Raw genomic sequence first — 144,179 nt, 5'->3', positions numbered from 1 at the left:
CTTTTTTGAGGTCACAAATATATTCTAAAATTGTATTTTTGTGGTTTGCACAAAACTATACATTTATTAAAATATTTTGAGTTGCACACCTGAAAAAAAAAAATAAAACTCGACATTCAAAAACCAAAGATCATGGCATCAGGTCCCATAACTTCATGGCAAATAGATGGGGGGAAAGTGGAAACTGACAGATTTCATTTTCTTAGGCTCCAAAATCACTGTGGATGGTGACTCAAGCCATTTAAAGGACACTTGCTTCAAGGAAATCCATGACAAACCTAAATAATGTATTGAAAAGCGGAGACATCACCTGGCTGACAAAGGTCTGTACAGTCAAAGCTATGGTTTTTCCAGTAGTCATGTATGGATGTAAGAGTCAGACCATAAGGAAGGCTGAGTGCTGAAGCCTTGATGCTTTCAAATTGTGGTGCTGGAGAACTCTCAAGAGTCTGTTGGACAGCAAGGAGATCAAACCAGTCAATCCTAAAGTACGTCAACCTTGAATATTCATTGGAAGGACTGATGCTGAAGCTGAAGCTTCAATCCTTTGGCCACCTGATACAAAGAGCTGACACATTTGAAAGACCCTGATACTGGGAACGATTGAAGGCAGCAGGAGAAGGGGATAACAGAGGATGTGATGGTTAGATAGCATCACCAATTCAGTGGACATGAGTTTGAGCAAACTCCGGGAGATAGTGAAGAACAGGAAGCCTGACGAGCTGCAATCCATGGGATTACAAAGAATCAGACACAGTTTAGTGACTAAACAAAAACAAAAGAAATTCCTAACTAAAGATGGATATAATTTATCAGTGAAGATGCTTATAAAGGTAATTTTCATTTGTTGGGCCTTTCTCTGGGCCAAGTAACTTGTTAATGCATTTTATATTTGTTATCTGTAATTTAACAATAGACCTGTAAAGTGAGGGTAGACCTTTCATTTTATAGTTGGGGAAACAGACTCAAAAGGATAAATAAATAAGACATGGTAAGGGAAAGAAAGATGGCACTCTTATGTACTTTTAAAAACATTTTTATTTTTATCTTTGTTATACATATACATAATATAAAATATTAAAGTAGTGCTACAGATTTTCTCACCAAAAAATAAGTTTCCTACCCTTCTCCTCTCATGCATTTGCTGCTGCTAAGTCGCTTCAGTCGTGTCTGACTCTTCGCGACCCCATGGACTGCAGCCCACCAGGCTCCTCCGTCCATGGGACTTTCCAGGCAAGAGTACTGGAGTGGGGTGCCATTGCCTTCTCCGTCTCATGCATTTACCCCTCTCCAAAGACAACCATTTACAATTCTCTATATTGTAACTCATGTATTTTATAAATGTATCTCATGTCTCTAAATGTCATGCTTATACTGCTGCTTCATGCTTTTTCAGTTTTACAGACATCTATTAATTTTCTAAAAAGGAAAATAGGGTTTATGTCTCTTCTTTTTCTTGCATTTGTCTCCCAAATACTTTAAATGGTTCACGTGCATTTATATACTCTTCTATGAATAACATATTTAACAAAAAATGTTAGGTGAAAATAGAAATATCTTTAGTTTGAGATATCTTTTAGTTTGAAATATCTTTAGTTAGAAATATCTTTTGTGTTTAGCCAGATATTTTAAACATTATTACAAAACAATAATTACTAAGTTTTGAATTTTAAAAAAGGAAATTTTTTTGGCTGTACTGTGTATCTTGTGGGATCTTAGTTCCCCTACCAGGGATTGAAGCTGGGTCATGGCTTACCTGGTGACTCAGCTGATAAAGAATCCACCTGCAGTGCAGGAGACCTGGGTTCGATCCCTGAGTTGGGAAGATTCCCTGGAGAAGAGAATGTCTACCTACTCCAGTATTTTGGCCTGGAGAATTCCATGGACTATCCATGCAAAAAGTCGGACGCAACTGAGCGACTTTCACTTTCATGGCAGTAAAAGTTCTGAGTTCTGACCACTGAACTGCCAGGAAATCCCCTAAAAAAGGAGACTTTATGTTAAAACAAAAATCAGCCAAGTCTGGGAACATCTACTTTACTTTAGTTTAGACTATTTACTTTATAGACAAGGAAACTGAGACTCAGAAAAGTTAGATAACTTGCAAAGTTTCCACAGTTAACTAATGGCTTCAAGACTCAGACCTGGGAACTTCCCTGGTGGGTCAGTGGTTGAGAATCCACCTTGCAATTTAGGGGATGGGGGTTCAATCCCTTGTCGGGGAACTAGGATCCCACATGCCTTGGAGGAACTAAGCCTATGGGCTGCATGGTGTGCCAGAAGATCTGATGTGCTGCAACTAAGACTCGACACAGTACAATAAATTTTTAAAAAGGACTCACACCTAGATTTCCATACTTTTACCCAGTATCTTATCATTATTGTTGCAACAAAGTATTGTAAACTATTAAATGGGTACAGTTGAAATATATGTAGTTGATATGTTTGCTCTTTGTCCCAACTGAACGTGTCAGCCTTCAGAATACCTATTTTAGTTGTTCTTTCTAATAAAACATGGTTTTGAGAGAGGTAGTCTTTCATAAGTTACTAATAACAAGTCTCTTTATTTTGAAAGTCTTAAATCCACTAAAGTAAGTTTTTTATTGTTGTTTTTTGTTTTGTAAAAGGGCTTGCAAAAGAGAACTAACTTTCAAATTGATTGTTCTTATATCTAATGAGTAAAAATATTCACTCTAAAAAAATTTTTTATACCAAAATTTTTGGAAAAATGCATTTGGAAGTTTCTCTAAATTCTAACAAATCAGGCATGGTTGGAGGTTTTGTTGTTATTATTATCCACTGAAATCTGACTATTCTGTGATCCTTAAGCACAAAAACACCCCCTCAGATGTATTAACACATATAAAACTGTCTGGTTTTATAAAATTAAATAATTAGCTGGCCCACAAGAAAATCTAGGCTACTTTCTATTTGGAAAAATATGGCTGGCTAAAGGTATGCCGTTGGCAATACACCTGTATAAATGTCAGCCAAGAAATAAAAGTATTGAGTCCTTCTTTTCTTTGTTTTTAAAAAAGGTCATTCCTTAATTCCCCCAAAACTAAGAAACCTACTTCACTTGAATTGAGTCGAAAATTCTGCCAGCAGTGATAAAGCCAGGACTGCAGGCTTCTTCCAAATTTGCATTTGTGTGACTAGGAGAGTCAAGGTGAACCTTTGCTGAGATTTGTTTATTTTTTACAAGTGAGATGTGTTCTTTACTGAGATTTGTTTATTTTTTACAGGTGTTTCTTTCTGATAACACCTATAAAATGTATTAGAAATATAAAAAAATATAATGACTAATATTTTGAAGCTAATATACTAATATTTTTGAAATATATTTTAGAAATGTTAGGGATTCTAAAGATGCAGGTACTCTCCCTCTCTCCTGAGGGGAATGTCCAGATCGGCTAGAGCAATTCCATACTATTCATTAGTTTTACTTGACTTCCAGAAGAATACATTTTACAAAGGTTTCCTCAGCCAAAGCGAAGTGTGATTCCTACTGAACACACTGTACTTCTCCCACCAAAACATTTACACACTGAGTGAAATTGCCTGTTGACTTGTCTTTATTTCCTACTGGGGTGTCAGGTACTTAGGGACAGTCCTCATCTTTGTTCACCATTGTATTTCCCATTGAATGACCCAGTGCTTAGCTGTTGGTATGTAACATTTAGTGAATGAATGGCTCATATACTGCCTCCTCATTTTATAAAAATTTTCTTTTTATGGACAGAGAAGCCTGGTAGGCTGCAGTCCATGGGGTCACTAAGAGTTGGACACGACTGAGCGACTTCATTTTTACTTTTCACTTTCATATATTGGAGAAGGAAATGGCAACCCACTTCAGTGTTCTTGCCTGGAGAATCCCAGGGACAGGGGAGCCTGGTGGGCTGCCGTCTATGGGGTTGCGCAGAGTTGGACACGATTGATGTGACTTAGCAGCAGCAGCAGCATATACACATAAATACTCATCTGTACATATATTTGTGTTTAGGCTATCCTAAACGCTGGATGGATTGTATGCTCTTCAAATGCAAAGTGTATCCCCTTCACCCAGCACAGAGATGATTGGAGAAGAAATGCTCCATTAAGAATACGGTGGTGACTGTATGTGTTGTCACAACACCCTTCTTGAGTCTTAATTTCCTCACAAGGAGCTAGCTATTCTGTTTATCAGCTCTGCACTTGGCTAGTATGTCTAGACATGCACGTTTCTCTGCTCCCTCTCCTTCAGGTCTTCGCTCAAATATCATCTTCCTGATGATAATTCCCACACATCTTATTTAAAATCACAACACTAATCCCATAGTGTAGTCTGATCTCCTTTTTTTCCCTTCATTTCTATCCAGAGAACTTAATACAAACTGACACAGACATATTTCACTTTTTGTTATTTATTGTCTGCCTCCCTCTTCTCTGTAGACTATAAGCTCCATTAAGGCAAGAATTTTGCCTGTTTTGGTTACCACTATGCCCCTGGAACCTAGAACATTGTCTAATACAAAATAGGTCTCAAAATGTTTGTTGAGTAAATGAATATTCTGTCTTGATGCTATTGCTGAATAGTCTTTTTTCTACTTTTGGATTTATTCGTAAGAATCTATTCATGCTTCTTGGTGACTTGATAAAATTTGCCTTCATCCATTTCATGTGTGGCTATCCTTTCCTCCTCACCTATGGATGGCTGCTGAAGGGTCATTATTGTTATATATATCTTTTTCTAGCACTTGATTCAGTGCTATGCCCAAAGGTTGGTATTAACAAATATGGACTGATTGATTAGAGGCTATTTTTCTCCTGAGAAACCTGTATGCAGGAGAAGCAGCAGCAGTTAGAACTAGATATGGAACAACAGACTGGTTCAAAATTGGGAAAGGAGTACATCAAGGCTGTATATTGTCACCCTGCTTACTTAATTTATATACAGAGTACATCATGCGAAATGCTGGGCTGAATGAATCATAAGCTGGACTCAAGATTGCCAGGAGAAATATCAACAAGATATTTGAGATCTGCAGAGATCATCTGAGATATGCAGATGATACCACTTTAATGGCAGAAAGTGAAGAGGAAGAAAGAGCCTCATGAAGAAAGTGAAAGAGGAGAGTGAGAAAGCTGGCTTGAAACTCAGCATTCAAAAAACTAAGATCTGGCATCTGGTCCTATCACTCCATGGCAAGTAGATGGGGAAATTGTGGAAAAAGTGTCAGTTTTCATTCTCTTGGGCTCCAAAATCAATGCAGACAGTGACTATAGCCATGAAATTTAAAAAAATGCTTGCTCCTTGGAAGAATAGCTATGACAAACCTAGACAGTGTATTAAAAAGCAGAGACATCATTTTGCTGACAAAGGTCTGTCTAGTCAAAACTATGGATTTTCCAGTAGTCATGTATGGATGTGAGAGTTGTACCATAAAAAAGGCTGACCACTGACAAATTGATACTTTCCAACTGTGGTGCTGGAGAAGACTCTTGAGAGTCCTTTGGACAGCAAGGAGATCAAACCAGTCCATTCTAAAAGAAATAAAACCTTGAATATTCATTGGAAGGACAGTTGCTGAAGTTGAAGTGCCAATACTTTGGCCACCTGATGCAAAAAGCTGACTCACTGGAAAAGACCTTGATGCTGGGAAAGATTGAGGGCAAGAGGAGAAGGTGGCAACAGAAGATGAGATGGTTGGATGGCATCACTGATTCAGTGGACATGAGTTTGAGCAAACTCTGGGAGAATAGTGAAGGACAGGGAAGCCTGGAGTGCTGCAGTTCATGGGGTCGCAAAGAATCAGACACGACTTACAGACTGAACAATAACAAATGATCTCAGGTCTTTACTAAAAGATTGTTGATTTATTTTTTGTCAGTAACTCAGCAGTAGCAAACTCAGATGCCTTTAGGAGCCAGGCAGATCAGACAGTGTGTGAGGATTTCATTTTCAAACATGTAGGAAAAATATATGCTGTTGTTTTGCTTGAAATGCATGACCCTTGTTGTTTAGTCTCTAAGTTGTGTCTGACTCTTTTGTGACCCCACCAGGCTCCTCTGTCCATGGGATTTGCCAAGCAATGGCCCCATTGGTTGTTTTTCCTTTTCCTGCTTAAGACAGAGATATAACTCTAGGGAAATTAATTTCTACTGTAGCAAAACCAATAGCATGATACCATGAAAATGGTAGCTGACAGTCAACTTCACTGTTTGGGAAACAGTAGGAAGTGGTGGGGTTTGTGGTGAGCTGGAAATGACATGTCAGTGCAAATAGGGTAGCCACTAACTTATATCAGCTAATTTTGGTCAGACATGAATTCAAGCCCAGTGTTGTGAGATCTTCAGTTTAGTTCAGTTCAGTCGCTCAGTCGTGTCCGACTCTTTGCAACCCCATGAATTGCAGCACGCCAGGCCTCCCTGTCCATCACCAACTCCCACAGTTCACTCAAACTCCAGCCATCTCATCCTCTGTCGTCCCCTTCTCCTCCTGCCTCCAATCCCTCCCAGCATCAGAGTCTTTTCCAATGAGTCAACTCTTTGCATCAGGTGGCCAAAGTACTGGAGTTTCAGCTTTAGCATCATTCCTTCCAAAGAAATCCCAGGACTGATCTCCTTTAGAACGGACTGGTTGGATCTCCTTGCAGTCCAAGGGACTCTCAAGAGTCTTCTCCAACACCACAGTTCAAAAGCATCAATTCTTTGGCGCTCAGCCTTCTTCACAGTCCAACTGTCACATCCATACATGACTACTGGAAAAACCATAGCCTTGTCTGGACGGACCTTTGTTGACAAAGTAATGTCTCTGCTTTTCAATATGCTACCTAGGTTGGTCATAACTTTTCTTCCAAGGAGTAAGTGTCTTTTAATTTCATGGCTGCAATCACCATCCGTACTGATTTTGGAGCCCCAAAAAATAAAGTCTGGCACTGTTTCCACTGTTTCCCCATCTATTTTCCCATGAAGTGATGGGACCAGATGCCATGATCTTCGTTTTCTGAATGTTGAGCTTTAAGCCAACTTTTTCACTCTCCTCTTTCACTTTCATCAAGAGGCTTTTTAGTTCCTCTTCATTTTCTGCCATAAGGGTGGTGTCATCTGCATATCTGAGGTTATTGATATTTCTCCCAGCAATCTTGATTCCAGCTTGTGCTTCTTCCATTTTATGATACTTTAAAAGAGAAGCTAGAAACCGAGAATTTTATATGAAATCTCCCATTTTTAAACAAATTAATTCTGTTCAAAATACTATATTCAAAATTCTATTTAAAATAACCAGACAAGTCATGGCTATGATCCAAATTTAATGCATAGGCTATTGGCAGTACCCCTTTATAGATAACAGCCTTGTCATGGTGAAAGGGCTTACATAACTCAATGAAGCTATGAGCCATGCTATGCAGGGCCACTCAGGATGGACAGGTCATAGTGAAGAGTTCTGACAAAACATGGTCCAATGGAGGAGGAAATGGCAAACCACTCCAGTATTCTTGCCACAAGAACCCCATGAACAGCATGAAAAAGCAAAAAGATATGGCACTGGAAGATGAACCCCCCAGGTTGGGAGATGTCCAGTATGCTACTGGGAAGAACAGAGGGCAACCATGTGGTTGCAAAGAGTCAGACACGACTTACTGACTGAACAACAATGATTGGCAGTAAAGCTCTGCAAGAGATTTACTGTAGCTTTAGCTTCTGTAATTTTCTTTCATTTAAAGAAAAACATAATATTAATGATGATTCAGTGCTTAGAATAATAAAAAAAAACTTCATTAACTCTTAACATAAATGACCAGAAACCCAAGTTAAAATTAACCTAATACTATATTTGAATTTAAAAACAATTTAACTACAACTATACCTGCTTTGAATAAAATTGTAAATAATTAGTAATCTTAATTTATAAGCAGGACCAATAGCTTTTTATATCTGGAATTAACCTATTGATAGTACCCCTTAAAAGCTAGATAATATCACTTTATAATTAACATAACCAGAAAATAAAAGTAATATGACTCATAACCCTGATGTCTATTTAAAGGTCAATCTTGAAAAGAAAAACCATAATTTAGCCAATTTAATTATCCCAGTATTAAATTCATCCATTATGTTAATGCTTTTGTATTGCTGGAAATAGAATTTTATAATACTGGTTGAAGTGTTATTTATTAGTCTGATAGTTGTATTATTTTTCTTTCTAAGCTGTGGAAGATGTTGGAAAACAACAAACACTGTTATGTATTCTTCAACTGATTCACCTTCCATTCTTGGAAAGTATTTCGGAACCCCTAGTTAAAACACAAATTCTTCAATTAAATAGAGAGGAAGATCTTGTATCGCAAACACTTAAATAGACAGAGAGGTGATTCCAAACTTACGTCTACCTGAGTCAGTTCAGTTCAATCGCTCAGTCGTGTCCAACTCTTGGTGACCCCATGAACCACAGCACACCAGGCCTCCCTGTCCATCACCAACTCCTGGAGTCCACCCAAACCCATGTCCATTGAGTTGGTGATGCCATCCAGCCATCTCATCCTTTGTCGTCCCCTTCTCCTCCTGCCCTCAGTCTTTCCCAGCATCAGGGTCTTTTCAAATGAGTTAGCTCTTCTCATTAGGTGACCAAAGTATTGGAATTTCAGCTTTAGCATCAGTCCTTCCAATGAACACCCAGGACTGATCTCCTTTAGAATGGACTGGTTGGATCTCCTTGCAGTCCAAGGGATTCTCAAGAGTCTTCTCCAACACCACAGTTCAAAAGAATCAATTCTTCGGCACTCAGCTTTCTTCACTGTCCAACTCTCACATCCATACATGACCACTGGAAAATCCATAGCCTTGACTAGACGGACCTTTGTTGGCAAAGTAATGTCTCTGCTTTTGAATATGCTGTCTAGGTTGCTCATAACTTTCCTTCCAAGGAGTAAGTGTCTTTTAATTTCATGGCTGCAATCATCATCTGCAGTGATTTTGGAGCCCAGAAAAATAAAGTCAGCCACTGTTTCCAATGTTTCCCCATCTATTTGCCATAAAGTGATGGGACCGGATGCCATGATCTTAGCTTTAGGTGACCATTTTTATTGTCAATTTATAACTAAAATGTTCTTTCACATCTTTTATCCTTGGTTTTTGTTTTGTTTTTAAATTTCAAGGTGTTTATTTCATTGGGAATTTTCTGACACAAAGTAACTAAACCAAACTCTACCTCTTTTGAGAGTTTGAAAACACCATAGATAGTCTTCACGTATGAATCCTTATCCTCAGTTATTTAAGCATGTCTTTGGGCATTTCACAGTGCCCCTTATCATACCCTCTTTGGGAGATTCCAGTCATTCCTGATCTCATTAACTGATCTCATTCATCAGAATCTTCTCGTGACCAATCTGGACTTTTTTCCAAGGAGAATGGATTTTCTTTCTTTGAAAACTGTATCAGGCATACTTCCCTCTAAATTTATACAGTGTTTGTAGGAAAGTATATATAAAATAAATAGGATTATCCTTGTTTTTTTTAAATGTATGAGAACATATTCATATATTTGAGCAAACACCAGCTTTGATTTAGAAATTAATCACTGAATTCTCCTTTGATCTAAAATAGAAAGTCCCTGGTTATGACCTGTGAGAAGATGACTGGATATCTTAGTGGTTTCATTCATTTGACCTCAGTCATGATATGTCAATCTTCTTTCCCTGCACCAGCCCTGAGTGTTTTTCCACAGTTGTATTATTTCCATTTTATAACCATAAATAACAAGCATGACGGTTTTTACTGGTTTATTCATCCCTGCATTAAAAGAAGCCACAGTCTAGTAGGGGAGATGTTCATGAAACAAAACGTTACAGTACAATGAAGTAAGGCCTATCATAAAAGCAGCCTCATTTGTGGAGATGTTCCAGGACCCCTGTAACCTGAATGAGGTCCCTTCTCTTACACTCCCAACTCCAAGGTATTTGTCACTCCTGGTAAACCAGTTGTTAGGAACCATAGGCATATGACCTTGGGTACTTCTGGGATTCAGGCAGAGAGAACAATATGATGCTTTCTCCCACGTGGGCCAAACAAGAAAAGAACATCAGACTCCAAGCCTGGGAACCAGAAAGCTTCAGATCCTAGGAAGAGCTTGGTGATCAGAGACCTGTGAACCATCTAAATCAACCACGGTCCTGTTTGCACATGACATGCGTGTGTGTGTGTGTGTGTGCTAAGTCACTTCAGCTGTGTCCGGCTCTTTGTGACCTTATGGATCATAGGCCACCAGTCTTCTCTGTCCAAGGGATTCTCTGGGCAAGAATATTGGAGTGGGTTGCTGTGCCCTCCTCCAGGGGATCTTCCTGACCCAGGGATCAAACTTGTGTCTCTTATGTCTCCTCCATTGGCAGGCAGGCTCTTTACCACTAGTGCTACTTGGGAAGCCCCTTGCACATGACATGCTTGCTCCTAATTTACAATAGGCCAAGAACGACCCAACAAGTGGCTGAGACTTCCCCAGCCCCTGAGTCAGAAAGAATACAGGGACACCAACAAAGAAACACGATTTCTTTAGAAGCCTCTGCAGGAATCAGACAGCAGCCGGTCAGCCTTTATGAGTTTCTATGCAGAAAAGGTAGGCTACCTGCAAGAAAAATGCAATCCAACTACCCTTAATCTTTTCACCTGCAACACTAGGAGCTGAAAAATAATGAGTTACACATTTAAGCAATATGTTCCATTTACCTCGGGGGTAGAGGGGAGGGAAGAGAAGGAAGGAAGGAAAAGGAAATGAAGGGAAGAAGGAACGATATTTCAGGATCATCAAGAATTCATAGCATGTATCACTTAGGAACCCCATCCTAAGAAAATATTCAAAGATACATTTTAATCTGTTTACAAAGAAATAGCCAGAACCCCAAGATGGAGACAGGTGAAGAAGGAGGAAATATTGGTAAGCAATGAACTTTGGTCTGGGTGCTCTGTTTTCTCTTCTTCCTAATTTTGAACCCACATATGTGCATGCATAGAAACATACATGCATTGGTACAAACATATATGCCTGCATACAGACACACATACACACATAAATTCCAAGTTGATAAGATAAAACTGTGTGAGAATGTACAAAGTGTAAGTGCTAAATATGATGTCAACAAAGAAGGTACATAGTATTAAGGGAAATTATAATAAATACTAACCTATCTCACCAAAATCTGGGGTTAGGAAGGTGGCAGATGTGGAGAAGGGGGAATTATAGGCCTTCCAAAGTCGTCACTGAAGGGAGGGAGGAGTGAAAGAATCTTAAATTTCTTTTATTTTATAAAGAAATACTGAATTCAGAGACTTTTAAATACATATTCATGGCTGTGCAGGATCTTAGCTGCAGCACAAGGGGTGTTTGATATTTCTTGCAGCATGCACGATCTTTAGTTGCGGCATGTGGGATCTAGTTCCCTGACCAGGGATCAAAAGCAGTCCCCCTGCATTGGAAGTGAAGAATCTTAGCCACTGGACCATCACCGAAGTCCCCTAAATTTCTTATCTATTGGGGTTGGGAGATAAAAAGGGGAAAAGAGTGTGCAGTGGGATTTAAACAGTGCATCTTGATGGGAAAGCATTTAGTATCTTATTTTCAAATAATAATACAACCAAATGCACCTAATGATCAGAGTGGGAAATGAGAGAGGAACCACCAATGGAATAGAACGGTACAGATGAACTCTTCTCCACAACATCTAACAAAGGTAGAAACAAATAATGAAACAGTGGCTCGCAGATATTATAATTCCCTGAAAGTCAAGGTAGAGAAAAGTATGGTGGTATCTAGTAAGGAAAAATCTATTCCTTCACATTTACTCCCTCAGTCATCCAAAAATAATTACTGAAAAGATTTTCTAGTTGTTTATTCTTAGATTGTTAATTATAAGCTAGATTTCATTATGCTTTATCAAAGAATGTTTTAGGTAGATAAATGTAAACGTCAACCATTGATTTATTTTGTTTTTTGCCTCCAGGATTGATAACTGGCTTAATTAATGCAGCAATTGAATGCTTGGAATATTTCCCTGGTCAGTTAATAGTTACTGTTGGCCAGCAGTTAGTACAACAAAGAAATGAAGAGACAAGACTGAATACACAGAAGAAGTTACTCTTTGATGTCATAGTAAAATATTATAATCAGGAGTTCAGTTCAGTTCAGTCGCTCAGTCATGACCAACTCTTTGCAACCCTATGAACCGCAGCACTCCAGACCTCCCTGTCCATCACCAACTCCCATTGTCTACCCAAACTCATGTCCCTTGAGTCGGTGATGCCATCCAACCATCTCATCCTCTATCATCCCCTTCTCCTCCTGCCCTCAATCTTTCCCAGCATCAGGGTCTTTTCAAATGAGTCAGCTCTTCGCATCAGGTGGCCAAAGTATTGGAGTTTCAGCTTCAATATCAGTCCTTCCAATGAACACCCAGGACTGATCTCCTTTAGAACGGACTGGTTGGATCTCCTTGCAGTCCAAGGGACTCTCAAGAGTCTTCTCCAACACCACAGTTCAAAAGCATCAATTCTTCGGCGCTCAACTTTCTTTATAGTCCAACTCTCACATCCATACATGACCACTGGAAAAACCATAGCCTTGACTAGGCAGACCTTTGTTGACAAAGTAATATCTCTGCTTTTTAATATGTTGTCTAAGTTGGTCATAACTTTGCTTCCAAGGAGTAAGTGTCTTTTAATTTCATGGCTGCAATCACCATCTGCAGTGATTTTGGAGCCCCCCAAAATAGTCAGCTACTGTTTCCACTATTTCCCCATCTATCTGCCATGAAGTGATGGGACTGGATGCTATGATCTTAGTTTTCTGAATGTTTAGCTTTAAGCCAACTTTTTCACTCTCCTCTTTTACTTTCATCAAGAGGCTCTTTAGTTCTTCTTCACTTTCTGCCATAAGGGTGGTGTCATCTACATATCTGAGGTTATTGATATTTCTCCCAGCAATCTTGATTCCAGCTTGTACTTCCTCCAGCCCAGCATTTCTCATGATGTACTCTGTATATAAGTTAAATAAGCAGGGTGACAATATGCAGCCTTGATGTACTTCTTTTCCTATTTGGAACCAGTCTGTTGTTCCATGTCCAGTTCTAACTGTTGCTTCCTGCAACCTGCATACAGGTTTCTCAAGAGGCAGGTCAGGTGGTCTGGTATTCCCATCTCTTTCAGAATTTTCCACAGTTTATTGTGATCCACACAGTCAAAGGCTTTGGTATAGTCAATAAAGCAGAAATAGATGTTTTTCTGGAACTCTCTTGCTTTTTCCATGATCCAGCAGATGTTGGCAATTTGATCTCTGGTTCCTCTGCCTTTTCTAAAACCAGCTTGAACATCTGGAAGTTCACGGTTCACATATTGCTGAAGCCTGGCTTGGAGAATTTTGAGCATTACTTTACTAGCGTGTGAGATGAGTGCAATTGTGCAGTAGTTTGAGCATTCTTTGACATTGCCTTTCTTTGGGATTGGAATGAACACTGACCTTTTCCAGTCCTGTGGCCACTGCTGAGTTTTCCAAATCAGGAGAGAGGCTGCTTATTAACTGATGAGTATATTGGTATTTATTCAGGAATTATTGAACTTTTAGTTAAGTGATGTTTAAACTTCAGTTTTCTTGCGTAATAATAAAACCTGAAGATACAAGTTGATGGAAATGTATTATATGAGTATTGATTTTTTCGGCTGTGCTCTGCAGCAGGTAGGATCTTAGTTCCCCAAGAAGGGATCGAACCCATGCTCCCTGCAGTGGAAGCATGGATTCCTAACCACTGGACCTCCATGGAATTCCCTGAATGTTGCATTTTAATATGTTTTTCTATGGTGTCAAATTACTTCATGGAGTCTTATTTTTTTTTTTGCCAAAGACCACGGCTTATGGAATCTTAGTTCCCCCACCACAGATGAAACCAAGGGACCTGTCAGTGAAAGAGCCGAGTCCTAACAACTAGATTACCAGCAAATTCCCTCATAGAGTTCTTTTTTCACTTTTTTTTTTTCACTACTTTTTGCCTGTCACGTAAATTATAATGTCAAATGTAATAATGTAGTATAGGAATTAGATCTAAGGTAATTCTCTCATAGGGACAGTCTAAGAAATATTTTGATACACTACAGGACTAGAGAGGGGCTTCCCTTGTGGCTCAGCTGGTAAAGAATCCACTTTCAATGCTGGAGACCTGGGTTCGATCCCTGGGTTGGGAAGATCCCGTGGAGAAGGGAAAGGCTACCCACTCCAGTATTCTGGGCTGGAGACTTCCATGGACTATACAGTCACAAAGAGTTGGACACGACTGAGCGACTTTCACTTTCACTTTTCATTTTCACAGGACTAGAGAATTGAGGTATCTGTAAATATTAATTTCTGATGTACTAATTTAGTGATCTTTTAGTAAAATAAAAGTTGAGTGACATATCATGTCTTTTTTTAGCTATGTAGGTGGCCATATAATTTCACATTAAAAACAAATTAAGGGGACTTCTCTGCTGGTCCAGTGATTAAGACTCTGGGCTTCTAGTGCAGAGGGTGCGGGTTTGATTTCTGGTTGGGGAACTAAGATCCCACAGGCTGTGGCATGCAGCCAGAAAAAAGAAATTAATTAATGTTTGACAGTGCTGGATATAATTATGCATGTGTTTGGCATATTATATAGATAATTTCCTATATGTTTGAAATATTTTATAATAAAAACTTTTTGAATGTAAAAATGAATCTGCAAATCAAATACAGCATCACAGCATTTTAATTGACTGCTAAGTAGTATAATCTGCATTTATTTTTTTCCCTTGCTTTGTCTTCTTTGTAAACCCATGTAACAGAAAATGAAAAAAGAACAGAAGCACTTGAAGCAACACAACTATATCTAAGATTGTTGTTGTCCAACGTTAGAGAAGAATTACGATGGCTACTTATTTTCATGGCAATTGCATCAGAAGCTAATGCCAACAAGTTACAAAAAAAAGGTGAAAAAAATTGCAACAGTTTTAAAACCTTCCATTTATTTCGTTTAAAACCAATTTAAGCTAATGAATCTTTTTGTTTACAGTTTGATAACAAAATGGTGGTCCTGAAAACTCTTGCCAAAGCAGTTTTGCAATCAAGTCACTATTAAAAGTAAAGGCAGGACAACTAGTCTTGTTCCTACTAGAGCTCCACTATGAGCTCTTCAAGGTATGTCTGGCATTTTGCCTGGACACACTTATTACTAAGCTATTTGTGTCAGGTGAAAAAGCAAAGCATTCACTTAATAAATGATTTACTGAGTACCTATAATGGGCAAAGATTGAAGGAATGCTCTCTCCCCACACCCACTAAAGAGAAGGAAGCAGATTCAAAACAACATTGGTATTTAGTTGATATTTACAAGTATACTGATTAGTTTCTTCAACCTATTTCTGGTGCATTACTACGTGCCAGACACTGTCTTAGGTACTTGGAACACATTAGCAAACGAAACACAAAGATGCAGGCCCTTTTTCACTTTTGCTTTAGGGACCCAGGTTCGATCCCTGGTCAGGGAACCAGGATTCCACAGGCTGCGTGGTGCAGACAAAAATAAAAACACACCCAATAAGTTATTATCATATAGTTTGATGGAAAGCAACAAATGCAATAGGAAAAAAAAAAAAGAGCAGTTTAAGGGAATTTTGAAGTGCCAGGGTGGGGTTTAGTAGGAGCTTATGGTATTAAATGGTGTGGCCAAGGTTGGGGTCACTGAGAAAGTGAGATTTGAACAGATAGTGGAATGAGGACAGTCAAGTAAATGGCCATGAGGGTTGGGGGGTTGGTTTGGGGCAGAAAAAAATGGTTCCTAGAGCAAAGGTCTTGGAGGTGATGCTTGTCTGGGTGCTGAGGAACAAGAGAAAGGAAGCAGTGAGCAGAGGGGAGAGTAGTGTGAGATGAGGTCAGAGTGGAGGTGGCCCTTGTAGACCATTGGAGAGACCTCGCCTGTCCTTGGAATAGAGTGGGGAATCGTGAGAGGTTTTGAGCACAACAGTGGGCTCATCTGACTGATAACTTATGAAGATAACTGGCTTTTGTGTTGTGGACAGATTATAAAAGGGGAAGGAAAGAAGCAGAAAAATCTTTTAGGAGGCGATTGTAATAATCTGGGCAAGAAATGTAGTGATTTGAAATAAAGGAGTAGCAATAGAATTAGTGAGCCATTGTCAAATTCTTGATATATTTGGAAAAAGATCTTAGAAAAATGTTTTTTTTCCTCCTAACATAAGAAAAAAGATTACCTTTTTCCAACGTAATCTTAGAAAAAGATTACCTTTTAACCTTTTAGCCTCACTAATATATTTTAGTACCAGACACTGGCAGTTTTAGTGGCATTATTTCTCCAAAGCCTCTATAAAGAAATATTCCCTTCTTAACTGGATAAAAGGGGAGTTTGGGGGAGTGTAGATATATTTAAAACAAATTGTTCCCTTCTCAATTTTTTCGTGTGTAAAAAATGTATCTCATGTCATTAGAAACACATTGGTTTGAATTTTGTAGCAGTTCTCTCACCCTTAACTGAAGTTTCTTTTCCATTATTTCAGAGAAAAAGGTGGTACTAAGTATATACAATGCAAGCAGTCCTCTTTTATGACTTTTGAATGGAATATATTCTGAAGGTCATTTAAAAATCAGTTGTTACTCTGCACCTCATTTTTTATCATAAAATATAATAAATAGAGATTAGGGAAGTGGTTACATAAATGTTTAATTCTATAGTCACTAAACCATAATTCATGTTTATTCCTTACTTATAAAAAGATCCAACCAGGAATTTAGAATGTTTTCTCTCCTCCTCTTCCTTACCACTTAGCATCTCCACTTTCTTCTCACTCTGCCTCCTCCTTGAGGTAAATGAATTCTCCTCTTTGCTACAGATGGTTGAGAAGTTAGAAAGGATTTTTTACCTCCCCCTCATGTTAGAACTAGCAATGTCATAAAGAAAGATACTGGTTCAAATTTTGTAGCAGGACTGAAAGGGAGAAGGAACTTGACATGGGCTGGAGGATTGCTGGTATGGAATTCAGGAAGCAGGGAGAAGTGACTCCAGTGACTGGTTTCTGGAGATTAGGGGATGAAGTATTTCAGGGAAATTGAGATGGGGGTATTTATATAACGGGATCTCAAGCAAACCAAGCTTTTCCCTGTTAAGGGCTTTACTTGTGCTGTCTTGGTTATGTCTGGGATATTTTCTCTTTAGTCTTTTTATGGCCTCACTCTTTCACATCACTTCAGGCCTCTGCTCAAAATGATAGTCTCTCAGTAACTAAGAGGGGTATCTTTCTATCTGCTCTAACTAAGATAGCTACCCATCTTCTTCACTCTAGCTTTGTATCCTGCTTTATGTTTTCTTAATGGCACTTATCACTACTTGAAGTTATATATTTGCTGATTTTTGAAATTGTCTATCTCATGTGCTGTCATGTCTGAGAATGCAAATTCCATGAGTTCAGACTTGATGTGCCTATTTATCACCTAGAACTGTCCTAGAAATCACTCACTAAATTTTTGTTGCATGACAGAATGAATTGATGGGGATGGCTTCATGTTTGTAAATTTTCAGGACAATAGAAGCTAATGGAAAGGTACCTACCTTGGGGCTCAAGATGAAGGAGCTATGTGGATATGAGGTTCAACGTTGGTAGGTCTACCCTCTATAACATGTTAGCTGAGGAATTTTTTCCCCAGATACATGTTGTAATCTGGGATTTCCTTTGTGTAATAACTAAGACTGGAAAAAGAGTATATATCTATTTTAAGAGAATTATATTATTATGTATTTTAGAGCTACTATTTACATATAGATCATGTGATTACAGTGCAAGATTATGTAGTCCAGTGCTGTTAAAGTGAAAGTGAAGTCGCTCAGTTGTGTCCGACTCTGCAGCCCTGTGGACTGTAGCCCACCAGGCTCCTCAGTCCATGGGATTCTCCAGGCAAGAATACTGGAGTGGGTTGCCATTTCCTTCTCCAGGGGATCTTCCTGACCCAGGGATGGAACCCAGGTCTCCTGCATTGCAGACAGACGCTTTAATGGAAGTACAAATAATTTTTATTATAGTAGAACACTGTACTAATGATTGGTTAACCTAGTTTCAGATATACCACATATGTGGAAGTAGAAAATAGAATTTTAAGAATTCTAAAAAAGTTTCAAGTATTTATATACGCTTTATAATTCAGAGGCTTTCTGCTGCCCGCCCCCTTTCCCCATCTGTAATCTTCTTCCCCTATGCATTGGTCAAAAAAACTGAGATTTTTTTTTTGCCATTCCCTTCTCCAGGGTATCTTCCTGACCCAAGGATCAAACCTGGGTCTTTTGCATTGCAGGCTGATTCTTTACCGTCTGAGCCACCAGGGAAGCCCCCTATATTAGATTAAGCCCCCTATAGTAGATTACTGGCTAGAAAAATTCATATTAGAAACTTGAAAATATCTGTTTTTATTTAGATATAAAATCAGAAGTTACTGTAGAACTTCCCTGGCGGCTCATAGATTAAAGTGTCTGCCTCCAATATGGGAGACCCAGGTTTGATCCCTGGGTTGGGAAGATCCCCTAGAGAAGGAAATGGCAACCCACTCCAGTATTCTTGCCTGGAGAATCCCATGGATTCCCATGGAATCCCATGGAATCCCATGGACTGAAGGCCTACAGTCCACGGGGTTGCAAAGAGTCGCAGAGTCGGACATGACTGAGCGACTTCACTCATTCACTCACTCACTCATGTAGACACCAGTTACTTTATTGGATCTGGTTAGTAAGAAATTTAAGAAGCTTCTGCATGGAGAAGATTCAGATGCCGTATCAGGTATTGACTCAGACTTATTCTTTCTGTATCATTAAGTGACTGTTATAGTCACATAAGTTGGAAGGGAACCAAGGGTGAGTATGTAATAAATGAATAATGCTATAAAAGGTGGTTACATTAAGGTTATTTTTAAATATCTCTAGAGTAAGTTCTTCTCTAGTTCTTTTTGGAAGCCCTCTGTTTGATTACCTTTTCTTCTAAAAAGGTAAATACTTTCTGTATCTCATTGCTGCTTCCAGATGGGGTATTTATAACAGGGAATCCCAAACAAACCAAGCTTTTTCCTATTATAGGGCTTTACCTGTGCTGTCTTGATTATAAAGACAGGGATAAATATTTGATATCAGAAACATTTAAAATCAACTGACTGAGACAGTAGTTCAGATGATCAGATATGTGTCTAAGGATGGAAAAAAGATGATGAACAAAGAAAAATGGCATGGCAGGTTTTCGTGTTCTGAGATCAATGTAAGTTGTGACAGGGCTAAAGGCAGTATGGTATAGTAAAGAGACTTCAAACCCTGCGAGTGGGGTGATCCCAGGTTCAGACCTTAGCTCAGCCATGTGGTCCAAGCTTCTGTTTCTTTATTGATAAGGCAGGGCTAATAATAATGCCAACAACTCTACACCTTATAACATTGAAGATTTAGTGAGAAAAAGTTTGATATATGTAAACATTCATTGTAAGCTATTATTATATTATTAAGGGCAGTAGATTCTGAACAGAGAGTTAGGTGTAGGATTTTAAGTTTTCAGAGGCAATGTAATTCCAGGGTGTCACCACGTGTGTTTAAGCAAAGGCCATTATAGGGAAAATAGGAAAAAATAAAAATAAAAAAAACACCTAATATTAATGGGCTGTAGGATTTCAGAAGTTAAAGTTATCGAGAATTGCTTTGCTGTGTCTGGAGACTAAGGTGTCCCCATCTGTAGATCAGCATACAGAAAGGCTTAGTTGACTATACATGCTAAGACAGCTCACAGGGCCATGCAAAAAGGACTGTTCACGTTCATGAAATTCTTTGTTCATGTTTTGTACATGCTCCTGATGGTTCAGGACACACTACCCCAAAACATGGCACATGACATTGAATATTTTAAGCTGAAAGAGTTTGAAAAAATGGCAGAAGCAGGAGAGTTGCTCTGACCTACTCCCCTCTTGCCATTTCTCCCTGAAATAGGCTGTAACACCTTCATATGAAAGATGCCCTCTCTACACCAGGAGTAAAGGACTATCCTTATCTCCCAAGGCAAAGGGAAGTCAAGAAGAATCTGAACAAACAGGCTTTGCTAACTTTTCCCAGTTTACTACAATTACCTCATACCTTACCTTGCAACATTCTTCTGGGACTGTGTATTCTTCATCAAAGAAAAGAAAGTAAAGTCACTCAGTCATGTCTGACTCTTTGCGACCCCATGGACTGTAGCCATGGGATTTTCCAGGGCAAGGGTACAGGAGTGGGTTGCCATTTCCTTCTCCAATTCTTCATCAAACCTAGGATAAAGTATATAGGTCTGTTTCTTTGAGTCTTCATTTCCTTATGAAGGCTCCTATGTCACATGAAACCTATTAAATACATTGTGTGCTTTTTCTCCAGTTTTTGTATTTATCGGTTTACTTCTCAGACCTAGCCAGGGACCCTAAGAAAGTCAAGGAAAACTTTTTCCTCCTCTTCACCTTCAATCTGTGAGTCATGTCACTTAAATTCCAGTGTGTTCTACTTGAAACTAGAATAGTAGTACATTGGTTCTCCTACTTCATGGACTTATTTTGGAAATAAAATCAAACAATGTATGTAAAATAAGACAAGGTATGTTTTGCTAAAGTATAGAGCGTATGTAAAGAAACAGTATTACTCTGAAGCAAAGAAAATATATGTAATGTCATCTACCATATTTGAGGAAAAAAGTCCAGCATAACACCAGTTTGAATAGGTACGTTTTCATGATTTTCTTTTTTTAACTTGCTTTTCCAATTGTATTTTTTTTTTTTTTTTTTAGGTTTCACATCTTGCCAATGCTTGACATACAAGGAGCTTGAAAAACAAAAGGAAGGACAAGCCAATATCTTCACCAGTTGGCTCTTGAGATTAATAGTAACCCTAGTATCTCTTTGAAATGAAAAAATAAAGAATTCCAAAAACACCATCCAGAAGTTTTGCACTAATGTTTATGGGAGAAGAAACTATAATTTGTTAATATAAAGAACTCCTCTGGTGGTTTTCTCAAACTGCCAATACCCACACTACAGAGAAAGATAGCCTATAAGCATTTAAAGTGTAATTATGCTTAAACTCTGTTAAGGAAGAGTCTAAAGGTACACATGTCCAGACATAAAATACATTAGTCCTGGGATGTAATGTATAGCATAGCAACTATAGTTAACAATATTCTATTTAGTATTTGAAAGTTGCTAAGAGAGTAGATCTTTAAAAAACTGTAAAGGATGTTTTTTAATCTTTAAAAGGGAATGTAAGTTAAATTCTTGTATGCTGATTCATTTAATTACTATACTGCTTATTAAATGTGGTGCTATTATTAGGGATCTGATACAGTTAATTTCCTTAGAGTTTTTTTTCCATAGAAAAATAACATTTCATATATGAGTTCTACAAAGAAAGCATGTATTTTCCTTAGTATATACTACTCTTAAGCTACCCCTTTAGGCTACTGTAACTTAAATGTTGTGAATCATCTAAGAAGGAAAAGACTTATTAAGCAGAAGACTAAAAGCCACAAATTTAAAATTCATGAATATCTAAAACCATGATTTTGCCTTCTGATTCTTTTTTAGTCCATCAAGGAATTTATGGTTTTCTTCTTTTCTCCCTCTGTTTTTAAATTGATTAGTTTACTTTACGGGATCATTCTCTCAATGTGACACAGGTTGAGGATTCAGTCTGTTGCAGCTTACCCAAAAGTACATTCTGTGGCCTTGATCACAGGGGAGAGAAGTGTGTACCGTTAAGTACTTGAAACATATATAACTAATGTCATCAGTTTTGTCTTTTTGTGTAAAAACTGTACCAGTTGGGTTGAATTTGAATGCTTAGTCAACGTTCTCAACTAAGAGTCTATGAACAGGTTTCAGAGAGCTGAAGTACAGTGTACTTTCTGGGATTATATGCGACTTTGTGTGTGAATGTGCTTATTTTTCTAGGAAGAAGACTCGTAGCTTTCCACCAGATTCTCCAAGGGAATTATAAGTGAAGCACATTAAGAACAACTGGGTTAGAGAATCATTATTTATTCTGTCTTCAGAGAATATACTTAAGGCCCTTAATGACCTATATTTATATATTTTCCAAATTTTGCTCTTACTTTGTGGATAAACTATTGGTCTAAATGTTAAAGTGTTAGGTTAAAAATCAGAGCATTAGCTAGATGAATTCTAAATTCCTGTGACTTTAAAAGAAAAACAAAAACAAAGTAGAACAATTCTGACATTAGATGTTAACTGTCCTCATGTATATGGTTATTTTGAATTGGGGAGGAAATTAGTATACCTCCAGTGCAAGAGCTGAGAGGGTGATTCTAGACAGGAAAAAAGTGGAAACATGCAGCCCAACCCTCATTATTAGTCGGGGTGCAGGGGGAACGTCTCCTTATTAGGAGTCTCCATTTTAATGTTGCGTGTTAATCAGGTGGAGAATTGCTAGCTACCACTAAGAATTGATGGCACTTTGAGAAATGTGTTAAAGATACTACTGTGTCCTTGGATCTGCTGCTCAGATTATTTATAACCTTGAACAGATATCTTCCTTCTGAGCCTTGTTTTGTTTTTAATCTCTAGAATAAAAATATACATGCATAATTTGTGTTTATAAGACTGGACCAGAAATATCAAAGGTCTGAGAGACAGTGTGGTAGGGAACAAGGGTCTGTGCTTTGGGGTCAGAGATCTGGATTTACTACCTGACCTATTTGGGTTCATAAGGGAAAATGTTCGCAAGTGAGAACCCCGGGTTGAGATAAAATCCAATTTAGAAATAGCAGAATCACTAGTGCTTGAGATGTTTAATTTGAATGACATATCCTATAGCATTCCCTAATGGAGACTATTTTGAATATACTACTGTTCAATTAAACTTGTTTACAAAGTAAAATGATTTTTACTGAATGGTTTTGAAGGTTCTGGGGCATTAATTCCTAAAGAGAAATTCCTATCCCAGCTACTCCACCTAGTGTCAGCTCCATACAGTTTATCAGGTTTAAAGCAAATTCCCAAGGGTACTGTCATTCAATTTTAGGCTAAACCTTTTTGAGCAATGTAGGGACAAAGTTTTTCTTCCCTGTATAAATAAAGTCCATTTCCAATCACTGAAAAGCTTATCTCCTATTAGAATATTCAGTAAGTTATGTTCATGACAATTAACATCATGATTCATCCTGCTTAACACTTCTTAGACTTCTTATTCACATTTTTAGGTCCTATTCAGGTAAATATTATTTAACTTGGAGAAATAAATGTTGAGATAAAAATCCTATCTCACAGAATTTACATACATAAAGAATGTTCAGTGGACTTCCCTGGCAGTCCAGTGGTTAAGAATCTGCCTGCCAGTGTAGGGAACATGGTTTCGATCCCTGGTCTGGGAAGATTCCACGTGTGGCGAGGAAGTTAAGCCTGTGAACCACAACTGCTGAAGCCCATGCACCGTACAGCTTGTGCTCTGCAGCAAGAGAAGCTCTGTAGAGCAGTTATCCACCAATTTAAAATAAATTAGAAAAAGAAAAAAGAGAAGCCACCACAATGAGAAGTTCACACACTGCAACTAGAGAGTAGCCCCTGCTTGCCACAACTAGAGAAAGCCCATGTACAGCAATAAAGACCCAGCGCAGCTAAAAATAAAAAATTAATTAATTAAAAAGAATGTTCAAGACTGAAAACCATTCCTTTCTAAATTTTGTATTTATTTTGTATTAGGGTATAGCTGATTAACAATGTTGTGATAGTTTCAGGTGAACAGCAAAGGGGCTCAGCCACGTATGTCCATGTATCCATTCTCCCTAAACTCTCCTCCCACTGAGGCTGCCACGTAACACTGAGAAGAGTTCCATGTGCTATACAGTAGGTCTTTGTTGGTTATCCATTTTAAATATAGCAGTGTGTACATGTCCATCCCAAACTCTCAAACTATCCCTTCCCCCAAATCCGCAACTGTTAAGTTCCCTCTCTGAGTCTGTTTGCTTTGTGAGTTCATTTGTATCATTTCTTTTTAGATTCCACATATAAAGGATGTCACACTACATTTCTCCTTCTCTGTCCAATTTAGTTCAACTCACTATGACAATCTCTAGGTTCATATATGTTGCTGCAAATGGCATTTCATTCTTTTTAATGTGAAAGCCATTCTTGAGACCTCTTTTCTGTCTAATTGCTTATGTGCTAAAAAGGTTTTTGAACATAAAAACCAAAAAGCTGCTGTTGCAGATCAACTCTGTCACTTAACTCTGTGACCAGTGATACTATGAGGCAACTCTTTATTTGTGGGTGTGATAGTTCAACTTTTAATCTTTGCCAGCACTCCACTTCTGGCTACTGCCAGCCACATCATGCATAATCCACTCTTAAAATAGGCCTAAATTTTTTCTCTTTGGTCAGATGTGGGTTGAGAGAAAGGTAAACAGTATAGTAAGAATAAATGCTCTAAGTGTGAGCTCTTGTGATTAACTTGTCCATCCGGAGTCCAGTCTTGTATAGAGCACTTCCACTTGACACGGCATGCCACTGAACAAGCCTAACCTGCACTGGGGAAGGGAAATGACGCCAGAGCAGAACTGACAGCAACATTTCTGGTTGTTCAATTTGCATGAAGATACGGCTGGTGATGATGGCTCAAGTTTGAACTAGTGGATCAGAGACTTGAAAACTATGAGATAAGATTCTAATATAATGAATACTCATGTGCCCAAATGCTGCCCAGCATCACAAGAAAGTAACATACCACATATCACTAGGTCGGGAAAAGATCAAAATCCAAAATTCGAAGAACAGGGGCCTTCCTGGTGGTTTAGTGGTTAAGAACCTATCTGCTAATGCAGAGGGCACAGCTTCAAACCCTGGCCCAGCAAGATCCCACATGTGCAGAGCAACTAAAGCTGAGTGCCACAACTACTGAGTCCAACTGTCACACTTCTGTAACCTGTGCGCCTAGAGCCTGTGCTCTGCAACAAGAGAAGCCACAGCAATCAGAGGTCCATGCACTGCAGTGAAGAGTAGCTCCTGCTCGCCAAAATCAGAGAGAGCCCACATAAAGCAACAAAGACCCAGTACAGCCAAAAATAAATAAATCTGCAAAATTTGAAGAACAGTCTCTACTAAATGCATACTGCTTTTGCACCATTGTAGAGTCAAAAAATCATTAAGTCGAACCACTGTTGAGTCAGGGACCATCCATATAATCCAAATGTAATTGTAGTGGACAGTTCTTTCACCCTGCCCAGCATCTGTCTCTTTATCTTAATTTTCCTTTGAAAAATTATCTTCTTTCACTCTAGGCTGTTAAAATCCCTGAAGCCATGGGGTAGGCACAAGATTTTAGCTAAGGTAGACAGACTGGTAGGAATTTGATTCAGGAGCCCAATGACATAAGAATTTCATCCTGAAAAATGGTATATGAGAAAAATAAACAAAAAATGGTATAGTGTTTTTATGAGTGAAATAGTACACTTCTGAAACATGGTAGTGATCAAAAACACTCGACTAAATTGGTTTATATTGTCATCTTTTCATACTAACGCCAAGTAAAAAATAAACATGATACAAACATAGATTAGTTTTTCCAACTTTAGTATATATAAATAAAAATGACAAGTTAAAAATAAAATACTTTTCTAAAAGAGAGAAATTGTATCTCCACTGGGGAAGGGAAATGATGAACACACACTGGTCAATTCTGAGTCCGTCACACAAAACTATCTTCTAAGGAAACCTGAGTAGTGAGACAGTTAAGTTTGTGTTTTTGGCTATAAAGAATTAAATTACACTCACTTTTTCATCTTTTAATGAAAGATAACTTACTCTCAGAAACAGCATAAGCACTGTTAGAATAAGACTAGCTCCTAAATGAAAATATGGGGTGAGTTACAGTTTACTTACTAACCTAGCTAAGAAACCTTTGAAAATTAGCCATGGATCAAAGTATTTACATAAGTTCAAGATGTTATCTTAGGATGAAAGCTAACACAGGTCCTTAACTTCCTTTAAAAAGAACGCTGAAAATTAAACCTTTGTCATAGTAAGTCAGAACTTTCAGAAATGTTTCTTAAATATCAAATTTCTCTTCACAGATGCTATGTCCATTTTCTTCATAATCTTCTCTTGTTACCACCATATCTTCAAAATCATCATTCTCTGATATCAATTTTCCACCTTCCCAGGCATAAGTAATAGGGCTAAAAATAAAGGTAAAATAAACGAACTCAGATAATTTTACAGAACTGAAACGCCAGAAACATTAATCAGTAACTAAAATGTGGCAATCTTTACCCAACTTGATTTTACAGAAAATCATTTCAAGTGTGAAAATAGGTATAAACTTCAGAGGAGGGGCTTCCCTGGTGGCTCAAATGGTAAAGAATCTGCCTGCAATGCAGGAGATTGGGTTCAGTCCAATCTCTTGGAGAAGAAAATCCCCTGGAGAAGGAAATAGCAACCCACTCCAGTACTCTTGCCTGGAAAATTCTGTGAACAGGGAAGCCTGGAGGGCTATATAGTCCATCAGGTTGCAAACAGTGATTAACTTTCACTTTTCACTTTCAAAGAAGTAAAGAAACTCATAAAGAAAGGAAACTTGGTTACCACTACAAATAGATCTTCCTTAATTTTCCCCTGTGCTCTGAATTTACAGATCTTCTAAGAAAAATCAAGAATACAAACAAAAGATCAAAAATGCATAAAAAGAAAAATTGGAATATATCTGAGTCTAACTTTTATATGAGGCAAAGATATATCATCTCATCAATTCACCCTACAACTGACGAACTGCTATTATAAACTCACTTTATATATCTGGAAAATGAGGTTCAAAGAGCTTAAGACTGAAACAAGGATTCAACTTGGAGTTGTTTTCACAGTCTGTGCTTTTGCTCCTATACTTTGTACCCTCTAATAAATGAGACATTTAGAAAACACAGTGCAGTACAGGGGAGGGGGTAATAAGAGGAAGAAAAGAAAAAAAGTAAGCACAGTGCAGGACAAACCTGTTACATGGCTGGGAAGGGCACCAAGTAAATAGAGCACATCAGACTTTCAATTTATGTACAACCAAGATTATACTGGTTACACTTTGTGTAATTCTACCATTCCTCTCCCCTAGTTCAATTTTAAATCTGAAAAATGATACAGAAAATTTCCCTTATTGTATTTACTGAATTTCCTAACCTTAAAAAAACTAAATCTGTATCTAGATCTATCTGTAAAGATGTGCAAAAAAGATCTGATGGATAAAAGAATAAAAACTATTTCTCTTTTCATATCCATAATGTGTGTTCATGACTTGCATTTTAAAATTCAGGATAAAAAGTCAATATACTTCATAATCAAAAGAGTATATGAACATTAATGCTGATAAAAATCATTCCAACATCTAATGGTTGTTTATTCTTTTATCTGATGGCTATCAAATTAAGTGACCAGATGAGGGCCTTCTATTAACTGCTATTGATTAAAAAAAAACTCCACTTTAGCTTTAAAATAAAATTCTAAAATTAAAAATCAGGTATGTGGGGGACTTCCCTGGCAGTCCAGTGGTTAAGATTCTCTGCGATGATGCAGGGGATGGGGGTTCAATCCCTTGTTGGAAAACTAAGATCCCACGTGCCTTGCGGCCCACATCAGGTGTGTGGGGTCTTGTTTTCAACTCTGCTACAGTGGAGCAGTGAGTGGGGATTACTGGAATTTGGTGAGAACTCCTGCCTCCAATTAAAGAGAACTAAATTTTAGTCTGGCTACTGCAATTAACTTCCCTGGTGGCTCAGATGGTAAAGAGTCTGCCTGCAATGTGGGAGACCTGGGTTCAATTCCTGGGTTGGGAAGATCCCCTGGAGAAGGAAATGGCACCCCACTCCAGCATTCTTGCCTGGAAAATCCCATGGACGGAGGCTACAGTCCATGGGTTCGAAAAGAGTTGGACACGACTGAGGGACTTCACTTTCACTTTCAAGGCCTTTGTTAACTCACCAGCCCTTGTTTATTTAGAAAGTAAGTACATAGAACTAGACAGATCTGTAAGCCTTTCTGACAGCTCTAAAATTCTACCTTAATTATCTGCTTTTTCTCATAAATCAGGATACAGGGTACATGTGAAATAGCTTTGAATTTTTTTAAAAAAAGACTACTTAAATATAAAAGTTTATTTTAAATATTTTAAATTATTCTAAAACAACTTATCAGTTGACATAATTTATCTTATTGGTTAAATCCTTGTATTTGTATTCTTGATAGAAACTCTCAAAAAATGACAGCTCAGAGAAATTGAATAGATAATAACCTAACTGCTTTGTCTATAAAAATTTCTTAGGAATGAGGACTGACACAGGGAAATGATCTTCTATTAACTGAGCACCTGTTATTTACTAAACATGATGGTCAGTACTTTACATATTTCACCCCATTTTAATCCACTTAAATGTAAGGTTTGTCATTTCAATTTTTGAGAAATGAAAAATGAGCATCCCAAAGGTGAAATAAACCTACCAACATGGTAGAAGTAGTAGGCTTTAAACTGAAGTCTGCCTGTAGACCTCTTTTATCTACAAACTAACTTCCAGGATTTGTTTCTATATAAGCCAAGACTTACTTTTCAGGCAGCACAACAGAAACATCGTAATCTGTTGGAGTGAGACATCGAACTTCCGAGTAAACTCGATCCCTAAATCCTGGGAAAAGGGAATTTCCTCCTGTCAAAACGATGTTCTTAAAAAAATGTGGCTGCATTTCTTTTAAAAGAGATTAAAAAAAGAGAGAGAAAAGAGACATTAGAAAATCTGTTTACTTATCTTTCTGGAGAAACAGGGAAGTGGGCTTAGGTAAAAGCAATTAGGAATTCAAGTTACTAGTTGGGAAACCACTTTTTTTTTTAACCACCATATAAATTATAAGATGTTGTAATGAGATTATCATTTATACAAATAAATACATTAAACAGAAATATGACCTCGCAAGGCAAAAGTGAAGAGGTTGAACTATTAGCAATTTATTACATATACACATAAGCTTTATGTAAATGAGTAAAATTCTAGTACCAGACATATGAAAATTACAACTGTTCTTCCATAAAATCGAAGAGGTCTTTATGTAGGCTGAGATGGTTAGCTGGTGTAAAGATAAAAGGGAGGTCCATTTTTAACTTGAGAATTCAAGTTTCCATGTTATCTCACTGAGACACACATACTTACTGTGTAATACAAATGATAGTGAAAAATACTGTTTATATAAAACGAGAAATCAACATGAAATATTAATATGAAAATAGCTGTAAAATCGGAGAAGGCAATGGCACACCACTCCAGTACTCTTGCCTGGAAAATCCCATGGATGGAGGAGCCTGGTAGGCTTCAGTCCATGGGGTCGCTAAGAGTCGGACATGACTGAGTGACTTCACTTTCACCTTTCACTTTCATGCATTGGAGCAGGAAATGGCAACCCACTCCTGTGTTCTTGCCTGGAGAATCCCAGGGACGGGGGAGCCTGGTGGGCTGTCATCTATGGGGTCGCATAGAGTCGGACACGACTGAAGCGACTTAGCAGCAGCAGCAGCAGCTGTAAAATAGCTGTATTAAAACAACTGGCTAGTTATGGCTCAGATGGTAAAAAATCTGTCTGCAATGTGGGGGACCTGGGTTTGATCCCTGGGTTGAAAAGATATACTGGAGAAGCTATATTAAGGTAATGGCATTATCTTTCTTTTTCTTCTTTTTTTTTAATGAGAGGAAAGGGCATTGCATGTGCAAGATTTTTTACAATGCCTAAATTGTTCCTTAAGAAGAAGGGAGACATTTTCAAAGTATAAAAGTACTCCAAAACTCTAGAACATCATTTCATTAAATCATGCTTCAAGAGAACCCAGACAACTCTGTGAAGCACCATACTTTAATTTCAATAAAACTAACTTCCAAAAAAAAAAACCCCCTAACTTCCAGTATATTAATCTAAATATAACAGAACGAATAAACCACTCTCATCAAAAACTAAAAACCATTAAATTGTTAAATTATAAATTTCTATTCTGTGCAAATTTGGCTTAAAACTTTTCTAAAAGGGATATAGCAATTTAATACTCTTAAAGAGATGAATTACTTTAAGTTTAAATAGACCATAAATACTTATATCAAATTTATCATCTGGGACCAATAAAGAATCATTCAAGTACATTACTGGATCTCAAGTCTCTGCAAATAAAGTAGCCATTTGTTCAAATTATTAAAAAAAAACAGTTGACTTCTTAGGATTCAGAGAGCTTATAATTTTTAAAAAATATCATTGTACGAAAGTCACTCAGTTGTGTCTGACTCTTTACAACCCCATGGACTATATATATAGTCCGTGGAATTCTCTAGGCCACAATACTGGAGTGGGTAGCCTTTCTGTTCTCCAGGGGATCTTCCCAACTCAGGGATCGAACCCAGGTCTCCCGCACTGCAGGCGGATTCTTTACCAGCTGAGCAACAAGGATATCATTATTCCTCATTAATTTATTAATGTACCTTCAGGTAAGTTCTGAATTGAATAGACAATAGCTTCTGGAATCCCCATTTCTTGAATGCCTATATCAGAAGGATTGAAGAGTATTTCTGGAACAGCGAATCTCTCATTGGCCAAACGAAGAATTTGTTCCCCAGATTTGTATTTTCCACTTAACACCATCTCTTCTCTTGGCTTAAAGAAAAATAAGATGAAAAGTACGCTACATTATTTAGCTCATATAAGAAATAACATTTAGTAATCTTAATACTATGAAATACCAATATATTAACCATATTCTTGGAAGTTTCAGGAGTCTCCAAAGTTAGAAAAATGCGGTCTTCTTTCCTGTTACCTAAACCACACAATTAAGTGATTATTTACTCTTAATGCAGCTATTCCCCCAAAGATGTGCTGGCTTTATTCCACACATTTTAAAACAAAGAAAGAAAAGGATAATAGAGCAGAAGGAATTTCATAATCTATCTGTAATAGCAGAGTGAATCCACTTTCTAAAGAAGAACATACATAAAATTTTTTTTATTATGCATTCAATCTCTATTCAAAAATCAGTTACCAAATGATTTAGGCAAATAAATGGACTTTATCACTGAAATTCTTCTGTTATTTATTTTCTGCTAACCCATTCAACTCTGTGAGCTGTAATTCCTGAAGGGCCCAGGAAAAAAATAATTTCCTTTTATAACATTCTACATCATTAAAATAATGGTTCCTCTCAACTGTACTAAGAATCATCAGCTCTTCTAGATGGTTAAAGACATAAACTTCATTTGACTCATATATGCATTTTTACCTGTAACTGACTATATCCAATTCCTTTACATAAATATAAAGTTATTTAAAATTTTATGAAGAGAAATATTAATTTGCTGTTGGACAGTAAAGTATATAAAGACTGTAACAGATTCCTCAATGTAATCAGTCATCCATTCTCTGTTCAGGTTTCAGCTTCCTCAGAGAGGCTTTTTCTGCCTCCCAAATAAAAGGTCCCTCCAGTAATCATCCTCTATTATCCTTTGTTGTCCATATTGTTCACCATCACAAATTCGCTACCCAGTATAGCATGCAAGCCAACAATGTGGAATTTTCTTTAGGCGTTTTTCATACATTATCACTCTGAATTCTCATATAACCCAGTAAGGCAGGCATATTTTCCTTTTATTAATGATCCAACTGGGCTAGGCAAAGTTATGTGACTTGCTCAAGATCATTAACCTAATAACCCCAAAACAGACAGTATTTCCTCCTACTACATTCCATAAGAGACCAGGTTCAATCCCTGGGTCAGGAAGATCTCCTGGAGGAGGGCATGGAAACCCACTCCAGTATTCTTGCCTGAAGAATCCCATGGACAGAGGAGCCTGGCAGGCTACAGTCCATGGGGTTGCAAAGACTCAGACACAACTGAAGCAACTTAGCACGCATGCACTACACTGCTACTCCTAACCTGGATGTGAATGATTCTGATTGCTATCATTTGGAAATTTCTCATTTGAAACATTATTTTTAAATAAAAATATCCTAAAAACTACAATAAATTCACAATATTCTAGGAAGAACAAGGAAAATTACACATCATTTTTTACCCAGTTAAACTACTGCTGCACTGGCAAAGAGAAGAATATTATTTCTTCACAGATAACGCATTCTTTATCTGAAGAATGGAAAATACTTCTTATAAATTTACAAATTCATTTAAAAATGATATTGGTTTGAGTGTACAGGATATAACTCATCTTGTCAACACTCAAAATAATTTGAGACAGATACAGATATGGAGAATTTCATTTGACAAAAAAGAAGTTTTCTAGTCCACACTCCTAATTTTACAGAAGATCAAATGACTGACCTAGGGTCAAATAACTAACTAGGGGAAAGAGCCAGAAGTAGAAATCCTTGCTGAATGTTAGCTCTGAAGTCATTGTTAATATGTAATCTGGAACTACAAGCAGTTTCTGTTTCTAAGAGTACAATTCCAAAATGATTTTTGTTTTAGACATAGATGAAGAAATTTAAAAGGGCTGCTAGGAGTTGCTATTTTAGTTAATGCAGGCCATGATTGATTGTACGGTCCTTATAAATTTCATTCTGGTAGCATGAAAAAAATGTTTAAAAGTGGCAACTGGTAACTATTAAGTAACTTAATTTTTTCAATTAAGGTCAGTAAAGCATTCATTACACTTTAGTAGGCATTCTCTTTCTGTTAAAGAATAAAACTGGAATTTCTATCAGCTGTAATCAGTAACAATATTACAGACCTCATCATTATTACTGTCGTCAACACTAGAAAATCAAGGTTGTAACTTTTTCCTGAGTATTTAAACATATTCTTGAATCGACAATCAAGGTCTAAGTTTTAACAACATTCTAAGTATAAAGACTCTGAAACAAATTCTCTTTCATTTTATATGGTATGGCTTTTCTAATTTCAAACATATTTTATCAGTTTTCATCAAAGATTTTGATTTTTAGGCAATAATGAAAAAAAGTTAATCAAGTATTAAATTTACAAAGATACATTTTAGGAGTAACCCTAACATATACAGAATATAGTCATTTCCAAACCTTAAAAATTATTACGATGTACACAATTTAACATGTAGTGAAATATACATTTTAATATTAATTGGCAAAGTAGAAATTAAACTGTTATTTTTTAAACAGACATTTGAGGTAACATTCCATCATCTGGTAAAAGTCCAGTCCAACTATGTCCACTCAATTGATATTAAACTGTACATGTAATAAGGAGTCCATGGAAGTGCAGTCATACCAAGATTCTGATCACAAGGCCAAAAGTCAATAAAAGAGCAGCAAACAGTACAATGTGGCTTTTGCCTTTTTCCTCTGATGAGAAGCAATACAACAGTCAATTGATGGTACCAACACACCTCTACTAGCTTGCTATGTACGCTGCAGTGCCGAGAAATCAAGGCTTATGATTTGGGAAGGAAACTGGCAGAGTTCAGCAGATAATGTCCAATAAACTGGTAAGCTGTCATTTGTAGGGCAGGAGAGAACTACGTTTTACAGAAGAGAAAGATTTCCAAGCCTAGCTAATAGTCCAATCACCTGGAAGAGACTTTTTTCTCTTTTAGAGTTTAAGTTTCCGAACTTAGATACTAAATATTTCCAGGTACAGGAACAAAGAACATGGATATCAATTGTTCTTCAAGTGGCCCAGGTGATTTTCCGTCAGGTTTAGAGACATAGGGTCCATTGTTCAGGGTCCATCCTGGTAGAAATATCGATTACTTTATCATCTTAAGTTCAGAGTGCTGTAAATTCTCTATAAGGTGTTTATCACTGGACTGCTTTAAACAGCTATAGTTGTATGAAGATGATCAAACATGCCTGATGAGAAAGAGGCCTGCTATCTATATGTTTGGGGCAGTTTTCCTTGTCTTACAAAGAATAAATACATCTTCCATATTCTTTGTGGGATTCAGGCTTCCAGTTCCTCTTCCCAGTTCATGTCCAGATAACTAGATTTCATAATCTGTCATAATTCTCACTTCTTAAAGTCAGCCTCGGTCCTTCCACAAGGATCTATTTCTAAGGACATTATAGGATGATACTGATTTTATAAGGACTTGGGTAGCCTTCTATGAATTCTGATTTGTATTTCACCTTAAAAATCTGGCCAAAAAAATTATTTTTTAAATTTCAGGCATAAAAATAAGTATAAAAATTGTATAATTTTTATATGTATCCATCAGTCAGTTTAACGTAACTTCACAGTTAACACTCCCATTTTAAATGTGGTGTTATCATTCACACACACAGTTTTTATACTTTTACTTCATTTTTATAAATGCCCACATATAAAGAATTATTCTACATATTCTGAAATGGTATATAGTCTTCTAAACAGAAATACATTTCTGAGATTTATCCATGATGATCACATACCTCTTATTATACTTTTACTGCTTATTTTATAACATGAGGATCTTCCCTGGTGGCTCAGACGGTAAAGTGTCTGCCTACAATGCCTACCATGTGGGAGACCCAGGTTCAATCCCTGGGTTGGGAAGATCTCCTGGAGAAGGAAATGGCAAACAACTCCAGTATTCTTGCCCGGAAAATCCCATGGATGGTGGAACCTGGTAGGCTACATACAGTCCATGGGGTCGCAGAGTCGGACACGACTGAGTGACTTCACACTTTTACTTATAATATGAATAAATAAAAATGTATTCTTCTTCCATTAGTGAGTATTTAGGCTCTTTCCAATTTTTCACTCAATGTATACTGCAATGAATATTACCATAAATGTCTCGTGAAAATATTTCTGCGTGCTTAGGTTTCTGACCAAAGACTTTTAACTTCTAAAAGTCCTCACCAAACCAGTAACTGTAAGGGCAAACTTCACATTTACCCAAACATAAAACTGAGCTGATCAAAGATAGGGAGAGATTATATTGTTTTGACATCCAAGATAAACCCTACTCAACATTTTCAAAGTGCACTGGATTTTGACCTTTTCAACTACAATCTGATACCACAGCCCTGGGTCTGCTGTGTCAATAACATTCACAACAGGCAAATAATCTACTTTTAACTGGACTTACACTAATTCTTAAGAAAACAGAAATGGGTAAACCATAATATAGGTAAAGTTAGTTTATCTCCAAATTTGTCCCATAAGCTATCACAGTGGACAGTTCTTTTCCTAAATAAATTTAATACAAATATTAATTAATCATTCATACTCTGGTGTCTACAGAAATGGCCAACAGGCAAGAAGGCTATCATCAACAACTCTGACATTCCATCAAACCTCAGTGGTTGCTTAAAGAAAAACTTAAAAATTACCTTACATTATAGATTTAGAAAACAAACTTATGGTTATCAAAAGAGAAAGGTGGGGAGAAGGATAAATTAGGACATTGGAATTAACATACACTTCTATAGGTGGCTCAGATGGTCAAGAATCTGCCTGCAACGTAAGATTCAGGTTCAATCCCTGGGTCAGGAAGATCCCCTGGAGAAGGGAACGGCTATCCACTCCAATACTCTTGCCTAGAAAATTCCATGAACAGAGGAGCCTGGCGGGCTACAGTCCATGGAGTTACTACGGGCTTCCCTGGTGGCTTAGACAGTATACAGTTTGCCTGCAACGCAGGACACTCGGGTTCAATCACTGGGTCAGGGAAATCCCTTGGAAAAGGGAATGGCTACCCATCCGAGTAGTCTTGCCTGGAGAATCCCAAGGACAGAGGAATCTAGGAGGCTACAGTCCTGGGGTCACAAAGAGTTGGACATAAATGAAGCAACTAAGTATACATCCATGCACAATATATATAAAATAAATAATAAGAACCTACTGTATAGCACAGGGAACTCTACTTTATATTCTGTAATAACAGAGAGCAAACACTTAAAAAGAATAATGTATAACTGAATTACTTATTTTACACCTGAAACGAATACATTATAAATTAACTTCATGCTAATACAAAATTTTTTTAAAAATTACCTTACAAAAGCCCTTTTTAATTGTACTAAAGTCAGGCAAAACATAGTCTACCATTACTGTATTTTCTTCTCCTTTCAACCTGGAAAACAAAATAGAGACTTATGAAGTATTTTAACTATGCTTAACATTAAAGAATCAACTTTCCAATTCTTAGGCTACCGTTATACATACTTGGCAATATCCATGTCTCTATAAAAATCCTGAGACACATAGCATACATCTTCTTTCACTTGATTAATCACATGTGTTTCATCCATAACATGTAACTGCCTAAACAGAAATAAAAATGGTAATGTGAAATGAAAAAAATTTAAATGCAACTTATCATTGAAAGTATTTTTTTGGAATTAAATGTCCAGGTAACTGATCTTTAAAAAGTATTAAATTTTTGAATGTGTAAAATATTTTTAACTTTATGGAATACCCATTCCATTATCTTATTTAAGTTGTGCTTAGTCACTCAGTCATGTCTAACTCTTTGCAATCCCATGGACGGTAGCCCACCGATCTCCTCTGTCCATGGGTATTCTCCAGGCAAGAATACTGGAGTGGGCTGCTATGCCCTCCTTGGGAGGTGATTAAGTACACTAATTCTAATCTTTTAATAGTGGACAGTCAACTAATACCAGCTAATCCAGAAACGTATCTATCTATATATTTTTCTTTGGGGCGGGGGGAGTATAGTTGCTTTACAGTGTTGTGTTAGTTTCTGTTATATAACAAAGTGAACCAGCTATATGTATACATATAGACCCTCCCTCCTGGACCTCCCTCCCACACCCACCCCAACATCCTGTCCCTCTAGGTCATTACAGAGCACTGAGCTGAGCTCCCTGTACTATAAAGTATTCCTACTAGCTATTGTTTTATACATGGCAGTGCACATTATTAAGGCTTTTAGAGATTAAAAAAGGATAAAAGATAAATAAAATTCAAGTATTGTACTGTGTATGGAGAACTGACAAGAGAAGTGGAAAAGGGAAGCAGAGATTTATTTTCTTTTTAGACCCTTATATCCTTATATGCACTGTAAAATGTTTTACAAGGTATACGTACATTTGCAATTTTAAAATATTATTAATGTATTAAACTCCCGAGAAATTGGAAGTGTCTTTTTGGTGGACACTACCATTTCATATGTCAGAAAGCTTTTTAACTTAAACATCATTGGTATTTACTGAATTGGTCAAAAAGTTCATGTAAGTTCTTGCTGGAGAGGCTATGGAGAAAAGGGAACCCTCTTACAGTATTTGTGGGAAGGCAAACTAGTTCAGCCACTATGGAGAACAGTGTGGAGATTCCTTAAAAAACTGGAAATAGAACTGCCTTATGATCCAGCAATCCCACTGCTGGGCATACACACTGAGGAAAGCAGAATTGAAAGAGATACATGTACCCCAATGTTCATCGCAGCACTGTTTACAATAGCCAGGACATGGAAGCAACCTAGATGTCCATCAGCAGATGAATGGATAAGAAAGCTGTGGTATACATACACAATGGAGTATTACTCAGCCATTAAAAAGAATACACTTGAATTAGTTCTAATGAAGTGGATGAAACTGGAGCCTATTATACAGAGTGAAGGAAGCCAGAAAGAAAAACACCAATATAGTATACTAACGCATATATATGGAATTTAGAAAGATGGTAACAATAACCCTGTATATGAGACAGCAAAAGAGACACTGATGTATAGAACAGTCTTTTGGACTCTGTGGGAGACGGAGAGGGTGGGATGATATGGGAGAATGGCATTGAAATACGTATAATATCATATATGAAATGAGTTGCCAGTCCAGGTTCGATGCACTATACTGGATGCTTGGGGCTGGTGCACTGGGACGACCCAGAGGGATGGTATGGGGAGGGAAGAGGGAGGAGGGTTCAGGATGGGGAACACATGTATACCTGTGGAGGACTCATTTCGATATTTGGCAAAACCAATACAATATTGTAAAGTTAAAAAAAAAAAAAAAAGTTCATGTAAGTTCTTCCATAAGGTGTTACAGAAAAACCCAAATGAACTTTTTGGCCAACCTAGTATCTACGTAATACAGTCTTTAAAGCAATAATTCAGAACTGTCACCTGAAATTAGAACTAAAGGCAAGGAATAATTTTAAATTACTTTAAAAATTTCACCCCCAGCATCTCATCTTCCCATAGAATCAAAGCTAAGTATTACCTGTAAGATATGATTTCTTTTAGATGATTGGTTAGGAGTTTTCCTCCCACATTTATCCTAAAAAGGAAGAATTCAAATTTAGTTCAGTTTATCACAAATTTCATCCAGTTTTATTATAAGAAATAAGATGAAAATTGAATGCAACTCACCGAATAATTGCTTCTTTTTTCTTCTTACTTCTACAGTAAGGAACTATATGTGTAAAGGAATATCCACTATCTACAATGATACAGCATAACTCGGAAGGATTATCTCGGAAATACCTGTGTGCGCTGAGAGCCCCAGCTATTAAGAAAACAAAAGATAAAGAAAAAATAAACACACTGAATAAAAGTACAACTAATTTAAAACAAGAAGTAAAGAAAAGCAGCAAACTAAAGCAAACAGAAAGAAATTTTCCTTTGTAAAAAAAAAAAGTTAATCTAAAATAACATTACTAATTCTGTCAGATATTTAAACATTAAAACATGATATTTTTGTGGAAAATGATAAAAACTTTGTGATCAACTTTGAAGGTAAATATTTACTTCACAACTTATAGTAATTATTTTAATAGCAAATAATTTTGCTGAGCATTTATTACATGCTGGGCACTATTCTAAACTCCATGAGTATGTATGTTTTAATCCTCACAACAATACCATTTTTACAGATGTAGAAACTGAAGCAGAGACGTTAATAATGTGCCCAAGGTCACATGATTAGAAAATAACAGAGCCAGGAATCAAACGTAAGCAGTATGACTCTACAGCGGTTTTTCTCAACTTCAGCACTACTGACATTGTGGGTCAGATACTTGCCCAGCGTTGGGGGCTTTACTGTGCACTGTTTAGCAGCATCTTGGTCCTCTACACATTAGATGCAAGAAGCACCGTCCCAGTTGTGACAATGAAAAATGTCTCCAGACATTGTTAAATATCCCCAGGAGCAATATCACTCTTGGTTGAGAACACTGTTCTAGAGATTATGTTCCTAACCATTACAGTATATTGTTGTTTATACAGACTTAAATGCTACATGCTAAATAGGTGAATACTTTCTTTGTACAGTCATTTAATTCTAGCCTTTAAAAAACTAACTTCTAGATGGTATTTATAGATTGTTTTTCCTCATATTGGCAGTCTGAGCTATTAACATTATTTCAAACAATAATAAGAATAGCAAACACATCAGTGATAGAAAAGACAACTATCTCAGAAAAAATAGACTTTCAGAGATTAGAAATACGTTGCTAGTTAACTTCATTAGGGAGAAATACCATATTAAAAAGATACAGCGAGAGAAGTCAGACTAATAAGCTCAAGGGCTTCATCTAGTTTTAAATTTCATCAAATCTAAAAGAATGTCACTCAATAGTCTTGGATTTAAAGTATTTATTCATATTCACACAACTCAATTTCAATCAGAACTTTAACTCACCATTTACTCTTAATACTGCTTGAAACTGGTATTCTTCAAATAAGATTTCATTCATTGATTCTTGAATTGAAGTGAAGTTAAAATATGGTTCTGTGATAATAATATTAGTGTCTAAAAAGTCAACCTATAAGAGGAAAAAAATTCCCAGTTTTGTAGCTTTATAGTTATAATTGTAAACATCTGCTTTATGTACATAAATCTATTTAATTCTCACAATAGCCCCAGTAGACATGTCTTACTATTATCCCCTTTTGAAAGGTGAGCAAACTGAGACACAGAAGAGCTGAGTGAGTTACCGAGGGTCATATAACTAATGACAAACTTAGGACTGAACTTGGGAAGTCTGGTTACAGCATTCATGGTCTTCGACTATTATTTAACTCTCTTAATGGTAGCACTGATAAAATGGTACCATCAAATTGTTTAAAGATAATTATGCAAAAGTAATGAATGATACAACTACAAGCACTGGAACTGGTATTTTGTTTTTAAAAGTTAAAAGGTATAAAATAAAAGGTAAAAGGTGAGAAGCTTTGGGATATTTAATGTTTACACAATTCTCTCCTACATACTCTTAAAGAAGCATTAAAATTTGAACATTCTCTCAGGATACCTAAAGTCACACTAAAGATATTAAGAGCACAAAATTCTAACATTGCATCATTCACACATTCAGATATATGAGCAAAATAATTTTATTGTGAAAATGAGACTATAAAGTGGTCTAAGAATAGTAGATATCTAAGTAAAATTTTAATCTTAAGTTTCATATAGATTAGCTCTTCTCAACCTCAAATTCTACTTCACAATAGAAATTCTATGCACTTGCACTTATTTAGAAAATCAAAGCTAAGCACGGTAGGTTAAGTGACTTAAATACTGTAAGAAATATTCAAAAATTTATAAATCTTAAAATATAACTTCTAATTTTTCACTTGAATGAGACATGGAAATAGAAATTTGAATACATACTCCAACTTGTTACCTGATACATTTCTTTTCCAAAAAGGTAATCCCAAACTTGTCTTTGAACATCCCAATTCACCAAGTAGCCCTAAAAAATTTGTTTTATGAATTAACTATCAAAAATATTTGTAGAATTTAAAAAAAGTCAGATCAATACATTATAAATCACTGATTACTATCTCTTAATTACTCTCTCTTTACCAGTCTAATACTAGTTGAATCTCAAAGCTATTACATTGGTATGTTTTTCTTCTTTTAAAAATTCAAAACATTACAAATTAACAATAACCAAAACATCAAAGGGCTCAAAAGACACATCAATATGTAGGGATGCCCCTCTATATTTATTTTCTTTAATGTTTGTATTTCATTTAGCTTTAACATAAACAAGTAAAATTCAGTACCCACAATCAGTAACTAAATTATGGTCATTTATTTTTATTTATTGAAGTATAGTTGATTCTTTTTCATAGAGGTATAATTATTCATGGCTATTTTTTAACATGACAATTTAAATTCAATTTTTGGTTTTAATAAGCTCTTAATTCAACTTTAAATAACGCTTTCTCAGAGATCTAAAAATATTTTCAAACACACAAAATCTTACAATACATTTCAAATTATCTTTAAATGTAGGTCCTTAATGCTAGAAATGTCATAGAGTTGGATTACCTTTTGAAAAGGAAGAATATAAAAGAGTCCAGAAGGGTCCTTTATTTCATCTATCTGGTTAGCAGTAAAAGTTTTAAGACGTGCTGTTTTTGATCTGAACTGACAGTTTGGAATAACTCTACAAAGAAACAAATAATGTAATTATTCCCTAAATACTTAGTTCTTAAAAATATAATTACATAACAACCACTTTTACTTTCTAAAAGAAAGAACATGAAAATTTCCGAACCAGTGTTTCTCATTCTGTCTTCAAAATATTTAAAAATGACTTTTTTTTTTAAAATGTTCTACCACATACCAGGGCTTCCCTGATAGCTCAGTTGGTAAAAAATCTGCCTGCAATGCAGGAGACTCCGGTTCCCATTCCTCCATCAGAAAGATCCGCTGGAGAAGGGATAGGCTACCCACTCCAGTATTCTTGGGCTTTCCTTGTGGCTCAGCAGGTAGAGCACCTGCCTGCAATGCAGGAGACCTGGGTTGGATCCCTGGGTTGGGAAGATCCCCTGGAGAAAAGAACAGCTACCCACTCCAGTATTCTGGCCTGGAGAATTCCATGGATTGTATAGTCCATGGGGAGGCAAAGAGTCAGACAGAAATGAGGGACTTTCACTTTCACCATATATCAGGTTCTGCACTGGACCCATTATCTTCCTCAAATAATCCTCAAGATATTATTACAGGTGGGCATTGATTTGGCCACTGCACACAGGTGAAGAGGGGCTGAAGTAAAGTTAAAGTTAAAGTTTCTGGAAAAAACTCTTAATACCATTCTAGTTTAAAAAAAAAAAGCAAGTTCAAAAATCTGACCATAAAACTAAGTTTCCATGGAGTCAAAGATCTTCAGTTGCAAGATACTATAGGGTACAGAAGTAGGAGGTAGTTTTAAATATAGTTGCTGCCCACAATGAGCTTACAATCTGGTTAGGAAGACAAACTAGAGCCATTATCCATCATACATATCTACACATATATGTATGTATGCGTCTGTGTGCGCATATATATATATATATATATAGAAAGAGAGAGAGAGAGAGAGAGAGGGATAGAGAGAAAGTGAGGAGGAGCACAATTTGCCACCCTCAAATATGCCACTATGGCCTGATGATTACTTTGCACTAAAGGCAATCAAAATCCTTGCATTAATTGAGATAATACAGTGAAAGTGTATAATCTTTCAGGACATGATTTTTAAACCCTGCATTGTAGTCAATCTTATGGCTATAATATTAGTCAATGTACTATCCTTGATTATTAGCTTCCTTCTTCCCCCACCCCTTTTGTCACTATACTGAGGCTCCTTGGCCCACGGGACTTTCCAGGCAAGAGTACTGCAGTGGATTGCCATTTCCTTCTCCAGGGGACCTTCCTGACCCAGGGATCCAACCCAGGTCTCCCTCATTGCAGGCAGATGCTTTAATGTCTGAGCCCCAGAGAAGTCTGAGTATTCTGCACCTACTTTTATCAAGACTTTTAAATTAGTCCTTAAGTAAATGATAAGAGACTTGCTGTTAAAAGCTAAGTACAATAATACACACTGCAGAAATAGACTGCGACATTTTACATTTTTACTCAGTTTAAAAAAAAAAAAAGCAAAGGAGGAAGTAAAAAAAGTCCCCGGGTCCCCTGTGAATACGCTACAGGAAAAGCGAGTCTTTAAATTTGCTTAGTCTTTACTCAAACGTAGTTTATGAATGCCAGTGTATTGTTTGTTTCAGTTCAGTTCAGTCGCTGAGCCGAGTCTGACTCTTTGCGGCCCCGTGAATCGCAGCACGCCAGGCCTCCCTCTCCATCACCAACTCCTGGACTTTACCCAAATTCATGTCCATCAAGTCGGTGATGCCATCCAGCCACCTCATCCTCTGTCGTCCCCTTCTCCTCCTGCCCCCAAACCCTTCCTGCATCAGAGTCTTTTCCAACGAGTCAACTCTTTACACGAGGTGTCCAAAGAATTGGAGTTTCAGCTTCAGCATCAGTCCTCCAATGAACACCCGGGACTGATCTCCCTTAGGATGGACTTGCAGTCCAAGGGACTCTCAGGAGTCTTCTCCAACACCACAGTTCAAAAGCATCAATTCTTCGGCGCTCAGCTTTCTTCACAGTCCAACTCTCACATCCATACATGACCACTGGAAAAACCATAGCCTTGACTAGACAGACCTTTGTTGGCAAAGTAATATCTCTGCTTTTCAATATGCCATCTTGGTTGGTCACAACTTTCCTTCTAAGGAGTAAGCGTCTTTTAATTTCATGGCTGCAATCACCATCTGCACTGATTTTGGAGCTCCAAAAAATAAAGTCTGACACTGTTTCCACTGTTTCTCCATCTATCTGACATGAAGTGATGGGACCAGATGCCATGATTTTCGTTTTCTGAATGTTGAGCTTTAAGCCAACTTTTTCACTCTCCTCTTTCACTTTCATCAAGAGGCTTTTGAGTTCCTCTTCACTTTCTGCCATACGGGTGGTGTCATCTGCATATCTGTGGTTATTGATATTTCTCCCAGCAATCCTGATTCCAGCTTGTGCTTCTTCCAGCCCGGGGTTTCTCATGATGTACTCTGCATATAAGTTAAATAAACAGGGTGACAATATACAGCCTTGACGTACTCCTTTTCCTATTTGGAACCAGTCTGTTGCTCCATGTCCAGTTCTAACTGTTGCTTCCTGACCTGCATACAGGTTTCTCAAGAGGCAGGTCAGGTGGTCTGGTATTCCCATCTCTTTCAGAATTTTCCACAGTTTATCGTGGTCCACACAGTCAAAGGCTTTGGCATAGTCAATAAAGCAGAAATAGATGTTTTTCTGGAACTCTCTTGCTCTTTTGATGATCCAGCACATGTTGGCAATTTGATCTCTGATTCTTCTGCCTTTTCTAAAACCAGCTTGAACATCTGGAAGTTCACAGTTCACGTACTGCTGAAGCCTGGCTTGGAGAATTTTGAGCATTACTTTAGTAGCGTGTGAGATGAGTGCAACTGTGCGGTAGTTTGAGCATTCTTTGGCATTGCCTTTCTTTGGGATTGGAATTAAAACTGACCTTTCCAGTCCTGTGGCCACTGCTGAGTTTTCCAAATTTGCTGGCATATTGAGTGCAGCACTCTCACAGCATCATCTTTCAGGATTTGAACTAGCTCAACTGGAATTCCATCACCTCCACTAGCTTTGTTCGTAGTGATGCTTTGTTTAAATGAGTCTAAATCAACCAAGCCAGTCAGAGAGCACTTAGAAGGGCTTGAATACAAAGCCTTCAAAGTCTTCAGTCACTGACACAGTGGTTTTTACACTTGGGGTGGGGGCGGAGGGCATTAAACCCGTGGAGGATTTGACGGAAGCCATAACTGCTTCCCAGCAAAAATGCATATACACGCAAAACGTTGCCCGCGATTCGAGACGGCTCAGAAACCTTGTGTACAGGTCCCTCATTCGGGAACCTCTTTCTTAGAAGCCTACTTTGCTATTTCCTGTTACGAAACTAAACACACATCCCACTTCCGGGCCACAAATTCCAAAATTAGTAACCCAAGCCCCACTTCAAAGCTTCCCAGCTACCCAGTTCCAAGCCGAGCATCCCTCAAACAGAGTATGAGCTGCGCGGCGGCGTTTGCAGTTTACAGAGGTCCCAAAATGAAGCGTAGCACATGTAACTACTAAGCATATATGCTTTGTCCCTCGCGGGCAGCGAACACTTACGAGACAGTTTCATGGCTGTAACCGATTTTGGCGTTGTAAGCTCCGTTATCCAGCACTAACGTCGTCATTTCAGCGTAAACCAAGTCTCCGCAGCCTTCTTTTCAGACCCCTCTGCTCACGCTTTTCCCAGCACTCTGTTGTTACTGCTTCCGGCACTCTACGGTTGCATCCACGGAGCACAAGGGCGCTTCCGGTCTCCCTTAGCAACCGAGGACGCCGGAAACCAGAGCTTGCACAGCCGCCCTACCTGCTCGCAAGAGTCATGCCGTACTTCCTTCCTATCCTAACGTTTTTACTTCTTGGCCAGATCCAATAAGAGAGAAAATGTTAAAGTTTTTTTTCTTTCAATGCGTGATTGTTCTTTACTTTTGTAGATTTGAGTTGCTTTTGGAAGTTTCTTATAACGCCTGTAACGAACCATCTCTGTGGGAGGGTTGGGAGGAAAGGTTGTGTGTTCGAATAGTATTACTCAGTGACGTCTTTTGAAGAATACATTGCAAACCCGTACGCAGCATGGAATTGGGTATGAAGACTCTTCAGCTTCATCATGCGCCACTGCTTCCGAGTGTTGGAGCCAGTCACCTTGTTACAAATACGCTGTTCCGTCAACCGCCTCGCTGTTTTACTCACACTCTTCCCTCTCCGCTTGCTCTTCTGGACCGAGCTTTGTGTCTTACCGAAAAAAAGCTTCTCGACACCTGACACACTCCCTCCCCGTTCCCCTTCCTAAAATTAGGTATTCCTCCTGTGTGTTCCCGTGATGACTTGAGCTCACTCCACAGTATCGTATTGGTTAAGAGAATTAATTTTAAACTGGAATCCGGACCCTGCCACAAAATGGCTGTGTAACCTTGGGTGATGAAGATAAGGGTTAATACTTACACAACATTTAATGCATGTGGTTAAATTTTGGGTTTTGGGTGTATTTCTTAATCTTGAAGTTAATTTAATCTTTAATCTTAATTTAATCTTTTGAAGTAGGTCCTATTACTGAAATCAAAGATAGTGGTTAAGAGTGCTGTTTCTTCTTTCAAACTCTTGGGTCAAATCCTCATTCTGCCACTACATGTGTTGGACAGGTTAGTTAACCTCTCTACACCTTAGTTTCCTCATCTGTAAAATGGAGTACTATAATAATTTCCCCTTGCAGAATTGTTTTATGAAGAGTAAATGATAAAAGTACCTGGTAGTAGTAATCATCATTGTCATTGCCATCATCATCCTTTTATTTTATGATCATCCTATTGCCTTTGCCATGGCAAACTTTTCAAAGTCAGGCACTCTCAGTTCAGTTCAGTCGCTCAGTCGTGTCCGACTCTTTGTGACTCCATGAACCGCAGCAGCCAGGCCTCTCTGTCCATCACCAACTCCCGGAGTCCACCCAAACCCATGTTCATCGAGTCGGTGATGCCATCCAACCATCTCATCTTCTGTCGTCCCCTTCTCCTCCTGCCCTCAATCTTTGCCAGCATCCGGGTCTTTTCAAATGAGTCAGCTTTTCTCATCAGGTGGCCAAAGTATTGGAGTTTCAGCTTCAAAGTCAGTCCCTCCAATGAACACCCAGGATTGATCTCCTTTAGGATGGACTGGTTGGATCTCCTTGCAGTCCAAGGGACTCTGAGAAGTCTTCTCCAACACCTCAGGCACTCTACAGGTGTCTATAATTCTTTGTAAAAAAAGTCATTGAAACTTCAAATTTAGTTGTATCCAATTTTAGTAATCAATTTTCTAACAATATTAAATCGATAGCCTCCCTCATGTAAACAATATTTTATCAATCTTACATTATAGAGTAGTCACCATTTCTATTCACCTCACATCTTTTAAAATAGGCTCTTTCCATTCTATCTCTACTGGTTTTAAGCCCTTTCTCACTTAAGCTTTTCTTTTTGCTTTCCTTCATTTTCCTCTGATCCCGGATCAAGATTATTTTTGTTCTTGGCTTCAGCTATCCTTGAATAAATCCTAAAGAAGAACTTCCACCCCAAATTGCAACCTGAATGTTTCTATCCATACAGCGTGAAATAACCTTAAAGGTAACATTCAAAACAATTTTATCTCCAAAACTGCTTGTTCCACCTCTATTACTTGTCTCAATTAGTGGTATGTCCCAGTATCTACCTAGTGCCTCAAACTAGAAGCCTCAATTACCTTCAACTGCAATCCTTCACTTAATCCTGGAATTTTTCCTTGACTTTTTTTTTTTTCTGGTTGTTTGTTTGCCTCTACTGATACTGCTTCATCTTTCACCAGAAATAGTAATGTTACAAGCTTCTCAACGTTCCTATTTCCATTCTCTTCTCAATATGTTCTGTCCTCTATACTGCCAGTATGATTATCAGAAATATTTTTCTATATCAGAGATCTTATCATATTTCCCAAATTCAATCACCATAGTTTTCTAAGGCTTGACACTGACTATGAAATAATGTCCAAGCATTTGCAATCTCATCTCCCTTCCACCCATCCTACATTGTCTGCTGGTAAATATTTAACAACTGGATCTCCAGGGGAAAAAGTCCTGATTTTAGTGTTTACCATTTTATACAATGAAAATACTGTTACAATGGCTGATTACAAGCTTTCCTGAAGTTACCAAACACTGGAACACACAGTTGGAAAGAGACGTGCACAACTGGTTCATGAGCCAGTATGAACTGGCTGGGTATGAAGTTGAGCCAACTTCAGCACAGACTGTTCAGTAAAAGCTCTGACTGCACTCACCTTCACACCATGCGATCTCTCTTCCCACCCCTCCAGGTTTTAGTACACATAATCTCAAGCCTGTGACTATTACTTTTCACATGTATTACACATCAAATACATGTGTATTTTGGCAGTGTGTAATTTTAAAAGGGTTAAAAATATCACTCTGATATACATACGGAACATGTGCAAATATTTCAGTTGCATTAATGAGTGAACTAACTTTATATCCTATCTTGCTGGTTCCTGCATTAATGTGAGTTAAATTTTTGATGCACATTTATTATATATTTATATGACAGTCATGTTTTTAACTTTTTGAAAATTAAGTAGCAATGAACAAAAACGTAAATATAAACCATAGAATTTATGGTGGGCTTATGATAGGTGTTCTCTCAGTTAAAGGAGATTCAAGTTGAAATTACTGCCATGTGTTTTCTAAAGAAAAAGATATTGTAACTGCATTTATGAACCTGAAGTATTCTTTAATAGTTCTTACTTTGAAAAGGAATTCTCATGTTGTTCCAGCATATTAGATTACTTGCCATTTAGAAGTCATGGACTTTGACACTTCTGTCCTTTTTCATAATTATGTTCCACCTACTTGAAACATCCTAGTGAGTTAGTAATGATAGCCAACATTCTGTTGTGTCTGGCACTCTCTAAGTATTTAACCTGCATTAGCTTAGTTAATCCTCACAACAACCTCATGAAGGTAAATAATACCACAGGGCTGGAGAAGTTCAATACTTTCCCTACCATTACAAAGCTAAAAATCCACAGAGTGAAGTTTCAAATACAAGGCTGACTTTGGAGCCCATTCATTTAATGTTAGGGCTTCCCTGATAGCTCAGTCAGTAAAGAATCTGCCTGCAATGCAGGAGATCCTGGTTTGATTCCTGGGTTGGGAAGATCCACTGGAGAAGGGAAAGGCTACCCACTCCAGTATTCTTGGGCTTCCCTTGTGGCTCAGCTGATAGAATGAAGTTTCAAATCCAAGTCTGACTTTGGAGCCAGTTCATTTAACATTAAGCTGACATTCTCACCCTTGAAATACCATCTCCACTAAAATCCCATCTCTGACTAAACAAGATAGAATCACTCCATCCTTTGTGTTTTCATGAACTTTTTCTTCTGTTTCCAATATGGCAAGGATAATAATAGCATTAAGAGCTTGACATATGCTAGGTACTTTGTTGAACACTGTATATGCATTTAATCCTCACAAAATTGTGAGATACTTTTATCTCCAATAGATGAGGTACTGAGGCTGAGATTGAAATAAGGTGCTCAAGTTTACACTCTGCCTACAAAGTGGCCAAGTCAGCCTTTGAACAAGAGTCTAATTACAGAGCTCAAGGTCTTAGCATAGGAATTTATCTTTCATCTGAGGCTGTTAATTAACTTCTTGATGACAGGAAAAGTTTGTTTTCGTTCAGGCTACCTAGTTACTTGAATAGTCCCTTATTTTTAGTGCATTATAAATGAGTAAATTGAGTAAAGTCAATCCACAAATATCTGCTTTCCCTTGCTTTAAAAGGGTCAGGACTATATGTAAACTATCCCCTTGCCATTCCCATACACTCCCACAGACTTTTCTGATACATCCCTCAGAGGTAGTGTAATTTCCCCCCCCTTTTCAGATGTCACTGGATGGTCATTTTCATCTCTTAAAGTGTTGGTTTGGGGCTGGGTCGAGTGAAGGTAATAGTTCTCCCTGATTTCAACTATTTCCTTCCTTTTCATAGAAATTTTAAAGTGAAATTTTACACCTTTATTTCTCTAGATACAGCAACCTAGTGAGTTGGGTAAGGCTGATATTAACCTATTGTATAGATAATTAAACTGAGGCTAAAAGTAAGAAATTATTTTCTCCAGGTTAATATAACTAGAAAATACTAGAGCCAAAACTGGAATTTAGCCTTCTAACGTCCTGGTCCTGGACTCTATTAACACATCGTAACAACTTTCACTTTCCTTAGAATTTCTAGAGGAAACATCAAATTATAGCATTTGGCCAGGGTAACACAGAATATCTAAGTAAAGAAGAATATCAAGAAAACTGAGTAAGTAAAGAAAGCAAAGCAATCAGCACTTTGTGGAGTCAATTCTGACAGGCAAATGAAAAAGAAAAGTGAGATATGGACGAAGCACTCAGTGAAGGACACTAGAGACTGAGGATGGAGGTCTAAAACCCAGAAGGCTCTGGGGTTGGGAGTCAAACCATTCAAGAGAGTCAGGAACAGGTAGGACCCCGGACCCGAGACCCTGCAAGAGAAGCGGGACGTCAAACCTCCCGAGCCCGCGTTGCCCCGCCCCGCCTCGCGCCGCCCCGCCCCGCCTCGCGCCCGCGGCTCCCCGGCCCTCCCCCAGGTCTCTTAGGTGATGTTGCAGCCAAGATGGCGCCGGCGGCGGCCGCGGCTGCCTGAGCGCAATGCTTCGGGTCCTTGGCGGCAGCGGTGGCGGCTGTGGCCTCGGCCGGGGCCTCGGGTCTGTCCCGGGCGTCAGTGCTCAGGAGCCTCTCCTCCGGCCGGGTGAATCCGGACAAAGAGGAGACGGCCTCGAGGAGAGGACGCAGTGAAGAACGGAGAGAGAGCGCGGCGCCTCCCGCCTCGGCACCATGGCTGGGCTCATCAAGAAACAGATCCTGAAGCACCTTTCCAGGTTAGAGCTTCGAGCGTGGGCACAAGCCCGCCTCCGCCCTAGCAGGGTACCAGAGGCAACCCGCGGCTTCAGGGGCGGCGGGGACTGGCAGCCTAGCCGGAGGCGACCCTTGGACTCCCTGCTCCAGAGGGGCAGAGGTCGCGGCCCCTGATCTCCCTTGGCCCCTGCACTCAGGGCTGGCCTCGCGAGTCAGCGCCTGCATGGGGTCGTCCCCGGTCCGGGTCGCCCACAGACAGGTTCGCCCCTGGACGGCGCCCCTAGATGGATTTTCTCCCCGGATCGGCTCGCGGAGGAGCGTGTTGGGTGGCAGGGAGAGACTGATGGCTGGGATCATCCCCGACGCGGCGTCTGGGGGGCGTCGGGAGGACCCTCTCCGGCGGTCCTGCGCGGAGACTGGAGATGGTCTGGCGCCGCCCAGGTGCTCAGTGTCTGCTCTCCTCCATTCGGAGATGAGCGGTTCCGTTAACCCAGGGCGTCTAGCGCAGTGTGGACTCTTAGGGCTGAGCCTTGTCTTCTCACTGAAATGTTAACCTTGTTATTGTTCTGAATTCACCCTGCCTCGCCGTTCCCAGTCTGTGCATTAGAGGGTGTGCCTGTTTGCACAGTTAGGATTTGTTTTAGGTAAATAATCAGAGTTACCAACTTTGGCAAGTTTTTTTCTGGAGTCGTTTTAGCCCCACATCATTCGTACAGAGTTTATTACTATTTTTTTAAATCTAAGATCCATAAATTCAGGGAGTCAACATCTGTGGTAACAAACCCAAGACTTGTCAGCCTTTCCATTTCATAACGCGGTTTTAGTCAGAATCATGACTCAGTAAAGCTGGCAGTTTGTTACTGCCCCTGACTTTTCCATATTTGTCTCAAAACACAGGCTAAATGTAGGATCTTGTTTCCAAGTTGTTAACAGCGAATTCAGAATGCGTGATTATGACCCTTTCCTCTGTTATTTGTAAGTTAAAGATTACTTTTAACTGATTTTAGGAAAACACTTGGGTGTGATGATATACTTTCCTAGTAAAGAGAGCTCTTGGTTGTCCAAATTGTTGTATACCACAGGTAGTATGCTGGAGAGCAAAATTATTATTTCTGTGATTCAGCAAATATTTTCCTCACTTATAACATTGAATAAGATAAAGGTATTTTTTTAAAGTAACCAAGTATAGAAACACTGATGATTATACATTTCTTAATGGTATCACTAATTGGAAATTTTCTTTTGAAATTGTCCATATGATCCAATAATGAATTACTTCATTTTGGAAGATGTTATCATTATTTTGTATGATTAAGTAAGATCTGACTTGTCAGATGTCCTCCAGCCTTTCTCATACTCAGTTCACAAGAAAATTTGCACCTACAGAAAATGATTTGAATTTCTATTTTCTCACTCTCCCGAGGATGACAGTATTTACATAGCTAGTTCCATTTTAGATGCACAGGAGAAAAGTTTGTTCAGTCATTAAGAACCTTAGGACATTAGAGTTTAATTATCTTATAGAACTCCCGTTGATGAGGACTCTTACGAATCAGTTGTTAAAGGTAATGGTTTACTTCACAAAACAGACATATTCAGAATTGAACCTTGAGAATTACTCTTTTTTTTTTTTTTTATAATAGAGTATAGATTTACCATGTGTTAGTTTCAGGTATCGGAGAAGGCAATGGCACCCCACTCCAGTACTCTTGCCTGGAAAATCCCATGGATGGAGGAGCCTGGTAGGCTTCAGTCCATGGGGTCACTAAGAGTCGGACACGACTGAGCAGCTTCACTTTCACTTTTCACTTTCATGCATTGGAGAAGGAAATGGCAACCCACTCCAGTGTTCTTGCCTGGAGAATCCCAGGGACGGGGGAGCCTGGTGGGCTGCCGTCTATGGGGTCGCACAGAGTCGGACATGACTGAAGTGACTTAGCAGCAGCAGCAGCAGCAGTTTCAGGTATACAACATAGTGAGTCAGTTAGGCATATAGAGGATTACTTTTTTAATCTGTATGATTTCTAATAACTGCACTGTTAACTAATGATTTTTTTGAAATGTGTTTTTGAAGCACTTAAGTTTTCAGTTAATTCATGTTTCAAAACTTCCTTAAGTCAAGTGACTGAAGAGTATCTAATTCATCCTCTTGGTTAAGATATTAACCTTACTGCTGTTATTAACCTTACTGTTATTAACCTTACTGTTGCTGTCATCTCCTAAGAACAATACAGTTATTTATAAATATAAAGGATGACAATAGAAGAAACAAGGTGGGTGTTGTGATAATTTACTGTTACTCAGGTAGTGATGAACTTCTGAAATTATCTAGGTCAAACCTAATTTTATAGATTATTCAGTAATAAAGATGTCACTATACTGATCTAACCATCTGGAACACATTTTGATTGGAAATACTCAGAACATATTATCTTCTGATAATAGACATTTCTTATGACTAGTGAATCGAACTCATGATAGTTTGTTAATGGAGGGCTTACCTGACCACTCTTTTCTCTGTAGCACTCATTCTCATCTGTAATAAGATGTACTTGTTTATTTGCAGTTCATTTGTCTTCTGTACTGAGTGTAAACTCCAAGAGAGCAGGTTTTTTTTTTTTTTGAGTCTAGAATAATGTAGGTACTCAATGACTATTTTTTGAATGAATGCATGAATGGCAACAATGAATTGACTGTGCTTCATACTGCTTTTTTTTTTTTTTTTAAGCCACCAATATTATCACAGATATTGGGCATGGCCAATTTTCCTGTGGTTTTAGGAAATAATGGACAACTGAATAATTGAATAAATATGGTACCTTTGGTATCCTGGAAAGAAAGGACTATGAAAATGACACTTTATCTAAGAGATAAAGAAGACAATGTAGGAACAAACAGGAGAAAAAGAGTGCTTACTCCGAGCTTGGAGGTTGAAGTGTGGTGAAATTGTAAGATTAAAAGCAGTGTTATTCAGATACAAGGGCTTAAGAAAGCTGAGAACCGAAGAATTGATGCTTTTGAACTATGGTGTTGGAGAAGACTCTTGAGAGTCCCTTGGACAGCAAGGAGATTAAACCAGTCAATCCTAAATGTAATCAGTCCTGAATATTCATTGGAAGGACTGATACTGAAGTTGAAGCTGTAATTTGGCACCTGATGCAAAGAACTGACTCCTTGGAAAAGACCCTGATGCTGGGAAAGATTGAAGGCAGGAGGAGAAGGGGACAACAGAGGATGAGATGGTTGGATGACATCACCGACTCGATGGACGTGAGTTTAAGCAAGATCTGGGAGTTGGTGAAAGAACAGGAAGCCTGGTGTGCTACAGTCCTTGGGGTTGCAAAGAGTCGTACACACTGCAGTCCATGGGGTTGCAAAGAGTCGGACACGACTGAGCGACTGAACTGAACTGAACTGATAAGAGAATTATTCTTTAGAGATTAACAAATGCTTAAAGCAAATGATGAACTATTTGAGAAGTGTAAATCTGTATACTTATTCCCTATCTAGTTGTTTAGTTTGTATTCCAAGCATCTCTTTAATTGTTAATAAAAAGTTTGTATACTTGAAACAGATCTGAAACTGAAGAGGACAAGTGAGTGAGTGAGTGTGTGTGTGTTTGTGTGCACACATGTGCAGATTAGTTACAGAGTAGTTACACTTTAATAGAAGTGAAACAGGAAAAGCCTTTGAAGGGGATTTTACCCTGATCTTTCATACTATAACTGTCACAGAATATGTTTTGCAGAGTTCTCTAGGAGAGTATTTTTTCACAAGGAAATGGAAAGCTCTAAAGAAAAGTTAGAACAAGTGTAAGAAAGAAAATAAAAGCAGGAGCTTACCTTTCAGCTCAAGTCCTCATTACCTGTTACTGTGGTATGTGTACATATGTGCTCCAGCAAAGGTGAAGGGCAGGGAGTAAAAGCTTGAAGATGGGGTACATTTAAGCCAGGACATAAAAGAGATGGGGAAGATTCAGATACAAATGCTCCCCCTTTGGCTCAAGGCATATTATGCTGGAGGTACAAGTGGGTGTTGCAAAGATATACACTACACCTAAATACAGTCTTTGTATGGTTTTAAGCAGTGGTTATGAAACAGGGGTGTTTGACCCCTCAGAGGATATTTGGCAATGTCTGGAGACAGTTTTGATTGTCATGACTCGGCAGAGTTGGGTCTGGGGTTGTAACTAGCAGGTAGAGGCCAAGAATGCTGCTAAACATCCTATAGTGGACAGCATGCTCTCTCACAAAAAGAATTATTTGACCTACATGTCAATAATTTTGAGGTTGAGAAACTGATTTAAAGTATACACATGTGTATCAGATTATTGGACTAGGATACTGGGCTAATTAAGATTATATTGTCTGTCATAAATATACTACCATGTGTTAAATAGGCAGCTAGTGGGAACATACTGTATAGCACAGGGAGCTTCGCTTGGTCCTCAGGTAATGACGAAGAGGGGAGGGGTGGGAGGAAGTTTCAAGAGGGAGGGGATATGTGTATACATGTAACTGATTCCAGGTAGTGCTAGTGGTAAAGAACCCACCTGCCAGTGCAGGAGAGGTTGCAACCTACTCCAGTATTCTTGCTTGGAGGATCCCATGGACAGCTGAGCCAGGAGGGCTGCAGACCATGGGGTCACAAAGAGTCAGGCACGACTGAAGCACGTTAGCACCCACACATAGCTGATTCACTTCATTGGTCAACAGAAACTAACACAACATTGTAGAGCAATTATACTCCAATTAAAAAAACTGTAAAAAAAAAAAAAGATTATATTGTCTGCAAACAACAAAAACCTGCTCTGTTTCACTTAGGCTAAAAGAGGAAATGTAATAGAAAGCTGTTAGTGTGGGTCACAGAATCTGGAACAGCCAGTGCCTAGGGCCTAGTTGGAAGAGTACTTGAACTTCAGCACTATTGACATTTGAACCAGACGATTGTTTTTGTGAAAGGCTGCTCTGCGCATTGTAGGATGTTGAGCCGCACCTCTGGTTTCCACCCACTAGATGCCGGTAGCACTCCTGCAGCCTTGACAATGAGAGCAGGTCCCCAGATGTTGCCAGATGTCCCCTGGAAGGTACAACGACTCTCAGTTGAGAACCACTACTTTAGGGTGCTGTCTGATCTTTCACAACTCCCAGTCTGGTCTTTCCTGTTGAAGTTTCGGATTTCTGGGAGAGAGAATCTGTTTGATCCAGTTCTGTTTATCCACGGGTCAATTAGCAATGGCAAGGGGTTGTATAGCAAAGATGTGGTCATGTGGGGAACTGTTTAGAGTCAGGCTTGTTGCTCTATTTGGTGTCTTTAGTAGGCACCTAACAAAATTAGGTTTTGGAGGGCCTCATTTGCCGTGTTAGGGAAATTGAAATTGAATTTCATCCCAGGAGGTGACTGCTAATAAAGAATTCCTGATTAAAGAGGGACATGATCACTAAAGAAAGGTACATGGTTATGAGTTTGATTTGCAATACAAGGTTCAGGAACATTTCTCTGGGGTGGAAACATATAGAGTCTATAGAGGTGCTCAGATTAGATTAAGTAGAAAAATAATGTAGAAAGATATCAGTATTCCACAGAATTTATGAGAAGGTTAGAGAAACAGACTTGGGAAAGGCCTGGATACTGGCCAGCTCCAAGGATTGAGGTAAAAGAAACTTCTTGACAGTTTCAACAAGACATACTCCCTAAACAAAGCGGAAGAAATAAGTAGAAAGGGAGAGTGGCCTGAGAAGATTAACTATTTGGAATATTTATTAAGGAGATTAGGAAAGGTTGAGTGTTTGCAGGATCTTGTGACTGACTGGCAAAATGAAGGGAGATTAGAGTACCTCATAGTATATTTACTGAGTGCTTCTCTGTACCAGGTACTAGTCCATAATGTTGGGGCAAACTCCTTGCCCTTAGTGGAGCTTACATTTTAATCAGAGAAGGCTGAGAGTAATTAGATTAATTAACTTTCACATTTAAATTAAATGTGAAGTACACTGCTATTGAAAAAACTAAGAGAAAGGGAGTAGGAAGTGCACGGAGGTGGGGGGACAAACTTTGCAATTTTAAATCCAGTTATGGAGAAGGCTTAATTGAGAAGGTGTTATTTGAGGAGAGAGCTGAAATTGGGAGTGCGAACTAATGCAAAGATCCAGAAGAGGAAGCTTGTCATTTTTTTGGCAAATACATTAATGCCTCCAATATAGGTGAAATGGAATGAGGACTGAGGTGAGTAGAGGAAGGTAAGATCAAAGAGAAATCAAGGGCCAGATCTTGTGGGACCTTGTAGTGACTTTGGCTTTTACCCTGAGTGAGACTGGAAGCCACTTGAAGGCTTTGAACCATTGATCACTCTGCAGCCAAGTGGGAAATAAATAATTGGAGGGCGGGGGAAGAATCAGGGGCCTAGTGAAAAATGTTAACTAGCCAGATGAGAAAAAATACTGGCATGGAGCTAGGTGGATGCCGTGAAGTTGTTGAGATACATAGTCAGGTTTTGGATGTATTTTGAAGGCAGAGCCACAGGTTTTGCCAATAGATAAAATATGGATTGAGAAGGAGAACAGTCATGGATGACTTTGACATAAACAACTGAGAAGATGGAGTTGCTATTAATTAAGTTGGAGAAGATATGCAGAAGGAGCAGGTTTATGGAAAAAGATCTGGAGTTTGGCTCTGGATACCTTAATTTGGTTGTCTATTAAGTATATAAATGGAGATCCCTTTATTTGTAAGCTAATTTAGACTGTGCCTCTTATAGTTTGGCAACAGTGATGTCAGTGTTTTTTGTGTGTGGTCATCCTTTGGCTTAGCCAATAGATAATTACAGAAAAGTAAATTGTGAGTTGAATTTTAGGGGGTGGATTTTTCTTTTCTTCTATTAAGTACACTTCATAGAAGCATCTAAAATTGAGCAAGGTGCCTGTTTCTTTCACATTAATTTACAACTACAACCAGATATTGATTCTTGGAAAAGTTACTTTCAGGAGATTGATTTGAGAACTTCAGGTGAAAAGGAGATTGAATGCGTGGTTTATTGGATATTGTAATACTGTTATTCTAGAATCAGAAGGTATTTGTTCCGGTCACCTAGAAGGAAGTTATTAAAACAGTGCAGTTTTAGACTTTGCTAAGATTTAACAGGTAGTGTTGAGTAGTTAAGTCACTGATCCAGCACCTTCATAATTTGATTATTCTATGCTGCCTGTTCAGGCTGTAGTTTGCACCTAACAGTTCGCTTTTCTTTGAGTTTTCAGCATTTCCTGTATTACTCCTTTATGGTATTTTATCATCTTGTTGCAATATCCCTTAGGAGATTCGTTTATTACTTGGGAATCATTTGACCTTACCGTCCTTTGAAACTCGGAAAACACAGTCTTTTGACTCAGCAGTTCTTTAAAGTTGGAAAGGACAATTTCTCCATTCATTTCTTTTTACTTGCATAATTTTTTTTGCAGTATTACAGTTTGCCTTAATACTGCAGTTTCCAGTCTAAATGTTTCCTCAGTAAGTTGATCTCTTAGCAGTTTAGGTTTTAAAGTTTGCATACTATGTTACTTAAGATGAGTAATTTAATATTTCTATTAAATATTGATATTTACAAGTTGATATTAATTAGCTCAGATGTAAGTTACAAGCTTTATGGGGCTTCCCTTGTGGCTCAGCTGGTAAAGAATCTGCCTGCAATGCGGGAGACCTGGGTTTGATCCCTGGGTTGGGAAGATCCCCTGGAGAAGGGAAAGGCTGACCACTCCGGTATTCTGGCCTGGAGAATTTCATGGACTGTATAGTCCATGGGGTTGCAAAGAGTCAGACGTGACTGAGCAACTTTCACTTCACTTCGCAAGGTTTATGACACCATTTCCATGAGTGAAATATGAGCAGGTATCATATCAAGACAAAATTATTAAAACAAAATTAAGAGCTGAGCAAATATGATCCAGGATGTATTTTTTTTTAGGCATTATACTTGTTATTGGTCTGTCTCATAATTCATTGACTTATTTTGAGACTTCTCCCAGCCAAAAAGCATGTTGTATAAAAATTTTGAACCTCTATATTAGTCTATCCTTTAAGACACTTTTAGCTGTATGTACTCTTTTTTCTACCCAAAAGTACCATTAAGAGAGGAATCTGTGACTTCTTTTCTGCCACTGTTATTATAACATTGTGGTGTTTTCCTCTACTGTTTTTTATTTATTTTAGAACAAAAGCTTCTTGTTTATTAGTTCCATACACTGTCATCTCTTTAAGGGCAGAATAACCCTGATAGGCTTTGAATTCTGAGGGCAGTGACTGTGCTTGTGTGGTTCTCCATTGTATCTTTAGCATCTGCCACAGTACTGTGGTACAGGGTAGTTGTTCAGAAACATTTTTAGCTGACTGGAGAAATAGATTTATACTATTGTAAATTTATACATCGGCCGTCATGGAACACATAGGTCATAAATCCATGTATTTATAAAGCTGGATACATTTTTAGCGATATTACAATCTTGATGTTTGTGGGTTATTTTTCATAGGTGACTTTACTCTTTAGTATTCTTTATGAAATGAAATGAGGATTATAGTTTTAACTGGGCCTTCGGGCAGTTAAAATTTTGACAGTTTGTAGGTTGCTTGTCTTTTAGAGTGCTTATCCTATTTGGTTTCATTTAATATTATTTAGTTCAGTCTTTGTGTAATGTTTGTATAGCATAGCTATCTCGTTTTTGTTAAATATTATTTTTAATATAAAATTAAAAACATACTGATTTAATAGAGTAGTAGTGCTACCAGTGGTAGAGAGAATGAAGAAAATCCTAAATGATTAATTTATCTTAGATTTTAATCAGCATTTGCCTATAGTTAATCCAGTGTGAAATACAACTGTATTTTCTTTAAAGTGACTCACAGCTGAATATTTTTATCATATCATTCCTTTCCTCTTCCTTCCCTTAAACTTGCTCCCTTCTGTGTCCCCTGTGTACCCATTCCCTGCAGCGATCCCTGCTGGCTGTGGTGGAGATTGGTGTGCTGTGAATTTCATAATCACCCAAATGAGTCCCAGAGGAGTCTAAGAAACCCTGGCAACTGACTACTTGCTTTCACCAGGAGTAGGGACCTTTTGTCTGAATTTCCTGCCCTCAGGTAATTCTTCTATTCCCCATTTTTTTTTTCTTCTCTCTCTGTAAATGCAAGCACTTCCTGTGCCCACATAAAGATACTTTGAGAATATTTTCTAATTCTTCTTGTTTTAGTCAGACACCAATTTCATGTGTTTTTTTTTTTTTTAAACTATGTAGCTATAGGCCCATGCAATTCTCTTAGAATGTCTTCTAATATATAAGATTTGGCAATGCACTTAAAGTTATAACCAGGTCTTTCTGATGTTGCATGAGTGAGTTTTATAACTTATTGTCAGCTACTTGGAAATAGTAGTTAACATTATCTGCTCTTTAATGGGTTAGGCATTATAGTCTAATGTAATTAATGAGGTATGAAGGCTTTTTTCGTAAAGAGAATGTTTTGACCAATTCACTGAAGAACTTAAAAGTTTTGTGTATTTAATGTTGGTTATAATTTTTATCAAAGATGTTGGAATGACTCTCATGAACAGCTGTGAAAATAGGATTCATTTTGAAGAATGTAAGGGCTCCCACTCCAATCTTTTCTTCTCTCTCCCACTGCCCTTTAAAAATCAGGGAAAATAGTTACGCTATAAAATCAGATTCATGGAAATAGCACTAAATATTTCAGTCTAGACTCAATGAAAAACCTAGAAACTTATATTTGAATGCTTCTCATGCTTGGTAAATTTATACACTTAAATACTTTGGAACTCTAAAAGTCTAAGAAATCCATAATTGAAGACTAGTCATGAGCAGAATTGAGCCACTAGTTACATACTTATCCTTGGTGTAATGTAACAGTTTATAAACTTGCTGACCATATATTAGCTGGCAATTGTATAGGTGTGATGACTTAAATATTATTTTCCAGTATTCTTGTTTGCTTTCCAATATTCTTGATTCCATCATCATTTGGTTATCTGGATCTTATCCAAATTGCCAAGGAAGAATGCCAAGCTTTATCTTTCAGTAGACCATTAGAAAAACATTTGAGATTGTTAAGATATTGGTAGTTAAGAACTTCTGTTGTTTCTGGTGGCATTCAAGGATGGTTCTGATTTTGTGTATACCTCTAGCAAATACTCTGGGACCTTTGCTTCAGACTAGATTACACCTCCTTAACATTTCTTTTTTGGTCTGGTTTGTGCTTAGCTTATTGAAGGTGAGGTATAGTGATTTTCGTCTAAGCTTAAATCACATCTGTCTGTGCTTTTATTCAAGTCACCTATGAAGCTTAATTCCTTTTTCTTCTTAACCTTCTCATTTTAATCAGTCATTCTCTCTTTTTATTTAAATAATTCTTGAATTTATCTTTTTTATCCTGAACAAAACATATAGCAGACTATTTGCTACAAAGTAGATATCAGTAAGATTTGAATATCTCTACTGTCACTGCTGCTGCTGCTGCTGCTGCTGCTGCTAAGTAGCTTCAGTCGTGTCCGACTCTGTGCCACTACTCAGATTTAAATCATAATTTCTTGGATCAGTTGAGGTTAAGTATTCTCATTTCTCATGCTTCTTTTTAAAAAAATATTTATTTATTTATTATTGGCTGCTCTTGGTTCTTCATTGTTGCCCGTGTGCTTTCTCTCATTGCAGTTTGCAGGCTTCTCATTGCAATAGCTTCTCTTGTTGTGGAGCATGGGCTCTGGTACCCGGGCTTCGGTAGTTTTGGCACATGGGCTTGGTAGTTGCAGTTTGCGGCCTCCAAATTGCAGGCTCAGTAGTTCTGGTGCATGGGCTTAGTTGCCCTGAAGCATGTGGGATCTTCAGGGACCAGGAATTGAACTGGTATCCCCTGCGTTGCAAGGTGGATTCTTAACCACTGGACTACCAGGGAAGCCCTTCTCATACTTCTTTATTCGATTCTTGGAACTGTTACCAGAGAGATCTTGACAAAATACTAATCTTATTTAAATTTCTTGGTAAATATTTTTCAATAGCTCATGTTTAAGCTTTAAAATTTTTTTTTCTTTTTTTGGTTTATAACATAATTTTTTGTCCAAAGAAATATAAATAGGACTTTACTGTGTAGAATAGTAGTAGGGCTCATTCTAGTTGAAACAGCAGTTGGGGGTAGGGTTCAGCTGGCATATATTTACCCTTTTTATTTCTGTTCCACCTAGGTTTAATCATGAGCAGTCTCCTCAGGGGCACTGTGGGAATAATACTGATGTGTAGGATGAAACCTGCGTTCCTTGGCATGAGATACAAGAGTTCTTCACGATCTGGCTGCTGCTATGCTTTCAAAGCATATCATTTCTTTTCAAACTATGATATGGTTTTCAAACTACCTTATTGTTAGCCTTGTGCTTCATCTGTGGTGGCTGCATATGATCCTGCAACCTTGAACATGCTGCTGCTTATCTGAAATGTCCTCCTCTGCCCTGGTCACCTAGCAAAAACTTACTCTCAAAGACATGGCTCCAATGCTGCCTCCTTCATGAAGCCTTTCCAAAGCAGTAGGCTTTTTAACAAAGTTGATGACCTCTTCCCTCCTCCATCTTAACCTAGTCTCATTTTTATTACAATATCCGTCACGCATTGCCTGGCACATAGTATGACTGTAAAACACTACAATAATTTCTTCCTGTGATTGCTTCTAATAGTAAATCATGAGGTCTTTGAAAGCAGTAATTTTGTCTCATTTGTCTAAGTTACCCAAGAGCTTAATCAGAGCTCAGTTTTTGCCTTGAAGAATGTATACCTAATTGTGTCAGGTTTTCTGACATTTCAACAAAATTTAGAAACCCAGGTTTTCCTGGTGGCTCAGATGGTAAAGTGTCTGCCTGCAATGGGGAGACCCGGGTTCGATCCTTGGGTTGGGAAGATCTCCTGGAGAAGGAAATGGCAACCCACTCCAGTATTCTTGCCTGGAGAATCCCACGGACGGAGGAGCCTGGTAGGCTACAGTCCATGGGGTCGCAAAGAGTCGGACACGACTGAGCGACTTCACTTCACTTCACTTCACTACCCATTTTAAATGTTAGCCACATATTCCAGTTGTTAGAAACACTGTGCAGGCCAGACAAAACATGTCTGTGGGCAAAACACAGCTCGTAGGTTGCCAGTTTGCAGCCTTTCCATTCTTTGAATGTTTCTGTGGAAAAACTAGTTAGACAGGATTGGTTGATTTTCTTTGCATGCATATTACAAAAATAACCAAGCCAAATAAACTCTGCAAATTTTGAATGCTCAAAAAAAAAGGCGGGGGGGGGGTGGAATTTACTATGAGCATATCTTGATCCTTGTCCCATCCTTGTAGTTTTTTTTTTTAAAATTTGTTGTTGTTCAGTCGCCAAGTCGTGGCCAACTCTTTGCGACCCTATGCACTGCAGCACGCCAGCCTTCCCTGAAGTTTGCCCAAGTTCATGTCCACTGAATGGGTGATGCCATCCAACCATCTCATCCTTTGTTGCCGCAATCCTCCTCCTCCTGCCTTCAGTCTTTCCCAGCATCAGGGTCTTTTCCAATGTGTCAGTTCTTCACATCAGGTGGCCAAAGTATTGGAGCTTTAGCAACAGTCCTTCCAATGAATATTCAGGGTTAATTTCCTTTAGGATTGACTGGTTTGATCTCCTGCAGTCCAGGGGACTCTCAAGAGTCTTTTCCAACACCACAATTCAAAAGCATCAATTCTTTAGTGCTCAGCCTTCTTGATGGTCCAACTCTCACATCCATACATGTTGGGAAAGCCGTAGCTTTGACTATACAGACCTTGGTCTGTCAAGTGATATCTCTTCTGTTTAATATGCTGTCTAGGATTGTCATAGCTTTTCTTCCAAGGAGCAAGTGTCTTAATTTTGTGGCTGCAGTGATTTTGTAGCTCAAGAAAATAAAAAATAAAATTTGTCACTGTTTCCACTTTTCCCCATCTATTTGCCATGAATGATGGGACTGGATGCCATCATCTTAGTTTTTTGAATGTTGAGTTTTAAGCCAGCTTTTTCACTTTTCTCTTTCACCTTCATCAAGAGGCTCTGTAGTTTCTCTTCACTTTCATTAGAGTGGTATCATCCGCATATCTGAGGTTGTTGATATTTCTCCTAGCAATCTTGATTCCAGCTTGTGATTCATCCAGCCCGGCATTTCATATGATGTGCTCCGTATATGATTTTAAGTAAGCAGGGTGAATACTCCTTTCCCAATTTGGAACCAGTCTGTTGTTCCATGTCTGTTTCTAACTGTTGCTTCTTGACCTACATACAGGTTTCTCAGGAGACAAGTAAAGTCATCTGATATTCCCATCTCTTTGTGAATTTTCCACAGTTTGTTGTGATCCTTCACACAGTCAAAGACTTTCACATAGTCGATGAAGCAGAAATAGATGTTTTTCTGGAGTTCATTTGCTTTTTATATGACCCAATGGATGTTGGCAATTTGATTTCTGGTTCCTCCTCTGCCTTTTCTAAACCCAGCTAATACATTGAGAAGTTCTTGGTTCACATACTGCTGAAGCCTTGCTTGAAGGATTTTGAGCATAATCTTGCTAGCATGTGAAACGAGTGCAGTGGTGTGGTAGTTTGAACATTCTTTGTCATTGCCCTTTGGGATTGGAATGAAAACTGTCCTTTTCCTGCTTGACCATGTCCAATTGTCCTTGATTTAGGAACCTACCAGGTTCCCATGCAATATTGTTCAGTTTACAGCATCAGGCTTTACTTTCACCATGTCTGACTGTACTTTCAGACACATCTACAACCTAGTGTTGTTTCCACTTTGGCCCAGCCTCTTCATTCCTTCTGGAGCTATTTCTCCACTCTTCCACAGTGGCATATTGGGCGCCTTCCGACCTGGGGGACTCATCTTCTCGCATCGTATCATTTTACCTTTTCATACTGTTCATGGAATTCTTGGGGCAAAAATACTGGAGTGATTTGCCGTTCACTTCTCCAGTGGGCCGTGTTTTGTCAGAACTTCCCACTATGACCTGTCTGTCTTGGGTGGCCCTGCATGGCATGGCTTGTAGCTTCATTGAGTTATGCAAGCCCCTTTGCCATGACAAGGCTGTGATCCATGAAGGGGAATGGAATGGTAATTGATCCTAAAATACCTTTTAAGTTAAAATTGTACAAATTTGATTATAGTCTTGGCTCTGCCTTAGTGAGACCTTGAACTATGAACTTAACCTCTCTAGGCTTCACATTCTCTGATGTAAAATGAGGACTTTGAATTGGAGAAACTCTTCTGGCACTAAAATTGTAAAATTATTTTGTATTCTTTGCTTGTATAAATACTTCCTATGGCTCTACGGAGTTATTTTACTTGGCTCTAAATCACTTCTAGATGACAATAGCAATGGTGTGGTTTTCAAAAAGCCATGGTTCAAAGACCTTAGTAATTCTCATTTCCTTATATTTTATTAAGTTAGCTAGTCCATTCTTTTTTATTAAGAGATACACACCCACACATATTTGCTTTACAGTTTGTTTGGCTTGATTGTTTTCGTATTATACAATTAAAATCAACTAATCTAGTATAACCAGTTTTTTATATATATATATATATATAAAATGAAGTGAAGTGAAAGTCCCTCAGTCGTGTTTGATTCTTTGCGACCCCTTGGACTATACAGTCCATGGAATTCTCCAAGCCGCCTTTCCCTGCCTCAGGGGATCTTCCCAACCCAGGGATCAAACCAAGGTCTCCTGCATTACATGCGGATTCTTTACCAGCTGAGCCACAAGGGAAGCCATATATATATATATTTTTTTTTAATTTTTATTTTTATATATATTTATATATGGGTATATATAATTACTTATATAAATATCTGATTTAAACACTTCTATTGAAATATAATTGTTTTGTGCAATAAACTGCACATACTAAAGGTGTACAATTTGTTGAAATTTTGATTTATGCTCTCAAACATTTCTTTATACTCCTTTGTAATCTTTTCCATCCTGTCTTCCTGCCTTATCTGTTATTATTATTGATCTACTTTATTTCACTTACATTAGTTTGTATTTCCCAGGATTTCATATAATCATTTAGTATACGTCTTTCCTGCCCTTTTTCCCTCAGCATAATTATTTTGCAATTAACCTATGTTTTTTTATACATTATGTCATATTGCTGGGTATATTCCATTGTGTGTATGCCACAGTTCCACAATGGAATTGTTTATCCATTCACCTGTTAATCGTCATTTTGGTTCTTTCTAGTTTGGGCTGTTACAAATAAAGCTCCTGTGAACATTTATGTTTAAATCTTTGTGAGGACATATACTTTTCATTTCTCTTGAATAAATGTGTTCTAAAGTCTGTATTTTATATTCTCACCAGCAATTGTGTGACAGTTCCACTTACTCCATTCTTCACTAGCATTCAGTTTAGTCTTTTGATTTTGCCCAGTTTAGTGGATAAGTAGTGGTATCTGATTGTGGTTTTTAATTTGCAGTTTCCTATTAGACTGATGGAGAAAGCAATGGCCACCCACTCCAGTACTCTTGCCTGGAAAATCCCATGGACGGAGGAGCCTGGAAGGCTGCAGTCCATGGGGTTGTTGAGGGTCGGACACGATTGAGCAACTTCACTTTCACTTTTCACTTTCATGCATTGGAGAAGGAAATAGCAACTCACTCCAGTGTTCTTGCCTGGAGAATCCCAGGGATGGTGGAGCCTGGTGGGCCGCCATCTATGGGGTCGCACAGAGTCGGACACGACTGAAGTGACTTAGCAGCATTGACTGATGATGTACATCTTTTAGTGTGCTTATACACTATCTGCATGCCTTCTTTTGTTTGAGAGTCTGTTTAAATCTTTTACCTATTTAATTAATGAGGTGGCTTACTTTTGAGTTGTAAGAGTTCCTTATATATTGTAGATATAAGTCCTTTTTTAGATATATGTTTGTAAATATTTTCTGCCAGTCTGTGGCTTGTTTTGTAGAAATAGTATCTTTTGATGCACAGAGTTTTTAATTTTGATGAAGTATAATTTGTTGATTTTTTTCTTTTTTGGTTTGTGAATTTTTTGTTGGGTTATAGAAATCTTTACCAGGCTCAGTCTTTTTCTCCAGCATTTTCTTACAGAAGTTTTATAGTTTCTGTTCTTAGATTTTAGTCTGCAATCCATTTAGAGTTAATTTGTTATTTGTGATGTGATTAAGTATCAAAGTTCTTTTTTCCTTCTCTTTGCATATTGCTAAACAGTTGCTCTAACACAATTTATTGAAAATACCATCTTTTTCTCACTGAATTGGTATTGTACCTTTGTTGAAAATCAGCTGACTGTAAACTTGGGTCTGTTTCAGGACTGTTTTGTTCCACTGATTATTTGTGTTTACTCCAGTATCAGACTGTGTTGATTACTGTAACTTTTAAATAAGCTTGAAATTGGTGGAACAAGGCTTCCAACATGATTTATCTTTTTCAGAGTTATTTTGACATGCTAGGTTTTTTGCATTTTCATGTAAATTTTAGAATCAGGTTGTCATTCCTACCAAAAAGTCTGCTGGATATTTGCTTGGGAGCCATAATTCTGTTTGGGGAGAACTGACATCTAAACAATACTGTCTTCTGATCTACCTGTTTTATTTCTCTATATAATTATGTCTTGTTTAATTTCTCTCAGCAGTGTCTTCTAGTTTTCGGTATATAGGTCTAATAACCCTTTGTCAGGTTTATCTCTAAAAATTTCAAACTCGTTATACTAATGTAAATGATACTTTAAAATTTTCTGATTGTTTGTTGCTAGCATATGGAACCATAATTAACACTTTTATTGCAGTAACTTTTTATTGAGATAAACTTCCCATATGCAGCTCGAAATGATTTTTTTAAATGAGATTTTTACTTTAGAATACTTTTAGATTTATAGAAAAGGTCTAAGGCTAATACAGAGAGTTTTCATACATTCCCTAGCGCATCTCCTGTATTACTAACATCTTACATTAGTATGGTACATCTACCACAATTAATGAGTAAATATTTATATAAATTATTATTAACTACAGCCAATATTTTATTCAAATTTCCTTAGTTTTTGCCTAGTATCCTTTTTCTGTTCCAGGAACCCATTGTGAATACTACCTTATATTTAATCATTATGTCTTTTTAGGCCCCTCCAGGCTGTGACTGTTTCTCAGACTTTCCTTGTGTTTCATGACCTTGAGAGTTGAGTAATATTTGTCAGATATTTTGTTCAGTGTCTCTCCAACAGGCTTTTTATCTATTTTTTCTCATAATTAGAATGGGTTATGGGTTTTGGCAAAAACACAACAAAAGTAAAGAGCCATTTTTATTGTCAAATTAAGAGTGCATATTATCAGTGTGTTTTATCATTATTTTTTTCCAGTTTTATTGAGATATTTAATTAATTATACTGAAGTCATACAGCACTGTATGTTTAAGTTCTATAGCATAATAACTTATTTTATGTACATGCATCATGAAATGATGACCAAAGTAAGTTTAGTGGACATCAATCATATCACATGTATACAAAATTAAATAATTGAAAACAATTTTGTTTGTGATGAGAACTTTTAGGATTTACTCTCTTAACATTCATATTAATATACAGCAGTGTTAATTATATTTATTATGTTTTACATTGCATCCTTAGTATTACTTATCTTATTACTAGAAGTTTGTACCTTCCAGTCAGTTCAGTCAGTCAGTCGTGTCTGACTCTTTGCGACCCCATGAACCGCAGCACACCAGGCCTCCCTGTCCATCACCAACTCCCGCAGTTCACCGAGACTCACGTCCATTGTGGAGAAGGTAGTGGCACCCCACTCCAGTATTCTTGCCTGGAAAATCCCATGGATGGAGGAGCCTGGTGGGCTACAGTCCATGGGGTCACTAAGAGTCGGACTCGACTGAGCGACTTTACTTTCACTTTTTCACTTTCCTGTATTGGAGAAGGAAATGGCAAGCCACTCCAGTGTTCTTGCCTGGAGAATCCCAGGGACAGGGGAGCCTGGTGGGCTGCCATCTATGGGGTCGCACAGAGTCGGACACAACTGAAGTGACTTAGCAGCAGCAGCAGCATGTCCATTGTGTCAGTGATGCCATCCAAGCATCTCATCCTCTGTCGTCTCCTTCTCCTCCTGCACTCAATCTTTCCCAGCATCAGGGTCTTTTCAAATGAGTCAACTCTTCACATCAGGTGGCCAGAGTATTGGAGTTTCAGCTTCAACATTAGTCCTTCCAATGAATACCCAGGACTGATCTCATTTAGGATGGACTGGTTGGATCTCCTTGTAGTCCAAGGGACTCTCAAGAGTCTTCTCCAATACCACAGTTCAAAAGCATCAATTCTTCAGAGCTCAGCTTTCTTCACAGTCCAACTCTCACATCCATACATGACCACTGGAAAAACCATAGCCTTGACTAGACGGACCTTTGTTGGAAAAGTAATGTCTCTGCTTTTGAATATGCTGTCTAGGTTGGTCATAATTTTCCTTTTGTACCTTTGGACTGCCTTCAACTAGTTATCCCTCCCTCTGCCCTCTGGTAACCACAAATCTCATCTCTTTTTTGTGAGTTTATTGTTTTTGAAGTGTAATTGACCTACAGCACTATGTTAGTTCTTGTTACACAATGTAGTGATTCAGCATTTCTATATATTTCCTAATGATCACCACGATAAGTCTAGTTGACCATCTTTTCCCATACAGTGATATTACATAATTATTGACTGTATTTCCCACACTGTAGATTTCACACCTGTGACTTGTTCATTTTACAAATGGAATTTTGTACTGCTTAATCTCCCTCACCTATTTTTTTCTTCTTCTGTCCGTCTCCCCCCTGGTAACCACTTGTTCATTCTCTGTATCTGTTTTATGGCCGAGTAATATTCCTTTGATAAACATGTAGATTGCTTCCATATCTTGGCTATTGTAAGTAATGCTGCAGTGAACACAGGGGCACATATATCTTTTCTAAATAGTGTTTCAGTTTCCTTTGGATAAATATCCAGGAGTGGAATTGCTGGATTATGTGATAGCTCCTGGTGGCTCAGATGGTAAAGAGACTGCCAACGGTGCAGGAGACTTGGATTCTATCCCTGGGTTGGGAAGATTCCCTGGAGGAGGGAATGGCAACCCATTCCAGTAATCTTGCCTAGAGAATTCCATGGGCAGAGGAGCCTGGCCGTCTACAGACCATGGGTTGCAAAAAGTCAGACACGATTGAGCAACTCTGTTTTTAATTTTTGGAGGAGCCTCCCTACTGTTTTCCATTTTGACTGTACCCATTTACAGCCCCACCAACAGTCCATGAGGGTTCCCTTTTCTACACATCCTCGTTAATACTTATTATTTGTGGTTTTTCTGATAATAGCCAATCTTACAGATGTGAGGTGATATCTCATTGCAGTTTTGATTTGCATTTCCCTCATGATTACTGATGTTGAGCATCTTTTCAGATTCCTTTTGATCATCTGTCTGCCTTCTTTGGGAAAATATCCAGGTCTTCTGACCTTTTTTAAATGTATGAATTCTTTGTGTTTTAACCCTTTGTTAGATATATTGTTTACGGATATCTTCTCTCATCCAGTAGGTGACCTTTTTATTTGTTGATAGTTTCCTGCACTGTATAAAAGCTTTTTAGTTTGATATAGTCTCATTGTTTATTTTTGCTTTAGTTTCCCTTGCCTGAAGAGATATGTAAATGTATGTTATTTATATTTATTTTTTATGTGTTATTTATATTTATATTTATATAAAAAATGTGTTATTATAGAAGTTCTATGATTTCTATTCTTACATTTGTCTTTATTAATCCATTTTAAATTTATTTTTGTGCATGGTGTGAGAAATTAGTACAATTTGATTCTTTTGCATGCAGCTGTCCAGTTTTACCAACATCATTTATTAAGGAGGCTGTCTTTTCCATGTTGTATATTCTTGCCTCTTTTGTTGTAGATTAATTGCCTATACAAGTGTCGGCTCATTCCTGAACTCTGTTCTTTTCCATTGATGTATGTATCTGTGTTTGTGCCAGTACCGTACTGTTTCGATTACTGTAGCTTTGTAGAGTAGTTTGAAATCAGTGTGATACTTCCAACTTTGTTCTTTCTCAAGATTATTTTGGCTCTCTGAGGTCTTTGTGTTTTTATATAAATTTTAAAATTGTTTCTAGTCCTGTGAAAAATACTGTTGGTAATTTGTTAGGGATTGTGTTGAGGGTCAGACATGACTGAGCGACTTCACTTTCACTTTTTACTTTCATGCATTAGAGAAGGAAATGGCAACCCACTCCAGTGTTCTTGCCTGGAGAATCCCAGGGATGGGGGAGCCTGGTGGGCTACCGTCTGTGGGGTCACACAGAGTCAGACACGACTGAAGTGACTTAGAAGCAGCAGCAGCAGCAGTAGCATTGAATCTATAGATTGCTTTGTGTAGTATGGTCATTTTAACAACATTTATTCTTCCAATTTAAGAACACATTATATCTTTACATTTGTTTGTGTCTTCACTTTCTTTCGTCATTGTCTTATAGTTTTTAGAGGACATGTCTTTTGCCTCCTCAGATAGGTTTATTCCTAAGTATTTTATTCTTTTTTAATGCAGTGGTAAATGGGATTGTTTCCTTAATTTCTCATTCTGACAGTTCATTGTTAGTGTATAAGGATACAATAATTTATGTATATTATTTTGTATCCTACAAATTTACTGAATTCATCAGTGAGTTCTAGTATTTTTTTCTTGGTGTCTTTGGGATTTTTATGTATAGTACCATGTCATTTGCAAGCAGTGACAGTTTTACTTCTTCCTTTCCAGTTTTGTTCCTTTTATTCATTAATTTTTCTTGTCTGATTTCTATGCCTAAGGCTTCCAATACTATACTGAATAAAAAAGTGACAAGAGTGGGAATCCTTGTCTTGTTCCTGATCTTAGAGGAAATGCTTTCAGCTTTTACCATTAAGTATGATGTAGCTGTGGATTTGTCATGTATGGCCTTTATTATGTTAAGCTATGTTCCTTCTATATCCACTTTGTTGAGAGTTTTTATCATAATAATTGTTCAATTTTATCAAACTCTGTATCTGTTGAGATGATCATATGATTTTATTCTTCAGTTAATATGGACACCACTGAGCGACTGAACTGAACTGAATATGGTTTATCACATTGATTGTTTTGTGGCTTTTGAGTCATTCTTGCATCCCTGGGACAAATGCCACTCAGTCATGCTGTGTGATACTTTTAATGTATTGTTTAATTTGGCTTGCTAATAATTCTCTAGAGGAGTATTGCATCTATGTTCATCAGTGATCTTGGCCTTGAATTTTCTTTTTTTGTGATGTGTTTGTCTGGTTTTGATATCAGGGTGATGCAGGCCTTGTAGAATGAGTTTGGAAGTATTTCTTCCTCTGCGTGTTTTGGGAATAATTTGAGAGAGATAGGTGTTAACTTTTCCTCTAGCTGGTAGAATTCACCTTTGAAGCCCTCTGGTTCTGGACTTCTGTTTGTTGGGAGTTTTTGAAATAATTTAATTCACTTTTACTATTGGTAATTGGTCATGTTTTCTATTTCTTTCTGATTAAGTCTTTGAAAATTGTACATTTCTAAGAATTTGTCGTTTCTTCTAGGCTGTCCATTTTATTGACATATTTGTTGGTAGTAATCTCTTATGATCTTTTATATTTATGTGGTGTCAGTTGTAACTTCTTTTTCATTTCCGATTTTATTGATGTGGTCCTTCTTTTTTTCTTGAAGAGTCTGAGTAGAAGTTTGTCAGTTTTGTTTAAATTTTCAAATAACCAACTTTTTGTTAATTTATCTTTTCTATTCTTTTCTATTTATTTCTGCTCTGATCTTTATGATTTTTTTCCTTCTACCAACTTTGGGTTTTGTTTGTTCTTTTTTTAGTTTCTTTAGATTTACGATTTTCCTCGTTTCCTGACATAAGCTAGTATTGCTGTCAACTTCCCTCTTGTTACTGCTTTTGCTGAGTCTGTAGATTTTGGGTCATTGTGTTTTCATTTGTCTCTAGGTTATTTTTTAATTTCCTCTTTGACTTCTTCAGTGATTCATTGGTTGTTTAGAGCTTGTTCTTTTTTTTTCCCCTTGTAGTTGATGTTTAGTCTCATAGTGTTGTGGTTGAAAATGATGCTTAATGTTTTCAATCTTCTGAAATTTAATGAAACTTGTATTATAATCTATTGTGTGATCTGTCCTAAAGATCTGGCTTTCTGTTCCATGTGTACTTGAAAAGAATTTATATTCTGCTGCTTTTAGATGGAATGCTCTATAAATACCAATCAACTTCGTGTGGTCTAATGTGTCATTTAGGACCAGTGTTTTCTTATTGATTTTTCTGTCAGAATCATCTGTCCATTGATAAAAGTAGGGTGTTAAAATCCCCTTCTGTTATTGTGTTATGATGAGTTTCTTCCTCTATGTCTGTTAATAGTTGCTTACGTATTTAGATTTTCCTATGTTTGGTGTGCATGCTAAGTTGTTTCAGTTATGTCCAACTCTTTGTGACCATATGTACTGTAGCCCATCAGGCTCCTCTGTCCATGGGATTCTCTAGGTAAGGATACTGGAGTGGGTTGCCATGCCCTTTTCCAGGGGGTCTTCCCGACCCAGGGATTGAATCCGTGTCTCCTATGATTCCTGCAGTGGCAGATGGATTCTTTACCACTAGCGCCACCTGGGAAACCCATGTTGGGTGTATATATGTATATTTACAACTGTTGCATCTTCAACTTGGATTGATCTTTTTGATCACTACGTAATTCCTTCTTTGTCTCTTGTTACAGTCTTTGTATTAAAGTGTACTTTTTCTGATATACTTATTACTACTCTGGCTTTCTTTTGATTTCCATGTATAGAATATCTTTCATTCTCTTCACCTTCAGTCTGTATGTTTTTAGATCTCTTATTGGTGATGTTGCATTGATCACCTGATTGATACAGTGTTTGTCAGGTTATCCACTATAAAATTACCCTATTCCTCACTTTCATACCATATGTTTTGGAAGGAAGGAAGGAAGTACTATATGCAGCTAACACAAAATGAGTGAGGAGTTCTGCTCCACTTCCCTTAAGTTGGAATATCTTATAAGCTATTTAAAATTTTTCTGTGCAGGAGGTTTATCTATTTTCTTCCAGTTATTTACTTATTCAGTCATGCATTTTTATCTATGTGGACTCACGTATATTTACTTTATACTTTGAGTTATAATCCAATAAATTGTATTTTGTTGTCCAGATTTTTCCAGCTTTGGCCACTGGGAGTCTTTCTTGTGTCTTCAATTCATTTTATTTTATGTTAGTCTTATTATCTTGTAACCTTGGTAAACTCATTTATTAGCTCTGGTAGTTTGGGTTTGTTTTTGTCCTAATATTTGTAGGATTTTCTACATAGATGATAATGTCATCTGGGAAAAAATAGTTTTATTTTATTTCTAAACTGAATGACTTTTATTTTTATTATTTTAAAATTATTTATTATTATTTTTTTTGCCTTCCTATGTCAGCTAGAACCTTTAATACAGAGTTGAATAAAAGTATTGAGAGCAGACCTCCTTGTCTTTTCTCTGTCTTAGGGGAAAAGCATTTTAGTATCTCATCATAAAGTGTGATTGTAACTCTAGGGTTTTTGTACAAGTTCTTTGTAGTTTTGGGGAAGTTCTCTTCAGTTTCTAGTTTATTGAGAGTTATATGTGCACTCATGGTGTTAACTTTGTCAAATGCCTTTTTATGCCTCTACTGAGATCATGTGATTTTATTTTTCGTATGGTGAATTATATTAATTGATTTTGAACGTTAAACCAGCCTTCGTTACTGGAATGAATACTTGGTCATGATGTATATACTTCTTACATATTGTTTGTTAAACTGTGGGTCTTAGTTTGCCTTGTGCAGTCAGTGTTGTTGATGACCATTTTAAAAGAAGGAAATAGAATGGAAAATTTCAGGCTATATTAAACTTTACTTTGAGAAATAATTTGTTTCATATGTATGTACTGTAGTTCATATCCAAAAATTTGAAAACGATGAATTCACTTTTTGAGCCTGAAGATGATGAGGCACAAAGTGGGGCAAGAAGGCAACTAGCCTTAAGAGGAGGGTGCCTGATTAAAGGAGGTACAACTGGGGTGAGGAAATGGTATTGGGTAAGGTAGGTGGCACTGGTGCTAAAGAACCTGCCTGCCAGTGCAGGAGACATAAGAAACATGGGTTTGATCCCTGGGTTTGGAAGATCCCCTGGAGGAGGGCATGGTAACACACTCCAATATTCTTGATGGAGAATCCCATGGATGGAGGAGCCTGGTGTGGGTTACAGTCCAGAGGGTTGCAAAGAGTTGGACAAGACTGAAGTGACTTGGCGTGCACATAAGGCAGAAACGAAATAGGGATTTCTTTAGAAAAGCCTCATTTATTTCTTAGTTTTGATTAGATAAATTTTTTAAAAATATTTATATTTATTTATTTGCCTGTGCCAGGTCTTAGTTGCAGCACACATGATCTTTGACCTCTGTTGCAACATGCAGTATCTTTAGTTGCATCATGTGGGAACTAGTTTTCCAACCAGGAATTGAACCCAGGCCCCCTGCATTGGGAGTGTGGAGTCTTAGCTATTGGACCACCATGGAAATCCCAATTGGAGAAATCTTTATGGCTGCCTGATGAAGCCCATGGTCTGTGAAAGGATGTAATTAGGTGACGATTAACAACTTAATGATCTTAGCCAAAGGACTTGGCAGACTATCAGATTTTGGGAGCATGCTCCAATAGCATGCTGTCTTGTATAACTTTACATATGGTCTTAAGGTACTCTTCTAGAAATATTATTTTTAGTAAAGTCAGGCAGAAGCTATTGTTAGAATTGCTTACATAAAGATTTTGGTTCTTATAATATCTTTTCATATACAGTGAGAATGTAATTTTTGTAGGGACACACAGTCTTGAGATACTAGTTAGTGATTTCAGTTACTAGTTTGTTTCAGGATTTTAGCTGGGCCCAATTGGAGAGAATGGAATAATGATGGGGGAAGAATCTTTGGTTTCTTTTAAGTTTTAAATGTTGGATTTGTGTTTCTCAGTCATCATCTTTATTATTTGTCAGCTTGGTTCTAATGCAGTGTTTTAGTTTTAAATTTCTGAAGGAAGAAATCTGATTAAAGAATCTAAATGCCTTGTCAGTCTCTAGATCAAATCAGCTATAACCAAGGATGTATGTTAACATGTCTTATATCTGTACGTTTCCCCTATGTTTATAGTCTTTGAGAAGATGGAATCACTGGTAACTGGGCAGGCACCCTAGGAGGTATTTATTATTAATAAATTAATTTAAAAATAAGTTAATTAAATCAAACACAATGGTATTGAAGTAATTTATTTTCTGGATGGTTAAAATGAATCCTCTTGCTTTAAAGCAATGGTTCTTGGCTATTGTGGTGTTCAAAAACCCCCTTGAAGCCTATCCAAGAACTTAAGATTGTGCCTGCTTTAAACGTTTAAATTATACAATTCAACATGCATTGTTAAATTACCTGTAAAATCTAGTTTTTCATGCATGGAATACCAGAATTAAAATGATTATTTCTAATTATAGCTGTTATTTGAGAAAAATATTATCAAGTAGCATAGCCACTTCCTAAGTTTAGAAAAATAGTAGGCATTGATGTGAATCTCTAATAACATATACTATAATAGGAACCATAAAAACTTTCAGGACAAGGTGAATAATTCAAGAAATGTGTATTAGCTGATGAAGTTTTAAAAGAATGTCCAAGGATTTGTTAACTGAATGTGAAGAGATAATTGTGGAAGAAGGTAAGTAGTTCAGAAAAGGCTTTATAAACTATGTTCTAAGATTGTTTTTAACACTAAAATTTTATAATTCTACCCCCAAATAGTATAGTTAACCTAGAGATAATTCATTTCATAAATCTGTTTCAGATTGCTTTAGCAAATAAAATAATTTATAATCTTTTTTTTAGGAATAGCTATGAAATGGATCTGATGAAATTTCAAATAAATCATGACTAAAATTTACAATAACATTAGATATAAAATTTATACCTCTGTTTTGTCCTAAATATTTACCTTGCACAGTGCTTTATACATAATTTAGACTCTTATTATGTATTGATTATAAAATGTATAATATAAATCAAACCTATCCTTTCCATTTGCCTGGAAATTTTATTCCTTTACTTAGCTATTTTGTTGTTAATAATGAAAAAACTAGTAAGTTTATTTTCATGTAATATATGTAATTAAAGAAGATTTTGGATGAAATAGACGTTAGCTTGCAGGTATTAACTTTAAAATTGGTACATTGTTAGAAATATAAAATTAACCAGTAAAATATATACATTCACCTTTAAATTTTATTTCATATAATACCAATGTTAAAATAACACCTGCTTATTTTAAAATAAATCTCTTTACATGGCATAATATGCATAGTAATGGGACATTCTGGTGTGTTCCTAATTTTAAAAATAAAATCAGTAAGAATTGTGCCAGTTTTATCTTTATTATGTTTTGACGTTCTTTTCTGCATTTGTTTTGATTTTGACATTTTCAGGTCAATCAGTTTTCTTTTTTACCCTCACTTTAAGTCTTTAACATATCTACTTTGGTTTTATATAGATTTCGTGTTTCTAATCTCCCACCTCTCCCTCATCTCTACCAAATAATTAATTATTCAGAAATTTAATTCATTGACTTAGAGTTTTACCATTTTTTAAAACGTTTGGTTTAAAATGTTTATATACCTTTTAGAGCTTTAAATGAGTCTGTAGTGAACTAAAGAGGTTTATTTTGATAACAATCGATTCTCTTTAGGATCAGGCTCTGGTATTATAACCCTGCTCAATTATAATGTTTAGTAGAAAAATACAATTATCTGGAGACTTCACATGGCAATTTAGTCCAAAGAGCTTATATCAACACTTGGACAAAGCATAGCAGAAGCATAGTTCTCCCATGCCTCGATGTTATTTTGTGGGTTTTTGTTCCTTTGTTTGCCTAGCATACACTTACAGTGTATTTTCCTCTATCAATTAAGTTATAAGAAATGTGACTGAGGAACCATTCTCCTGTCTCTGTTTTTGGAAGGAACATAATTATATTAATAAATGACTGGGAAACATTTGTTTAAAACTGAAACATATGTAAATTAAAGCCTTACATATGAATAATAGCAGGGAAATAATTTGATGTGTCCGTGGCCTACCCAGTATAAGAAACCAACTTTCTCATAGCTGTGGATGTGACAGCATTATATCTTCAGCTTCCTCTTTAAAATATTTTAATAGATGAGCAATATTAACATGTACTATTTGGATAAACTTGAACTTTATTTTTTGGCCCTGTTGGCTTGTGGGATGGTAGTTCCCTGGCTAGGGATCAAATTCTTGTGTCCTCGGTGCTGAAGGTGCATAACCCTAACCACTGAATCATCAGGAAGTTCCTAAGCTTGAACCTTTGTTATTGCTCCAGTTAAAAAGCTATAATCAGTGTCTTCATAAGTTTTTTTATTTAAACAAATTTTTAAAATGAATTAATTTATGGCTGTGCATGATCTCCCTTGCTGTGCCCGGGCCTTCTCTAGTTGCAGTGAGTAGGGGCTACTCTCTAGTTGCAGTGCTCAGGTTTCTCACTGGACTGACTTCTCTTGTTGCAGAGCATGGGCTCTAGAGCTCAGTAGTTGTGGCACATGGGCTTAGTTGCCCCACAGCATGTGGAATCTTCCCAGACAAGGAATCAAACCTGTGTCCCCTGCATTGGCAGATTCTTAACCACTGGACCACCAGAGAACTTCAGTGCCTTTGTAATTTAACCTCAGTGAAAAGCAGGGCAGGAGAAAGACTCTTAATTGGATGTCTGTTTTGTACCTAATAGTTTATATATTATCTTTAATCCTCACTAAAATCTTTTGAGGTTGGTATTATTTTCTCCACTTTACAGATGAGCAATTTGAGGCAGAGAGATACCACAGCAGGTAGCTTAACTAGAGTTCACATCTGTTTGTCTGACTTTAAGGTCTGTGCTCTTTGCAGGTGTTGTCCCTTTGGTATGAACTAAATTGAAAATAGGATTTCTTGTGAATAACATGTTTTAATCATTCCATCTACCACTTTTGCTTGGCTTGTCTTTTTGGGTTTCTGTTGAGGTTTTGTCTTTATCAAAGTTATATATACTCCTTATAAAATACTAAACCATACAGAAAAGTATAAAGATGAAGAAATCTAAAATCTCATCAATCATAGGTACTACTGATTTGAGATTTTATAGTGCATTTTTTTATATAATTGAAATCACATATATAATTTTGAACCTTGAATTTTCATCAGGCAGTATAGTGTAACTACTTCTTTATGTAATTGGCAACATATATTACTTGATACCATCTTCCCAGATGGTGCTAGTGGTAAAGAATTTGCCTGCCAGTGAAAGAGACACAAGATACATGGGTTTGATTCCTTGGTCGGGAAGGAACCCTGGAGTAGGAAATGGCAACCCATTACAGTTTTTTTGCCTGGAAAATTCCACAGACAGAAGACCAAGGTGGGCTGTATTGTCCATGGGATTGCAAAGAGTTGGACATGGCAGAGCTGCGTGCATGCGTGTGTGCGCGCGCGCGCGCACACACACACACACACACACTATTTGATATATGTGTAGGTATAATATATCGCAATTAAAGGGATTATTATGGATATTTAGGTGCTTTTTTCCTTTTGTAAATATCATTGAGACGAACATTCCTGTACCATAGCCAGTTAAGATGTTGTCTGATTTCTCCACTAATGACTCCTCCCTGCCCAGCACTAAAGATATATAGTCAGATGTTGGTATTTATGAGTTACTCAGATTAGTTTTTGTTCATCTGTCCATTTGTCCTTTCTTCCCATCTTCCCATTCAGTATGATTACAGTATTTTTTTTTTAATACAATTAGGTTCATTTTTTTCAAGTTACTTTCAGTTTTAGTTGTTTTCCTCTTCACATTCTTTCTTATTTTGTTTTTTACATATGCAGAATATTAACATGCTTTTCAAAAATCAAAACTATTCAAAGCCAGCTTGTCTTCTTGTGTACTCTGTCTGCTGTCTTCTAATCAAGGGTTTTGTTATGTCGGTTGTCTGCCCATCAGTAGTTTTCTTTTTTCTGCATCATTGTCCACATACAAGCCTGCTGAATTTTCTCCCACCTGAAAAAACAAAACTGATTTCTCTCCTACCTCACTGGCCCTTCCTTCTTAATCGCCTTTGTTGGCTCCTTGGCCTCTTAGTGGTCTTTGACCACAGTCTTTGAGCCATTTCATTTTTTTGTCTCTATCTTGTAGATGTACTTATATAACACTGGTGATTATTAAATTTGTATCTGTAGCTACTGAATAAGATTTGAATATCTAGCTACTTAATTGGTATCTTCTCTTGGATATCTGATAAGCATTTCTTAAACTATTCTAAGCCTAAATTCTGATCCTTTATCCCAAACTTACTTCTCCCTCTCTCTCTTTAACCCAATAATTGGTGGCTCTGTCCTTCTCTTTCCTCAGACCAAAAACCTTGGAGCCATCCTTGCCTTCGGTATGTATTATTAAATCCTATTGCTTTAACTTCAGAGTATGTCTTGAATTGTTCCCTTCTTACCACTTCCTACTCTTCCAACTTGATCCAAGGCAACATCTTCTGTTACCTGTATCATTGTAATAGTCTCCTGTCTGGGCTCACTGCTTCTGTCCATGTACTTCTTTCATCTCTTCTCAATAGAGTGATCCTTAAAAAAATTGTTCTCTTATCCTATTCTAGTCAAAACCATCTCCAGTCATTCTCATTTTTACTCACAGTAAAAACCAGAGTCCTGAGAGTGGCTTAAAAGGCCCCACATGATCTGGCCCCTGTTATTTCTCTAACTTTATCTCTCTTCATTTTGCCGTTGTTCATTTCCTCCAGCCACCTTGGCCTTTTTTGCTATTCCTCAGACCTGTGTGTTCTTGCCTCAAGTTTTTGTCCTTAGCTTTAACTCTGCCTAGAGTATTCTTCCTCTAGATATTTGCATAGCTAGCTCCTTGGCTTTCTTCAGCTCTTTGCCCATATGTTATCTTTTTAATGAGGCTTTTCCTGTCCACTCTTTTAAAAATGAAAAGATCCTTTGCTTGCACCTCCTATGTTATTTTTGCTTTGTTTTTTCCTCCATAGTTATCAGACTCTGACTTATTATATATTTAACTTTGTAGATATTGGTTAAATTTTATTGAATGATGAATGTGTAATCAGCCCTCTCTTTGTCCATCAAAAGTTATCTTCTCTTTCTCTGGTCTTCTTGCTACATTCCAGATGCTGATCTCTTTTCTGTTCTACTTTATACTGTCTCCTGCCTCAGAACCTTTGTATGTTTTATTCCCTCTACTTGGAAAACACTTTTCTGTCCCCTTCTTTTTCTTGCCTAGTTAACTTCTACTACTCATCCTTTAGATATCAGCTCAAAAGTCCCTATTTCAAAGAACCTCTGGATTAAGAACCCCTGCTGTATTCACTCTTAGTCATGCTATTTGATCTCTCTCACCAACTAAACTGAGCACTTCACAAAGGCAGGAACCTTGAGTATACTGCTTGCCAGTGTATGTGTCTGAATAGTGAGGATACTATTGAGGATTCAGTAAGTATTGAGTTGGCCAAAAAGTTCGTTCAGATTTTTTCCTTTGGCCAACCCAATACTTATGAATTTGCTCCTTTCAAGCGCTAATATTCTGCCTTGAGGCAATGATAGGTCATTCCTATGTGCTTAGAAATGGCAGCCTATCAGGAAACTGTATTTTCAAATCAAATGTGATTCGTGGTAAGTTTGAAACGACTTGGCATTATTGATCAACTCTGAGTTAAATATGAACTTTATATTGACAAAGTCAATGTGTTGACATCTTGTAAGATATGAATCCAGATAAGATCTGACTCAAGAAATTCTGGTTTGAGTCAATGCAGAAAAATGTGTGTATTGATTCTTATTGGTGTGTGGGGCATGTAAATAACCCAGTACATTTTGTTGCTTTAATATTTAATATCAAAAAAAGGTAGAAGGCTGGCTAATAACTTTTTTGTTAGCTAGTAGTTAACTTTGTCAGTAGTTTCACTTTTGAAAAAGTAAAGCTGGGTAAAGTTAGCAGTTTTTTAACCTTTTAGGGTTATGTTGAGAATTAATATATATGAAAGTACTTTAAAGTGCATGTGTAATTTATTGTTATTACTAATATCATCTTTATTGGTTGTGACATTGGGCAAACAAGTTGGTTTCTCATTATATTTAATCTTGTAAAAAGTGGGAATAAAAGTAGTATTGACTCTAATGGGTTATCATGAGAATCAGTAATGTATACACTCAAGGAGAAGAGTCTGGTACCATTAAACCCTTGGAAAATCTTGGCTTTGTTCTGTTATTATTTTAAGTCTCTTCTTTTAAGTTTAAGAACTTTCCTTTTTAAATCATTATAGAGAATCTGCGTTCTTTAATTAGAATTCAGGGTCAAATCTTTAATGTGACTTTTGGCACTTTCATTAAATACTTGGCATGATGAATGGCAGTGGTGGCATCTGCTGCTGCTTCTACTTCTAAAGAGTTATATCTCATTTCCTTTGTGATGGAATTCCAGCTGAGCTATTTCAAATCCTAAAAGATGATGCTGTTAAAGTGCTGCACTCAATATGCCAGCAAATTTGGAAAACACAGCAGTGGCCACAGGACTGGAAAAGGTCAGTTTTCTACTTCTGCTCTACTGAGCAGAAGCCTTTGACCATGTGGATTACAACAAACTGTGGAAAATTCTTAAAGAGATGGTAATATCAGACGACCTTACATGTCCATGAGAAGCCTATATGCAGAACAAGAAGCAATAGTTAGACATGGAACAACAGACTGGTTCAGAATTGGGAAAGGAGTAGGTCAAGGCTGTATATTTTCACCCTGCTTATTTAACTTACACAGAGTATATCATGCAAAATGCTGGACTAGATGACTCATAAGCTAGATTCAAGATTGCCAGGAGAAATATCAATAATCTGAGATATGCAGATGATACCACTTTAATGGCAGAAAGCAGAGAAGCTAAAGAGCCTCTTGATGAGGATGAAAGAGATGAGGGAAAAAGCTGGCTTAAAACTCAACATTCAGAAAACAAAGGCCATGGCTTCCAGTCCCATCACTTCATGGAAAATGGATGGGGAAAAAGAGGAAACAGTGACAGTTATTTTCTTGGGTTCCAGAATCACTGTGGATGGTGACTGTGGCCTTGAAATTGAAAGATACTTGCTCCTTGAAAGAAAAGAAATGACAAACAGACAGTGTATTAAAAAATGGAGACATCACTTTGCTGACAAAAGTGAATATAGTCAAAGCTATGGTTTTTCCAGTAGTCATGTATGGATGTGAGAGTTGAATTTAGAAGGCTGAGTGCCGAAGAATTGATGCTTTTGAACTGTGGTGCTGGAGAAGACTCTTGAGAGTCCCTTGGACAGCAAGGAGTTTAAACCAGTCAGTCCTAAAGGAAAGCAACCCTGAATATTCATGGAAAAGACTGATTCTGAAGCTGAAGCTCTGATACTTTGGCCACCTGATGCGAAGAGCTGAATTATTGGAAAAGACCCTGATGCTGGGAAAGACTGAGGGCAAGAGGAGAAGGGGGTGACAGAGCATGAGTTGGTTGGATGGCATCACTGACTCAATGGACATGAGTTTGAGCAAACTCTGGGAGATAGTGAAGGACAGGGAAGCCTGGTGTGCTGCAGTCCATGGGGTTACAAAGAGTTGGACTTGACTTAGTGACTTAACAACGACAGTGTTTCCTTACCTCACTTGTGGATTGGTTAGTAAAATAAGAATATTCACTTCTGTGATATTATCTAGAGCAAAGTAAAATGTAGTAGAGGCTGGCTCGAATCCTTGCATAATACATGAAAAATAGTAGATACTAATTATTCATAAGTTTGAAAGATAATAAGAACTAGAGCTTGAATGTATCTGGTTCTAAGATATTTAAATATACAATGGTGGTTTAGTCACTAAGTCGTGTCCTACCCTTGTGACCCGAGCAACCTCAGTGACCCCAGGGACTATAGCCTGCCAGGCTTCTTTGTCCATGGGATTTCCCAGGCAAGAACACTGGACTCGGTTGCCATTTCCTTCTCCTGGGAATCTTCCCAATGCATTGATTGAACCCAGGTCTCCAGCACCACAGGCAGATTCTTTACAGCTGAACCACCAGGGAAGCCCATGCTGCTATTACATTCTTTTTTCTATTTTCTTATTTTTGTCTGTGCTGGGTCTTTGTTATTGTTCACAGGCTTTCTTTGGTTGCGGTGAGCAGGATCTACTCTTCATTGCAGTGTACCAGCTTCTTCTCTTGTTGCAGAGCTCAAGCTTGGGTGTGCAGGCTTTAGTAGCTGCACCACACAGGCTCTAGAGTGAGGGCCCAGTAGTTGTGGCGCACGGGCTTAGTTGCCCTGCATCATGTGAAATCTTCCTGGATCAGTGATTGAACCCACACCCCCTTCATTGGCAGATGGATTCTTAATCACTGGACACCAGCGAAATCCACTGTTACGTTCATAATGCTCTGTATATATGCAAGAATGACTCAGCGGTACAGTAACTAACACTAAAATAAATGTCAATATATTCTCTTTCAGATTTACCAAAAATTTATCTCCTGACAAGATAAATCTTAGTACCCTTAAAGGAGAAGGTGAACTAAAGAATTTGGAGTTGGATGAAGAGGTGCTCCAGAACATGTTGGATTTGCCAACATGGCTTGCCATCAACAAAGTTTTTTGTAATAAAGCATCAATTAGGGTGAGACTTTGATATCTGTGCAAGGCATTTTCTGTTTTCATTTTATTTATTTCATCCCTGTTGTTTAAATATTTTCTTTTGTGTATTATTTACTAATTTATTAATTTTATTGAAAATTTAATATTCATATTTAAGCAATATTGATAGTTTATTAAAATAATTTTTAAAATTTGGTACATACTTAAAGTTTTCTTCATAGGATTTGTTGTCAAATGGGACAGCTTAAATTTGTAGTAAGTAGAGTCTACTTCAAATGAAGGCATAAGGACTGATAAGTTATCTTATTCTGGATATTATACTTTTATTTGAAATTTTGTCTCTTTTCCCCATTTGTTACTTATTTTGATAATTTTAAAGTATTTTTTAAAATATTATTCCTGCTTATTAAAACTTAAGCTTTTTTATTACCTTTGACTCTAATCATATCATATCACTTCTTTGTCTTAAAGATTAGGCTTAGTTTGAGAGCCTACTCAGTAAAAATACTGCATGCGAAAATTAAAATTGGGCGATACAGAAAAGATCGTGGAAAGTTTGCTGTATCCTTTGATGATCACCTTTAATTTTTGTTCTATTTTCCATAAACCCAAATGTCTTCAAAAAGTATTACCCTTAATATAGAATTTATTTGAACATTATTTATTTGATATTACTTCCATTTAACATTAATGGTCTCACTTTTATGTTTGTCTTGAATATCTACAAGGAAATTGGCTGGAATTCTAGAATTTAAAAGATTATTAAATGAGCAAAACACTGATTAAGCTTTGCTGGGAATTCTCAAAGTATAAAATCAAAATGTGTTTTCAGAACTTGAGAAAAAACCATATTATTTTTTAGATAATATTAATGTTAGTAGAACCTGAAATTTTTGTTTAAAAAGATGACCAAGAAAATAAGGATAATAATTTTTTTAAAAATAAAATAGGTGTAGCTGATTTCAAGAATATAAATGAATTGTTCAATTTAAGTCATCTGATATAATTTGGTATGTCTATCACAATGTTAAGGAAACATCTGTGTTGATTACTGTTTTAAATTACTTTTTTGATGATTCATTTTAAAGAAAAATTTTCTTTTATAGATACCATGGACAAAATTGAAAACACATCCCATCTGTTTGGTAAGTTCTGAATTGCCTCAGAAATAAGCATTTATATTTGTGTGTAATTACTCTGTTAATATTTTGTTTCTTAGCAACATAATCTTATGGCTTTGTGAGCATTCATTCTATTTTGATAGTATTTAGTTTTCTCAGTCTTTAAATGGGAAATTTAAACTTTAAAATGAGAGGGTCTTTAAAGTTCTTCAGGTCTAGAATATTATATTTTAAGTTAGTATATTTTATTGTATCTTTTAACTCTTTATTGACATACTGTGGGCTTCTTCTTTTAATAAAGTTTGATCCAGATTTTCTGTTTCTGCTTTTACTGATCTAATATATAATATATTCTTTAATGTACTTTACTGTTTAAGGAAAGTTGATTATTTGGTCATTTACTGATTCATTCATTCCACCAAAACTTACTGAATGCTTCCCCTCTGCCCTGAGGGAACATATATTTTTATAAGGAGACTGACAGTGAACAAGTAAACAACACAAGGCAGTTTCAGACAAGGTCGATATTAAATAGAGAATGAAGAGATGACTGGAGATGTGTTAGTGATGACTACTAAGGATATTTGATCTTTCTTCAAGAAAAACTTAGCCTGAGGAATTTTTTCATTATGAGAGTGTTTATTTTTTCATATTTTTATATATTTCATATTTTTTATAGTTACATGTTTTAAATCTCCAGGTTTTAGGTTGGGAGAAGCTTTTAGAGGTTGTTTAGTCCTATTTACAAATAAATAATCTATCAATTAGTAATGTACATTCTGAGGTTAGCAATTATGCTTCTGTGAAACCTGATGGTCTCAGGAGTATATGGCTACTGCTGCTGCTGCTGCTGAGTCGCTTCAGTCATGTCCGACTGTTCGACCCCATAGAATGCAGCCCACCAGGCTCCCCCGTCCCTGGGATTCTCCAGGCAAGAACACTGGAGTGGGTTGCCATGTCCTTCTCCAGTGCATGAAAGTGAAAAGTGAAAGTGAAGTCGCTCAGTCGTGTCTGACTCTTAGCGACCCCAAGGACTGCAGCCCACCAGGCTCCTCCATCCATGGGATTTTCCAGGCAAGAGTACTGGAGTGGGGTGCCATCGCCTTCTCTGATATGGCTACTACTTACAGTTTTTTTCTCCTGTACTCCTGTAATAAGCTTTTCCAGAAGGTAATAAGTGCCTTGAGAAAGGACTGAGCATTTTCTCTTTTTAGACCTTTAGAGAGACATTTAAAATGACTCTGCTTTATTTTCTTTGCTCCTAAAGAAATGAATGAGAAAGTAGTCTTAAATAATATCCTTATACATAGAATATCTAATGTTTATATTTTAAATGTATTTTTATTAGTCCTTGGATAAAGTAATAATGGAAATGAGTACATGTGAAGAACCACGAAACCCAAATGGCCCATCACCAATTGCAACTGCTTCAGGACAAAGGTAAGCTATCCATTAATATGTATGATTGGCAAAGGGATTCTATAGTCAGCTCTGTTATCTGCAGTAATAGGACATAAAATAAAATTTCCTAGCCTCAGTCTCTATTTCAGTCACTTCTCCCATCAAACATTTTATAGTTTTAGTAAACATTTTGCAAAAGTAGCAGAATTGATTTTTAGCCTCTTTCATTCATCTTGCTTTCCTTGATATAATGATCAGTCAAAGGCAGAACAGCAGCAGAAAATGGAAGAAGAGCTTAGGCATTCTATAAATCAGATAGTCTCCTATTTGGTCTCTGAACACTTTCTCTGCATAACATTTGTTCTGTGCATCAGCGGACCTTTTATGACTCTTAAGAGTTAAGTTGATGCCTTAAAAAAGTATAGACCTTTTGGGTTACTCTAAAATTCATTAAATATAGAATACTCACACTTTATACAGATTGAATTTTGATAGATAAAAACCAGATGCTAATGAAGTAGAAGCCTGTAAAGGAGAGCATTTCACAGAGTAAAGGAGAGCATTTCACAAAGCCATCTTGAGAAGTTAGAGTGGTTCTTAAAGAATAGGTACTTAAAAATTTGCCTATTTATCTTTGCATTCAGTAAATTTGAATTTTGTTTTATATATAATTTCTTCAAAACAGATTTTCTGCACTATTTTTGGGTGGTACAGGTATTCATGTAAAAAGTTTACATAGATTTTAATGTGATTAGTGCCTCCTCAAGTTGTACAACATGGCAGCCCTGGACATTTTCAGTATTCTAGGTGCTGTGTAGAACCAGTGATAAACTCTTCTTGAGACTGAATGTGCACATACAGGTACACACACATACTCTCCCTCACATTTTCCTTCTCTTTTACCAAGGTTGAACCATCTTTATATTAATGCATTCTGTGAGAATACCTACAGTCTGATCAGTGATTTTTCACATGGGAATCGAATGGTGATCCATCCACTGCTGAGAGTTTACTGAAAGCCAGATTTATCAGATACACAGTTTATATTTGGACTATAGGTAATAGTGATGGGGAAAAGACCTTTCACATTAACATTTTTGTAGTTTATGTATTTTCCAGTAATTTGAGATTTAGAGTTTAGATTATGATTTCAGGTTAGGTAAAGTAGGTTGAAGCAGTTGATCTTAAAATTGGCTAGTCAGAAATATTGGAGAAAAAGGTGAAAGTGAAAGTTGCTCAGTTGTGTCTGACTCTTTGCAACCCCATGGACTATATAGTCCATGGAAAACTCCAGGCCCGAATACTGGTGTGGGTAGCCATTCCCTTCTCCAGGGGATCTTCCCAACCCAGGGATTGGGCCCAGGTCTCTGACATTGCAGGCGAATTGCTTACCAGCTGAGCCACCAGGGAAGCCCAGGTAGGAGCAGTTGATCTTAATATTGCCTAGTCAGAAATATTGGAGAAAAAACTGAGATGTTTATAAGACTATTAAAAGGGCAAAAGTACATCAGAAAAGTTGTTATAAACAAATGATTTATTTTAATTAGGTGTGGCACAAATTAGGTATTATTGTATGCTAAGCAGTTGACAGTATATTTCCTGATTCATGTTTTTATAGTACCAACAAGCTTTATAATTTTGGCTTTGTGTGTTAATCTATTTCTTTGTTTTCCACACTTGCCAAATTGTAAGTCATTTAGGGTGCTTATAAAAATCTGTAGGGTTTTTTAGGCTCCTTTTTTGAAATTAATGATTCATTAGGTCTAGAATGGTTGTCAAGAATATGAATATATCTCTTCAATTTTTTATAGTCATGCAATTTAGGAAAAAACAGATCCATTTGATTTTGTTTTTAGCTAAGAGATTAAAATAGAGGGAAATTAACAATGAATAGGCTGGCCCTTCCTTCTTTGTAGGACCTGTAAGCCAACAGTGCTCCCATAGACTGGTAGTAAACTTTGTAGGTTCAGGGATTTGATTTTTCACTTCACATGGAGATAGATGTCTATGTGGAGATTAACCAAACTCAGAAGAGATTTTTGTAAACTGAAATTTAGTTTATATTGGATGATATAATCAGAAAGATGCAGACTTTAGTCACTGATTCAGCCTTTACCCTTCTGATGGTAAATCCTCCAATACAATTGTAAAACTTTTTAATGTGCATAGATTAGAGTAGATAGATGGGTTTGAATGTTCCAAAGGGTATTCTCAGATATATACTATAAAAATATTCTTCCAACTCCAGAAGTATTTGTAAGTGACCAGTATTTGTTCTTAGGGTCATAATAGCTCTTCCCAAATAACATGTTGCTTAAAGACCACAGCAACCTTTTGAAATAGCTATTATTTTCATTTTACAAGTGAGGAAACTGAGGCTCATAGACTTCCAATAGTATTAATAATACCATAATACTACTATTTATAATACTATAAATAATATTTACACCTTTTAAAGTATCATGAGTCCAGGGATGGTCTTCTTGCTTCATATGCATTATTTCATACAGTCCAAATGTAAGCTACAAAGTATATCCTGATTTAAAAGATAAGTCATCTGAATTTTAGGAAAGATAAGTAATTTTATTTATTCATTAGGATAGTAAGTCAAGAAGCATAGCAGGTATAGAGGAACAATGTACATGATCAGTAAAAATGATGACCTCACTTTATGGATGTTGGCTTTGAAATATGTGAGAAGCAGCCAAGTAGAGCTATCTGATGGACATTTGAATTTTATAGTCTGAAGTTTCAGCAAGAAATCTGATACAGATTTTGGAATAATGGTCATGATTGAAGTAAGATGCCAATTTTGCAAAAACTTTCACCACCCCCCTGCAAAAATGTATTGATAGTCTAGTCTGTATTTAAGTCTTGCTGTACTTACCATTTTTAAAAACTTTTTTTTTTTTGTATTGGAGTACAGCCGATTTGGAGAAGGCAGTGGCACCCCACTCCAGTACTCTTGCCTGGAAAATCCCATGGACGGAGGAGCCTGGAGGGCTGCAGTCCATGGGGTCGCTAAGAGTCCAACACGATTGAGCGACTTCACTTTCACTTTTCACTTTCCTGCATTGGAGAAGGAAATGGCAACCCACTCCAGTGTTCTTGCCTGGAGAATCCCAGGGACGGGGGAGCCTGGTGGGCTGCCGTCTATGGGGTCGCATAGAGTCGGACACGACTGAAGCGACTTAGCAGCAGCAGCAACAGCTGATTAACAATGTTATGATAGTTTCAGGTGGACAGCAGAGGGACTCAGCCATACATGTATACTTAAATATATATACCGGAGAAGGCAATGGCACCCCACTCTAGTACTCTTGCCTGGAAAATCCCATGGATGGAGGAGCCTGGTAGGCTGTAGTCCATGGGGTTGCTGAGAATCGGACACGACTGAGTGACTTCACTTTCACTTTTCACTTTCATGCATTGGAGAAGGAAATGGCGACCCACTCCAGTGTTCTTGCCTGGAGAATCCCAGGGACGGGGGAGCCTGGTGGGTTGCCATCTATGGAGTCGCACAGAGTCGGACACTACTGACATGACTTAGCAGCAGCAAATATATATACATGTATACTTACTCTTGAAACATGACTTTTATTGTTTCTCTGTGTCTTTGCTCATGCTTTTCCCTCTTTTAAGATTTTCCTTCCTTCTTATCTCTCCTTGAGAAAAGTTCATCTTTTCTGGATATATTTCTCATTAATTATAAACAGTTTCTTCCTCTACCGAGTGTACCAATGATTCCTTTTAAAAAAGCACCTAAAGACAAACTCCCTCATGTTTCAGTTACTAGATATATGTTTTTTTTTTCCTCCCCAAGTAACTTTCAAGCCCTGTAATGCCACAACTCTGTTTTGGTTTTCTTAGGTCCTTGCATTGTTCACATAGTAGATGCTCCATAAATATTTACTGAATTGAATTATATAATGTGAACTTTTTCTGGCCTTATCCCTAAACTACGAGATTATATTCCAGTTGGCCTCTACAGCTTTCTTTGTGTCAGGAATTTAGCCGTCTTATTTACTTTATTGATGCCAGTTCTGTGCACTAATGCTTTTTAAAGCAGGCAACTTTGGATGGCAATTATAATAATTTAGAGAGACCAATTTTAAAACCTTTAGCATTTTGAAATAGCATTTTTTTTTTTTTTTGTAACTTACATGTAACCAGACTAGATTGTTTTAACAAAAATTTGTTTTGTTAAACAAAAATGAGTAATATGGCAATTTGTGTACTTGTGTGAGAATATTAACAGAAAACTTCTTCACTTTTAATGATTTATTTTTGGCTTTAATGCATTGTATTTTGCTTTGCTTTCCCAGTGAATACGGCTTTGCTGAAAAAGTAGTTGAAGGAATTACTGTTTCTGTAAATTCTATTGTCATTCGCATTGGAGCAAAAGCCTTTAATGCCTCCTTTGAACTTTCCCAGCTAAGAATCTATAGTGTAAATGCAAACTGGGAACATGGAGATTTAAGATTTACTCGTATTCAAGATCCACAGAGAGGAGAGGTAAAGATTCTATTTTTCTTTTTTTGTTTAAACATGCTTTAACATTGATTAATATTAAAGTACATTTAAAATAATTACTTTTTATTGTTGCTTATATTCACATACTACTAGATTTACTTTTTCCTGTAAACTATACTTTTCTCTGTATTATTTTTGTTTAACTATAAAATGTACATTTTTAATGTTTTTACTGTAGTCTTTCAACTTATAGAGTTAATGAGTCCTATTTTAACTTCTAAGCTACTCAGAATTGAATTTTAAATTTACAAAATTAAAATATGTTTTGTTAAATTCTTTTTGGTTACATAATTCAAATGTTCTTTGTGTTTTATATTAAAATTAAATTACTTAGAATAAAAGTGTCAGCAGCTTTACAGATGATGAATATAATTATGGAGATGTGTTACTGAATTTGAAAGTGTATAATTAAAAGTTAAAGCATAATGAATAGATCTAGAATATCATGTGAAAATTTGTTAAGAGATACATTTTCTTTTTTGGCTGCACTTGGTCTTCACTGCAGTATGAGTGCTTTTCTCAAGTTGTGACACGCAGGGTCTTCTCTCATTGCAGCCCACAGGCCTCTCTAATTGGCTCAGGGGCTTAGTTGCTCTGCAACATGCGTTGCTTCATGGCACATGGGATCTTAGTTGCCTGACTAGGAATCGAACCCATGTGCCCTGAATTAGAAGGTGGATTCTTAAAATTGGACCACCAGAGAAATCCCACAAGATACATTTTTGTAACAACTTTTTTGTTTTGTTTTTATAAATCTACATTTTTTCTTACTCCATTTTGTGTTTGTGAAGCTAATCTCTTGTTTTCCCTTTAGGTTTTGACCTTTAAGGAAATAAATTGGCAGATGATTCGAATAGAGGCAGATGCTACCCAAAGCTCACATCTTGAAATTATGTTTGCTCCTGTTCGATTAATAACCAACCAATCAAAAATCAGAGTCACACTTAAAAGAAGAGTAAGTCAACAGAGTTACCTTTTGATTCATGAGCTAACTATTGGAATTGATGAAAAATTTTAAATTATTTATAGGTGAAACATTGGCATATTAAAACAGTGCAAAATAATAGGAAATATAGTGCTTCAAGCAATATTTGAAGAAATCTGTTGTGATGATAGCATTAGGTTTAATATTAGTATTTTTATTTTTGATAAATTGAATAGATTTCTGTTACAAAATATTTATTGAATAGTAGCTATTTTATAATTTTATGTCTCCTATTGAATATTCCTCAGGAGTGGGTAAACAGTAAAGTCTTCACCATTAGTAACCAAAACCACTAGTTTTAGAAGGCTATTAAGATGTGACTGGATACTTAGATAAATATGGAAGATAGCTGCCTAAGGATGTCAGCATTTGAAAATCCACCATAGACTTTGATGAAATTTAATGTGGGAAAGTAATCACTTTTTTAAAAACATGGCTCAATTGAAAGAATTTTTCAGAGTATGACACTTAATACAAATATTGTGAAATGTGGTTAAAATAGCAGTTTAGTTTTTAATTAATTTTAATGCCTCCTTTTCTACTAGATTACAGTTAAGCCTTGAACCACACAGTTTTGAGCTATATGGGTCCACTTATATGTGGATATTTTTCAATAGTATATACTGCAGTACTACATGGTCCAGGTTGGCTGGACCTGAGGATGCAGAGGAACCCTGGATATGGAGGAACCTTGGATACAGAGGGCCAACTATAAGTTATATGCATTAACTCCTGCATTGTTCAGGGGTCAGTTGGGGTTGCATTAACGTTGATAATTACATGATTTTAGCTATAAATGCAGAATTAAATTATATAAATGCTTATACCTATGTAACATGTACCTGTTAAGGTAAAGGAACCTGTCAGTCTTTTTTTTACCACTGTTTCTCCAATACTAGGAAATATTTCTTCCATATTATAGGAATTCAACAAATATTTGGTGAAAAAGGAAGCGTTTGTTTAAATCATTGAAAAAATTTTAACTTTTAAAAATACAAGTGCATTCTAAGTTTTATTACTTGGCTTAATTTTATGAATCATTTTTCCCTGACAGTTAAAGGACTGCAATGTCATTGCAACAAAGTTAGTTCTAATATTGGATGACTTATTATGGGTTTTAACGGATTCCCAGTTGAAGGCTATGGTACAATATGCAAAATCTCTTAGTGAAGCAATAGAAAAATCAACAGAACAAAGGAAGAGTATGGCTCCTGAACCTACACAGGTATGCTATAAAATGTTAATAGGAAAAACACTTCACTTTACATGTAAGTGGTTTAAAAACCAGAATGGTTAGTTGTTTTCTCTATGTGAAATAGATTATAATACTTTGAGTCCAAAATTTTTCTTATATATCAAATATATTTCTGTCTATATAGTACATATCTTATTTGCAAGTCTGTGCTTGGCACTAGACTTAATGATAACATAAAAGAATTTTGATGTTATAAATACATATTTTCAGGAAATTAAAAAAAATACAAATTAAAAATTACTAAAGTTCAAAAGAAAAAAGCCTGGGTGATTATAGTCAAGGGAGAGAATGGAAGGATTGATATAAAAGCCCTAGGGAATTGCTGAAGGTGAACACAAAGCTAGAATTGTCTGATGGCTGGGACAAAAAAGGAAGCTATTTAATGATCACTTTCTTAAAATCAGAAGCATTACTAGTTTTTTTTTCCTACAAAGAAAAAGTTTTCTAACCTTTCCTAGTACTAAATACTGAGAATTTAACATGAAGATTTTTATAGAAGGGAAATTGGAAATCCCAGTGTGTAGTGTCTTTTGATAATTTTATGAGTACAATTGACTTTTTATATCTATCCAATAAAAACTTAATGGATATTGTGAAATCATACTTCTATGAATTATTTCATTGGAAATAGAGTAATTACATCTTAGATGTGTACTTTGTTGGTAATCTGGCTGATACATGGTAATTCAGGCTTTATTGTGACTGTCAAACTGTCATTGTTTACTGCCTGCCTGCTTTGTCATCAGGTGCAGGGCTAGATGCTGCTGATGAAAAAATAAATATTGTCTGAACCTGCCCTCAAGGATCTCAGAATGTAATGGGCAATCGAATGTTGCAGTCCAACATAAATGCTGGAGTGCAGAATGAAAAATGGGGATGAGGGACTTCCCTGGTGGTACAGTGGATAAGAATTTGCCTGCCAGTGCAGTAGATGTGGGTTTGATCTCTGGTCCAGGAGGAAATGGCAGCTCACTCTAGTATTCTTGCCTGGTAAATCCCATGGATGGAGGAGCCTGGCGGACTTCAGTCTTTAGAGTCGGACACAACTGAGCAACTGAACAACAAGAACAACTGGGAAGATTCCACATTCAGTGGAGCAACTGAGCATGTGCGCCACAACTACTGAGCCTGTGCTTTGGAGCATGTGAGCCGTAACTACTGCAGCACACATGCCTGGAGCCTGTGCTCTGCAACAGGAGAAGCCACTGCAATGAGAAGCCCGTACACCACAATAGTGAGTAGCCCCCTGCTCACTGCAACTAGAGAAAGCCTGCACACAGCAATGAAGTCTCAGAGCAGCCAAAAAAAAAGAGGGATGAGGAGATTATGGAAGGATAGAGAAGTTTTAATCAACTGCTTGTGGATGGACTTTGGAAAGGTTTCACAAAGAGGATAATGAAGTTAAGTCTGAAAAATGAGTAGGAGTTCACAGATGAGAAAAAGGATATTTCAAATGAGGAAATAGAATCTATAAAAGTATGATGGTGATAGAGAGCATGGCATTATCTGATAAAGATAAGGGGTTTAGTGTTACTAGAGCTTTATTTTTGAGAGTGATATTACACATACCTTGTGAATATGTGACAGCTTCCCAAGTTTTAAGAAAATTGTTTCACATCTTCCATTTTGATGTATAGTCTTTCTTGTGTTAAGATGTCAGTCTGATTTTCCAGTTCCATAATTACTCCTATCCTAGTATCCTAGTTTACAAATGAAAAGCATTCTTCTTACTCATCCTGGTTCTTACTGTAATAGATTTGTCAGGGGTGGATGGTGAGGCAGGCAGGAGGGTTTTGACTAAAAAATCTCTGGGAAATGACAGGCAATTTGAAATATTGCTGTCCATGTTGGATGTGAATGACCAGTGACAGACTAACACATTAGATGATTTCCACTTCTTTGCTTTCAACATGTTTGAAGGAAGATTTAATAAATGTCTGTTGCTAGACTATTAAAAATAATCTTTTTACAGTAGATCACTATGTGAATCCTGGCATGTAACTTGAAAGAGTTCAAAGGATCATGTTGCTTTGCTAAAATAAAGTTGATTTAATTCCAGCCTACCTATTGATGTGAACAAAATTTCCCAGAGCTTTAAGCTAAATTGATGGTGAATCCTTTATCATGCTACCAAATAATTAATATTTATCCAATAAGATGTCTTCATATATAATTCTGTGTGGGAACCTAATTTTAAAAGTTTGATGAACTGAGTACTGGATCATAGCATAGAATAGGGTTTTCATAGGGAAGTAGCCTGAGTTTAAGCAAAAGTGGCCACTAGACATGATGGGCATTATATGTTTACTTTTCCCATGGGCATACAGAAGTCAATGGAAGTTTTTAAATAGGAAACAAAAGTTAAGTATGACATGGTGGTATTATAAGAGGGTAGATTGAAGAGTAGGAAGGCTGCCACTCTAGGGAAGGGGTAGACTTGGATCTCTAGTAATGGTTTGAAAGAAGAAAAAACAAGCCAAACTGGGGAAAGATATTTGAGTGTTTTATCAGTTGAGGATAGAGAAGAGAGAAAAGTTGAAAACTTCTTGAATAATTAGTAATTCCATTAACCAGAAGAATAAGTACAGAAGGAAGCAGGTTTGATTAGGGGATGTAAGGCTAAGAAAAGGTAATAATGAGTTCCATTTTGGAGTGGAAAAAAATAATTTAGGAAGTACAGGAGGTAATATTTTGCAGTATTACCATCATAACACTAGCCTGTTAAAGCTTGCAATGACAATTCATGTATTATAATTTAGGATGTCATTAACAGAGATGATAATTGAAATGAAAGATCAATAGACAAAGTGTTGATGTTACTATAACTTATTTATGCAATATGTAGATAGATGTCTTTATATAAAATAGAATATAGATTAGGAAGCTATATAAAGATACAGCTTAGGAAATGAGAAACAAGGACAAAATTCTATAATGCTACTACCATGACAAAACCATTGTTAGCATTTTGAGGTTATTTCCTTACAGGTTTTTTTTTTTGCCTAATAATCTGCATTATTTCATAGTTTAGAGAGGATGTAGTAGCAAATGGCTATAGTTTTCTTCCATGTCATTAGTATTTACTTAGTCTTTTTTGTCATTCCTTAATATTTTATAGTAGTTACACTTAGCCATTGACATTGCTGTGGAGTTTCTTCAGTGGTAGTTGTCACATCACTATTTTAGGTATCATTTAAAATACCAAGAGTGTGCATTAGAGAGTGAAGTAGTTGTGTTCCTTTGCTTAATTTAGAACTTGAGAGCTTTGCGAACTTGAAAATTAAGAATTTTTTAAAGATTATTCATGAGTCAAGAGTTTATAGTGGCCCACGTTCCCCCCTACAGATAGCATCCAAAAGCCTGAATGTACCTTAGTACGAAGAAAAGAGTTTGTAGGGAGATTAATGCTTATGTTTTTATTTGTATCAGTATTTGTCTTGATGAAAGACAGGAAACATAATTAAAGCAATACCGGAGAGTGTTTTCTTTCAAAATATTACCATCATAGACATAAATAATAGTCTGTAACAGAAGCAGAAGATATTAAGAAGAGGTGGCAAAAATACACAGAAGAACTGTACAAAAAAGATCTTCATGACCAAGATAATCACAATGGTGTGATCACTCACTTAGAGCCAGGCATCCTGGAATGTGAAGTCAAGTGGGCCTTAGAAAGCATCACTACGAACAAAGCTAGTGGAGGTGATGGAATTCCAGTTGAGCTATTTCAAATCCTGAAAGATGATGGTGTGAAAGTGCTGCACTCAATATGCCAGCAAATTTGGAAAACTCAGCAGTGGCCACAGGACTGGAAAAGGTCAGTTTTCATTCTAATCCCAAAGAAAGGCAATGCCAAAGAATGCTCAAACTACTGCACAGTTGCACTTATCTCACATGCTAGTAAAGTAATGCTCAAAGTTCTCCAAGCCAGGCTTCAGCAGTACGTGAACTGTGAACTTCCAGATGTTCAAGCTGGATTTAGAAAAGGCAAAGGAACCAGAGATCAAATTGCCAACATCCGCTGGATCATGGCAAAAGCAAGAGAGTTCCAGAAAAACATCTATTTCTGCTGTATTGACTATGCCAAAGCCTTTGACTGTGTGGACCACAATAAACTGTGGAAATTTTGAAAGAGATGGGAATAGCAGACCACTTGACCTGCCTCTTGAGAAACCTGTATGCAGGTCAGGAAGCAACAGTTAGAACTGGACATGGAACAACAGACTGGTTCCAAATAGGAAAAGGAGTACATCAAGGTTGTATATTGTCACCCTGCTTATTTAACTTCTATGCAGAGTACATCATGAGAAACGCTGGGCTGAAAGAAGCACAAGCTGGAATCAAGATTGCTGGGAGAAATATCAATAACCTCAGATATGCAGATGACACTACCCTTATGGCAGAAAGTGAAGAGAAACTAAAAAGCCTCTTGATGAAAGTGAAAGAGGAGAGTGAAAAAGTTGGCTTAAAGCTCAACATTCAGAAAACGAAGATCATGGCATCCGGTCCCATCACTTCATGGGAAATAGATGGGGAAACAGTGGAAACAGTGTCAGACTTTATTTTTCTGGGCTCCAAAATCACTGCAGATGGTGACTGCAGCCATGAAATCAAAAGACGCTTACTCCTTGGAAGGAAAGTTATGACCAACCTAGATAGCATATTCAAAAGCAGAGACATTACTTTGCCAACAAAGGTCCATCTAGTCAAGGCTATGGTTTTTCCAGTGGTCATGTATGGATGTGAGAGTTGAACTGTGAAGAAAGGTGAGCGCCGAAGAATTGCTGCTTTTGAACTGTGGTGTTGGAGAAGACTCTTGAGAGTCCCTTGGACTGCAAGGAGATCCAACCGGTCCATTCTAAAGATCAGTCCTGGGATTTCTTTGGAAGGAATGATGCTAAAGCTGAAACTCCAGTACTTTGGCCACTTCATGCGAAGAGTTGACTCGTTGGAAAAGACTCTGATGCTGGGAGGGATTGGGGGCAGGAGGAGAAGGGGACGACAGAGGATGAGATGGCTGGATGGCATCACTGACTCGATGGACGTGAGTCTGAGTGAACTCCGGGAGTTGGTGATGGATAGGGAGGCCTGGCGTGCTGTGATTCATGGGGTCGCAAAGAGTCGGACACGACTTAGTGACTGAACTGAACTGAAAGCTTTAAAAGTGGATGGGGGAAAACATAAGAAAAAGTGATTTTTCTGATGAAAATCAGTTTAATAATTAGTAAAAAAGCTTACTTGAATCCCTAGAATTTAAGGCTTCACAACTGTTTCATCTTTGTTTTCCTTTAAATAATGTGGCCCCAGTCATTTTCATCGAGATTCTCATTTACTGAGTACCCTTTGAAATTCTTTTTACAGTATGATTATAGTTCTTACTATGAAGAAGGTATGTGTTGTATATAAGCTGTGTATATAGTACTTTAATTTTCTGTAAATAACTATACTTTTGTTAACAAATTGTTCTTAGAAAGTTTAAAAATATTTGAAATAACAAATCTGGTCTTCTTTTAATTGTTACGAAAGCTTCATGTATAGTTTTATGGTTAACAGATATACAGATCATCTCATAGTATACTTATGTATGTAGAGTTATTTTAAGCTATTGAACGTTCACAAATGTCTTTATACTTCAACAGTATACTATGTTTTCTCTCTTTGGGGAGCAAAGAATGTGAACTCACAAACTGTTATAAACCTCAGCTGTTTTCTGGCTTCTTCAAGTTCAAAAGATATACCACACCTCTTAATAGCACCTGTAGTACTAAATAATATCACAAGTGGTTTTACAAAGTAATTATTTATTTCTTCAGGGCATATAATAGTGTATGTAGCTAATGGATACAGGGCTCACATTTGTTTTCGTTTTTAATATATAGAACTAGTAATATTTAAATAAGCTGCCTTTAATAGTTAATAAATATATTTTCTCAAACAGGAAGGGCTATAAACATGTAAATATAGCTATTCAGATATTAGGTTCATATTCAGATTGTTTATAGTTCTCTAGTTTTAGTTTTATTCCTATATAATTTAGAAAATATTTTAGGGAAACTTGGTTACTGATGCAAAATAAAATGTATTTGCTTATTTTTTATGACTTTATTATTAAAAATATTTAAGTTTTCTTGAGTGGGGAATGACAAATATTTAACTTGCAGTGACAATGCAGCTTTAAATCTTTTAGAGTTCTGCGGTAGCCCCATCTACCCAGCATGCGAAGACACCACAGACTTCAAATGCTCCTGATCTAAGTGACGCAATTGTGAAACTGTTCAGTGACTTTGATGTTAAAGAAACCTCCCATCATTTAGTGGTTTCTCATCTAGATCTACACATATGTGATGATATTCATGCTAAAGAAAAAGGTAATAAACACTGCTATTTGAAACTCTTTTGGTTTTCTCTAAAATTTACTGCACATCTGGATTGTTTTTCATATGTAATAAGTAGTCTTACTCTTAAAATAACTGATCATAATTTTATCATTCATTGAGATACATAGATGAAAGGTATAATTTTAAGGATTATATATTGGTATAAAATTTTATTTTGCTTTGCTACAAGTTAGTGCCTCAATATAATTAATTGTTGGCTGTCAATGCTAATGGTAAAATTAGGTTTTTTTTTTTTTTTTTAAAGACTGACGTCCTTAGAAGATAGTGAAAAATTAGACTTGGCTTTGAACTAGCTTTCTCATAATTTTGAAATTGTTCATAAATTAAATTTTAGTTCATACTCAAGTCATAATTATTTGCACATGCATTTCACTTGATTTTAGCTCAGAGGCTGAGAAGTGATACATGTGTATTTTCAGCATGATGGTTTATCTACTATTTTCTACCCCTTTGTGCATATAAACACAACTATGTGACTAAATTTTTTTTGTCTCCTTACTCCAGATCTTCCCTAAATTTGGTCAGGAAGCCAAATTCCAATTAGGAAAATGTTTTCTTTTAGCTTTAGCTTCTCTTATTTTTCCTTATTTAATGGACACAGGTAATGGGTTAACAGGGAGCTGCCCTTGGTCACTTTGAAAATCTGTGTTTCTGTACTCTAAGTGTTAGGCATTTCTGTATATCCTTCATAGCGTCCCTGGCCCATAATTGTTAGAAGGTTTCATTGTCCTACTTCTAAGACATTGGTTCTCAAACCCTGATGAGCATGAGAATCAAGCTGAGAATCTTTTGTTTATTTTTATTTGTTAGATTTTTGCTTATTTTATTTTTTGCTGTGTTGAGTCTTCATTACTCTGTGTGGGCTTTTTCTAGTTGCAGCAGGCAGGGGCTACTCTTGGTTACTGTGCATGGGCTTCTCATTTTGGTGGCTTCTCTTGTGGAGCACAGGCTCTAGGTGCACGGGCTTTGGGAGTTGCAGCACATGGGCTCAGTAGTTGCGGTTCGTGGGCCCTAGTGGGCACAAGCTTCAGTAGTTGTGGCACTCGGCTTCAGTTGTTGCAACTTGTAGGTCGAGAACGCTCAGTAGTTGTGGCACATGGACTTAGTTGCTTCACAGCGTGTGGAGTCTTCCCAGACCAGGGATCGAACCTGTGTCCTGCATTGCAGGTGGATTCTTGTCTGCTCTGCCACCAGGGAAGTCCAAGCTCAAACTCTTTTAAATGGAGGTATCTAACCTGTGGGCCTCAGACCTGAATCAAAAACTATGTCTATGAAAGTTGTTGCTCTGGATTTTTATAACTGTGAGAGTGAATACTGAGACCAACCCCTGATATTTAGCCATAGACGTTATCCTGCCTTCTCAGGCAACCAGATATCAGCTGCCAGATAAAAAGATGGAGCAGAAAAGGTTAAAGAAGATTTGAAGTTTGGAGAGATTTGTTGTCTTTTGTTTGTCTACCTTTGTGTCGTTTGGCTTATAGGTGGCATCTTCTGCTTTAGTGATTTGAAAGGCAAATCAAAAAAAGTTAAACCAAAATATCAAAATAAGGGGTCAAGGTTAAGTGATAAGCCAAAAAACAGAGAAAAGTGTTTTCTAAGCTCTTTTACATTCCTCATTCTATATTCCCTTATCAGTTCAGTTCAGTTTAGTCGCTCAATTGTGTCCAACTCTTTGCGATCCCATAGACTGCAGCACGCCAGGCCTCCCTGTCCATCATCAGCTGTACTCCAACTCATGTCCATTGAGTTGGTGATGCCATCCAACCATCTCATCCTCTGTCATCCCCTTCTCTTCCTGCCTTCAATCTTTCCTAGCATCAGGGTCTTTTCAAATGAGTCAGTTCTTCCCATCAGGTGGCCAAAATATTGGAGTTTCAGCTTCAGCATCAGTTCTTCCAATGAATATTCAGGACTGATTTCCTTTAGGATGGACTGGTTGGATCTCCTTGCAGTCTAAGGGACTCTCAAGAGTCTTCTCCAACACCACACAGTTCAAAAGCATCAATTCTTTGGCACTCAGTTTTCTTCACAGTCCAACTCTCACACCCATACATGACTGCTGGAAAAACCATAGCTTTGACTAGAAGAACCTTTGTTGGCAAAGTAATGTCTCTGATTTTTAATAGGCTGTCTAGGTTGGTCCTTTACAGAACAATATAGAAGATGTTATTTAAAGAGAAAACCCCTCTGCCAAAATACAGATCTATAATCAATTCTCTGCTATTCTAAAATCCAGAAGGGCCTGAAATTCTTTTTCATAAGTTTGTAAACAGTTTATTTTCTGGCACAAGTTTATCTAATGAGCATGTTGCTACTTATCATCTTTATTTTACCCACTTAGTGTAAATACTTGAGTTTTGCTGAAGAATTACTGTCTTTCATTACTTTGTATAGACTTTTCAGGTGGTGCTAGTGGTAAAAGAACCCTCCTGCCAGTGCAGGAGACATTAAGAGACACGGATTCAATTCCTGGGTTGGGAAGATCCTCTGGAGGAGGACGTGGAAACCCACTCCAGTATTCTTGCCTGGGGAATCCATGGATAGAGGAACCTGGCGGGCTATGGTCTATAGGGTCGCAAAGAATAGGACATGACTGAAGCGACTTAGCACGCATTACTTTGTGCTGCCTCAGAACCTGGTGGCCGTGTTGTGTGTATGTACAAACACACACATACACCCTCACATACATACCATATTACTTTACTAAAAATCTGAAGCAATTCTGAAACGTTAGGCTCCAAGTGTTTTAAATATGGGATTGTAGTTCTATACTAGAAATTCTACCAGGTGAGATAAATTGGAGTTAAATTTATATAGAGAGTATGTACATAGCTTTATACTAATTTGTATTTGTTTAGTTCATGCTGGGTGTTTTATTATTTTTATTTTTGCCTGTGCTGGGTCTCCACTGTGGTATACAGACTTCTCATTGCCATGGCCTCTCTTGTAGAGCACAGGCTCCAGGCACACGGATTTCAGAAGTTGCAGCAGGTGAGCTTGGTAGTTGTGGCTCACGGGCTGTAGAGCATAGGCTCAGTAATTGTGGTGCATGGCCTTAGCTGCTCCGCAGCATGTGAAATCTTCCTGGACCAGGGATCGAACCCTTGTCCTCTGCATTGGCAGACAGATTCTTATCTACTGTACCACTAGGAAAATACTGTCCGGCCTGTTTTAATATTTGATTTTTATGTTGGAGTTATACTGACTTTACCTTTGGATTTTTTTTTTAACCTTTTAATTTTTTTCTTTCTAGTTTTATCAAGATACAATTGTCATGTAACACTGCATAAGTTTAAGGCATACAACATACTGATTTGACTTACATACGTTATGAAATGACCATCATAGTAAATATAGTGCCCATCCATCATCTCATAGAGACACAAAATTAAAGAAATGAAAAAAATATTGCCTTGTGATGAGAATTCCTAGGATTTATTTTCTTAACAACTTTCATATATAACATGCAGCAGTGTTAATTATATGTATCATGTTGTACATTATATTCCTAGTACTTGTAACTATGAAAGTTTATACCTTTTGACTGCCTTTATCCCGTTCTCCCTTACCCTATCTATAACTCATGTATATGTGGAGTCTAAAACACAAAATATATGAACAGACATAACAAAATAGAAACAGTTTTAGATACTTCCAGTCTTAATGTAGCTATGTGACTTTAGATAATTCACCTAAACTAGTAGATTCAATTGCTTCTTCAATAGGAGGCAAGATGGTGTAATGTAGTGGTTAAGATTTCCTGGTTTCAAAACCAGCTCTGCACTTACTGGTTGTACAACCTTGACCTATTTAATTTTGTTAAGTAAATAGATTAATGTTACCTGTTTTATAGATTCATCATGAAGAACAAATAAGTACACTTAAAATTTTTAAAACAGTGCCTGGCATCTGGTTAGGGCAGTAAATATTAAAGTTCTGCTATTCTTGTATCCTTACCTTTTAGCTTAGTACTTGCATATGATAAGGGCTCAATAAATATTTACTGGATTGAATGCATTTCTTAAAATCCTTGTTGTATTAACCTTGGTAACAGAGACAGTTGTCACTGCTTGGACTGCCAATGTGGTAAATGAAATGTTTCTGATATTTGCTTAATCCTTCTTTCTCTATCTCTCTTTCAATTTCACTTTTTTCTTTCCCCAGAGTCAAACAGACGTATCACTGGAGGGGCTATGCAACTGTCTTTTACACAGCTAACTATAGATTATTATCCTTATCACAAAGCAGGTTTGTATAACAGTTTCTTTAAATTATGTAAATCTTGCTTTAAAATTATATAGCCAGTCTATTGCACTTGTTTTTATTTAATTTTTTAAGGAGAAAAGAGATCAAGACACTTGATATTTTTTCCCCTGGCCAGTATCTTACGAAGAAAATATAATTGCCATAGAAAACATTCATGTAGCTTATGTTGAGGTTTCTATAGATTATTAGCAAATATAATTGTTAGAAATTGAGAAAGATTAGAATATAGAAGACTACATTTGTACTATTTTGTTAGCTGTGACAAAAGAAAGTTATTAATATATTTTTCATTTTAAATTATGTATATTCAAAAATAAAAAAAAGAAAGTAATGCAAAAGGGTAACAGCAATTTTAGTTAAGTTGTAGGATTCCAGGTACCTTTTTTGAAACTTTTCTGTACTTTGTAAATTTCATCAATAGGTACGATTTAATAGATTCTTTAATAATCAAATATTGATAGGTACTCCCCCTCCCCAAATAATGAAAACTAAAATACGTATGTTTATGGCCAAATTAAGTAATTTGACCTTTTATCCATTTTTGCATTTTGGTGATATGTGACTTATTTTTTAATTCATACAAATAAGGAAAAACAGATAGCTATAAAGAGTTTTCTAGGACTTTTAAAATATGATCAAATTTTTCTCTTCACAAATTTCAGTTTTCCAGTATTGTTCATTTCTGTGTCAGTACCTGATAGAATTTAAAGGACTTTGTTTGAAGGACTTTGTGTTGCTTTGTCTGTCCTCCTGATTCATTGGTTACTTACGTATATTGAATATAATTTTTACCATAGAAATCTTTCCTATTTGTGAGGTAAAACTTGTAGTCATAAAGTAGATTTTATTTTCTTAACCCTTTTTTCCTCCAAAGATACATATATATATCAGTATATCGGCAGTTACTTTACAACACGTCTTTGATGAAGAACCTTTTTTTCTCTATGGTGTTTTCCAGGATTCTGTCTAATGGGGTTATGCCAGGTGGGTGAGCATTCAATGGAGGTTGATTGCCAGTGCTGCTTCTTATTGAAACTTTGAGTGATGGTCTGCTAAGCCTGGGTTATAGATACAAATCCTCCCAGGTTATTTTCTTTTAATACTCTCTCTCAATTCTAAATATTTTACTCATATTTTATAGGAAGATTAATGTCTGTAGTCGGTGAAAGCTTCAAATTTATTGGAAGATTAAAGAATCCCTTGAGAAAATAAATATATTACTAGAAGCTTTCGGTTCGGTTCAGTTCAGTTCAGTTGCTCAGACTCTTTGTGACCCCATGGACTGCAGCACGCCAGGCTCCCTGTCCATTACCAACTCCCGGAGCTTGCTCAGACTCATGTCCATCGAGTCGGTGATGCCATCCAACCATCTCATCCTCTGTCATCCCCTTCTCCCAACTTCAGTCTTTCCAAGTATCAGGGTCTTTTCCAATGAGTCAGTTCTTCGCATCAGGTGGCCAAAGTATTGAAGTTTCAGCTTGAGCATCAGAAGCTTTGCTATAATGGAATATGTGAAAAGTGTATTTTTCAGTGAAATACTTGTTATTCATTTTACAGGAGATAGTTGTAATCATTGGATGTATTTTAGTGATGCAACCAAAACAAAAAATGGATGGGCCAACGAGTTGTTACATGAATTTGAGTGCAACGTTGAAATGCTTAAACAGGCTGTAAAGGATCATAATGTAGGTTCACCTCCTAAATCCCCAACACATGCCTCTCCCCAGCACACACAAACAGGTATTTTACCTATAACAACATTATGTCATTCCCCTAGTATTAATTGTGTGTGTGTATATGTGTGAATGTGTATGTTCACCATATGATATTTTCTGTAAATAAGTATTGTGTTTGCTGCTGCTGCTGCTGCTAAGTCACTTCAGTCGTGTCCGACTCTGTGCGATCCCATAGACGGCAGCCCACCAGGCTCCCCCGTCCCTGGGATTCTCCAGGCAAGAACACTGGAGTGGGTTACCATTTCCTTCTCCAATGCATGAAAGTGAAAAATGAAAGTAAAGTCGCTCAGTCATGTCTGACTCTTAGCGACCCTGTGTGTTGTGTTGTGTTTAATTAATGTCTAAAACGCCTGTACCTCATACAGATCATAGGATTATAGATAAAAGGACTTTATAAATTAATATGACTAATAAAAGTAATACCCTTGTAGAATATTACAGACTCCTAAATGACAGGTAGATTTCTCTTTTTAATAAGAGTTCTACCAAAAGTTACTGTATGAGAGTTTCTTAAGTGTGATATGATTCCCATTTAAAGAATAATCGTCACAAATAAGAAAGTAATCATCATAACAACTTACATTCTTGTATCAATTTATATATAAAGTGTTTCCACATATGTTATCTTGTTTGAGAAATTTGGGTTCATCTATATTTCTAGTAGCTGATTAACAATAGAAGAGTGACTGTTAAAAATAATTTTACTCTAAATTGAAAGGAATTTTTGTTTCCCACAGAGAAAGATTCAGCTCTGAAAGGGGCTTCTAAAAAGCCTTCAGCGTTATCTCAACAATCCAAAGTGAAGTTAATGTCTAGTTCTGTTGTCGTTAGACTTGCTGATTTCAATATATACCAGGTATGTTTTATTTTTTAAATTAAATCTTCTGATAAACACCTTTAGTATCTCCTGCAAGCAGCTCTTATAAACTGTGCCACCATTTTATTTATAAATATCTTGACCAGCTTTGTGAAATGACTAGAGTAGAAAATACCAGTTCATTGATTTTTGTTTGTATGGTTACCCAGAACTAGGCAAAACGTGAGGTTAAGTGCTGAGTTTGCCATACTGCTAAGTCTGCGCAAGACTTCTGACTCCAACCATAGGTTTTCGGATTTCCCTGATTGGCCTGCAGGTTTGAGAATTCACTAGAAAAACTCACAGAACACACTCAAATCAGTTACGCTCAGCGTCTCATTTATTACAGGGGAGGGATATAAATTAGACAATAGGAAGAGAGCCTAGAGTGAAGTTTGAGAGGGCTCCAAGTTCAGAACATCTTTGCCTCCCAGGATGAACATTTAATAATATGCATGAAATATTGCCCGTGTAGTTGAATTCAGTCTCTATGGGTGGACTTGATTCCAGATGACACGAGCCTTCACCCTCTAAATACCACTAAGACTTACCAAGTGTGGTCAGTCCCATTCTGATTCATTTTGTAAAGCATATACTATCAGTTGTGGGCTCAGAGGTCTTTCATGAATAGGAAATTCCAAGAGTTTAGAATTAGCTCCCAGGAGCAGGAACAAAGACCAGACAGACTTCTCTTTGGAGGCCAGATTCCATATTACACAAAGGTCTTCATGGAGGAAACTAAAATACAGTTTTTGCTTAATCAAACTAAGTATTGATTATCCTGTGAACATTACTTTATAGCTAAGAACTCTGTCCCATTTATACTAACAGTCTTATTCAGGCTATAATTATACAACATGGTCTGACATCCCAATCGTTGAGACCAACACAATAGGGAAATGACCCTTTTTTTTTTAAAATAAAGGATTTCAAGTATATATTATCATTTATGAATTATTCTGGTATATTTTGATAAGTCTATGTCTTTGAAACTTGGTTTTATCTGAAACATTTTCATTTTACTTAGTAATTTTTAACTGGGGCCAGTTATGCCCTTCAGGGGACACTTGGTGATGTCTGAGGACAGTTGTCACAGCTGGGGGAGGTAGTCACATCTGGAGGGGGTTGCTGCTAATGTCTAGTGGGTAGAGATAGTGATGCTGCTGAACATTCTACAGCCCCCAAAACAAAGAATTATCTGTCCTCAGATATCAATGATGCCAGTTTGGAGATGCATTGATGCAAGAGTTATTTTCTTATTGTGCAATTGTTTCTTTCTTAGTATTCTGTATGTAATGCATTATATTTGAATAAGTTCATATGGAAATGGGGAAGGAGGATCACCCATAATCCTGTATGATTAAGGATGAAGTACAATAAAGAAATCCCACATACACAGAGAACCAAAACAGAGCAAAAATAACTGGAAGAAAATAAGATAGTATGTTCATCCCAATTTGAAAAACTTTTTAACTGTTAAAAGAAAAAGGAAAAAAACTATTATCTACTAAAATAACTTGACACTCTAGAGTTGAAAAGAATTTGTTTCCATGAGTACATAGAAAAACTTATCAGATAATAAAAGGGACTGACTTAAATTTAGTTTGATTAGCAATTTATAAAAAGGAAACAAACCAGTGAAGAGTATCTACTTTGTGTGAGAAATATACATGTTTGTTGAATGAATGAAAAAAAATAACTTTGAGATACATCCCTGGGTCTGCTAAGCAAGCATAAATAAATGAAATTGATAAGATGCTGTCTGTTGAACTTTGAAGAGTTGTATACATGCTTTTGATGTAATTATAATTAGCTGTTTTGTGGAGAGTGAAAGATGTGTAATGTGAATCTTAAAACTAATAGTTTTTTTGGAAGAAAGCTCAGACTGTTTGACAGGAGCATTTATAGTTGCACTGTTATTTTTAAATTTTTATTGTGGTAAAATATACATAACATTTATCATTTTAGCCATTTTTAAGTGTAAAGTTCATTGACATTAAGTATATTCACATTATTGTGTGATTATCACCACTGCGCATCTCCATAATTTTTTTATTATTCTAAACAAAAGATCTGTATATAGTTATGTTATTTTTCATAATAATGAATTATAGTAAAGAATTATTATGAAGTACGTAGTTGGGAAGTAGTCTAGTCTTTAAAACTTGAATCTTGTCCTGACTCTGCCATTTGTATATTTGTACTGTCTTACAGAAATATTTTGTTGTTGTAAGCCTCAGAGTAGTAAATTTGCAAAGAAATTTGTACAGAATTGAGTTTGTCATTGATGAGAATCCAAAGAGTTTATGTTTTTATAAGTTGAATTGTATTATTTTAAAACAGTTTTATGTGAAATTAAATATATAATAAAGATTACATTGGCAGTTAATTATTGGAAATAGTTTTAAGAATTTGAAGTGATGTTTGTGTTGCATAAATCTTTGGTGGAAAGGGCTTTGTTTAGTGTTACTTCAATAAACTTAATTTCTTTTTTTAGGTCTCTACAGCAGAACAATGTCGATCTTCCCCTAAAAGTATGATTTCTTGCAATAAAAAATCCCTGTATCTTCCACAAGAAATGTCAGCTGTCTATATAGAGTTCACAGAGTATTACTATCCAGATGGGAAGGATTTTCCAAGTAAGAGCATTTCCTATTTTGTTTTTATTTGTGCATTACTCATGAAGTTTTTTTTTTTTCATTCTAAGTTTTTGAGTTTTATAAATGTGAAAAAAGAAAGACAGAAGTCTATTGTTCTTTACCCTTAATAATCATTGTGTTTTGTATATAACTCTAATATAGCATTTTTACATACTTATTATTTGTTTCTGTGTTCTTTTTCCTTACTAGCTTGTAGCATCCTTCATATCAAGAACTGTGTAGTATTCATGCTTAATTTTATTCCTGAGGTTTGACTCATTTTTGTTCTTAGCAGCTGTTGTTAAATGAAAGAATGAATGAAAGTTAGATTATTTGTAGATTAAGATCAATGTTTTTTCTTTAGTAAAACACATTTATATTTAGTTTATATAAAACTATATTTCATTCAAAAATGAATGATGAAGTTACCCGTTTAGCTATAGAGAATTTGGGAGGCTGGGTTTTGATACCCAGATGTATACCTTGGACAACTTTTGGCACTTGTCTTTAGTTAGAAACATTGAATTACATGAATTTTTATTTGTAAGCTACTTTATGACTATACATTTGTGTTCTTTGCTGTTGTCTCAGTTCATCTGATTCTTCAAACAAAAATTTGCCCTTGTTTATGTGGTACCTTTTTCATTATTTTGGTTGAAAATCATAGTTGAAAAAAGCTGTTTAAATGGGTTATGTTATTTTAAATTTTAAGTGGATTAATTTTTAAGTGGAACTCCAAATTCTCTGGCCTACTTAGCCCATTTGTTTATTATTCACTTAATATAGGTTTTTTTGTTTCAAAGGGAATTTCTGATGCTCATGCCTTTTTTGTAAAAAAGAAGATATCCTGGAAATTACTTTGAAAAAAAAAATATCAAGCTATTTTATTTCAATCCTCATTTGTACCAAATTGTTTAGGATCTAATCCTCACCATCTTCATGCTTTTCAGTGGTCTTTTTGTATGTTTCAAATGTGTTTTCTCTTCTACCTTCTTGACAGAAACTGTGAAAATTAAGATAGTTTAAGGCATTTGCTCAGCACCTCATAAAGAATAAAGTGGCACAGCTGAAACTCAAGTATAGGTTTTCTAAATCAAAATTCTTCCCACCCCATCCCATCCTCACCCCCAAATTGTATTTCACTGCCCTCTAGTTGTTTGCAGTCATTTATCTGTAATTGGACAATCCCTTTGTTTCCAACACCCACCATTGTTTTCCTTAAATAATGTCTCATTCGTTGAACTAGTAATTTTTCTTCAGAGTAAAGCCTATAGTTTCCAAGATTTCTGACTTCTAATCTAGGTTTATTTTTATCAGTTTTGTTAAAGTGCACCAAGGGAATTAAAATATTCTATAATCTATACATTTTCTTCTGATAAAAGTATAAAATTCCTTCACAGCAATTTGAATCTTAGCCCCCTAATATTTAAGAGTGAAACTGGTTGGTTATGTTTAACTACTTTTATTATGGAAAATTTTACATATACAGAAATAAGGAACATAACATATTGAATCCCTACGTACAGGGAGGGATTCATTTGCAGTTCTCACATTTCATCTTTCTCTTAAGTGCTCCAACTTTAAAAATATATAATCTTTTCTTTATAATTGTAAATATAACATGCTCACAATATATATTATATATAAAGAAAATACGCCCCCCCCCAAAAAAAAATGCCCATGAGCCTACAATTTAGAGAGAACTTATGCTAATAAAAGTGTATCAGTTTGCTAAAGCTACCATAATAAAATACTATAGAGTGAGTGGTTTACATAGCAGAAATGTATTTATCCTCATAGTTCTAGAGGCTGGAATTCTAGGTCAAAGTGTTGGCATGGTTGTTTCCTCAGAGACCTTTCTTCTTGGCTTCTAGATGGTTGTCTCCTCACATGTCTTTCCTGTGTGTGTGTCTGTTTTCTAATCTCTTCTTATCACACCTGTCATATTGGACTAGGGCCCACCCCTATGAACTCATTTTGACCGTAATTGACTTTTTAAAAGGCCTATCTCCAAATACATTTATTCCTGAGGTATTTGAAGTTAGAACTTCAGCATATTTATTTTGAGGGGATGCATTTCAGACCATAGCAATAAGTATAGTGTTGTTAGTCCTGTTTTGAATGTATGCATTTGTTTAACATATTTGACTTACATTCTGACCTTTACCCTTAATGATCCTAGTTTTCTACATGTTTATTTTAAATATCTTTAATAGCTACGTAATAACCTATTTCATAAGTAGACCCCTGTTAGAAACTGCATATAGATCTTTTTACTGCTTAGTGTACTAAGTTTCTTCCTCTGTCCCAGATCTGCGGTCAGAGTTCTTCTATTCTTCTGGACTACATTTACTCTCTGTTTCTCTCTATGGCTGCCATTATCACTAATCTATATTTGAGATTCCCTCTCCTTTTTTCCCTCAACGTGATTGCCTCAGCAGCTCACCTCCTTACTATCCTTGAAGATAAGCACCTCCACATCCCCAATAAGATGTCTCTGTTGTACTTTAATTTTTCTACTTTCGTATATGTCTCTTGTAATCATCCATGAACTTTTAAAGGAAAGTTCTGTGACCTTTTTTATATTCTTTGTGCCTAATACAATACAGTTAATGTAGTTGGCTTCTTTGAATCTGCTGAAAGAAAGTAAATGAATGAAAGAAAACAAATCCTCTTCAAGACATTGTTACAATGTCATCTCTCTACTGATATCTCACACCTTGTGTTTATTTTCCTTAAATTAGCATAGTTTAAAAGTTCTAGATGTTCACACTGTTTGCTTTGGTAAAAGTGAATAGGTCTGAAATTTTGGAATAAAAGATCTTCACCAGAATACTCTGAAAATGATAATGGCTTTTATGAAGCAATAGATACAGATTTCTGGGAGTGATACACTCTAATTATGAATATTAGTTTAACATAAATTAGCACTAAAATGTTTATTCAACCCATAAGAGTCCAATGATTTGGAGGATCTATGAGTGTATTTGTTTGATTGATTATTCAAGAGATACATGATTTTTTACTTGGCACCAGATATGTTCAGAGAAGGCAATGGCACCCCACTCCAGTACTCTTGCCTGGAGAATCCCATGGATGGAGGAGCCTGGTAGGCTGCAGTCAATGGGGTTGCTAAGAGTCGGGCACAACTGAGCGACTTCACTTTCACTTTTCACTTTCATGCATTGGAGAAGGAAATGGCAACCCACTCCAGTGTTCTTGCCTGGAGAATCCCAGGGACGGGGGAGCCTGGTGGGCTGCCGTCTATGGGGTTGCACAGAGTCGGACATGACTGAAGTGACTTAGCAGCAGCAGCAGCAGATACTGTTCTAGGCTTAGGATTAAGTGGAGAATAAAACTTGTGTCTCACTTAGCACTTTCATAAGAAATTAGTCATTAGGCTTGGTTCTTTCATTTTAGAGAATTCAAATTAAGTCAGGTAGTAAATCCTTGTAGAAATACGTGACTGAGGATCACAACTTTGATGTGATCCTTTGATACTTTGAGCAAGAAGGTAAAATTTTCAAGTTTGCTTCTTGGTGACTGTAACATTAGGAAAAGAAATCTAAACAGTACCTCTTACTTATGCAGTCAGATTTAGATCAAACTGTATAGTTTTCTATTAGTGAAGCATTGAAGATGTTTCCTGTCTCTCCAGACATGTGCTACCATCCCCTTCCACATATAGTATCACTTAAATTTTGTAAATAACATTGTAAAATATTTTAATGTTAATGTGGAAAGAATAAAGCTTAAACATGTATTTTCTGTTCTCAGGGAAGATTTAGAACTATCGGTTTATTAAAAATCTTTCTAAATTTTTTTTCTCCACAGTTCCATCTCCCAACCTTTATAGCCAGCTGAATGCACTACAGTTTACTGTGGATGAAAGAAGTATTTTATGGTTAAATCAGTTTGTGTTGGATTTAAAACAAAGTCTTAATCAATTTATGGCTGTGTACAAGTTGAATGACAATTCAAAATCTGATGAGCATGTTGATATTCGAGTCGATGGCTTAATGCTAAAGGTACCATATAAACAAGTGGCTGTGAGAATAAAACCATTTTTACAGAAGAAAAGTTACCAGCATTGTAATTTCCAGGATTTAAGATGGGTACTCAAATATAAATCAACTTCATTGCAATCTTAATTTTAATCTGTTTTCAATTATAGAAGCTTTAAGGGACTGCTTCCTCTCTCTTCCCCATTCCTTCTTTCTCTATTTTTCTTCTTTTTTTATTTTTTCCACTGCTCATCCATTTGGAGGTAAGCAGTAGAAATAAGTTACTTTTTCTTTATAATTTGTTTTATTTTTGACTGCACTGGGTCTTCGTTGCTGTGCCCAGGCTTTCTCTAGCTGCAGTGAGTAGGGTCCGCTCTTAGTTGAGGTGTGCAGGCTTCTCAGTGTGGTGGCTTCTCTTGTTCCAGAGGGTAGTTTGTAGGCACATGGGCTTCGGTAGTTGCAGTGTGCGGGCTCAGTAGTTGTCGCTCACAGGCTCTAGAATGTGGGCTTCAGTGCTTGTGGCACATGGGCTTAGTTGCCTGGCAGCATGTAGAATCTTCCTGGACCAGGAATTGAACCTGTGTATCCTGCATTGACAGGTGGATTCTTAGCTACTATACCACCAGGGAAGTCCTAAATATCACTTTTTCGCCCTGCTTTTTACCAGAGCTGATAAATTTTTTTTAATAAGGGTAAATAATACAGTGAAGTTTTAAAATTGTGTCTGGGCTTTATTTGTTGCATTTATTCTGTTATTAATATGTAAAGATAATAGAAAGTTCCTTTTTATTGCTGCCAAGTAGTTGATAATCAGAGTTCCATGGATATTTGAACTTTAAAGCAAGGAAGCTAAAAAAATAGTATAGTTTGAACTCTTTGTTGTAAATATTTTGAAGACTGGGCTTTATTATCTTAGAAAATAATTTTACTAAATAGTTTGACCTATACTCCTATGTTTATTTTCTTAATAGTGTTCTCCCAAATAAATGGCTCAAATGATAATTATCCAGTCATTCCATTTACTTATCTAGTCATCCTCCAGATCACTTGAAGTTAAAATATTATGACAAAAAATTCTCTTTTCCAAACTTGGCACTTATATACTCAGGTCATATATATATATATATATATACACACTCAGGGCATAGTAAGCATTTAATAATTGATTTACTTGATTTAATTCAGTTTTGTCCCTTTTATTTTGTGATAGTCTACAAATATGTGTGTTATGTACATTTTTCATTGTGGTTTTTTTCCCCTTTGGTTCTTTTGTTAGTTGTTAATCATTAAAACCTTTTCATTTGGTTTAATAAGATTTGGGTGGAGAGAATATTTTATGTCAGGATAGAAAAATAGTGTTTTGGGGAGAAATGTCAAAAAGGATTTCTGTGCTGTCATATTATTTTATCTTCAAGCTGTGTGGATTTGTAAGTCAGGCTAGATTAGTTTTTTTTTCTCTTCTAGTTTGTCATTCCTTCTGAAATGAAATCTGAATGTCATCAAGATCAACCACGTGCAATTTCTATTCAGAGTTCTGAAATGATTGCTACAAATACAAGACACTGTCCAAACTGTCGACATTCTGATTTAGAAGCTTTATTTCAAGACTTCAAAGATTGTGATTTTTTCAGTAAAACATATACCAGTTTCCCCAAATCTGGTGACAATTTTAATCTTCTGCATCCAATCTTCCAGAGACATGCTCATGAACAGGATACCAAACTGCATGAAGTTTATAAAGGCAATGTTACTCCCAAGCTGAATAAACACACTCTTAAAACCTCTGCTGCCACAGATGTTTGGGCTGTGTACTTTTCTCAATTTTGGATAGATTATGAAGGGATGAAAAGTGGAAAAGGACGACCAATAAATTTTGTAGATTCTTTCCCTCTTTCCATCTGGATTTGTCAACCAAAAAGGTATGCAGTGTCACAAAAGTCGCTGCAGACTTGTAATCAAATCTCTCTAAATACATCACAAAGTGAGTCTAGTGATCTGACTGGCCGATGGAAGCGAAAAAAGCTCTTGAAGGAGTATTACAGTACAGAATGTGATCCCTTGACCAGTGGTGGTCAGAAACCTTCTTCAGATACATTTTTAAGATTTTCTTCACCATCATCAGATGCAGATATTCATGTCCTGGTTCACGTTCGTAAACATGTCAGTATGCAAATCAATCACTACCAGTATTTGCTCTTGCTTTTCCTCCATGAGTCACTTATTTTGCTTTCAGAGAATTTAAGGAAAGATGTAGAAGCTGTGACTGGCAGTCCGGCTAGTCAGACATCTGTTTGCATCGGAATTTTACTTAAAAGTGCAGAAGTGGCTCTTTTGCTACATCCTGTGGATCAAGCAAATACTCTTAAGTCTCCTGTTTCTGAAAGTGTGAGCCCAATGGTTCCAGATTATCTGCCTGCAGAAAATGGAGAATTTTTGCCTTCAAAAAGAAAACATGTTAGTAGTGGAATAAATCAAATTAGAAGTGTAACTCTTAATCATATGTCGGACAACAGATCTATGAGTGTTGACCTTAGCCATGTCCCTGTGAAGGATTCTTTGCTTTTTAAATCAGCTAGTGATACAAATCTGCAAAAAGATATTTCTTCTCTGAATTATTTATCAGATAAAAATTTAGGGAAAATAAGCGAAGTTGAAAGTAGTGGACTTGTTAGCCAAAGTGGCTCAGGAGAAATTGGATCAGAAACAAGTGGCAAAAAGGTTTCATCTTACACAGATTCAAATAGTGTCTTAAACTACAGAGAAGATTCAAGTATACTGTCATTTGATGATGGTGGTAATCAGAACATACTTTCAAATAGTTTAACTAGTAAGAGAAGTGAAACCATAGAGTCGATCTTTAAGGCTGAAGATTTGCTTCCAGAAACAGCTTCACTCTCTGAGAATGTGGAAATCAGTAAAGAAGAAGCACCCACCATCAGAACACTTAAATCACAGTCATCCTTAAGGTAATGACTTACTGTTGGATTTGGATTGGGAGTTTGTTTAATTGTGTGTGTGTGTGTGTGTGTGTGTGTGTGCACAACACACAAACATGTGCATGTGCTTATGAGTATCTTTTGGCTTTGGACAGAAAACCATGATAAATGAGGCATTAAAATTAGCACATGGAAAAATAAGTTTTTCAGAATATAAAAATACTTTGAGCTTATCCTTAGATAATATAATTTTAAAACTTTGTGTATATTATATATATATAAATATATATTTTGTTTGTTTGTTTGACATATTCTTTAGAAAGTATCCTTTTCCTTTTATGTGATGATTTTCTGATACTTTCGTTTGTTAACAGCGGAAAGCCTAAGGAACGTTGCCTACCCACCTTGGCTCCAGTCTCTACTTATAAGAACATGAGAAGAAGCCCCTCACAAACCTCACTGGATACCATTTCACTTGACAGCATGATATTGGAAGAACAGTTATTAGAAAGTGATGGAAGTGATAGTCATATATTTTTGGAAAAAGGTAAAGCAATTCAATTTAAGAATTTATATACACACATCTTAGAAGTGGCATTTAAGGTGTTTTTAGTTATACTCAGTAATCAGTCATAGCCTAAAAAGATTTATTTATACACACATACACACACAATACAAAGAACATTGTACCTAACTTCTTAATAGTTGTTCTAGTGCATCTTTTGACCAAATACTCCTTCCTTTTTATGGATGATGTTTAGCAGTTATTTATATATAGTCATTTAGATCATTAATGCTACTAGCCTCTATCACAGGGACCCCTGTATTTGGAATTTGATTAGATGGGCTTAATTTGCATGATGAATTCTCAACTATGACTGTGATTTTTCCAGTCTATGTTGTTCTATGATTGTAATTTTTCCTGAATGGATCTATGTGGTTCTGTGACTGTGGTTCTATGACTGTAATTTTTCCAAAATGGATCTGTTGATTCTATGTGGTTCTGTGACTATAATTTTTCCAGAATGGATTTTTGATTCCCATAACCAGAATTCTCCTTCATACGTGATAGTGTATGATGGAACTACATGATTCCCCTATTTTATTCAGAAGCAACAAATGCCTTAGTACAGACCATTAGGAATGACTTAGTATTAGACACATCCCCATCACTAAGACATTGGGGACTTTGTGAACAGGAATAAAACCGTGGACCGTAGCCAGAGAATAATTGCCTGTACAGACCTTAAAGTTTAAGAGAGGCAAATATGAATTACTTTGCATATGAAGAGTAAAAACCTATTGGTATAGTTGAAAACGGCTTAGGCTAGGAAAAGCTCATAGCTTTAGAAACTGAAGCTTGGAGAAATTAATGTCCAGATAAGAAGTAATAGAGGCAGATTTGGATCTCAATTGGTCTGATTCAGGAACCTAAGCTTTCAACCAACCAGTATGCTATGCCAGCACTCCAGACTTGGAAAATGATTACTGTATGTAAACAAAAAGCCCTTTTGTAGTCCATTCACAGTAATCTTCTTCCCAGCATACTTTACCAGTTAAATGTAGATGAGGTACTGATAGGGGTCATAGAAATGTATTCTTGATTCAGATAGCTCTATTTCCTAGTTCCCTTGCCCCCTTTATGGCTTAAGATTCTACTTTAATAGAATATTTCTGTTTTGTGATCAAATGATGCTTCAAAAACAGTGTTCCTGTAGAAAACATTTCCATTTATTCTCAGAAAGTATCAGTGATTTTCTTATTTCTAAAAATTAAATAATAAAAGTGACTACCACTCAATGTGGAAAATTTAGAAAATATAAACTACTACAATTTGGAGAATAACTCAAAAGTCCCACAATCTAGAGATACCAATTGTAATTTATCTTGTAAATGTATATATATATTTCCATACATGTATATATAGTATCACACCTTATATATGGTTCTCAGCCTGTTTTTTTACCAGTATTAAGTTATTAAATTGTCATAAGAATGGACCCTGACTTTTTAATTGTTTCCCTGATACTGAATATTTAGATTGTTTTTAGTTTTTTCCACAGCTATAAGATGCTATAATTAGTATCATTGTTCATAATTTTTTATCTGCATTTCTAATAACTGTCTTAGAATAGATTCTAGCTGTAGACTGTTTTTAGGATCTTGAAAAATACAAGGGCATTTGATTTTATGTGTAATGCTTAAATGATATATGACTGTGTATTTGTAGTTCTCTTTAACTGTAATAATTTTCTATTAAAATAATTATTTTCATTAGGAAAAGACTTATTTTTTCTGTATTTCATTTTAGTTTTACAAGAAATATATGAGTTCTTTCTCATTTAAGAAAACATCACATGTCATGGAAATATCTAGAGTAGAAATTTAAGGTATCACTGTAATACCACCGTTACTCTGCCCTTGATACCGTTCCCCATTCTGGAAATAGCTACCATTGACTTTTGGTATATATAATTCTGGACATTTTTCTTTGTGTTTTCATATACATGTTTGTATGTTTACATGGCTTCCTGGTGGCTCAGATGATAATGAATCTGCCTGAGTGTAGGAGACCCAGGTTCGATCCTTGGGTTGGGAAGATCCCTGGAGAAGGGAATGGCTAACCACTCCAGTATTCTTGCCTAGAGAATTCTATGGACTGAGGACCCTGGCAGGCTACAGTCCATGGCGTCACAAAAAGTTGGACATGACTGAGTGACTGACACTTTCACTTCACTTTCATGTATGTTTCCACATATGAACACTAACATATACATATACACACACACACACACACACACACACACACACATATATACATATACATACACACACATACATATTTACATACACATATATATTGTGAATTTGTATTTTTGAATATATATACATATTTATAAATGAACAAACCCATAGCTGGACTGCCAGCCCACCACAAATTTCAATCTAGTCTCCCCAGTTTTTTTTCATTTTATAGGCAGAATATTCTTTTAAAAAGTGTATATTATCATGTCAATATCCATTTTAGTCCTGATAAGTTTTAACTGCTATAAGGCTGTTAATTTAAAAAGAAAATGTTACTGACAATGCTCTATGTGACCTGGCCCCAGCTTACATTTCTCTTGTTTTCCCATGTGCTTACTAAACTTAAGTTGTACTGTAATATTTACTATACAGTATATATCAGTCTTTCTGTCAGCCTCTTCACTATGACAAATTCCCTCAGTCTTTGTACCTGTGCCTCAAATATTCCTTTTCTTTCTTTTTACTTTATCTTAAATATTATTTTATTAGTGAAATTTTCTTAACCTGTGGCAGTATTAGGAACTCTCTGTGAAATGTGGGAATTTATTCATACTAAATTTTATTTATATGCATTTCTCTGACCTAAAAATCATTTTATTTATCCATTCAGTAGGTAATTTGTTGAACACCTACTTGCTTTGTCAGGCACTGAGTTAGAACCTGATTATATATAGTAGTAAATATAATAATAAAACTTATTACAAAGAAAGACAAATACTATATGATTTCACTCATATTGTGGGTTATATTTTTTTAAACCAAAATGAAAACAGAGCAAAAACAAGTTTGTAGATACAAAAACAGATTGGTTGTTACCAGAGGGCAAGGGGATGGGGAAATGGTCAAAATGGATGAAGGAGATCAATTTTATCATTATGGATGGTGAACTAGTCTTTTGATGGTGCACTTTGTAGTGTACACAGATGTCAAATTATAATGTACATCTGAAAAAAAGAAATTTTTAACAAGCTTCTTGCAAGTTACATTGAGCAGAATGTTCTTTCAGTGAATGAAAATGATACTCATTCTATAATGCACTTAGTGAAATGTTATGAAGACTTATGATCAAGATGTTTATAACAACAACAAAGTAAAGCTTTGTCAAATGCTATCATGTAAGCAAAAGGGTTTAGAGAATGACTAACTTGGTTGTTTTGTCATTCAGTGAATTAATCCTTGAAATCATTTTTAGAATTATTAGCTTTTCTTTTTTTTTTAATACAAAGTCAGAATCCAGGCATGATTGAAGTAAAAAAAGTGAGGCTTTGTTTTGTGTCTTTGGCCCTTCTCATTTTTCTAGATTCATTTTCATTTCAACAATTCTTTTTTATGGTATTTCAAAAAAGTGTTGATTTGTTATGAACACAAATTTTTAAAAATTATCCTTTATCACAGGGAGTTTGAGAAATATTGAAAAAGAGCACATTGAGGAATTAAGGCAGGTTGGTAAGGATGGAAAACAATCACACTGACAATAGTAGTATTGATTTCATGTAGAAGAACTGTAGGATACTGAAAAGGGAAATGAAGTGGTCAGACTGGGATCACTGAATATTGGATAGAACAGAGGAGGCAAAGCTGGCTGACCAGGAACTGCTAGTAATGCCAGCACCACAACTGCAATGGGAAGAACACAGACTGTGGTTGACTGCGGTAGACTTCTTTTCATACTGAGTTTAGGGTTTAATATCTCTAACACCTTACTGTGGAAAGTTATTTCTTACTTTTTGCTGACTAACTGCAATTTAATTTTTCTTTGCTTCTTGTCTTCTTAAATAAGACTATGCTTGAGACAGAGTTGAAGGAACAGTCTCTTTTGGTTAGATAAATGTAACATTATTGGATCATGTATAAACTGATTTTAATTTATTAGTTTATTTTTATCTTATTTCAGGTATTAAAAAGAATTCAACTACAAATTACCAGAGCCCAGCCGATCAGACAAATGCCAGTGCAAACCTACAGAATTATGGTGAAACCTCTCCAGACGCCATCAGTACAAATTCAGAGGGTGCTCAAGAAAGTCATGATGACCTGGTAATCTTTTCAGAGACATTCTATGAAGAGAAATGCCACCAACTTTATCTCATATTCAATATGTACCCATTTATGAGCATTGATATATAAAAATAATTGAAATTGTGGGTAATTTACTTTGCTCTTCCTACTCTTAAAATTTTTCCTTCACTCTTACTGAATTATTATTCTCTGAATTTCATTTTTCTAAATTTTTTAAAAAAATTGTGTTGAAGAGGAAAGGTTCTATCTTTTTTCCATTCTCTATGTTTTGACCTTTATTTTAATTTGATTAAATCTACTGTGAAAAAGTTTGATAGTAAGGATGGTAGTCAGTCCTTATGAGGGGCTGTCTACAAAAGAAATATGTTACTGGTTTATTTTAAGCCCTCTTCACCTAATAAAGTATTCTTATGGATGCCTTAGAAAATGTGTTCAGCTTTTAGTGAAAAGCTAATGAAAAATATGTAACAAAACCATCATATATTTAATCTTGTTGACCTAAAATAATTCTCTTGACTGAGCAGAAAGAAAGGAAGTGGAAGTTTATCACTGTAATATAATAACTGCTTTCAGTTGGTCACAAATATATTTTTATTAGTCACAGTTGTATTTTTTAGAGGTTATAGTAGTTTCCTGTGTTTTCCCTAAACTCTGTTTTGAATTATTTGGTATACTAATATTATTTATGCAATCCTTATTAGATGTCAATTGTGGTATTTAAAATTACTGGTGTTAATGGGGAAATTGACATCCGAGGTGAAGATACGGAAATCTGTCTTCAAGTGGACCAAGTGATACCAGATCAGTTAGGCAATATCAGTCTACGGCATTACCTTAGTCATCGTCCAGTAGGTAAGACTTCAGTGTGATTTAAGCTTGTTTTCTTTTTTAAGCCAAGAGCTCCATCATTTCAAGTAGATATTGATTAAATTTTCAAGGAGATAATGATGACTTTCTACTGGTTATATCTGAATAGGATCAAAATATTCTTTTAACATGGGAAGACCTGATTACTATTTCAAACTCCACCCCTTCAGTTCAGTTCAGTCGCTCAGTCGTGTCCGACTCTTTACGACCCCATGAATTGCAGCATGCCAGGCCTCCCTGTCCATCACCAACTCCCGGAGTTCACCCAAACTCATGTCCATTGAGTCGGTGATGCCATCCAGCCATCTCATCCTCTATCATCCCCTTCTCCTCCTGCCCCCAATCCCTCCCAGCATCAGGGTCTTTTCCAATGAATCAACTCTTTGCATGAGGTGGCCAAAGTATTGGAGTTTCAGCTTCATCATCAGTCCTTCCAATGAATAATTAGGATTGATTTCCTTTAAGATTGACTGGTTGGATCTCCTTGCAGTCCAAGGGACTCTCAAGAGTCTTCTCCAGCACTACAGTTCAAAAGCATCAGTTCTTTGGTGCTCAGCCTTCTTTGTGGTCCAACTCTCACATCTGTACCTGACTACTGGAAAAACTATAGCTTTGACTAGATGAACCTTTGTCGGCCAAGTAATGTGTTTGCTTTTCAATGCACTGTCTATGTTTGTCATAGCTTTTCTTCCAAGGAGCAAGTGTCTTTTAATTTCATGGCTGCAGTCACCATCCATAGTGATTTTGGAGCCCAGTGAAAGGTTGTTGCTGAACCTCGAAAAGACGTCGGGATTCTTGGCCTCCAGAGGAGAAGAATTCAATCTAGGACCAGAGATGAGGCTTGATTGCTCAGAGCTTTTGTGTAATAAAGTTTTATTAAAGTATAAAGGAGATAGAGAAAGCTTCTGACATAGGCATCAGAAGGGGGCAGAAAGAGTACCCCCTTGCTAGTATTAGCAATGGAGTTATATACTCTCCAATGAATCCAAAGAAAGTCTGGAGGTTGTAAAGACCTTACCAGACCTACTCCAATAATTTACATTTTAAGATAACAGAATTAGCCAGAAGGTTTAATCCAGAGACTGTCCTCAGGCAGGATACATTATTGTTATATAGACCTACTCCCATAATTTACATTTTAAAATAACAGGATTAGCCAGAAGGTTTAATCCAGAGACTATCCTCAGGCAGGATACAGAATCCTAAGGAATGTAGAGGGGAAAAAAAAGGCTTGTCCTTTCTTCCTCCTTGAGAATTCCAGACCCCTCTCTCCTTGGGGACCCCTAGTTGTCTTATCAACCTGCTTAGGAAATGACTCTCTCACCAAGAAAATAAAGTCTGCCACTGTTTCCATTGTTTCCCCATCTGTTTGCCATGAAATGATGGGACCAGATGCCATGATCTTAGTTTTTTGAATGTTGAATTATCTTGCTTTATTTTCCATTATCTTGCTTATAAGCAAGTATTTCCTGAGTTTGGTGTGGTACTTGATATTTGATAAAATCATGTATCCTGTTCTTGTGGGTTTTCATTTTAAGATCAACACATTCTCTTAGATACAGAGGGATATAAGTAATAAAACATGCAGTGTATGATGAGGAATACCACATTAAATCATTCCTTTTTCAAGCTTTATATGGAATTATCACTCATAGTTTTCAGTCATTTAAAGACATGAATTTATTAAAACAATTATACTGAGAAATTTAAATGACAGTGTTCAGTTTTTTAAATCTTTTGAAAAGTCACTGAGCTATAATATTTTTCTTTGCTACATATACAGAATGCTATATCTGATATAACACATGTTGAAATACATGCAATCCTGCATGATATCAAACAAACATACTATCACTTCACATCCTGGGAACTGTAGGTAAATGTGCCATTTGTCTATAAACCAGCATCATAGAAGAAAATTACCTCCTGATTTTTTCTATCTGTAGGCCTTGCAGTTTACAATGTGTTTCCTAAAATGAAATTCAAGAATTTCATTTTAGGAAATGTCAATCCCAATAGCATACAAAATGAAAGAAGCTAAGTATTCAATGTATATAGTTGGAAAGATTTTATAGTAGATGAAAAAACAACAAAAAAAGATGGAATGTAAAATTTCAAAAGCTAAACCCTGTTCTATACCCAACCAAACACTATTTTGCACAGTTTTTTCTTTATACCCACTTATTACCATGTCCTTGTTACCAGCATCCGCTGGATCATGGAAAAAGCAAGAGAGTTCCAGAAAAACATCATTTCTGCTTTATTGACTATGCCAAAGCCTTTGACTGTGTGGATCACAATAAACTGTGGAAAATTCTGAAAGAGACGGGAATCCCAGACTACCTAACCTGCCTCTTGAGAAACCTGTATGCAGGTCAGGAAGCAACAGTTAGAACTGGACATGGAACAACAGACTGGTTCCAAATAGGAAAAGGAGTACGTCAAGGCTGTATATTGTCACCCTGCTTATTTAACTTATATGCAGAGTACATCATGAGAAATGCTGGACTGGAAGAAGCACAAGCTGGAATCAAGATTGCCAGGAGAAATATCAATAACCTCAGATATGCAGATGACACCACCCTTATGGCAGACAGTGAAGAGGAACTCAAAAGCCTCTTGATGAAAGTGAAAGAGAAGAGTGAAAAAGTTGGCTTAAAGCTCAACATTCAGAAAACGAAGATCATGGCATCCGGTCCCATCACTTCATGGGAAATAGATGGGGAAACAGTGGAAACAGTGTCAGACTTTATTTTTTGGGGCTCCAAAATCACTGCAGATGGTGATTGCAGCCATGAAATTAGAAGACGCTTACTCCTTGGAAGGAAAGTTATGACCAACCTAGATAGCATATTCAAAAGCAGAGACATTACTTTGCCAACAAAGGTCCATCTAGTCAGATCAGATCAAATCAGTCGCTCAGTCGTGTCTGACTCTTTGCGACCCCATGAATCGCAGCACGCCAGGCCTCCCTGTCCATCACCAACTCCCGGAGTTCACTCAGACTCACGTCCATCGAGTCAGTGATGCCATCCAGCCATCTCATCCTCTGTCATCCCCTTCTCCTCTTGCCCCCAATCCCTCCCAGCATCAGAGTCTTTTCCAATGAGTCAACTCTTCGCATGAGGTGACCAAAGTACTGAAGTTTCAGCTTTAGCATCATTCCTTCCAAAGAAAAGGCTATGGTTTTTCCAGTAGTCATGTATGGATGTGAGAGTTGGACTGTGAAGAAAGCTGAGCGCCGAAGAATTGATGCTTTTGAACTGTGGTGTTGGAGAAGCCTCTTGAGAGTCCCTTGGACTGCAAGGATATCCAACCAGTCCATTCTAAAGGAGATCAGTCCTGGGTGTTCTTTGGAAGGAATGATGCAAACGCTGAAACTCCAGTACCTTGGCCGCCTCATGTGAAGAGTTGACTCATTGGAAAAGACCTGATCCTGGGAGGGATTGGGAGCAGGAGGAGAATGGGATGACAGAGGATGAGATGGCTGGATGGTATCACCGACTCAATGGACATCAGTTTGAGTGAACTGCAGGAGTTGGTGATGGACAGGGAGGCCTGGCGTGCTGCAGTTCATGGGGTCGCAGAGTCAGACACGACTGAGTGACTCAACTGAACTGATCTGCTTTGTTTCACCTTGTTTCTAACTGTAGAAATTATTTTGAAATGCCTTGTATGTAGGGGTTATACAGGCAGTGCTATCTAATACCTTATTATTTTTTACAGCTGTCTTGGTTTAAAAATAAAATAACAAGAAAGAAAGGAAAGGGAAAGAGAATAAAGGGAAAAGGAGAAAAAACTAGTTTAGCTTGAACTTTTAAGACATTAATAAACCATATGAACAATGATTGTAATTTGATCTGCAGTTTATATACACTGTCACTCTGACATAAACAGTTAAAATTATAAAGTTCTTTTTGGTTTTGTTTTAGTTTTTCTATAATAATGTGTAGAGTTTGGATCCCTTTAATGGGAAGCCTTTTTAAAGTTTCATGGCGTAAGAGGTAGTAGGGAGGAGTGATTTTGTTTTATCTCTGCTCTAAATACTTTTTTTGTTCGAAATGATTTATGGCTCTCAGGTCCCTGGAGTGAGTATATCTGTGTGTCTGTGTGTGTGTGTAGATAGACATATGTAGTTATAATATAGATAGATAAAAGGCAAAATAAAATCACAACTACCAAGTTGTTTGTTTTGAATTGTTCTTACTGTTAAATAGACGAGTTAGTTAACTCTTGGTTTTCTTGGTACAGGAAAGAACATTAACCATTATGAATTTGTGTCCATTTCTTTTACCTTCTATTTTAAAAAATTAAAAATACATGAGTTCTTAATTGTTGAGAGGTTTTTTTTTTGCTTTTTGTCCACACCATGTGGCTCGTATTCTCTGATCTGGGATGGAACCTGGCCTCTGGCAAGTGTTATCCAGTGGACCACCAGGAGAAGTCCCTGGGAGTCTTTTTGAACTCTTCTGATATCTATACTATTTATTTTGAATCTTAGCAAGTAGTGCTAGCATTAATTAAATGTCATTTTTTATCTGAAATAAAAGTTTTAAAACAACTCTCCACTTTGTTTTGTGTAAGGAGATCTATCCTTGGTGCATAAACATACCTATCTTTAATTTCTTTCTCCCTTCTCCCTTTCATAAATATGTATACATTTGACTTCTGTAAGACTAAAGTATTCACATACATACTGAGGGAAAATAAACATCTTTTCATCATGAATTTGATTAGTGGGGTCTTCTTATATGGGCCCGTGGGACAGATAACTTGGAACCTCAATAAATGAAATAGCTTCACCTTTCCAGAACAGTTTGGTTTTATCTCATGGGTTCTATGAATTGTGAAACTGACTGTATTTTCCCTTTGCTATTAGAAAGCTATTTTTGGTCTATCTTTGGCTCAGAAATTTAAATAATGTATTTTGAGTTAGTAATCATACCACCTATCTTTACTTTTCCATTACCTGCTTATTTTTTAATTCTGATTGTGCCATGTGCGTGTTGCCTCTTATTCTTTTTGAAGCTAGATAATGTCAAATCAAAATATTTATTTACCATGAGGGCTGATTCACTTAAGTAGTTCCACTAGGAACTTTTATTTTTAAAGCTATTCTATGGGTGTTTTATTGAAATTAAACAACATTTTTTGAACTTGAGTCCTTATAGCTGTGTAATCCACCTCAAATTCTTTTTGGGAAAAAGGCCAAGGCATAAGTAAATATAAATATAAACATAAACATATCTGTATTTCCTTTGGTATAAATGTAGTTTTAAGATTGTAATTCAACAGTAACATTTTAATGAGGTCTTCTCTATTTTCCTTTCCAGTTATTTAAGGGCTTGATATTCATAAAAAAAACAAACAAAACTTGAGGCTTTTGTCACTTCTTAAGAAGTGGCTTAAGTCACTTTAAATGCCATGACTATTTCTTCATCGCAATTGTCTGTTATATTATAAATGTATAGACATGTACACACTCAGACACTCAAAATACCTGAGTTATGAATCATGTCAGATTTATATTGTGGCATGTTTTTGCATGTTACAAACAAATAAAAAATATAGACAGCATTATTGCAGTAGAAGATTGTCTATAAAAATGGAAATTAGGGAAATTAGGATTGAATATGTGTTATATTACTCAGTTATATCCAACTCTTTGCAACCCAAATGGACTGTAACCTGCCAGACTCCTCTGTTCATGGAATTATCCCAGCAAGAATGTTGGTAGGGGTTGCCATGTTTTCTTCCAGGGGATCTTCTGATCCCTTTCAGGGATCTAACTCTAATCTCCTGGGGCTCCTGCATTGGCAGGCAGAATCTTTAGCACTCAGTGACCTGGGAAGCCATGTGTTACATATGAACTGTAAATATCATTTAAATTAAGAATACATATTAAAATTTTAATCTATTATTGCTTTAATACTATTCAAAGTGACAGTGACCTGTTAATGACAAATAATTGAGAGTGACATTTTTGAGTTGTAATACAAAGTTACAATTTTTATTTGTTCTTTTTTCATAGGTTCAGATCATAAAGCTGTAATTCATTCTAAATCCTCTCCTGAGATTACTCTGAGATTTGAAAGTGGGCCTGGTGCTGTAATACACTCTTTGCTTGCAGAAAAGAATGGATTTCTGCAATGCCATATAGAAAACTTCAGCACTGAGTTTCTTGTGTCTTCTCTTATGAATATTCAACATTTTTTGGAAGATGAAACAGTTGCAACAGTGATGCCCATGAAAATACAAGTTTCTAACACAAAAATAAATTTAAAAGTATGTTAACAAATATTTTTATATTTTCATTTTATAAATGTTCATTTAGCCAACTGGACTTTGATTCATGCCTAACAATATGAACTTGTTGGTCCTTGTGGTGACAGTGTAGAGATTCTTCTTAGAAATTAGAAAATATCAAAATAGAATGGGGAATTTTCTCTATCAACTAAAGCATATTAAAGATATATTTCTAACTCATTAAAATATTTTTGGCGGAAGTAGTGTTTAAGAAAATGATTAATTGAAAATGATTGATTTTATATTTTACTTCAGTAGCAACATGCCAATACTATTTCTCTTTCCCGTAGGATGACAGTCCTCGTAGTAGTACAATATCCCTTGAACCAGCTCCTGTGACTGTTCATATTGATCATCTCGTGGTAGAGAGAAATGATGATGGCTCTTTTCATATCAGAGGTATATACGAAAACAGTTTAAGTGAACACCTACTGAAATTTGAAATTGTTTACATGCTGATTATTTTTTTGACTCGTACTTTTTATATACTATTTTATATTTATGTACGTATGTAGTAGTAGATGATTGAGGGACACTTAGTACCTTGTGATAAAATATCATCCATCTATGAGCTTCTACCTCAGAAATAACTCATCTACAATTGATTAGTATCTATTCTACAAATGTGTTTTGAATGAAATCCTTCCTGGGTTAATTCATGCTTCTACTTTTCAGTGAACCCTTCTACATAACCTCATGTGACTTCTTAAAATTCTTTAGTACTTATTTGCCACACATTAGTTACTTTATAGTATATTACTGTGTATTTAGTTCTGCTTAACTTCTGTATCTCCATCCTAATAAGATTTTTAAGGTCTCTAATGTAAGGACTATGTCTTATAAGGTAGTGTGGAAAGAGCTTGAATTGGTAGACTTAGGTGTTCTAAATTTCACTTTATTAATTGAGGGTGAAATGTGAGGGACTGAAAAGAGGCAAACTAGAAAACTCTGTAGCCAAAAACCATGAGACAACTATTGCTGAGGTGGAATCAGTTTCTGGGGAACCCTTGATTGAAGAGTCTTCCTCTCTGAAGTTGGGGAACAGCTACAGCAAACATAGAAGTCATACCAAAAAAGATTAAAACGGCAGCCTCATTACTGATAAAAGCTCAGGCGAAGATAGCTTTGGTGTGAGAAGATAGGCTTGCTGTGTGGCTGTTGCTCCCAGATACTTTTAAGATCTCCAAACTTCAAGTCTTATCTTGTAAGAAAGCAGAACAGAGTGTTCTAGTACTTCAGAGTACTGAAGAAAAGTTGAGACTTTTAAAGAAATATAATTAATATCCTCAAAGAGATGATAGGATTTTAAACTCAAACAGGAACAAGCTTTTATGGAAAATAACTGCTTCAGTTCAGTCACTCAAAGGCGTCCAACTCTTTGCGACCCCATGAATTGCAGCACGCCAGGCCTCCCTGTCCATCACCAACTCCCACAGTTCACTCAAACTCAAGTCCATTGAGTCGGTGATGCCATCCAGCCATCTCATCCTCTGTCGTCCCATTCTCCTCCTACCCTCAATCCCTCCCAGCATCAGAGTCTTTTCCAATGAGTCAACTCCTCGCCTGAGGTGGCCACAGTACTGGAGTTTCAGCTTTAGCATCATTCCTTCCAAAGAAATCCCAGGATTGATCTCCTTTAGAATGGACTGGTTGGATCTCCTTGCAGTCCAAGGGACTCTCAGGAGTCTTCTCCAACACCACAGTTCAAAAGCATCAATTCTTTGGCGCTCAGCTTTCTTCACAGTCCAACTCTCACATCCATACATGACCACTGGAAAAACCATAGCCTTGACTAGATGGACCTTTGTTGGTCAAGTAATGTCTCTGCTATTGCATATGCTACATAGGTTGGTCATAACTTTGCTTCCAAGGAGTAAGCGTCTTCTAATTTCATGGTTGCAGTCACCATCTGCAGTGATTTTGGAGCCCCCCAAAATAAAGTCTGACACTGCTTCCACTGTTTCCCCATCTATTTCCCATGAAGTGATGGGACCAGATGCCATGACTTTCGTTTTCTGAATGTTGAGCTTTAAGCCAACTTTTTCACTCTTCTCTTTCACTTTCATCAAGAGGCTTTTGAGTTCCTCTTCACTGTCTGCCATAAGGGTGGTGTCATCTGCATATCTGAGGTTATTGATATTTCTCCTGGCAATCTTGATTCCAGCTTGTGCTTCTTCCAGTCCAGCATTTCTCATGATGTACTCTGCATATAAATTAAATAAGCAGGGTGACAGTATACAGCCTTGACAAACTCCTTTTCCTATCTGGAACCAGTCTGTTGTTCCATGTCCAGTTCCAACTGTTGCTTCCTGACCTGCATACCGGTTTCTCAAGAGGCAGATCAGGTGGTCTGGGATTCCCATCCCTTTCAGAATTTTCCACAGTTTATTGTGCTCCACACAGTCAAAGGCTTTGGCATAGTCAATACAGCAGAAATAGATGTCTTTCTGGAACTCTCTTGCTTTTTCGATGATCCAGCGGATGTTGGCAATTTGATCTCTGGTTCCTCTGCCTTTTCTAAAACCACTTGAACATCTGGAAGTTCACAGTTCACATATTGTTGAAGCCTAGCTTGGAGAATTTTGAGCATTACTTTACTAGCGTGTGAGATGAGTACAATTGTGCAGCAGTTTGAGCATTCTTTGGCATTGCCTTTCTTTGGGATTAGAATGAAAACTGACCTTTTCAAGTCCTGTGGCCACTGCTGAGTTTTCCAAATTTGTTGGCATATTCAGTGCAGCACTTTGACAGCATCATCTTTCAGGATTTGAAATAGCTCAACTGGAATTCCATCACCTCCACTAGCTTTGTTCATAGTGATGCTTTCTAAGGCCCACTTGACTTCACATTCCAGGATGTCTGGCTCTAGGTGAGTGATCACACCATTGTGATTATCTTGGTCATGAAAATCTTATTGTACATTCTTCTGTGTATTCTTGCCACCTTTTCTTAATATCTTCTGCTTCTGTTAGGTCCATACCATTTCTGTCCTTTATCGAGCCCATCTTTGCATGAAATGTTCCTTTGGTATCTCTGATTTTCTTGAAGAGATCTCTAGTCTATCCCATTCTGTTGTTTTCCTCTATTTCTTTGCATTGATCGCTGAGGAAGGCTTTCTTATCTCTTCTTGCTATTCTTTGGAACTCTGCATTCAGATGCTTATACCTTTCCTTTTCTCCTTTGCTTTTCGCTTCTCTTCTTTTCACAGCTATTTGTAAGGCCTCCCCAGACAGCCATTTTGCTTTTTTGCATTTCTTTTCCATGGGAATGGTCTTGATCCCTGTCTCCTGTACAATGTCACGAACCTCAGTCCATAGTTCATCAGGCACTCTGTCTATCAGATCTAGTCCCTTAAATCTATGTCTCACTTCCACTATATAATCATAAGGGATTTGATTTAGGTCATACCTGAATGGTCTAGTGGTTTTCCCTCCTTTCTTCAATGTAAGTCTGAATTTGGCAATAAGGAGTTCATGATCTGAACCACAGTTAGCTCCCGGTCTTGTTTTTGCTGACTGTATAGAGCTTCTCCATCTTTGTCTGCAAAGAATATAATCAGTCTGATTTCGTTGTTGACCATCTGGTGATGTTCACGTGTAGAGTCTTCTCTTGTGTTGTTGGAAGAGGGTGTTTGCTATGACCAGTGTGTTCTCTTGGCAAAACTCTATTAGTCTTTGCCCTGCTTCATTCTGTATTCCAAGGCCAAATTTGCCTGTTGCTCCAGGTGTTTCTTGACTTCCTGCTTTTGCATTCTGGTCCCCTATAATGAAAAGGACATCTGTTTTGGGTGTTAGTTCTAAAAGGTCTTGCAGGTCTTCATAGAACCATTCAACTTCAGGTTCTTCAGCATTACTTGTTGGGGCATAGACTTGGATTACTGTGATATTGAATGGTTTGCCTTGGAAACGAACAGAGATGATTCTGTTGTTGAGATTGCATCCAAGTACTGCATTTCAGACTCTTTTGTTGACCATGATGGCTACTCCATTTCTTCTAAGGGTTTCCTGCCCACAGTAGTAGATATAATGGTCGTCTGAGTTAAATTCACCCATTCCAGTCCTCTTTAGTTCGCGATTCCTAGAATGTAGACATTCACTCTTGCCATCTCCTGTTTGACCACTTCCAATTTGCCTTGATTCATGGACCTAACATTCCAGGTTCCTATGCAATATTGCTCTTTACAGCATCGGACCTTGTTTCTATCACCAGTCACATCCACAACTGGGTATTGTTTTTGCTTTGGCTCCATCCCTTCATTCTTTCTGGAGTTATTTCTCCACTGATCTCCAGTAGCATATTGGGCACCTACCAACCTGGGGAGTTCCTCTTTCAGTATCCTATCATTTTGCCTTTTCATACTGTACTTGCTGCTACTAAGTCACTTCAGTCGCGTCCGACTCTGTGCGACCCCATAGACGGCAGCCCACCAGGCTCCCCCGTCCCTGGGATTCTCCAGGCAAGCACAGTGGAGTGGGTTTCCATTTCCTTCTCCAATGCATGAAAGTGAAAAGTGAAGTCACTCAGTCATGTCTGACTCTTTGTGACCCCATGGACTGCAGCCTACCAGGCTCCTCTGTCCATGGGATTTTCCAAGTGAGAGTACTGGAGTGGGTGCCATTGCCTTCTCCCTCATACTCTACTTAGAAATCGTTAAAAATTAAAAACCTCATCTTTGAAGTAAAAAATAATCAGATCAGATCAGATCAGTTGCTCAGTCGTGTCTGACTCTTTGCGACCCCATGAATTGCAGCACACCAGGCCTCCCTGTCCATCACCAACTCCTGGAGTTCACTGAGACTCACGTCCATCGAGTCAGTGATGCCATCCAGCCATCTCATCCTCTGTCGTCCCCTTCTCCTCCTGCCCCAAATCCCTCCCAGCATCAGAGTCTTTTCCAATGAGTCAACTCTTCTCATGAGGTGGCCAAAGTACTGGAGTTTCAGCTTTAGCATCATTCCTTCCAAATAAATCCCAGGACTGATCTCCTTCAGAATGGACTGGTTGGATCTCCTTGCAGTCCAAGGGACTCTCAAGAGTCTTCTCCAACACCACAGTTCAAAAGCATCAATTCTTCGGCGCTCAGCTTTCTTCACAGTCCAACTCTCACATCCATACATGACCACAGGAAAAACCATAGCCTTGACTAGACGAACCTTTGTTGGCAAAGTAATGTCTCTGCTTTTGAATATGCTGTCTAGGTTGGTCATAACTTTCCTTCCAAGGAGTAAGCGTCTTTTAATTTCATGGCTGCAGTCACCATCTGCAGTGATTTTGGAGCCCCCAAAAATAAAGTCAGCCACTGTTTCCCCATCTATTTCCCATGAAGTGATGGGACCAGAAGCCATGATCTTCGTTTTCTGAATGTTGAGCTTTAAGCCAACTTTTTCACTCTCCACCTTCACCTTCATCAAGAGGCTTTTTAATTCCTCTTCACTTTCTGCCATAAGGGTGGTGTCATCTGCATATCTGAGGTTATTGATATTTCTCCCGGCAATCTTGATTCCAGTTTGTGTTTCTTCCTAAAATCTTATCAGCTCTACCTTCAAGAGATACCCAGAGTCAGATCTGAGTCATACAGTATGTTGCCTTCTCAGATTGGCTTCTTTTACTAAGTAATATAATTTAAGGTTTCTCCATGTCTTTTTGAGGCTTACTAGCTCATTTCCTGTTACTGCTGAATAATATTCCATTGTCTGATGTAACACAATTTATTTCACCTACTGTAGGACATCTTGATTGGTTCCTTATTTTGGCAATCAGAATAAAATTGCTGTAAAGAATTGTGTGGACATAAGTTTTCAGCGCCTTATGAGTAAATACAAAGGAGTGTGACTGGTGGGTCTCATGGTCAAGAGGATGTTTAGTTTTGGAAGAAAGTGACTGTTCCATTGTACATTCTCACCAGCAGTAGATGAGAATTCTTGTTGCTCTGTCTGTGTTTACATTTGGTGTTGTCAATGTTCTGTATTTTGGCCATTCTAAATAGGTGTGTAGTGGTATGCTGTTGTTTTAATTTGCATTTCCCTGATGACATATTATGTACAGCATCTTTTCATATGCTGATTTGCCATCTGTTTATTTTCTTTTGTGAGGTGCCTGTTAAAGTCATTGGCCTCAGAGAGAAATTTTATATTGATAAAAGATTTCCTAAAACGTAGCTTAGTCATAAGAAATGTATTTATCCATTTAACAGCATAACTGAAAATGTATAAAAGATAGCTGTTTGAAATAAAGAAAAATGGAATCATAGCATATTAAGATACTACTGTCATAGAGAAACTTTAACATACCTCTCTCTCTCTCTGTGTGTATAAGATGTTATGGAAAAACCCAAATAAGCTTTTTAGCCAACCCAGTATCTATATACACACACACATATATGTAAATATAAATTTGAATTTAGCAAACAGGTAATTTCAGATACCCGTGAATGAATTCATGGGGTCACAAAGAGTCAGACACGACTGAGCGACTGAACTGAACTGAGCTCAGCTGATGAATGAATTTTGCTATCTGCAGCAACATGGGTGGACTTGGAAAATATTAAGCTTAGTGAAGTAAGTCAGAGAAAAAGAAATACTATCTGATTTAACTTACATGTGGAATCTAAATGGTACTACAAGTGAATGGATGTGCAGAACAGAAACAGATTCACAGTTAACTCTCCCTTTTTATCTCCAGTTACATCTGCCTCCCTCTCCTTTTTTACCATGCTCATTCTTTCTTCTCTACTTTCTAAATCTCTCCTCCCTTTTTCTCCAAATCATTTCTTTTCCTCTTTCCATATTTCTTCCTATTCTCTTCTTTCTTTCCCCTCCCCTTTTCTCTCCTCATTTCACCTCCCAACGTTGGAAATAAAATGGATTTCAGAGTTGCTTTGGTCAGTAGTTTTTCATTATTCTTAGGATCCCGTGAGTGGTGAGATATTTAGGCTAAATAGAATGAGCTTTGGACCCTGTTTTCCTCACTACAGCCTATATAACGGCTGTTTTTTTGTTTTCACTTTATATTAGAATTCTATATCAGATTTCATTTAAAAGAAGGGTTTTGCTCTTCTAAGTTTGAAAGCCAAAAGTATATGATAAACTCATAATCAAGTCAAATTTTAGGGGTCTTACGAGTTTTTTGAGTTTGAAAGAGTAGAGGATTTGACTTTGCCATGGCGTAGCACTTCAGGATTTCCCTTATAATCCCTACCAAGCTGAATGGTATGCTAGTCTGACCCAGTACAACAGTTCTTGTGTATTTTTTCTAACTAATATTACTTAATATATAATCAGTACAGGACAATATTGTAAAAAGTAGTTTCCGATTTGAGACTTCTGTAATATGAATTCAAGAACAGACCAAAACTCAATTCAGTGACATTTACCCATGTAGATAAAACTATTTCGATACATCAAAAATTGGGGTAAAATTATTAGAATCATTATGAAGGGTAATTTGGCAATATGAACAAAAGCTTTAAAAAGTATTTTTGTTCTTTGACCTAGCTGACACCTTCTGGGAATGTTTTTAAGGGGAAAAATTATGTTGAACAGATATTACTCTTCTGTCTTCTTAATATAATTTGGTTTGATGAACTACCTCTCTGTCATGACAGTTAAGTGTGGTTTTGGTTGAACCTGACAATCATATGGCCCTGTCCCTAAAGTGGGAAAGGGACCCAGGTGGACCAATCAAAAGATTTCAGCCCATGGGACGCTGAATGATAACATGAATGGACTGTGAACCAAGCATTCTGAGTCTTTTGTGTGTGAATTGAAAATGACACTGAGAGCGAAGGGGTCACAGGCTGTAAAACTTACTTGTTTGGTCACCAGAGGTTACGTTTGCCATCATATGACTGGACTAATGCAGAAGAAGAGAGAAGTGGACCTGAGAAGTCGATAGAGTCAGGTTCCTAAAACGACACTCCTGAGGACATCATATGAATTCCAATATCTGTCCATACCTGAAGCACCATCACTTTGATGCTACAATTATGGAAACAAATACATTTCCTCGTTTAAAAACAAGTTTGACTTGGGCTTCTGTTCACTTGCAACCTAAATGCTCTGACTCTCTGTAATCCAAAAAGTTAGAAAAAATGTTGATTTGTAAAAATATTTCCTGTCTTTTGGATAACATTTTAAATGGAACTGTTTTCTTAATCTAATTTTGAATTATTCATTGCAAGTGCTTAGAAAAACAATTAATTTTTGTATATTGATCATATATCCCGCAGACTTGCTAAGCTTGTGCATTAGCTCTGCGAGTTTTTAATGGATTCTCTATTTTTTTTTTTCCTATGTACAAGATCATGTCATCTGTGAATGGAGATAGTTTCACTTCTTCCTTGCTAATCTGGATGCCTTTTATTTCCTTTTCTTGCCTAATTACCTTGGGTGGGACCTCTGGGACAGTGTTGAGTAAAAGTATTGAGAGAAAACGTCCTTGTCTTATTCCCAATATTAGGGGGAAAACATCCAGTCTTTTACCATTAAGTGTGATATTAGCTGTGGAATTTTTGAAAATTTCCTTGAATAGATTGAGGAACTTCTATTCCTGGTTTGCTGTTTTTATCATGAGAAAGTACTGGATTTTGTCAAATATCTTTTTTTTGCATCTGTTGAGATGACCTTGTGGCTATCTGTTGTGTTAATGTGATGTACTACATTACAGCCCATGGGACACTGAATGATAACATGAATGGACTGTGAACCAAGCATTCTGAGTCTTTTGTGTGTGAATTGAAAATGACAGTAATGTGATGTACTACATTAATTTATTTCTTGAATGTTAAATCAATCTTGCACTCCTGGGGTAAATCTCACTTGGCCATGGTCTATAGTTATTTTTATTATATTGCTGGGTTCAGTTTGCTAATGTTTATTGAGGGTTTTTGTATTCATTTATATTAAGTATATTGATTTTAGTTTACTTTTTTATGATTTCTTTGGTTTTGGAATCAGGGTAATACTGGTTTTATAGAGTGAGTTAAAAAATGCTCCTCCTCTTCTATTTTTTGGAAGAGTTTATAAAGATTTGGTATTAATTCTTTTAATGTTTGGTAGAATTTACTGTTGAAGCCATATCTGGGCCTGGGCTTTTTCTCTGAATATATTTTTGTTTTGTTTTTGATTACTGATTTAGTCTGTTTCTTATTGAGTCTGTTTTGGTAGTTTGTGTCTTTGTAGAAGTTTTTCTACCTCATCTAAGTTATCTAATTTATTGGTCTACAATTTTTCACAGTATTCCTATATAATTATTTTTATTTCTGTTAAAGGGACAATAATAATGTCCCTTCTTTGATTTCTGATTCTACTAATTTTTTTCTTTTTATCTTTTATTTTTTGGTCTATATAAGGTTTTTTTCAATTTTATTCTTCTTTTCAACAGATGAGCTTTTGATTTTGAGTTTGTTAATCTTTCCAATGAATGAGCTTTTTCTTTATTTGACTTTATTGTTTTTTGTTTCATAATAATGTCTTCTTACTATGACATACTCATTTTAAATTAGGTTTTCACAAGAGAACTTAAGATTTATCAAGTATTTAGAAATGTTATCTGAATATTTTATTTGTTTGATTAGATTCTCAGATACTTAACACTAGAAATGATTTGGAAGAAAATGTCAAAAGTGATTCAGTGCTACATACCAGTGGAACGTGTGATCTGAAGAAAAAACACAGTGTCACTCAAGCCACTCAGACGAGCCCAGAAGTTCCTTGGCCTTTGCAGTCAGCCAACTTTCCTGAGTGCTCTTTTGACTTTACTAGGGAACAGGTAATGGGAAACCTAGTTCATACTCATTCAGTTCAGCAATTAACGTAATTATTAGGCATTATTCATTTACTTACTTAAATCACGTTTGTTGAGTGCTTATTATGTACTAGGCAGTTAGTTGATACAGTGTTGAGCAAGGTATGGCCATTCCCAGCCTTCACAGAAGTTGTAGTCTAATAGAAGATAAAGGGGGAAATGTGGGAGAGTGCCATTTCTGGCATCTGCCAAGGCTAATTGGAGGATATATTCATTTTGATGTCTTATTTTTAAGTTACAAAAGTATCATAATATTTCAGAACTTTGGAAAAATATTTTAAAACAGCTCTGACATATTGTAACCTCCTATAGTGCTGTATTTTTAAAATTTTTCCTCTCAGTCTCTTTCCATAATTTTTCTAAACAATTGCTATCCTAGTATATATGCTGTGGGGCTTCCCTGGTGACTCAGGTGGTAGAGAATCTGCCTGCAGTAAGGGAAACCCAGGTTTAATCCCTGGGTTGGGAAGATCCCCTGGAGAAGGAAATGGCAACCCACTCCAGTATTCTTGCCTGGAGAACTCCATGGATAGAGGAGCCTGGTGGGCTACAGTCCATGGGGTCGCAGAGTCTGATAACGACTGATGGACTAACACTTTCACACTTATATATACTGTACTTTTTGCTTAACGTTGTTTAACAAATGTTTTCCATATTGCTGCATATGCTTCATCTATTTTATTTTATATTTATTGAAGTATAGTCAATGCTTCATATTTATTGTTAATGGCAGATTAATATGGGCTTGGCTATATTATCATTTCTAAAGGTTACTCTTAACATTTGTTAATATTTGAGTTGCTTCTTATTTTTTGCTGTTATGAAATTCTATCCAGCAGAATATTAATTCTCTATGATGAAACTACAGAATGAGTTTATTCATCTATTTAGCAGGATTTGTTAGATGTCAGCTCTAAGCTAAGGATATAGAATTGGAAGAGAATACCACTCCCTATTGAGAAACTCAAAATTGAATGGGGAAAGTAGAAGTGTGTAAACAGTAGTCACAGCATACATGTGTTGTATGTACTGGAGTTTAGGAAAGTATGATAAAATACCCAATTTGGTCTGTGAGACAGGCATTCTTAAGCTGCAGCTAAAAGAAATCTGAGAACTCTTTGAAGTTGAATGCATATATTTTAATGTATCTGTGTAAATGCTTTTTCCCGTGGAGAAGGTTTTATCACATTTTCTTCATTAGAGATTAGGGAATGGTTCTAAGAGGATTGAACTGAGTCTTAATAAGAGAAGACCTATTGACATCTAGATGAAAATGTCCAGTGAGATCTTCAGAATGTGGGTCTGGAGCTCAAGAGAGGCTTGCCCTATATCAGATTATACATAATTGTGGGAGCCACAGGAGTAGAAGAGAACGTCTAAGAGAGTGACTCAAGTGATAAGAGAAGGCAACCAATTCTGGACTTTAATAGAATGCAGAAAATTTAAGAGTTCTTAAACATCAGAGGGAAAGATGAAAAGTCCATAGGTAGAGCGGGGTAAACAAGAAATACCTGTGACGTAAAAGGTGAAAGAGGAGAGAGGCTTAGCAAGGAGGAGTGAGGTCAGCGGCGTCTTAAGGGAAATTGAAATTAAACAAAATCACTATTAGATTTGGAACTTAGGAGTTAATTCGTGTTTTAAATTGCTGGGTCAAAACTTAAGGACATTTTAAGTGCTTGGTATGTGTTTCCAAATAACTTCTCAGAGCAATTTTCAGCTTAAGTGCACCCTCACCAGCATTGGGATAATGTTGCTGACTTGTGGGTCACACCTTTAGATACTGTATAAATAGTCTGTATTTCCTGAAAATGGTTACATTTTCTTATTTTCCAAATTTATCATTTCAGCTCATGGAAGAGAATGAATCACTTAAACAAGAATTGGCTAAAGCTAAAATGGCTCTTGCAGAGGCTCACTTAGAAAAAGATGCTCTTCTCCATCAGTTGAATATCAGGAGTGGCAGCCAGAAACTCAAGTTATAGCTTTGGAGTGTGGAGGTTATATTTATAATATGATGTTACCAATTAATGGGAAACTTTCCTTTTCATGAAAAGACAATAAAATGAAATAGAATGTGATGAAGTGGTGACTATTCCAAAACCAGTTTAGAAAATGCTAGGTATGGGCATTACAATCTTTTGGTTGTTTTGTGTTTTAGGGTTTAACCCTCTTTTAAACTGGTGTGATATAGGGAAGTCAATGCATACTGTAAGATGAATTCTATGCCTCATGAATAGAAGATGTCATTTCCTAATTTTGATATTACATTATAGACATTTTTAAAAAAGAAAAATGAAAAACTATTGTGTTCTCACAGATTGCTGGATTTATTTATCACTTTGTTAATAATTTACTATTATTTATAGAGATTCAGATGCTTTTAGGGCTAATGTAAAATAAAAGGAGGCTTACATTTTAAGTGTTACTAAAATTATGTACTTAAATCTATAACTATTACTGTAAAAAAAAAAGTCCAATCAAATTAGTAAATTATCTAATTGCTAGGTTTGAAAACTCTGGAAAATCATCACCCTACGGAACGTAGGAGGTAACTTTAAAATGTGAAAAAGAATCATTTTAAGTGATGGGTATGCTGTATAAGTTGAAGCTATAGTTTTCAACAAAGAAGATGGTACAAATGTTAAAATAAAAAGCACAAACTATAAAAAAGCAAAGCATGAGAGTATATGGCCAACTGATTTAAAAAGCATTATTTGTACATTCCTTTAAACATGTATTGTTAGATGTCAAAGAGTAATTTAACTATCCTGCTAAATTTGGCAGCATTTGTAACTATAAGAATTTTAATTAATACTGTTTATATTATTTCTTTATCTTCATCTTTCCTCTATTTAAGGAGGGTAATGTTTTCAGAGAATTTTCTTTTCACATACATAAAATGATTTCATACCATTCCTACAGTATCTTAACAGGTGGTTGTTTGCACATGTTGAATTTATAATGCTAGTTTTGATTAAAGTTCTATGTGACTTATATATTGAAAAAAGAATAACTGGTAAATTTTGAATTCTATTTTCTAGGGTTGTTAAGGTTGAAACCAACATGAGAGAGAGTCTCAATCATGCATTATGAAATAAAAGTTTATGAGTATTTAAGAAACAGAGGCTTTTAACAATTTAAAATATATTTCGGGTAAAATTAAACTAAGTGGGGTCTATTTTAAAATTCACATTCTTAAACATAAATATATTCAAGATGGAACTGAAACAGCTGGACTGCTCTTTGTTTAAGTTACTTGAAAAATTTCAAATTTTCAACCACATGAGGATACTTTATGGTGCTTTGCTTGTTGGCATGACTTACATAGCCATTCCTATATCTAAATACTTGGAAGGAAATACGTTTCATTTTACATTAAGTGTTAGAGTGATTTTATATTTTATTGAAAATGGTACTGGCCTTTTTTTTTTTGTCTTTAATGTCCATTTTCATTAACATTATTTAAAAATACAGGCCGTGTTTTGCGAGCTAAGGATATAGCAAAGAACAAGTTAAACTGTTATTATTTTACCTCAGAGTATTTTAGTAATCATGTTAAACCATTTTAATCTAAAACTATTGTATAGTTTTAGATTAAAAGCAAAGGTCTAATTAAATATTTTGAATGTATAGCTTATATCCTTAGTAGAGTACTTTTGATCTATAGGTATATATTCAACAAAAGCAGTCTCTATTATAGAAAAGCAAGGTGATGGTACATGAACTTCTCTAGAACTTGCAGTGGTTTTCAGATTTGACATATTTGCTCCATATGAACTTTAAATTTATGATGTATTATAATTAATTACTGTTATAGATCCTGAATGTTTTTCTTATTTTCAATTTATTTGGCCATCTCAAGAAAATCATATAAACAGTAGAGATAATAATTAATATGAAGCTGAATATTCTATATGCTTTGTTAGATTTTTAAAAATTTATAGTGATTACTATTTTTATAGAGATTTAAAATTCATAAATCATTTCCAAAAACATTGTATAATTCCCACAACAAGCCTGTGAGGTAGGTGTTATTTACATTTTAAAAGTTTAATAAAGACCTTATGGCTCAGAAAGAACAAATGACTGAAATCACAATTAATAACCTGCTCTTTTCACTGAAATCCCAATTATATGTTTTTATTTAACCTTATTCCTTATTTCACATATTCTTCCAGAGGTAGGGAAAGGAATCACTTATTGGTCTTTTATCTTTTTTTTTTTTAAGATGAATATAATGCTTTTAAAAGATGTGTGTGTATATAAAAACAAACTACTTGAAAAACAAGGGGAGAATTTTGTTTAAGTTAGTCTCAATCTTTTTTGCTGTATGAGAAATATAAGAATCAACCTGTAATAAACTTATCAGAGTTTTTAAATGACCACAAATTAAAATTAAAGTTGCCTTGTCTTTGCTAAATCCCTAGCAGAGATGTTAGTAATCAGGGGAAGAAAATTATATTAGTGTTTTTCTTTTAAATTTCATATATGCGAAAAACATATTCTTGGTATTGTATTTTTATCTTTTCTCATTGTAGAATTCAGAAGATCACCGTGTTGTAATGAAACATTATTATTTAAGCCATGTAAGAATAGCTTTATATGATTGCAGGCAAATATATGACAAAATTAATCAGAAACTTCTTTTGGGTTTTTATTGTGGTTATTTTTATTCAGTACTTGTCAATACAAGGGTTAAATATTCCTCTTTAAGTTTTTATTAATGTATCCAATCTAAGGTTCCACCATCACAGTGGTTCCTAAGTTAGTAACCTAGAACTTTGTCTCTCTAACCATGCACCGGCCCGCCCCCCCCCCAATCAATTCATTACCACATCCTTTCATTTTGCCTAGTAAATTTGTCTACTTCTCTTCTTTTCTGGTCTAAGCTAACATTAGCACTTTTTGCCTGCAGTTACTTCTATAGCCTCCTAATTGGTCTTCCTAAGCTACCCTGACCTTTCTGATTCATTTTTATACTGCAGGCAGATTTCTCTCTCTTTTTTTTTTAAGTGCAATTTTAATCAAGGTAACTCACCTAACCCTAGATGGGAACAAAAATATTTTATGTTACCTATGTTATCAATTATTAGGGCTGCTATTTATAATTCTGAACATTGAAAGAGTTAATACCTCAAAAACATGAAAGCAGTGACTGGCACATCACCTTAAAAGCATTTAAGAGAAGTTAGCTATTATTACTTCTTAGTTTCATTGTGCTCCTTATTTCACTTACTTTGTATTTGACTCTTATTGCACTTTAAATATCTGAAATTAGTGAGAATTAAAGTGCTTCTTCCACCAAAGGAACCTTTGTTCATGCTATTCTTTTGCTTGAAATGCCTTCATCACTTTTTGTGATGTGAAGGCATCCTATTTGTCTTTCAGATCTCAGCTCATTCACTACTTCCTCAGGGAAGCATTCCCTAATTTTTTTCAGAGTAAGAAAAAAATTACATTATCACATGACCTCTACTTAATGTTGAACACCTTTGTAATTTTATATATATTTGTTTGATTAATGTAGACTCTCCAGATTGTAAACTCCATGAGGACAGGAATTGTGTTTTTGTGTCATTGTTCAACTTTGTATTTTTTGTGCCTCATACAGTGCCTGGCAAGTAGTAGGTTCTCAATAAATTTGTTGAAATAATAAAATAATGGATGAGATATCAAGGATGTTTTTCAGGTATTGAGTTCTTCCTCTCAGTTGGATTGAGGGGACATGAAACATAAGGCATAAGCGTAGGAGGTGGTAGTTATTAAAAGTGACAGACTCCTTGTGTCCATAGAGAAAGAAAAAAGATGGAGAATGGAGAAATTTGCTCTATTACGCTCTTCTGAGTTTTGAGAATCTGAAATTCTACTTAATTTATCACAAATCATCACAGAACTGAAAATTAGCACCACTTCATTACAACTGCCAGTGCCAGAATGTCATCTGGCTTTGATTGTAGCATATGGTGTTGTGGCTGTTGAGATCTGCCAGTCCTGTTAGCTAAACAGAATGGAAGTAAGGCCAAAAGAGTAGTGGCCGAAATAGTTTTCAGTTTTTAGAAATTGTTACCTAGGATCAGTTGTGCCTTATTTCTTAAGGTATGAACAGTCTCA

The 144,179-nt window shown here is 36.6% G+C and overlaps 2 protein-coding genes across 7 annotated transcripts; one reads left to right on the top strand and one right to left on the bottom strand.

Moving 5' to 3' along the window:
• Positions 1 to 23,703: 23,703 nt before the first annotated feature.
• ACTR6 (actin related protein 6) lies at positions 23,704 to 45,080 on the bottom strand. Of its 2 annotated transcripts, NM_001099124.1 has the most exons (11): positions 44,933 to 45,076; positions 41,243 to 41,360; positions 40,590 to 40,658; positions 39,605 to 39,728; positions 38,335 to 38,470; positions 38,186 to 38,242; positions 36,171 to 36,269; positions 36,000 to 36,078; positions 30,520 to 30,691; positions 28,614 to 28,752; positions 25,803 to 26,208 (listed from the first exon to the last, which is right to left on the bottom strand). In NM_001099124.1, exons 1-11 carry the CDS (start codon positions 44,998 to 45,000, stop codon positions 26,079 to 26,081), a joined length of 1,191 nt encoding a protein of 396 aa, NP_001092594.1. In that variant the 5' UTR covers positions 45,001 to 45,076; the 3' UTR covers positions 25,803 to 26,078. The 2 variants fall into 2 exon arrangements, with proteins under 2 accessions (XP_024847910.1, NP_001092594.1); XM_024992142.2 differs by lacking the exon at positions 40,590 to 40,658 and having other exon boundaries at positions 23,704 to 26,208; positions 44,933 to 45,080.
• Positions 45,081 to 50,018: 4,938 nt separating this feature from the next.
• BLTP3B (bridge-like lipid transfer protein family member 3B) lies at positions 50,019 to 143,747 on the top strand. 5 transcript variants are annotated; one of them, XM_005206615.5, is made up of 22 exons: positions 50,019 to 50,302; positions 59,259 to 59,405; positions 83,997 to 84,159; positions 85,244 to 85,282; positions 86,607 to 86,698; positions 90,985 to 91,174; positions 92,007 to 92,147; positions 93,232 to 93,402; positions 99,620 to 99,800; positions 103,995 to 104,078; positions 105,654 to 105,836; positions 106,570 to 106,688; positions 109,186 to 109,327; positions 113,162 to 113,442; positions 114,796 to 116,297; positions 116,642 to 116,814; positions 120,967 to 121,109; positions 121,793 to 121,943; positions 127,990 to 128,243; positions 128,555 to 128,663; positions 137,839 to 138,032; positions 139,916 to 143,747. In XM_005206615.5, exons 3-22 carry the CDS (start codon positions 84,097 to 84,099, stop codon positions 140,048 to 140,050), a joined length of 4,347 nt encoding a protein of 1,448 aa, XP_005206672.1. In that variant the 5' UTR covers positions 50,019 to 50,302; positions 59,259 to 59,405; positions 83,997 to 84,096; the 3' UTR covers positions 140,051 to 143,747. The 5 variants fall into 5 exon arrangements, with proteins under 5 accessions (XP_005206672.1, XP_005206671.1, XP_059742433.1 ...); XM_005206614.5 differs by lacking the exon at positions 59,259 to 59,405; NM_001192527.2 differs by lacking the exon at positions 59,259 to 59,405 and having other exon boundaries at positions 50,259 to 50,302; positions 113,162 to 113,355; positions 139,916 to 140,832.
• Positions 143,748 to 144,179: the final 432 nt, after the last annotated feature.

Source organism: Bos taurus, chromosome 5 (genome assembly GCF_002263795.3).
Source record: "Bos taurus isolate L1 Dominette 01449 registration number 42190680 breed Hereford chromosome 5, ARS-UCD2.0, whole genome shotgun sequence".
Classification (NCBI taxonomy): Eukaryota; Metazoa; Chordata; class Mammalia; order Artiodactyla; family Bovidae; genus Bos; species Bos taurus.
The sequence above is the reverse complement of the archived record's forward strand: the minus strand, read 5'-3'. Positions and strand labels throughout refer to the sequence as shown.

Bases quoted from the DNA above. Each gene is read 5' to 3' on its own strand.
- ACTR6 (NM_001099124.1), bottom strand. From the start codon at position 45,000: ATGACGACGTTAGTGCTGGATAACGGAGCTTACAACGCCAAAATCGGT. The intron at 39,729-40,589 runs GTAACAAGTTGG...TTCCTCTTATAG, and splicing joins TTGGAAAAGAAATGTATCAG to GTTGACTTTTTAGACACTAA. The intron at 36,270-38,185 runs GTAATACTTAGC...ATTTCTGTTTAG, and splicing joins AAAGAAATCATATCTTACAG to GCAGTTACATGTTATGGATG.
- BLTP3B (XM_005206614.5), top strand. From the start codon at position 50,259: ATGGCTGGGCTCATCAAGAAACAGATCCTGAAGCACCTTTCCAG. The intron at 99,801-103,994 runs GTAATAAACACT...TTCTTTCCCCAG, and splicing joins TATTCATGCTAAAGAAAAAG to AGTCAAACAGACGTATCACT. The intron at 116,815-120,966 runs GTAAAGCAATTC...ATCTTATTTCAG, and splicing joins TCATATATTTTTGGAAAAAG to GTATTAAAAAGAATTCAACT.